A 138,137-nucleotide genomic window follows, 5' to 3' on the forward strand; every position below is an offset into this window, starting at 1 on the left:
TGCTCTCGCTGAAGCTATATTTACCAGTCTGAGGCAGCCAGATCACCATATACAAGCCATACCTCCCTACCTAGTGCTGGCAGGAAGGGGAAGGGACCACACTGGGTCCAATCAAGGGACCATCCCAAGCATCTCTGAGGAGGTCAGGGCCACCAAAGTGTGGGAAAATAATGGAATGGGGAAAATCACTTATGGAAGGTCCGAGTGTGGGGCTGGGTGTGAATGGGTTCGGGAGGGTGGAGGTCCAACAGCTGCTGATCAGAGAAAGAAACTGGAGCATGACCTACATTGCCCAGCTCCTCCACCCCCTGCCACGCTCGTTAGCCTCGTGATGAAGTGCTTGGAGGGACAAAATTGAGGCATTTTTCTCCTATTCATGATGTTTCTGAAGAGGATATTTGAAGGCCGAGGCATTATTATCCACATATGTCTTCCCAGAGGTTGCGTGCAATTAGCATTATTCAGAGCTATGCAATTAGCATTAGCCACAGATATGTATTTCGGGTGGGAAAATAATTGTTTTTCTTCCCAGAGAAGTGGTTTCATGCATGGTTTGCTCAGCTCTGAGCATTTTGGTCCACTCCCAAATCTGGAAATAGGCCATTTGCCCTGGCTTGCCCCCGGAAATGGAGCAGGGGGAGCAAAAAGATGATTGCACAACTGCAGCTTTTGTTGAAATCGGCTGATTTTGAACTAACTTGAAGACTCCACAGATCCAATGGACACCAAGACTACCAAGTGGCCCAATGTTGCCAGCAGAGCATCTGATGGGTGACACAGGTGCTTCTGCTAAAGGGAAGGGGTGTGTTGGGGACATCACAGCAAATTTCTCCTTCATTTTGCTATTATCAGTTCATATTGTGGCCTTTCAATGAAATCCAGCAAGCCTGGCTCTCCAGCAAGGCTTTTCCTCACTTCCCAGTAGTGAGCTGCAGCACCTTAAATCATGCTAATCAATGTGATGTAGCTTTGATGTATCTTCACTGTATGGAAAGAGACATTGAGTTAGGATGTTGAGGGCCATTTAGGAAAGCCACCTCCATAAATCCATCCTCTTCATACTTTTAGCTCCAGATCAGAAAGCTGGGCAAGGCCTAGACCCACTCAGATGCTCACAGAGTGGCTTTACTCCCTGCAGGACAGGTTCTTCACTTGGTGACTCCAGACACAATCATTCACTCACAACCAAAGTGCAGGCACTCATCTCACTTATGTCTTCTCCATGCTTATAACTCATCCACCAGCCCCTTTGACCCAAATCCATCCGGTCCTTGGATGTATTCAGTGTTCTCAGGAGAGCAATAGGGACCTGCATGCACCCTTGGTGCTGCTAAACCCCTTCTCCCTCACAGCAGCATCACTTCAGTGCAAGGTACAGCGAGCCCACAAGTGGAGCCTGGAGTTAATGCAGAAATTACATTTCAGAAGCACTTCTCGCCAGCACTGGCTGTGCAATACAATAGAACTGCAGTCATAAAAAGCTCTCCAGGTGCCAAAGGCTACAAAAGGGCACAGCTCTTGGATGTGATTCCTTGGTACCTCTTGCCCTACAGACCATGGCCAAGGGTAAAGTGGTGCTCAGTGCTGAGTAGCCCCAGCCTGGGCGCTGTGATAACTCTTAGACTCTTCCTGCTATGGCCTTTCTAATCTAAGGTTTGGAAGATGTAGGTCATCCTTAAGATCCTGCAATTGCAAATAGATGGAGCATCTGCAATTGGTGACAAAGCAGCAACAACCATAGGTTCCAGCTGGACCCAAGGACTCTAAGCAAGGTTTGGGCGGTGGGGTCATCATAACAGGTGATCAGTGAATGAGCAATTGGCAAATGATTATTTATGCAATTCATCATAATTTCCGAAGCTGAAATGCCCCAGGTCGTGGTGTGGGTGCACCTAGGATGGCCCAGCACTCTCCAGCTGGTTCCATGCTGCAACTTGCACGTCACTGGCTGAAAAACACACCTCTGGTTTTGTCCAAAAGCTCAGAAGGGGCTCACAGTGCTGCTACCCCCCACAATGCTGAAGCATCATCATCCAATCCACAATCGATCTGATCATGCTGCTTCTTGTTTTGGGGCAGTTTTTGTCCCAGTTCAGCCTAGAAGTGGACGCATCAGTGTGTCAAGGCAATCAATGGCTGGCCTGGTGCTGGCTGCCAGTTTCAGTATACAGCAAGAGGAACGGCTGGTGGGAAAATTAGAGCAAATGCAGCCCTAAAAGCCAAATATTTGTTTTATTTCATGCATATGCTCCACGCACAGCTGTGAGAGGCCAAAGGCAGTCTCAGCTCTGATTGCTGCTGCTCTTGCTGAAGCAGTGTTAGAGCCTGGAGAAGGGGAGGATCAGACACCATCAGTGCTAACAAGAGAGCACCCGCTCCTCTCCACTCTGCTCTCAGCTCCTGTTGCTGTGCAACCCCTCTGGTTTGGGGATTGCTCCACAGTCACAGCAGGGAGTCAAAGAGGTGGTGGGAGGATGGGAAAGGAATTTCTGGTCGCAGCATTCAAACCCCCAGTGCTTTCTGCTGCACATAGAAGGACACAAAGAAATGCCTTCGTGCATGAGAACCCACTGGTCAAAAGATATACAACAAGGGGCGCAACTGCTTAAAGGCAAAGCTGGTCAGTGCTCTGAGATGGGGATATGAAGATGGGAGAGAGATAGTGAGATAGATAAGGGAAAGCAGAGTGTGAATGAAAGACAAGAAGAGATAGTAGAGGATGTTTCAAGCATGAGATACCTGGAGAACCCCATGGGAGAGTCAGGAAGGACAGCGGCCGCGTAACAACGGTGATGCTCAGTGTCCGGAGATGGCCCAGAACTCAGGGTGTTGGTACCTTTCCATACAGCCCTGCCTGAGGGATTTCACACTGCTCAAATCATGTCCCCAGATCCATTACACCACTAATAGTTCCCGCCAGCAAATGGACAAAATACTCGTGTAGCAGCGGGTCATTATTCAACCAGCCTCAGTGGCCAAATACCATTCATCAAGGCAAATATTTGCATTTTTATTCCATCCACCAGCAAATGAACGATCAGCAAATACCTGCTCCTAGGCTCTGGCCAGAAGCAGCAGCGAGGGAATGTCCCAGGGAGCATCTCCATCACTTCAGCGTCTGCGTGGCCACCAATACGACTGTCCTGTTTGCTTTGGGACTTAGGGAGGCATCAGTGATTTACTGAGCAGAGTAGAAATATAAACAAAGGGAAGAGGTGGGGGCACGTCTGGAGTGATTTCAGCATCCCCATGCCAAGGAGCCCAATAGCAGGATGGGAAAAGCCATAATGCTCCACAGTCTTTCCCAGAGCACTCTTCTCAAGAGAATGGTTGTGCTGGGGGACGTTCAGGCTGGATGTGAGAAAAAACCTCTCCAAAAGAGTGGCCAGGCACTGGCTCAGCTGCCCAGGGAGCTGGTGGAGTCACTATCCTTGGAGGTGTTCAAGAGCCGTGGAGATGTGGCACTGAGAGGTGTGGTCAGTGGGTGATATCAGTGGCAGGTGGATGGTTGGACATTACGATCTTAGAGGTCTTTTCCAACCTTAATATTCTATGATTCTCATAAGCAGGCTCCTCGTTTTCAAACTTAATGTATTCACCACCACTTGCTCTTGTACCAATATTGTCTTTTATCTTCACCATCTCCTTCCCTGGGGTCTCCTTTTCCCCGGGCATCTCCTGATGCCCATGGGCTGCTCAGGCTCCAGAGAGCTGGTTCAAACCAAGAGCTGCAAAGCCCTGAGCACTTCCCCAGCTAAATAATTCACAATCTCCTCTCTGATCCTGTGCTTAGCCTGGCCAGCAGCCAACCCCACACCATGGATAGGGTCCTGGTGATGGGGAACCACCCAATAGTTCATCCTTGGGTGAAAGCATGGTCCAGAGGAGGACAAGAGAGCTGTGGGTCAGTATTAGGGTAGATCCCAGCAGAGTATCCCCAGGATGAGCTGTGGTTTTGAACTTGGCGTGCTCACTGCTCCCTTTGATCTCCCTTTCATTAGTCTCTCTCCTTTGCTCTCAGATGTAATTAATGTTTCTCTGATCAAAAGCCCAGTCGTGAAGAGAGCTTTAACAGCTCTTGTTTTACTGTGTGTTCCTACTAGAGAAGGGCTGCCATGCTCATGTAGAGGGGAGCAATGAGAAGTCTCCATTTGGAACCTCAAAGTACCCTAAGTCCCCTCCCTGCCCCATCCCTGGGGACCACTGGAAAGTGCTGTGCCCTCCACCACCCAGCAATGGATTCATCCATTGTCTTGGGCCCACCTAACCCAAATCCTGACAAACCTGCACCACCCATGCACAGCATCCCTCTCCTCCACTCCACAAAAAGAAACCAAAGATATTTTTGCATCCAGGGTTTATTTTTGTGCTCTCATCCCAGCTTTTGCACCAGCCCTGGACAACCCCATGCTGCCACTGGTGCCAAGGTCATAGCAACCAGGTGACACTGCCCAGCAGGAGCCCCAGGGCTGGCTTCACTCTTGGCACGGCAGCCTGCCCAGACATCACGATGTCACCTCAGGTGACATTTTTCCAAAGAATTTAACTTGTCCTGATAAAAGCCAGCTCAAATCCTGCCTGTACAGACTTTGATCTTGAAGGTCTTTTCCAGACTAGATGATTCTGTTATCACAATGCTTTTTATTTTTTTTTTTTTTTTGTGAGGGAATGGGCTGATGTTGCTGCTACGCAAGAAGCTTTTCTTCCAGACAGCTTTTGGTCAGGCACTATCCTGCATTTTGTGTTGCAGAGGGTCCTGTGATAATCCTCAGCCCACAACACCCAGCTCCAGGGATCTGGGAAATGAGCCTTTGCATCCCCCAAAATGGAGATTCTCATTTTTTTGCTCCTGCAGCATGCAGGAGGATGATGCACATTTCAGGGTACCATGCAGGGAAGAGCTTCTCTTGGGTCAGGGAAATGAGAAACACATTGCAAAGAAAGCACAGAGAGCTAAAGGAGATGCAATGCTCACCCTGCAGACTAGCAAAAAATATTGAGAGAGAGTACAGAAATTAAAACAGCAGATACCCAGTGCAATCTTGTCTCTTGCAAGCACAGGATTAGCAAGGCAGGGTTTGGGGTTTTTGGTTTGGTCAGATGCTCCTCTCCTCAAGTGATGCTCCACTATGGTTCAGCTCCAAGTCTGCCAAGCTCAAGCTGCCAGGATTAAATATCTTGTGCTGCTTAAAGTAAAGCAGCTTGTCATGTCACTTCAGAATAACTTAGAGTTACTCTCAGCTTTACCAATGAGGAAAGCTTTTCCCTTGGTGGCAGTGTGCTGGAAGAGCCCATCTCCAGCACAACAGAGCCTGCAGCAGGTTGGAAGTCTCATCCAGCATTAACAGAATTGTCAGGTGGGCACCTCTGAACATTCTCTTGTTTCAGGACTGGTGTGGATCTCAGGAGCATGGGGAATCTCTCCTCTCAGCTCCTCACCAGCATTCCTAGCTGGAGATACATCACAATGTCAAAAGGTTTTAACCATTTTGGATCCTGAGGAGGCCAGGATAGCCTTGTTTTGAGGGGGAAGGGTCTTCCCCACTGGACTTCATGGGAAATATATGGATGGTAGATGGGAAATATATAGATGGCAGCAAAAGAAACCCATGTCCACATCCACTTCCCTAATTTTTTTCCTTCACTTCCCATCCCCAAACCATTTGCAGGGTGAAGAACTGCAGAGGGAGAGGCTTCAAAACAAGCACAATTGAAGAGATGCTGTGTGCAGGATGCTCACCTGAGATCCACCTGTGGAGCCCTAAGTCTGGAAGAAGAAAGGTGTTAAGAGCCCAAAGCATCCTCATGCTGCGGCAGGATGGCAGTCCCCTTTCTGGTCTGCATTGTCCCGCTTCAGAGGATACATAAGGAACTTAGACCTTTGCTTTGAGACTGTTTGTTGCAGTGAGGTTCAGGACCTGTCTATAACCCCTGCGTCTCCAAAGACCCTGTATCAGGGCACTATTGCAGGCTGTCCCAACACAAGCTGCCCCGCTTCAAACTTGAAGGCCAGTAGAAGCTGGGAGCCTTCTACAAGACACTATTCAGCTGCTTCACAAACATCAGGGTTAATTTTATCCAACTTAAGGCATCAAGAGGCCCTGTGCATTCCTTCAGCTTCGCAAAACCAGGATGGGTACATTGCTACTGGCTGGTAGACTATCCTCCATATGTGCCTTGCATCGCTGCTGTGGGGTATGGAAAACAAGACAGCAACACGTGGGGTGCTCACATCCCATGCATCTCAGCCCCAGCCAGAGCCAGAGGCAGGCTGAACACACGCACGTGTGATTTCACACGAGCCAACTCCCAGACACGCTCCAGCACCGCGTCCCCAGCTCACCCAAACACACAGCACCCTCCCGCACTGCAGCCCACGCGCCCACAAAGCTGTTTAAACAAACCAAGCTATTTTTCCCTGCAAGCTTGGAGGGAAGAAAAATATATATTGCAGTTGCTGCTATACTTAAGCACTTGGCTCTTACCAACGAGAGATAGCGGTGGGTAATCCAAGCCTTGTAGCAAATGGCTTTGAGTGGGAAAGTTTGCACTCGCGTAACGAAAGAGATGCCTTCTGAAGTTTCAGGCACAGCACGGGCATCTCCCTATCATCTATGAAGCAAAGAATGCTTCCAGAAACTTTGTCTAATCCTTTCCAATTTAGGAAGATTTAAATCTTTCTATTTTCATCATGTATATGCCAGCTTTCAGGATGGATCCTCTAAGCACTCCCAGAAGAGCACAGCCAAATGCACACAAGGTTATAAGCACTTTCTCATTACATCCTGTCCACATACAACCCCTATAGGATATTTCTGGGGAAAAAAAATAGCAGTTGCAACATTATTTATGTCTACTTCCCTCAAAGCTCTGAAGCAGCCAGATTTATTTTGTCCAGGCTGTCCCAAAAGGCTCCTACAAGGATGAGCCCAAAACTGGAGCATCTGCCAGGTGACTTTGAATGCTATGAGTGATGCAGCAGGATATTACTGGGAAGGTACCCCCAAAAGCAAGCCATGGGCAGACACAGCCATTAGGATGCCTTATAGGGTCCCCATCTAGCACAGCAGGGCCTTGTCATCCTTCAGGAGTGCATGTCATAGAATCAAAGAATCATAGAATGGCAACAAAAGCAACAAAAAAACCCTTCAGGACATGAGATGGAATGGGGACCTTCCGCATGCTGCTGCCCATCTTGGCAAGGAGGAAAGCAGACATCTCACTGCATCAGCCAGAGGAGGAATTACAAGAAAGCTGCAAGGTGAAAGAGCCACAAGCCCTTCAAAGTCAGCTCCGCAAGGTTTGGAGGAGCATAGGCTTAATTTCATCAACTGTGAAAACCCATTAGCGTTTCGCTAAAGTTCATTTAAAATATTCATCTGGAGGATATTTTATGCAAAACTGTCTTAAAAGCTGTCACAAAATATAAACACTGCCATTTGAATTCTCCTCCCGTGGTGGTCACCTCCCAGCTGGTTCAAAGGACATCAGGGACAGCATCACGGCGTGACCCAAGTGATGGGACAACCCACGCAAAGAGCCCATTGCCAGTACTGAGAGAATAAATCCAGAGCAAGCTTTGGCCTCTTCCCAGTGGGTTTCCCACCCTGGGTGCTTGTCCACACAGATCTCCCACCGTGTGGTTCGGGGTCCTCTGCAAATGCTCCCCATGGTCCCAGCCCAAACCCAACACTTCATCCAAGGTACCTACGCCTACGATTTGCGGACAGCTCCATTCTCTTCCCCACAAAAGCTGCAGATTTTGGAGGCCGTTCTTGACATTTTCCCCAAAAAGACACCACATCCAGGGGCAATGTGGCTGTTAAATTAACAAAACCCAGCCCCGCCTCAGTGGGGAATTGGAACGCAAGAAGCTCTCCACCATGGTCCTTGTGATTAACAAAATATATTATTAGCATGCCAAAGTGAGGTTTGCCAGTGCCTATAAATACAAGCTGGCAGTGACTCAGCAAAGCTGCAGCTATTTTTTTTTACCCCTTAATTTCTCAGGTAGGAGCATCTTGGGGTCCTGGCTCCCAGGGATGCTGCGCAGAGGTCGCCATGGAAACCCAACGCTGCAGAAATCGGAGCTTCACCAGGAGAAACCTGCACAACCCCCCCCAACTCCAACCAGGGATAGCGTGGAATAGGTTGGCAGCATGAGAATGGGGTTTTCAGCTTTATTTTTTAAGCTATTCTTGGCTTTTAAAGCCATCCCTGCTACGTGGCAGTGAAGCTTCTTTGTTGTCTCCTATAGGGATGTGCTGGAAGGCTGCAGGCACAAAGCAGATTTAACTCATTTACTGACCCTCCGAATCAACAGTGGTAACATCTGAGGTTCCTGATGCTTTTTCTACACCCCATCAGTGGTCTCAATAGGCCCTAAGATATAAAATCCTCAGATGTGATTAGATTATGTGATTCCCGAGCTTAAAGGATATTTATATATTTTTGCCTGTGAAGCAGGGCCCTGGAGCAGAGACAGGCAAAGTTTTCCAGGAAAAAAAAAAAAAGTAAAAAATCCAACAAAACACCGAATGTTTGGCAACCCCCAAATTTCCATGCTTTTGTCCAAGTTTCAAAGAGCTCTTTGTGCCTGGAGGATGCCAGCGCTGTCTCACTGCGACATTTCAACAAGGCACTGCCGCTGAAAGGAGATTTGCATTTGGAAACTCCCTGCAATTTTGCTTTTCCATTCCTATTCTACAGAAAATCCAGCTGGAAACCAACTCTGTGTTGGCTAACCAGCCCAGGAGCCTTGGGATGGCTCCTACCCACCTGGAGCACAGCAGGGATGAGCACCAGCTCCCTGTGTTAATATTCCTGCTATTAATGATGCTGTAGTAGTTTGAAAGCTGAGAACTGTGCTTTTCATGGCACCAATGATTTGAAAAGCAGAGTGTGGAAGTTAACAAGCTCCTGGCATCCAGCAAAACCTGTCTGCCTCAAGGGAGCAGCTTCACTTTGGGAAGGAACCACTCAAGTGCACAGGATTTCAACTGGAGGTGGTTCTCACTGCTTGCAATACTAGAAGGAGTTAGAAGGGGAAAAAAAAAAAGGATCTTTCTCTTTTAGCTTAAGTGAAACATTTCCCACACTCTGGGGATTTACCCTTACTTGTGCTTCTCTGTGCAGCAAGCAAGGGAACAAATGCGACCTGGGGTGACGCTATCTCTGAACACCAAGAAGCCCGTTGAAATCAGAGTCATCCCATTGACCACTCTATCACCAATATCTTTTCTATGCTTACTTTGGATATCAGGAAAAATTTCTTCTCTGAAAGAGTGGTCAGGTGCTGGCACAGGCTGCCCAGGGAGGTGGTGGGGTGACCCTGGAGGTGCTCCAGAACCGTGGAGATGAGGCACTGAAGGATGAGGTCATTGGACACAGTGGGGTGGGTTGGAGTTGGACTGGGGGGATCTTAGAGTTCCTTTCCAGCCCTAATGACTCTGTGATTCTGTGGGATGCTCAAATCATAATATCCGAGATCCAACATCCCCACATCACCCAGGGACTCAAATCAGCCAGCACATCCCCAGGTCTGCCCATTTTGTCCTTCCTATTTGCAGTTCTCTCCCCAGCCCAGCCACGTTGGAGCATCTTCAATTAGATCTCAGTGCCCACAGAGCTACAGAGGAAGGACAAGAGCCAGAAACGTGGATAAGGTCACCACAAGGCTTTTAAAAATGTAAATGAAGCCCAAGGAGCTGGACTAATCCTGCAAGCAATGAGATTAGCACAAGGTCCCCTTGGAACAGGTTGAGCCCATCTGCTTGGGATTCCCCTTGAGAAGGAAGCCCCCAAGGACAGCACCAAGCCCACTGCTCCCAAGGGCACCTCTGGCACTATCTCACTCCTGGTATGAGACATCAAGCAAGGGGAAAGGAAAAAAATAAGATGTGGTTTGGTCCCCATCAGCATTTTGGTCGCAGAGCATCACTGCTGATGCTGCATCCCTTGAAGGGAAAAGAAAGTGCAAGGGAAGCTGGAAAGCTCAATCCCAAGACTTTGGGGAAAGGCTGAGTTTCACCTTCAGAGTTTACTTGGGAAGTTTTGGAAACGCTGTTGGAAAAGCCCACCAGAGCTCCAAATCTGGTGCTCCTCTGAGCCCAAGCCCTCCTGCAGCCCTGGTCCCCAATACCAGGCTGCCAGGGCCAGGCACAGCTTCTTCAGTCCAGCATCATTAATAAAAGTTTATGCTTAAAGTATGGCAGCAAGCCCCCTCCCCAAACAAGGCAGCCACCTACATACAAGTGGGGGAAGAGCAGATCCTTTAATGCCTCACCCCAGCAGATGCTTTGTGCTGTTAAGCTCTGACTTTATAATATATTTACTATATTAGCCCCAGTCCACAGTCTGCTGCCCGCCATCCTCCCAACACCTTCACCAAAACACAGAACCAAAGGGAAACTGAAGGACAGGGCACCAATACTGCTCAGCAGTACCCATCGTTTTCAGCCCCACGTGCAGACTGAAGTCTATTTCTCCCTGGAAAACACTTTACTACTCTACCAAAGCCAAAAATACATGTTTTTACACTTTTCTCACCTAGGGAACTGCCTTCCCAGATGCTCAGAGGTCACACCAAGCTCATTCCCACCACAGGCTGCATTGATGAGCCTCCAGCACAAGCCCACTGCAGGCTCCACAAGCCCCTCTAAGGCTCCAGTGCCCTCACTGGGATGATTAATAGCCTTTCAGCCAGTAAAACAAAAACCCATTAAGAGCACTAATATTTGTTCTCCCTGCTCTCTGTCTACTTCATCTCATCCTTCAACATAAGCTCTGCGTGTTTGCAGATGGAGACAGAAAACCTGAAAGCCCAGATGCCATGGAGACAAGCCCCTTTTTGGGGTTACTTATCATTCAACAGTACAGAGACCATCTCCCCTTGATGAAAACCCCCAAACCCTCTTGCTGCTGGGGCTCTTAGAAGCCTTTTATACCTGCTTCACCATGTGGGATGTATCTGAGCCAAGAACAGCCTTGGGGTGGCTCATTGCCCACCACCCGGTGCAACAAGTCAATAAACCACATTCAACAGCCGGGTGGATGAGAAACACGTTTGCCACTGGGATACAAAGTCACTCAAACAGAGCATTTATCTCGGGGTAGGAGCAGCTTCCTTATTTTGGAAGCACCCCCACCCGTTCCCAACCAAACAGTCCATTATAGGGATCATGTTCATGACGATGTTTCGTTTCTAGAAATTTTTCTTACAATATGCTTGCAAACAACCCCAAATTGCCCAGTTGCAACACATGGCCTGATTGTATTTCCAGCATCTGAACTGAGAAGATCTGTAAAACCATCATTTCCCCAAAACGAGGGTAGCTTGACCGCATATGGACCATCTGCCCCCAAAATCCTGCCCGTCTGACAGCACTCAGGGTGAGGATTAGGATCTGAGCCAACATGTGCACTGAGCATCCCAAAGGCATTTTGGTGCAGATGTGAATTTTCACACCACCTTTTGTCTCAAGTCCATTCCACCATCAACGTCCAATGGGATTTCTCCCATTGGAGCAGCAGGACGGGTCCCACTGGTCCAATCCATAGAATCACAGAACAGCTTGGGTTGGAAGTGACCTCAAAGATCACCTGGCTCCAACCCCCCCTGCCACAGTCAGGATTGCCACCCGCCACATCAGTCTGCCCAGGATCCCATCCACCTTGTCCTTAGATGCCTCTGGGGATGGGCTGGGGATGTAAGATGGAGCAAAAAGCAGATCTTTGAGACACTGCTGAAAGCACAGCTTTTTTGGGGATTCTTTTCTTGCTCTCTTGCTATTTCTTAACATATTCTCTGCAGATTTTCCCCAGTTGGTTGGGACCTGAGGCGCTCCCCATCTCAGCACATCTTTCTGCGTTCCCCCATCCTTCCCAGATAATCTTTAGGGAGAGGAGGAATTGATAAGCTGGTGTAAAAAAAAAAAAAAAAAACAACAACCAAAAAACCCACTGACTGGCACTCCTTTCAAAATACAAAAGAAACAGAACGAAACGGCTGTGAAAAGAAGCACTGCTTAATGAGGAATTACATCTGTGCCAGTGAGTCACGGCAGGGAGGCTGCACAGCAGCAACGGGCACCTGTGATGATGGGGACCACGCAGGAGCCTTCAGCCTCACTTGCTTTATGATGGGACACCCAGAAAACCACAGATCCATCATGGGGATGTTGAGAGCTGGGTGCCCCGTGGCAGGACCCCAACCCCAAAGAGGCATCGGGAGATCTCCCAGAGCACCACCCAGGGCCGGGTTTTGGCTCGGGGTGAGCTCAGGGATCCGCTGGGTGAAGGATGAGTCAGGTCGGGTGACAGCCAAAAAGTGTGCTCAGCACTTCTGCACGCGCCCGGGGGGAGGCAATAAATCAGACACGTAGGCGCACGCTGCTTTGCCTCATGTAGACCTGGGATTGCCACCTATCGTCCGGGTTCTGCACTGGGACCGGGAAATCTCGCCTGCAGCCCCGCTGAATCCCTTCCAGCCCCATCCTTTTCCTTTCTCCCTTGTTTTCCACCAAACCAGCCACGCTCAGCCCTATGGTGCTGCTTCTCCTCCTACCCGTTTGCTGCATGATGCTTTCACGCTCGATCCGTGTTTGTTTTTTAACCGCTACTTCAAAAACTGAACCAAAACTCACGGCAGCGGGGCGCGTTTTGCACCCTAATGACCCCTCCGGTGTCATCAGAGCGGGGACAAGCGGAGCCCACCAGCATCCAGCCCCCACCCCGGCCTGCCTCAGTTTCCCCCCTCTTATTCTAAAGGCTTTCCCGGCTCCTTTAAGCCCCCCCCGCCCGCTGAGGCTCGGCCCCTTTCTCTGACACAGCAGCCGAACCGGGAGCCGCGGGGAGGCTGCGGCCGGGCCGGGGCCGGGCGCCCACCGCCGCTCCCCCCCCCCCGCCCCATGGCTCTGCCCGGGGCGTCGGGAGCAGCCCACCCCGCTCCCCCCCCCCGGAGCCCAGGGGGCGGCCGGCCCTGAACCGGCACCGCTACCGCCGGTCGGTCCCGGGGGGAGTAAGGGGAGTGGGGGGGGTGGGGGTGGAGCGGGAGGGGGATGCGGGAAGAGGGGATGGAGGATGCGGGAATGTGGGAACCAGGGGTGTGGGTACCAGGGATGGAGGATACGGGTGCCAGGGATGTGAGCACCAGGGATGTGGGTACCGGGGATGCAGGTACCGGGGATGTGGGTACGGGGGATGTGGGTACCAGGGGTATGAGCACCGTAGATGAAGGATAGAGACAGTGGGGATAGAGGATGCGGATACCAAGGATGAAGGATGCAGGTGGAGGGGATGGAGGATGTAAGCACTGGGGATGGAGGATTCAATTAGCAGGGATGCAAGATGAGAGTAACGGGTTGAGAGGATGCAACGACACCGATCTTCCCTGCTTGCATCCCCATGCCCCCGTACCCCACTCTGCCTCCACCCTCGGTGCATTTCCCCCCACCCTGAGGGATGAGAGGGGGGCAGAGGGGGTATTTTGATGGACCCCCCCCTTAAACTGGTGAGGTCCCAAGGGATATCCCCTCCCCCCAGAACCCCTCAGGTAACATCTCACCCCTTCTGACAGCAGCTGAGAGAAGGTGGCCCCTGGCCTCCACGCAGAAGCCCTGAGGGAGGAGGAAGAGGAGGAGGAAGAGGAGGAGGGGGAGGAAGGAAGAAAAAAAATAATAAAAGGACGAGGAAGAGCTTGGAGAGGAGCCAGGCGCTGGGAAAGGGTGATCTGGATCTGTCTGCTTGCTCACCACTGCACCGGTAAGTTCCCAGGTTGTCTGTCTGTCCATCTGTCTGCCTGTCCGTCCATCTGGCTCAGTGAGACCCCTGTCTGCATGTCTCAAAGTAAGGGTGTGTGTTTGCGGGGGGGGGGGGGTTATATAGAGCCTTCTCCCCTCCCCATTTTTCCATCCCCAGCAGGGCTGGCTCCCTCACTGTCTGTCTGTCCCTGCAGGAGGGAAACCTGAAGGCTCCCATCACTGCCCAGCATCGGAGCCACCGGCCCTGGAGCAAGGGCCCAACGTGGGGTGGCTGCACCACTTCTGGGGGGCACCCGGCCCTTCATCGCCCTTCCCATCCCCAGCGAGCAGGAAAAGCTCCATCCGCTGGATTTTAGCTTCCTGGGACATCCAAGGGACTCTTCCTCCTCCTCCATGGTCCCCCTGCACCTCCCCAAGGCTGTCGGCTGAGCCCTATCCTCATCCCCTGCCTGGCTCCGCATGCTGCACCCAGAGCCTGGAGCAGCCCCCAGCCGCCCCGTTGCTCCACACCGCGGCTCAGAGCCCCCCAACAACGGCCTCGGTGGCGAGGTGGGGAGGCCAGCGGGGACTCCTGGGGGACGTTAAGATGGTGAGAGCTCTCTGGCCGAGAGGGGCTGCGCGGACGCCAGGCCACCGGGTTTGGGGGTCGCAGGATGGACAGAGCCCTTGGGGCTGGGAGCCGAGGCCGGTAAGGAAGGATGGACTCCCGGAGCTGCCAGGACAGGCAGCCCAGTGACCCCCCCAGCAGCAGCAGCAGCAATTGTAGCAGCGGCAAAAGCGAAGGCGAGAGGGAGAGGATTCGCAGCCGGATGAAAATGGTCATCGGGCAACTGGAAGGCATCTTGCAGGAGCTCAAGGAGGTCGCCAAGGAGCTCCGGGAGGTAAGAGAGCGCGGTGTGGAGAGGACATCGGGTGGGGGGCACAAGGAGGTGGGGTGGTTGAGGCTGTGCCTGTCCCAGCCCTATCCCCGACAGCATCACTTCCAAAAAAGTGGGGGGGAAATAGGCTGTGTTTGGAGAAATTGCTGCTGACCTTGATGCTTGGGGCCACGCTGCCCATCCCCATGGATGTTGGGAGAGAGCTAGGAGAAAGGAGCTGAAGCTGGGAAAATCCTGGGGGATCTGGGGATGCTCTGTCCTAAGGGGTTCTGTGTCAAAGCATAGGGGTGGATGGAGAGGAGGTGACGGATCCCTCGTGCTGGTGGCCTGGGGGTGATGAGTCCCCGGAGGGAAACGTGGCAGAAGGCTCCTTCCTGCTGGCAAAAAATGTATATATATGCAAACAAAGTGTGGTTCGAGCTTCCACTTGGTCCAGAGATGCAGTGAGGAGGAATTTAATTGCGGAAGGGTTGCACACCACCAGTGTGTTTGGAAAGTGGACCTGTTTGTGGCTGTGAGTTGTGGATGTCCTGGCTGGGAATCTGGTGGTGGCCTTGAGCACGGCTTGGTTTTGGGATGGGGCAGGTGGCTGTGTGCCCTGAGCCAAGTGTGGTTGGGGTGTTATTGGGTGTTATTGGGGTGTGAAATTAGTGCAGGTTTTGCTGGGGGGTCATGGTAGAGGAGCAAAGCAGCTGCACTGTGCAGGTGACACGTGCAGGCACCAGAAGCTGGCAGGAGCCCTTCTGGAGGGATGAGCGTGGACTGACAGCACACTTGGTATAGATGTGGACGTGCTCAGGGAGGTGACACCTTCCAGCCTAAAGCATTCCCTGGGTCCTTCTTTAGGATAGCTCTGCTCGCTCTATGAGGTTTTAGGGGGGCTGTTCCCCCAGGAAAGCCAACTCTTGTCCCCAGGTGTTGCCACATTCCACAGTTCATCACCCCACCAGGTCACCAGGTCTCTTACTCGTTTGCAGAAAGCAAAACCAAACATAGCAAGAGAAGAAAGGCACCTGGTTCCTTCTGGGACAGCCCAGAACCCCTCTGACAAATCCCTGATGTATTAGAAATATTATTATTAATAATAATAAACAGGAGGCAGAGCTGTTTTCTGTTTAGTCTAAACTCACTTCACTCTCCTCCAGTAGCTTTGAGAGGCCTTCAAAAATGGCAATTCACGGCAGCTTCAGCGGCCCTTTCATAGAGCTCATGTATTTAAGGCCAGGAGAGACCTCCACATGCACCTGAGCATCCTTTCTGAGTGCTCCAGATCTTAACCCTTTGGTCCCCATTCAACTTCTGTGGCTGCGAAGTCCTTTAGCATCCCTGCAGCATCCTTGGTAGACAGCCCAAGACTTCTGGGGAAGTCTGAGGACACAAGGCAGGTGTGAAGGGCTCTGGAGATGTTCATTCATCCCAGGAGGTGCAGGAGGAGATGGAGACAAGCAAGACAGGGGACAATCTATGTGTCCCCAAGGGGTGCATCCCAAACTGCCTGCAGCACAAGTCTGATGACCAGCCATGGATTTCTGGGGACATCCATCTTCTCCTGTCCCCTCTTTGCCCCCTTCCTGCTCATCCCTCACTCCTGATATTGTTTCCTCCCTGAAGGCTGTCATTCCAGATGTCCATTGTATCGGGGAAGCTGTTTTACCAGTCTATTCTCCCACTCTCCCTCCTCCCTTTTGTGTATATAATTATTCTCCAGCGCTCCACGACAGGGCTGTATTATGTGTGGGGAAAATGATTATTAAATCTTCATCTGAAATCGCACACTGGAAGTAAAAATTGCACAGGAGGCCAGGACCAAATGTGCTTCCGCCAAGCGGGATCCACATCCTCTGCCCTTTGTAGCTGTATCCCCCATCTTTGTTACCCACATCTTTGGTATTTGCAGCCCTGGTACCCATATCCTCCATCCTCCATCCCTGCACAGCTGGTGCAAACTCTGGTACCCACATCCTCTATTCCTGGTACCTGCATCCTTCTTATACAGTCCTAGTAGTCTCATCCACCACACCTGGTACCTGTATCCTTCTTACCCGCATCCTCCATCCATATCCCCAGTACCTCCATACTCCATGCTTGGTTCCCACATCCCCAGTACCTGCATTCCCATGGGATGCACTGTGGGAAGAGGCGATGCCATCTCTGCACATCCTCTGGTGTGCATACAGCCCCTGACCCCCAAAAGACCCCACAAGGGGTGTCCCATCACACCTGCACCCGGCAAGCAATGCCAGGACATCTCCTGCCCCTCCCTTTGGTGGGAGGAAAGTCCACAGCGCAACCCCTTTGATAAAAAAAATACCTTAATAACATTGTAATCGATAGGTGATTAGCTGGGAACGCTTTTCTTGGTGAGAGAGCGGCTTGCTATTCTGTTAACACATTTCAAAGATGCGTGTGATGAGTTTGAACTCTTTAGTGGCTGATGATACAGCAAATGGTCCAGAGATGCTCGATGCGCTGGAACAGACAACACGGAGTGCTCATTCATACATGTCAGCTTGGGCAGAGAGGCCACTGTCACTCAGCTTCTCCTCGCTTGCTTGCAAGTGAGCTCTGATTAATGATTGATTCATTATTAAATATTTACTCCCTCTTCACCAAAAAGTGTTTCAGGAGATGTGGAAAAGCTCCTTCTGTATGGCTGCAGGGTCGTGGGGCTGCTGGAGGCTTTGGGCTGCTCCTTTTCCCAGTGGAGGAATGGATTTTTTGATGGTGTAGGAAAATCCTCAGGGATGATTCGGAGTGCGGTGTTGGGAACGGGGAGCAAACATCACTGCTCCTCTCTCTGCCTGCTGCAGGAATTGGTGCTTTGCCCCATGTTGGGTGAAACACTGGGGTGGGATGACATGCACACGCACGGATCCCCCATCACTGAACCAAAAGCTCCCCGCTGCCCCCCGCTTTGATCCCACTGCTGCTCCACTTCAAAGGCTGCGACGCCGGGGCCGTGAGATTGCAGCACTTTGATGGTGAGCGTCTCCCTGCTCCTTCCATCCACTCCTGGAGGTGCATTATCCATCACCGCCCGCTCGGACGCAGCCTTTGAAGTCCCCTCTTGTCTTCCTGCATCATCCTCCAGCTCCCCAGCAGCTCTGGAGTTGTCAAAGAAATTATCTCGTGAATAAGAAACAGCACTATGTCAAAATGCAAGCCATTGCAACCGAGCTGGTTACCAAAACTCCGTTCAAAAATAATTCAAAGAAAAGCAATGATGCTCCACTTGTTCATCACCCCTCGGCAGGTATCCAGCTGGGGAGGGAGCAACCCTGCTGGGGACACAGCTGTTAGCTGAAAAGCTCCCAGTGCTGCTCTGCTGGGTGGGCACCCAGGGTGGGGAGCACCCAGTGCTCCAGCTGGGGTGACTGGGGGCAGCTGGCTGGTCCTCCAGCCCAATTCCATCAATCTGTGTTGCTTTTGGGAACATGTGGGCTGCTGGGGGTTAATTCTGGTGGACAAAGCCTGGTGGTTGGAGCAGGGCTGAGCTCCATCTGTTTTAACAAATGTCTTTTTTTTTTTCTTGCAAGAAGGTGAAACCTATAGAAAGATAGAATCATAGAACCAGTAGGTTTGATAAAGGTCTCCAAGATCACCAAGCACAACCCCAACCCATCCCACTATGCCCCCTGACCATGGCCCTCAGTGCCACATCTCATGCTTCTTGAATTCCTCTAGTGAAAGTGACAGCACCACCTCCCTGGGCAATTTGTGCCAATGCTTCACCGCTCTTTCTGAGAATAAATCTTACCTAATATCCAAACTGAACCACCCCTGGCACAACATGAGGCCTTCACATTCCATCCTATAGGTGAAGAATGTCCTCTCTTGGCACCCAGATAACCCCAGTGGTCCCAGCACCCACTGGCAGGTGCCAGACCCATACATCACCCCAAAACCCATTTAGAGCGACCGTCTCAGGTCTCTCTGTCCCTCCCCATTTCCCCCATCCCAGCTCACTCCATTAAAACGCTTTGACAATCCAAAGAAGCAGAGGGGAAGAAAAGACCAAATCCTGCTTTGCATTCAAATCCTCAGCAGGTACCCAGTGTCACGGAGGTATTTAACACCCCCCCCACTCTGCCTGGTTAAAATAGAAAGTGCAGGGAAGGGCACTCCTAAAAATAGATCCGATGTGACACTAATCCCCTCGGGGACCGCAATGGGGACAGCGTCTCATGGCTCCTCCTGGCACCCAGCCTCCCCAGGAGGGTCCCAGTGGCAAGGAGAGGTGAGGAAGGTCCCCTGTTCTGGGAAAGGGACCCGGTGCTGAGCCTTCCTGTAAAGAGAGGTGATCTCATTTCAGAGAAGGGTTTCATGAAATCATTTTTCTGCCTTATTAAAAAATAATAATAACTGGGTGTTTCCCAGGAACAACTCTTCTCCTGAGCTTCTTCCTCATTCTTTCCTGTCACTGAGAAAGAAGAGGTCATATAGGCTTCTTTTCATTCTTTTTCCCTCAAAGAACAAAAAGAAAAAAGAAATAAAATGCAATCTGGTCAGGCTTTGGGAGCATTTCTCATTTGGCATGTTTCTTGTGGGTGCTGCAGCTCCAGCCAAGGACCCCAGTTTGCTCTTGGCATCCTTCAAAGCCGCAGCCTGAAGAATGGATGGTGATAGTGTTGTGTCCTCCAGATGAGCCCTGGGCTGCTGGGTGCATTTATAGCATTTTAATATTTCACCTGACCCCATGGTTCAAAGTTGAGAATGCACAGAACAAGCACATGGGATGGAAACCAAGAAGACTCTGCAGTGAAAATAGGATGGAAGGTTGACACCTGAGGATTTAGTTTTCTCCAAAATTGATCAAAAAACTTGTGTTAAAAAGTGTGTAGAAATGATGGAGGGATGGTTTACCATTGGGATTTTTTATTGTCGGCAGATGAGGAAAGTCCAACAGCCTTGGATGATGCTGGTGGAGATACAGCAATGACTGCTGGCGGTGTGTGGAGGAGGAAATGAAAGGTGTCAGGCAGGACATTGCTTGTTGATTTGTCTTCCATCCTTATTTTGGGAAGCTCGTGATTTACTTCCACCAGGAAATGATGTGTGGATGGCATGAGGAATGAAAAGGAAGGGGAGAGTAGAGCAATCATGAAAAGTAACCCTATAAAGGACATGGGGCCATATTTGGAAAGCATGGGGGCACCTCTTTGTCCCCAGGATGCCATGCTTTCACTGCTTCTAGATACATTACACATTCTGTGAGTGATGGGGGAGCATCCATCAAGGAACCTTAGAATGGCCTGCTTCAGCTTCTCCATGTGAGGAGCTGAGATTTTTGGAGCAAAGGAGTCAGTTTTTATTTCTGTTTCCCCATGGTTGACTGTGAGGGACCAGGGGATGCCATGTGCGTTGGTATTTGGGGTGTCTGCTTCCTTCTGACCAAAATTCTGGTCCAAAGCTTGTTGGGGGTCCCCAAAAAATAGCAGGGAGCTATTTGGGCACCACGAGCATCCTGAAGTCACCATGCTGTCTGGTGGGCTTCCCCCTCCTCTTTCCAAGGGCCAATCCCTCCATCCATCTGTCCATCCATCTGCCCACAGGTAGTGAGCCAGATCGACCGGCTGACGTCCGACTTCGATTTCGAGCTGGAGCCAGATGACTGGACAACAGCAACGGCCAGCAGCACCTCCAGCAGTGAGAAAGGGGGTGTCTCCTTTGAGCTGGGACCTCTCGACTTCACAGCGGCCGACATCCTGTCTGACAGCTGGGAATTCTGCTCGTTCCTGGATGCCTCCACCCCATCCGACCAAGGGGACGGTCCTGACCCGTCACAGCCGCAGCCCCCGCCGTGCCGCCAGCCTGACTACCGGCTGATGAACGGCGGGGTCCCCATTGCCAACGGACCCCGGGGTGGCACCCCGGACTCATCCAGTGAGGAGGCATTCACTCCCCAACAGAAAGGTCCCCATCACCGGACGGCTGGCACGCGGGAGCGGGTTCGCTTCAGTGACAAGGTGCTCTACCATGCCTTGTGTTGTGATGATGATGGGGATGGAGCCGACGAAGCATCCCCAAATGAGGACAGCACTGAGGAGCGTGGCCTCAAGGTGACCCCGAAGAACCAACCGTCCATTGGTGGCAATGGAGGTGGCACCCACGGAGGGCCACCAGCCCGGCGGCTGATGAGGAACAGCAGCACGCAGACTGTGGCCGACAAAAGCACTCAGACAGTGCTGCCTTACATCCCGGCCAAACAGAAACTCAAAACAAAAAACTGACGTTGGTTCCAGACCAACCAAGGGTTGGGGTTGGGGGTTTGGGGAAGGGATCAGAAGAATATATATATATATATACATATATAAATATATATTTAAATAAATCGCTACTACTAATAAAATCGAGATGAAAAGTTGGCAGAGGAGACAAATGTCCAACTACATTACCCGTCGTTTTCGAGGCTCAGGGAATTTTCAACTGTTTTGTGGATGGAAGATGCAGCTCAATAAACTGTTCATCGTGGAGAATACCAACGATAACATATAGAGATCCTATGTATATACGTACCAAGTGAGGCAAGCCTCTCACTTGGGGACATGGGGACACTGAGAGAGGTTGTTGACTGGGCTAGGAAGGGTGAATATCCCTCCCTGTGATGTTCCATAGGCACTCGTCAGGGAAAACAGGATGGGAAAAACATTCTGAGAATTCACAGTTTGTCTGAGGGGGAACTCACTCCAGGAATGGCAGGGAAAGAGTTCGAGGGCCAACATCGCATCATGTCCCCATCTTGGGGTCTCCATCCTTAGGCAACTGGTATTTCTGATGCCTCTGATGTTTGTAAAAAACAGGGCATGTCTGCTGATGGGAATCATTTCCCATGAGCTGAAATAAGAAGTGCGATTTTGTTTTTTAGGATTTTTAAAGTCTTTTTTCCCCCTAGTTTTTAGGATCTTTTCCCCTCTGCTGTATTAACATCACCTTCCTTTGCATTTCCCCAGGGCTGGGATCTTGTGAAAATTTTATTTGTGAAAATAAAATCTATTTTCATAAATAGAGATACCAAGAGATTGAGCGTCCCTACCCCATGTGGTGGAGAAGGGCCATCCCACTACAAGGAGACAAGGGTCTGGACAGCTCCTCTGCGCTCCCTCAAATACTTTGCATGTCAACAGCTGGTTGCTTATTAACTTCCACGAGTTTTCTTTATAGCTGAGCCCCATTGTAAAAGTGTGATTAATAGATGCAGCTTTATTCTTTAATAATTTCAGGAGGAGCACAATGTAAAAATTCAGAGCAGCTCAATCTGCAGGCAATGTCCTTGTGCTCTTCTGCACAACCAGAAACAGCCACAGAGGGGTTTTGCTGCTATTGAGCAGGAAAATGTGGGTGTTTTTAGGGCAAGATTCAAGAGGAGAATACAAATAATTAATCGAAATGAGGAGGAACCATTCAGACTGGTAATAATTGCTTAGTGATGAATGGCGTTGAATGAATGGGCTTTGTGTCCCAGCAGGACTGGCGTTGGTCACTCAAAATTATGGCTCCTGCAGGACTGAAGGGGCTCTTTTTTGGTCTGCTGTAGTTCTTTTGTTATTATTCTTCATTTCTAAGTGTCTTTCTGGGCATTCAGTCGGACATCAATGTTTCCAGTGCAGGAAGTCTGCATCTCTGTCTTCCTCAGCACGCCATATATGAGTGAATTAATATTTACCAGCCCATAGCAAAAAAACTGCCCCAATTGACTCTAAAACAGCCCCAGACACCTGGGAATGGCCAGAATGGGAGCAACCCTCCCCACCCTCCATCCTCAACCCCTCGTCGGACACCACAAAAACTTTGAGAAAGCCCAAAACAGCACTGGCCATCTCATGAGAGCTGGCAGAGGAAGGGGCAAAGGGCTCATGTTTCCTCCAGAAGCAATAAAGAAACAATCAGCAAATAAAACGAGGACACGACCCAGCACGACGGCTCTGGCTGCTCCTCGCCTCAGGGACAAGATGTGACAGCTTTGCTCATTTTTGCCCTTTCCTCGCCCGCCGGCGGGTACCGTGCCGGCGTTTGGCACGGTTTGATGGGTTTTAAAGCAAAATTTCAGCTTTGCATTTGAATCAGCTGCCTCCGGTCGGGGATGGTGAGCAAAGCAGGTTTCTCGCTTTTTACCATCCTGGGGGGGAAAATGCAAAGAAATACTTTACCTGGGGAGGAGGTCAGGGAAAATAAAAGCAAAATGAAGCCAGGCTCCCGGCAGCAGAGACAACACCTGCATCCCAAACACCCCACAAGGCTCTCAGTGTTCCAACTCCTGCAAAAATCCAAATGCTCATCATGCTGGAGGAGCCTGTGGGTCACTCACCTCCCTCCTCACCTTGGTGGCCCCCCATTTCCCCTCTTGGCCTCCAAGGACCTCACATTGCTGGGTGCTGGCTGCAGCTGGAAGACGAATGTTTTGTTTTTTCAAGGCAGAGGCTATGCCTTCTGCCTCTGCTAATGTACAGCATCTTGTCTTATTTGTTCCTTGCTGTTCCACGGCTGAATTACTGCAAGAAATGTACCAGCACCTCATGCAATGCTTCTTCTTTATAACTGCGAGATCAGCTTGCCTTTGGGCTCCCCTTCTAGATACTGGGAGCTGTTTCATTCTCACGATGCTGAAGTATTTCCCTTCTTACCCTCACCCATTCAACCCCACAGTGCTCTGCTCTATGGGGAAAAAAGGATACTGAGGGGCAGAAGTATCCCAAAAGCACACCCTCACTTCCCCAGCCTGATTTGCTCTGCAATGCAGTGTGTCCCACCTTTCCCAGCTCTGCCTATCTCCAGCCATGTCTCTGCACCGTGCCACCTGCCTCTGCATGCTCTGGAGCTGGATAACCAGCTGCTGGAGGTTATCTCCTTGCACAGAGAAAACGCATTGCTTGTAACAGCTTCCATCTCCCCAAATTGTTCCTCTCTCTCTCCCTGAGTAGTTATCACTGAGATCTCCCATACCCATGGGATGGAGATGCGTGAGCCTGGCTCCCTGGGTCCTTCCTGCTGAATGGGGAGATGGGAATGAGCTGTCCCAGCATCCCCAGTGAAGGACGAGGGGGACTGAGTGGCAATGTGGAGCCCACATCATCAGACAGGGTGGTGAGGCTGAGGCAGGACCAGGACATGATGGAAAATGGTGGAAAGAATGAATGAGACATGAGCAAGTGTCCATGGGGCATGGATGTAGACTGGGAAATGGGTGTGGGCATAGCTTTGCACATACACATGAATATAGGCACAGGCTTGTGTGTAGACATGGCTCCAGCCTTGCACATAGACGTGGACATTGATAGGGACGTGTGTGCATAGACACGGGCATGGACATGACTGGAGAACAGCAACCCCACAGCACAGCTTGGATAGGTACCACCAACCCCAATCTGAACTCCTATGGGCTCCCAAGCCCTGAGTGCTGGATCAGTCACACAGTACTCATCAGGATGGGCTTGCAGCCATTTTCTCCATCAGGACACATCCTGCTACTTCACCCTGCACCCTGTTATTCTTTCAGAGCTGAGATAGAGGAGATCCAGGCCTGGTCCTCTGGTGGCTGTGTCTGAGCTCGACCCAAATATGGCCCTTGCTACATCAGTGGGCGATGTATATACTTATTTACTGCATGATGTGCCCTGCTGCACAGTGACTGGGTGCTTTCCCACCACTGGGTGGCAGTGGGTGCCCACACACACTTGTGTCACCGTGCCCCACACAGATGTTGAGGTTTTCACCCCTCTTGTCCTTTTATCTTGCACACTGCCAAGTGAGACCAGTGCCAAGCATGAGTGACGTGGCAACCCTATGCCACATCACCTCTGTAGTTGCCATCTCCCTGTGCTTCATCCCCATTGAGGACATGGGGCTGCTATAAATCTTTCCCAAGAATGCAACCAAAAAGGCCAAGAACATCACCTAACCTTAATCAGCAGCCCTCTGGGTCCCGTCCCTGCTGGAGGACATGGATGAAGCAAGCAGCACTCACTTTCAGGGCAGTCAAGGCTCCTGCACTTCACCTCTGGGGACAAAGGAAGGGGAACAAAGCACTCGCAGCCCCACATCCCCTCCACTGGGAAGATAGAAATCCTCCAGATGGAGAGAGCAGCAGGGACCCCCCAGAAAAGCCCAGGACCCATCTGTCCCCCCAGGGCTCTCATGATGGCCCTGGAACCAGTCAAGCCTGCAGGAACGCAGCCGCACCAGAGCAGCCCTGGAGGTGCTTGTAAGACAAGGGATGACATGCTTGATGGGACTTCTTAATTAGCTCTCGCTAAACCAAAATGTACCGGGGCTCCCCTGGCGGAACAGCATCAGACAAAACATTAATCATGCTCCAAATAAATAATTAAAACATGGTGGCTCTTGAAAGGAAAAAAAAATAATAGTAATGAGCAGGGAAAAGCAGAGCTGTTGGCTTTGATGCAGTGGCCTTAGGGATAAGTAGAGCTGTGTCCCCAGTGCCCCTTGAGTAGGGGAGATCTTGCCTTCAGCAAAGCCCATGGCCAAAGTCCTGGGGAGTCAGGATCAGAGCTGGTGGGATGCATCCCAACCTCATCCTTGCATCAAAACGTTCCTATTTTACCAGCTAGCTCCTACAGCTTCTAGTGTTGGATGTGGCTCATCCAATGTGCTGGGACATTACTTGCAGCCACCATGAGGTGTTACATTCCAGCAGGTGGGAAAGTCACCCTAGGAACATCTCTTCACCCATCACTTAGGGAAGAAAACAACAACAAAAAGGCTTGGAAAAAGAAGCTCCCCCTCCCCACCCTCTTTTAGCTCAAGAGGAGATGATCACTCAGCACAAACACAGAAATCACGTTATACACAGAACCATTTGTATGGAAGAGCAGGGTTTGGGAAGAGCTGATCCCATCCCTGCCTCCTGTAAGGTATTTATTAGAGTAAGTTTCAAAGCAGCACAAAGCTAGGCTATGGCTGGAATCACTGATGGTGCTGTTAGTGCAATGAGCATATATATTTAAGTTCCTCTATTTTCTCACAGCAGCCCTGATGGGCTGGGAAGGGTGAGACTGCTCTTCTGTCCCTCAAAGAGCAGGCAACTCCATAGGTGGGCAGCCTCCCCTGACTTCTTCCTCCTACACTTCCAAACCAACCAAGGAAGATGTGGTTCACCCATGTTGAACATAGGACACAAAGGGTACAGGAGCAGGGGACACCTGCAGCTGTTCAGGTCCAAACCTGTCTTATTACATTAATATTTGCTGGTAATGAAGTTAGATAGCACTTGGAGCTCCAATCAAATTAGGAAAGCTATAATGAACAAGAAGTGACGCATTAATTCATTAGCAGGGAATTACACTAAATTATCTCAGCAAATATGGTAAAACTTTAATTTACCAGAGGTATTTTCAAATGGCTTTTGCTCCTTCACATCCACTTCCACCACAGCACTGTTTAAGGCAGCAAGAACAAGAGAAGTGAATTAACTGCAGCTCCTTGGGGAAGGGCTGTTGTCTCTGGGATGGTAATGAATGCCCACAAGGGATACCAGCAACTTTGCTTTCCTTCTCCTTTTGTGAGGAAAATGGATATTATTTACAGTAAACAACTCAATTTCACCTTTGCAAAGATTTAGAGCAGCATTCTGCTTTGCTAATTACCATAGAAAGGGTAAAAAAAGGAAAAAAAAGATGTAGCAATTTACTTGAACATGTGCAGGCAGAGCATTAATAATGCATATATTTAGGAAAACAGCCCTGATACAATCCACTGATTTGTGAGTGCCTAAAGCAAATAAAAAAAATAATATGGGTGGCCAAGGCTTCATGTGTCTTAGAGAGAGCCCAGAGCCGTGAGGATGCAGAGGGCTGAGAAAGGACACAACTTGTGCCACCTCAGCTAAGCACAACCACCTTTTGTATCGTGCTAAGACCTTACAGAACAGCCAAAGTGAAGAGTGCCTCTTCTCCCTCCTTTCACCCTTCTCTCATCAAGGCAGCATCTCCAAGCTACCAGACCATAAACATCACTCTTCCAACCCAAGCCATCCTATGGTCTTTTCAGCATCACCATCGCTGGGATAAGGACCCAGCAAAAGCTTGCAGCAATGAGGTGCCTCTCCTGTGAAAACCCCCAGTTCATTACTTTGACCCATCTTTAATTGCTTTTGCTGTTGTCTGTGCCCCAGTAGGAACAGCTGCTTGCAGTCAACACAGATGGGCATTTGTGCTCACACATCCATAGGAAGGGGTGGAGCTCCTGCTCATTTATTACCCTTAAATCCTTCTGAGTACCACCTGATGTTCTCTTGTGCAGTAAATTTTTTCTTCTGATTAATTACCTAGCATCCCCCTCATATCCTCTCACCAACCTCTTCATACAACGTGGCGACCAGAGGAAGTGGGAGACACCAGTGAATAACAGTGCTGCATTCTCATCCCCATTATTAATTCTCACAAATTGTTCTACCAGCATCTGCAGCTTTCTAATTAAGTCTTTACTCAGGTGCTCATGTGTGCAAGGGAAACGAATACTAATAAGAAGCAGAAGCAGCAGTTATGGGATGTGGTGCGCCCAAGTATGTTGACTGAACATTACAATGGGAGCAGGAGCAGTTCCAGCTGTAAGGCCTTGAGCTGCACCAACTCCCCTCAAAGGCTTCTCAAGCTCACCCAGTCCTCCCTGCATCCCATGTGGTTTCACCAAGCAAACTCAGCTCCTCTGGGCACCAGAGGCAAATTCCTGCCTGAATAAAGCCTCCATCATTCCCCAATGGACCTCCAGAAGCAAGACAGCACCTTAATGGAGATGCACATTCATCACAGGGAAAAATTCCAATGCAAGGGGACTTACATTGTCTTTACTAGACAGAGCACCATGGCTACACTATGGCAAAAAGAGAGGATCACACTCCAGTGGCCAAAGCCTAGCCAAATTTCCTCCTTATTTCCTAAAGCCCTCAGAGGGGGAGGAGGAAGATTTCTACTGCTCCAAGACAACAAAAGCAGTAAGTGGCAGACTTCCTTAGAAAATGGGAAGAAAACTGTAATATAGATGAGGAAGACCTGGTTGGAACAAGCCACCAGAGTGGGTCCTCATGCCCTAAGATCAGCCATCAGCACAGCCTTGGTGTGCCCTAAGGACTCGCACGGCCACACTCAGCTCAGCCTCCCTGGCCACGTCATTCTGTCAAGTCAAAAATTAAGAGAACAGGGTTTTAATCTCCTGTAGCTCCTTCAGGAAGCAGCTTGTGCGTCAGACATGAAGGCTGACAGCCTGATCTGAAGAAATTTCAACCCATAAGAAAATTTTGCATGGCTGTCTCTTTTTTCCACCCGATTATTTCAGCTCAGCTGCTTAATTCATTGAAAGGAGAACTAGGAAACATACTCCCTAAGCACATTGTCCCCAGGCTTCTAAATCAAGCTTGCCTAGGGATGGGGATCCTACTTCACACCCCACAGAGCACAAGTGCCAAGCTAATTGCTCCGTGCAAACAGGATCATTCCCCGACAAGAGATTGCATAAGGCTGTTAGCGAAGGACCATTTGCAGCAACATAGCTCTGCTCAGGTTTTGTCTGATCATGTTGTAAGGAAAATCAGCAGTGCTAGATTGCAGCCTAATGGCTAGAGTTTTGCAGCCCAGGAGTTTAAAGGGAAAAAAAATTAAGATAATGCTCATTCTATGATTCAGCTGCCAAGAGGAGGCAATGCCTTTAACCAGCAGTGAATATAGAAAGATACAGTAAAAAATAGAGGAAGAAATGCCTGAGAACTGTAGCTGCTGGCATTACTCCCTGCCTCACTGCTTGGCCTCTGTATAGCCTGTCTAGGACTCAGCTTGGAAAGGGTTGCTGAGTTGATGTGGTCCCTCCAACCTCAACAACTTTAAGATCACAGAACCACCCTTAGCCCATGCCTGGCACTGCTCTAGGCCACACTCAGTGTAACACAGTGTAACCTACTCTTCTCTTGAAAATCTCTAGGGACAGTGACTCCATCACCTCCCTGGGCAGCCTGTTCCAGTACCTCACATCTCACTGAGAGAAGAAATTTATTTATACTATCCAACCTGATCAGAGAGGGTTGCTGCAAGCAGCAAGTATTTGACTTCTTGTCTAGATGGAAATAGAGTGTATAGATAGAAGGCAGCTAACAAGCTTGGGAATCCCCCTTGTGAAGCACACTTTCAGGGTGCCTGCCTCAACTGCTGACTCACCCAGGAAGGAGCACAGGACCCCATGGAGCACAAAACCAGGCAGACCACTGGATGCAGTGCAGATGGTTTTATCTGCTAGCACTGCAAGACTTTGGACACAGAATAAGGTCAGACTGTGGGTGGACACCACTCCCAGGGTGTTTGCCTGCTGCAAGTGAAACACAGGACAGGGTAAACAAGCAGCTTTTGAGAAAGACTTGCGTTACTGAAGCTCCAGATAAGAATAATTGGTGTTGAACTCGTTGCACTGGGAGCTGAGATGGAAAGAGCTCCTAGCTAAAATTTGAATTCCAGGCAGAAGAGACCATCAGCAGCCTCAGCCGTGGAGGCAAGCTTAGGCTGTGCGGGAGGGGGAAAAGCTGTGGAGCAAGGAGAGTGATTGAACATCATATTACTTCCACCCCTTATCTTCAGAGGAAGGGACTCTTCTTCCAGACTGTATCAACTCCTACCATCAACAAGCTCAAGACAGAGCTGCTGTTGGGTCCTCCTCCACTATCACTGCTGCTAAGCAAGAGCAAACAGGACTTCTAAAGCCCCAAATCCTTTTAGCATCTGTCAGCAGCATCAATTTTCCCCAATAGGCTGAAAATAGGAGCTAAACCAGCACCTGTGGCCATGCCAACAGCTGCCTTACCTGGCAGCTGGTGCCTCCCGTCAGAGCAGACCAGACCCAAAGCTGCCATCCCTCCTTCCCACTGAGGAGAAGTGGAGGACATAAACATTTTTTTATTAGGAACAGCAAATTACAGCGACACTCTGAGAGTGTGACTGTATCTTTTGCACACAAGAAATATTCCAAGGGCAGTTAAGCTCAGCACAACAGCAGCTATGAGTATGGCTACTTGAACCAGCATAGGAAGTCCTTCAGCAGCACCTGAAAGAGACAAAAATCCCCTCGCTAGACATCTAATGGCTTCCCACCATCTGCCAGAGACAGAACTTGCAGGACGTGCTGGGAAACTGTTCCCCAGTCTGTATTCTGTTGATTATACAGAATCTCTAGAATAGGCATGAAATCATGAGAGAAAACCATGATTAGGTCAACCTAAAGTCACCTTCAGTCAAGACATGAAGGCACAGTCATATGCTTAAGCCACGTACCCTGTGGTGCCTTCCCTGCTGGCACACGGCGTCCTGAGGAACTCCATGATCCCTGAGCTGGGTCAAGGATGAGCAATGGTCCAACTGAGACTTCAGCTTCTGCTCTCCTCAAGGAAGCATCTAAGAAGACACCAACATTTTGAATTCATGTGAGAGAGTTCAAAAATCACTCCAGATTTCAAGGCTTGCAGGAAGGTGGTGCTTGCGAGGGCATGTTTCCAGTGGTTTCACATAAGGACAGTCACAACATCAAAGAAGAGCCAAGTTTGTCCTTGAGATGTGACATCTTTCCTAAAGCACCTTAGCTATCCCAAGCTGGAAGGTCACCATGACTTGAGGGTGCATTTAGGATACATTGAGACCTACCTTTCCTGGAAGAGGTGTCCCTCTTCAAGCGTCTCCCCGACCATCTGGCCAGAGGGTTAGTTCTCCTGGAGTATCCTCCATATAACGGACAGTTGCCTGTCTCACAACAGCTGCAGATATCTCCAGTACCTTCCACAGGAACCCATCTGAAAGAGAAACACCCATGAAGGGGTCACCCAAGAGGCCTCTCCTTCTAGCTGTCCCTATTCACATCCTCCAACTACTCACAGGCTGCTGGCTTTGTTGAAGGAACAGGCTTTGTTCAATGGACTGGGGGCCTCGTCTGCTGGGGAGACCTTCAGGTGACATGTGATGTAGATCTGGAAAGCAAATTAAACCAACATGCCCAGGATAAACAGTGTTCTGCATGAACAAAATGAATCACAAGAACAGGCCATGGGGGAAAGACATTGCTTCTCTCACCAAGTTCCTGTCATCTCCTGAAAACTTGAATGCATCAACCATGAACTGCAGTGTTTCCTGCCTGGGCCGTGGAGATATGAAGGCTGAAGTGGCGTCATCTGCTCTTCCATCCACCAAGCACCTGGATGAGGATCAGACATCAGGGCAACCCCAGCTAGCTGCAGCATTACCCTGCAGACCAGGCCATGCCCTTACCCACTGAGGTCAATCAGGGCATATCGAGGAGAGGAGTTCCTGTCAGGGCTCAAGGTAGCCACGCAGTCATCCACAAAGAGCCTCAGTGGTACATGGCCCCCAGCCATGACATCAGCCTGGAGATGCAGGCTTTCCCCCAGCTGGATACCATTGGAAAGCCTCTCAGTCCTCCAGTCATCTGGAATGGGAAAGACAAGGATACAGATGGCTTTGGAGAAAAGTACATCAGCCTCCAATGCACATAGGGCCTCTTAACCAAGGAGCAACCCACATATCTCTTCTTTAAGGCTTCAGTTTAACCCAGGTCTTGCTCTGCTTGGGCCATATGTGTATCAGAGGGAAACAGGGCTGGGGCACTACACCCACCACTCATGAGGCGCAGGGAGAACATCAGCTTCTCTTCCACTGATAGTGTGGAGTGAAAGGGAACCCACGTAGGCTGGACAGCACTGCTGCTCACATTGCCCCTCCTAAATAGAAAGATGTGTTAACAAATATGTCACCACCAGGGTAGGTCCATAGAAGCAGAGGGACAGTCATATTTTCTCACCTGGGATAGTGGCACTCAATAGGAACCACAGCTGGGCTGGTCCTTACAATGACTGCGTTGCCAACAGGAGTAGGTTTATAGAACAAGCTTGTTTTGTAGATCAAGGAGTCTGGTGTCATCTGGAAGGGACATTTGGGAGAACTGATAAGCTGGTAAAAAAACCAGCCAACCAAAACCTCAGCACTGACTGTACTAGGACATGGATATACATCAGTCATGGAAACAGAACCTGTCCTTCACATTCTCCAACCCAAGAAAAATGCTACAAGCCCTATGCTACAAGCCCTGCTTGGAGTTAACTGGGTGCCTCACTGAGGCTTAAGAACAGCAGCCATACTCAGAAAAACAGCCCAACAATGGTCACACTACAGCTCACTAAGCTTCGGTTGCAAGCAGATATGTGCCACACCATAACCCCAACCCTTGACATCACCTTTACCAAGTTATTTTTAGGACTGAGTCATTTACCAAGAAGAATCAGGTAGCATAATAGCACATTGCTGTTTACTTGCCCCAGAGAAATGGGCATTTACCCATCCACAGCATAGACTACAGCCTAGAGAAAGGGCATTACCCCTAAGCAGCAGCATCACCAGGGAAGGAGCAGCCCCTCACCCCAGCATCCCACCTCACCTGTAAGGTGCTGCCACACTCGTGCAGCCCAGCCACGAAGGTCACCACGTTCTCAGCAGCATTCTGGGCCGTGGCCAGGCAGGCAGCTGTACCCAGGCTCAGGTCTGCAGCCCGGACCAGGCGCCCAGTGCCAAAGAGGTCCCTGTGCACCGTGACCACCACCTGTGCCTCCTGGCACCCCACAGACACGGGGTGCAGTGGGGACGCAGCCTGGAGCTGGGACACATCCACCCACGCCCATGGGGAGGGCTGGGAGAAGGAAGGCACCTGGTGTGGTCTCCAAGAAGAGTCCCCTCGGACCCTCAAAACTCCTGAATCCCTTGAAGAGAAATCCCAAGGACTATAAGATGCTGCTTCAAGCAGCATCCAGCACAACAGAGCAACACCCAGGCTGCCTCCAGATCCCATCCTAACTCTAACTACTACAACAACAACAACAGAAACCAGCAGATAGAGAAGAGGATGGTCACATGCCTTTTATACCTTTTAGACCCAGATGAGATGCACCTGGAAGCTGCAGGCAGGGCCTCCTGCAGCCCTTGGAGCACCCAGGGCCAAGCCAGGTCAATAGGAATCAGCTGAGGTCATTCCTCCCTCTCTGAGCATTGTCTTGTGTCTCACCTGTTTGGGATGGCAACAGTCATTGCCACCTCAGTTTAGGGACACATTGGGAGGTGCTCATGGTGGGGGAGTGGACACAGGGCTAACCATGTGTGGGTGGTGGGGACATATTGTGTCCTGTTGTATCTCCTTGGATCTCAGATCTTGCTGATGTTCTGAGCATTCCTGTTATCACCTATGTAGCAAGAGTGTGCACCTGGCCACAGTGTCCAGTGGCATGGCACCAAGATGGAACCTAGGGCCAGCAGCCCCAGAGCACGTCTCCATGGCCAAAATCATCCCTCATACCTGAGCCTATGTGTATGGCTGAAATGAAGCTAATGTTGGCCAACATTGTCCCAGGTGCCCCAGCAGCATTTTATGGATTCCCCCAAACCCAAGTTGTGAGCATCAGCCGAGGCAGTACGTTTGGACACAGAGAGGGCTTTCATAGCTCTTTAGCTGCCAAATCCACCTGGGCTCTGGCCCGTGTGTGCTGACAATCTGTCCGTGCTCGATTTCATGGGTATCTGCACTGAGTAATTGTATATCAAGTAATGAAGGCATCATAACCGGCTTATTTGCATAGAAAGCAGAGGTACAAAAGCCGATCTTCCCATAATAGCAGCTGATAAGTGAATGGCAGGCATAATCAAGAGATTAATTGGCCCTCGTGTGTTAATTATGCTAATTGGCACAGCTGCTGGTGCGTACAGTAGGATGACTAATGGCTCTACATCACTGTGTGGAATGGGGAGGTTGGGGGTCATGCGGAGCTGCTGGGGTCCACTTGACATGGGGACGATGCCCTGCAGCTGAACAACCAGGAGGGATTTTTTAACATGAGGAGTTGTATTTGTGCTGTGTTTTTACAGTAGCATAGCATGCATGCCCAACAGAATGGGATTTGCAGGATGAAGCATTTCCTCTCCATCTGCAGGATGGCTCTGGGGTTGTGCACACCACGCAGACTCACAGGAGGCAGTCAAATCCCAACAGGACCCCTCTTTCCTTCCAGCCCATGCATTAGATATCTGCTGAGGTCTCCCCAAAGTGTGGATAGTTATATATATGAGTGATGAATAAATGATACAACAAGAAAAACCTCTCTGGTGGCTCACGCTGTTTTTATTAATTCAGGAAGTGGTGATCAGCTCCAAGCTTGGCTCGTGCCAGTGCTCGCTGGGTGGATGGGAGACAGACGGGCCTTAAACATCGCCAGCTCCTGCTGGGTGGGAAAGGCTGAAAGTCAGAGGTGGGAATGGCTTTTGTTCTCATTTGGGATCAATATGCTGTAAGAAAAAATCTACAACCTCCCAGCCGCATCCATCACTGTGATCTGCATTTAATAGCTCTGAAGGAATAGCCCTTTCCATTTGTGACTATAGATTTCCACTGGTGATGAAGGACATTAGGGACATATCTTTCTCTTTGCATCCCTGGGCCGTCCTTCCCTGGGCTAGGAGCTCCATCCACTGGTTGGGTGTGTGGCATCCACCCCTAGGGATGCACCTGGGGTGGAGGGATGGGGGGCCCGGCTTGGAACATGCCAAAGCCAACGAGCATCAGCACCTGCATTTTTCCCTGAGCCTGGAAAATCATTTTGTGCATGGAAAAGAACTGCACCATCAGCACTCCTCTTGATGGCTCATCCGTTTGTTTGGCAGGGTGCTTTTTTTCTACTGGAGTGTTAAATACTGCATTAATTGGGGAACTGAATAGGTACCTGCGATGCTTAAGCAACTTGTACTTACCTGAGGCAGCACATGCTTCCCTCTGGCCCACTGAGCAATGACAACCTCACTTTGCCTCCTGCCCTGATGCTATCACCCCATCTGCAGCTCAGAAGCACAATGGATTTGCCTCCTGTTATTAAATGGTAGCTAAATGGCCCTCAGATTACCTGGCCCTCATCATCCTCCCATGCACCCCAAAAAGAAAGGAGCCCTGCTCAGCCAATACAGGGGGAAAAAAAAGTGGAATTTACTTGGAATTTGATAATAACGCCACTCATTCATTTCCCTGGTCAAAGACAACTTAATGCCAGGTAGGGACTTGTAGGGGATATCACTGTTTCATTTCAAATCTCGCTTCTGACTCACCAAGATAAATACTGCCTGCTCTTCCCTTCTGCCTCAGCTCATGTCTAAGTGCTGATGGATAAATCGCTCAAGTTGCCCGTGACAAACGAGGCCGGATAGCCAAGGCTGTAATTAAAACATCTCTCAACCCCTTGGTTAACTCTGACATATTGGGACCAGATGCACTGTGGCAGCAGGGAGCAATCCAGCAAAAAAAAAATAAATAAATAAAATAAAGGGTTCTAGGAGGGAGAAAGGGGCTCTGAAAATACCGACCCTGCTTTAAAAATACCACTTTTGAAAATTGCGCTTTTTATTCCCCATCAAAAGGATTCAGGCACCAGGCACGAGTTGTTCAAAGCCTTCTGAAGCCTGAAAAGGGGCTCATGAGCATCTTCTGGGACAGGTGGAGGAGGATGGCCCTAAACTGGCTCCAATTTCCACAGAAAGCAAACTCGTATCCTGAGCTGAGCTTCTCACTGGGAGGAAAACAAAAGGGAAATGAAAGAAAAAGTGGTTGCATGTGACAAGCAGGCTCAGAAAGACATTTTGGATGGGATGAAATGCCCCGCTGTACAGGAGTATATGCAGGAAAGTGGGAACTGCCTGGTAACAAGCATCCTGGATTGCAGACTGACTTGCTCCAATCTTCTCTGGATACTGCTTCCCAGAAGCTGCAAGCAGAGGTTGAAAGTAATTAAGAAACCTTCTGTTTCCCTCTGCCTAACACGAGCTCACATCCTAGGCTTTGGGGCTTTGCCCCTTACCTTCAGCAGTTGAGACCCAGGAGCTGAAGAGATTTTTAGTGGGACAGGAAGCAAATCTGCTTGCCTTATGGTACGTGGGTGCCCTACAACATCCCCTTCCCTCTCTGTGCAGTGGATCACGCGAGGAATGACAGAAGAACTGATGCTGGAAATCATCTCTGGAGACCACCGAGTCCCAAGTTCATGATGATGAGCACCACGGAGGCATCCCATCCCTTCAACCTGCATCCTGCAGAGATATCTCAGGGCCTTTAACACCCACTAAGGTCCTCAGCTTCAGGATGACTCATTCCATCACCCATCATCATTGGGCAGGGAGGGTTAATGGCTTTATTCCCCCAGTCCAGAGGCTGGCTGAGTGCTAAATATTATTAATAGCACCTCCTGGCACCTCGTTAAAAATTGTACTAGTGCTTAATTCAGACTGTATATCACAGCCCCGAAATGAAATAACCATCCATCCCCTCCCTAATATGACTTTGATACAGGCACGCTTTAACTTGTCTAGCTTTTAGAAATATTTTTCTATTAAAATGCAGTGTCTGGCTGCACGCCCAGGAAGGACAGCTAAAAATAATCCTTGCTGGTCGTGATGGGTTGAAGGAGACCCCAGCCCTTGGCAGCAGCTCCTGTGCTCATCAAACCCTACCGATGTATGGGATTAAAGAGCAGCCAAAGTACAGAAAAATGTCATCCAGTTGGTAGAGAGATGATGACGGTCCTTCAGGATTTTGCTCTTTCTCCCGCTGCTCTAGTTATCAAAAGAAAGAGGAGCTACCAAGGTAGGTCTCATCACCTGGTGCTGGATGATGCCATGATGGCAGCAGAAGGCTGAGGGACAGAGCCAGAGCAAACCTGAGGTCCAAAATACACATATACATGTTAAAATGAACATCTTCAAATTTAAGTGCAGGTCTTGCAGGGCCAGCCCAGGCCACCAAACACCCTGGGAACACACCAGACATGGGCACTGTATTTCTCTTTTCTGTGTTGAGCATCTCATGAAATCAACCCAAACATTTAATGCAGTATGAAGCAGGTTGTCCTTGTTCCTACAGATAGGTGCCCTTGGACCTCCTCCACCACCAAAATATAATTTTCTCCTAGGAACAGTATAAGCCATTGCTGATTTAGGAAGGAAATGGGGTTTTAAGGTGGGAAAGAACCTGAGGCCATCCTCACTTTCCCCTTTTCCAACCACCAACTCAGATATCATCATCATCCAAAACGACGAATGCGTTTATTTGTCAAGGCACAAAACCCTCCAGATTCTGGATTTTAAATAACAACAAAAAGCAACAGAAGACCCAGGGCTGGACCCAGTGATGTGCCACAAGCAATTCAATGTCTCAGCCTGCATACCAAAGCCAAGAGGTCCCCTGCTGTCACATATGCTTGGCATTAGGAGCCCCTTCCAGCAAGTCATCCAAACAAAACCCACTTTGGTTTTGCCCAAAACAAATTAAGAGTGTTATTTTTGCCACAAACACTTGGGGTGCCAGGGATGCTAAGGCTTTAGTACATCCCATGCATGAGTTATGGTTTAACACTTCATGAGGCAATAGGCACAGTGGTCCAGCTGGAGATGGGCACCTGCTTTATACTCCATGGGTATAGAAACGTCCCTTAAAAGCTAGATTTTGGTGTTCTGTTTTTTTCCTTAAAAATGGGATTTTGGTGTTGTTTTCTTTAAAAACTAGGTTTTGGTGTTGTTTTTTTTTCCCAGCATTCCTGAGCTGAAGCCAGGTCGTGGGGTGGCATTAACTGCTTGCTAAAAACCCCTGCCTCTGCTGCCCACCAACTTCCAACCCTTCTGAAGTAAAGCGAAGACATCGCACTGCCCTAGTTATTCCCTGAGCCCTGCCTCAGGACCAGGGCAGGGAAAGAATCCTCTGTGAAAAATCCTTTGGGTTGATTCGAGGCACGGGATAACCATGCACTTAAGGCAAAAATAAAAGTCCGGCTGGAAGTGCAGCGGTGTAAGGTGAAATAATCATCCTAGTGTGTCTCTGCAGTGATGCTCACTCTGTGGGCTCAGCCCAGCGCTCCCTATGGACATGGACAGACAGACGGACCCTCATGCTGTGGCTTTGGGGTTCACTGGGGTTAAAGGGAAGCACAGCCTCTCTCCAGCCCCAGGGCACCCTGAAAACACAGAGAGTGACAGCACTCAGTGCAGGGGTTGCAGCAGGTCGGGGTGTCCCTGTCCCTCTGGTGTGTCCTGGCTTTGTCACCACAGGGGATGGCTGGGATGGTGTGGGGCACGGGGTGCTGTCCCAGCTCCCATCAATCAATTTCTTGCTCATTGTCTAGGGAAAAAAAAAAAAAAAGGAAGAAGAAAATAGGCAATAAAATTAAAAATATTAAGCACAATAATTCACAGGCACAGAGCTGAAAGTGCTTATCTGCATCTCTCTGGAAAACAGAGATTGTCCTGGAGGAGGTACATGGACACAGGAATATGGGTTTGCATTTTGGGATGACAAACAAGAAACATGGTCTGCAGATAGCAGAGGGAAGAGTGGAGAAGACATGGAAAAGAGGGAAAAAAAGGAAAGCAGCGATATCTAATGCTTTCCTAAATGTGAGAATGGGAGGGGAAAAATAAGCTTTTATAAATCTCTTGGCAAAGGGAGAAATGGCATAGAAATAGCAGGGTTATTAATAAAGGTGAAAACAGCAATGATTCAACATCATTGTAAAGCCAAATCTCACAGATTTTCATCCAAATTTCAGTACCTGGCTGCTACTCAAAAGAAAAAAGGCCCTGGGGAGACCCAAATTCCTGACAATGACCCAGATAGGGCTGCAGCAGAAGGGGAAGCCATTTCTCATGGTCCAGGCCTTCTCCCAGTACCCTGAAGATTAAATAAAGCTTTGGGGGAAAAGCCTAGGATGTTTCAATGTATCTCAGCCCCCAAAAATCTCCCTGAGTGCAAAGAAAACCTGTACAGGAGGCAAAACTTTCTCAGAAGCACCTCACAGATGAGTCTCTCTAACCAGAGCATGGGCAAGTAAAAGGACAGCTAGCTGATCACTCACCTGCTTTGTCTTCCGTGCTCTTCAGTGGCTGCAGAGCTGCAAAAAGCAAAAGCAGCAGTGGTCAGCTTGCATGCCCAAGACCCACCTCCCCCGCCCTGCTTTTGGCATGTTGCGATGTGGCGTGGCTGTGCAACCACAGCATGTTTCCCAGCCCCCTTCTCGGCATGGTACTGGGAACACTGGGAAGCAACCTGCAGCCATGAAGCAGCACCCACCTACCTGTCTTTTGTTCTTCCCCCTCTGTGTCCTGCTCCTCCGTCCCTACAAAATAACAGTCAGGAGAGAGTGAAACATTCTCAGACCTCCAGCAAAACCCTGCTGGGTTCAAGCCTGCACCCCTGCTGGTGCCTCCCTGCCTCTGCTCAGATGCGGCACCCACTGCATCCCGCATCCTTCCTCCAGCACTGTGCTGAGCCCTGAAACCCATGGGGGGGCATTTCCCTGGCTGTGTGTGACCCCACAGCTCTGCTCCCTATTTATAGCATGGCTGCCATCTGGAGCCAGGGGCTTAGGGACGGCCCTGCGGCGGGATGCTCTGAATCCCCGCAATGCTGCTCCCAGCCAGGACTGGCAGAAACCAACACTCCTGCTTCCTGCATCTCCCACAAAGGGTGTCACAGGGCTATTGTTTAAAGCAAAGTTTGTTGAGGGGCAGGGAGAAAATATCACAGCATGTCCTCATGCTGAAGGATTGAAGCTGGGGCCACAGCCGCGCTGCCCAGCACTTCGAATCCTCCAGCAAAAGGGAACGTTCACCGAGGTTTGTGCTACAAAGGGGAAAAGATATTTATAAAATATAATAAAAATATAATTAACAAACCCACAGCAGGCAGGGAGAGGGGGAAGAAGGCCCGGGGCAGTGTGGTTTGTGCAGCACAGGGCTGTCAGGGCACAGCTCCGGCAACGCGAGACGCATCAGCCCTGGAGCCAGAGGGAGACAAGCGGGAACGGCAGCGAGCTGCTACTGCTGCTGCGGCCATTTCGGAGCACAACAGCTTTATTTTTAAAGGAACAAAGCCCCACTTTCTGAGCAAACACCTCTCTGACTAAAGGAAACAAACCAAAGGAGGGGGGGAATGCGGAAAACAAGAGCGGGCGCACAAATATTTTTCAAAGGGTGCATTTCAGAGCACTTCCCAGGAGAGAGCAGCACGGCTTGCAGTAATCCTTTCAAGATGCAAGGAGAAATGAGAGCAAGGGCGAGCACGGAGCTGCTCTGCCTCATGCTATTTCCGCATGTCAATGTGTGCGACATTTCCGCAGTGGCAAACGCTCCGAGGCAGCTTCTGGGAGCTGCTCCTGTGCTGCTGGGGCATCAGACACGTGGAGGATGCTTGCAGGGGCAGGGGGAAGTGGAGAAGGGCAGCGTGGAAAGGTGAACGTGTCCCGGGAGGTAAAAACCAGGGCAAAAAGCTCATTTGTGTGCAAAAGGAAAGAGCCACCTGGATAGATGCACGCAGGCAGCATCTGTCTTTGACAGATGCCACCAGCAAGGTAAAGTCATGCAGGGTGAAGTGTTCCCACTCCAGCAGCTGCTGCTGGGACGGGGTATGCTCTACCTGCATTCTCCTCTTCCTCGCAGCTCTGGCGGATTTTCTTCTGGCAGATGTAAGCCAGGACAGCAAGCAGCACCACGATGCAGATGGCGAGTCCCACCGTCACCCAGAGAGCTGCAGCGGGGAAGGCAAGGTGCTGGCCTTGGGGAGAACACCAGAAACAGTTTTATTTCTAATGCTAAGGGAGTGGATATGCAGTACCAGGGATCCCATGGTGGCAGGGGATCGTCCTTGCACAGGGCAGATGGGGTTTATGGGATATTTCACTGTAGCCCATTCAGAGACGTTCCCTTTTGAGAAGGAACTCACAAAGAATGGATATCCTGGCTGGCTCTCTGCCCCCTTGTTCTGCCTTAGCAGACCCATAGTGGCAGGGCTCACAGCGAACGTGTCGCTCCCTGATGCACACAGCCCTCATCCTAAGACTGATCACTTGCTTGCACACTAAGCAAAGCAGCTCTGAGCCCATGCAAAAGTCCCTCCTCGTTGACAAAATTCCTGCTTTGGGGCAAAAAGAGGGAGTGATGGAAGTACTGTCACTGTCCCATTGTCTATCCACGACCAACTTTTGGTGCGCGTGTGACACTTGCTAGAAGAGCTTGGTGGCACCAGTCAAAAGGTTGATGCTCCACCAGGGACCCACCTTCACAACCCAGCAACTGCAGAGACAATTAAACACTAATTAACACTGCTGGAGATTGTGTAAGGTTATAAAGAGCTCCAAGGCAGCTATAAAAGCTGAGCAAGTGGGGATGAGTGAAAGCCACTCTAAGTCACTGGCGTGCTGAGAATGGGTCCTGCAAGACACCGGTGGAGTTTGAGGAGGCAGATTCCTTGGAAATATCCCCTGGAGCTCATCCCTCCCCCGAGCATCTCTGAGGACAACAGCAGGGGCTACAAACACCCTGTTGGCCCCAGGAGGTTTAGATTTGGGGCACACAGGCTCACAGCCATGGGCTTTGTCACCCAGCTCCCGTGCACAGTCCTCTAAAGCTCCTCAACTGAGCCCTGCCCATGCTCCCTGTCACTGCCATCCAGGATAAACGCTGCTAAGCCCTTTATTTGTCGGACCAGCAGAGCAAGACATTGTCAGAGCAAAGTGGTGAGGCTGAATGATGCTCAAAGACAAATGAAGCGAGCTGGGGAACCAGCCAGAAAGTTTGCTGAGACATGGGTCTCCATGCCAAGCAGCCCAGGTGGAAAACAGCACTGTAACTCCATGTGCCCAAAGGGTGTTTTGGCCAGGACTAGGACAGCATGAACGTGCAAGGGATGAGGTGTTTGTGTAGGATCATGATGGGATGGGGCTGCATGGCTACGTGCTATGGAGAGGAAGACTATAATGCCTTATACAGGTTCTGTGGAGTGGTTTATCCTGGGACAGGGCAACTAGCAAAGCCAGAACTATAAAAACACATCCAGAAACTTCCTAAATCTCAAACAGTCCTTGCAAAACCCCATGCTGCAGTTCAGCAAGAACCTCCAGAGTCAGACACAGAGCAGCATGGATGAACAGCACAGCCCCAAACCACTCTGCAGCTCTGTGGGCAGGCAAGTAGAGCTGGGTTATGGTACACCTCCTGGGTTGAATCTGTGCCACGAGATTTACTTTCTTTAGAGGTAAATCTTCACCCTCAGTTCCCCAAATCTGACCCACACCAGCTCACCCGTGATGGTGACGGAGGCGTGGGTCTCCTGCTGCAGCACCGGGTTCCGCACCAGGCAGGAGTAGGTGCTGCTGGGCTCCACCAGCACGTGTAGGACACTGTACACATCAAAGAGGCCCTCCTCGTTGGCCACCTGTGATGTGGTAACGTTTTCGGTGATGTTGGCACCGTGGCTGTCCTGCCAAAGGACGCTGGCCTCAGGGTAGCCATAGGAAGATTGGCACGTGACAGCAGCTGGATCCCCTGGCTTCAAGTCCTTGTTGGGCTCCAGGTTCAAAGTGGGCTTGGAGTAGGGAGCTGGAAGGAAAAGAAAGCCACCATGAAGGATCACCACACCCAGGAACAGATGGTTGACACTGCACGGCCACGTCTCACCTGCCACCTGCAGCGTCACAGCTGCACTGTTGTAGTCACGGACGCGGACGAAGCAGGTGAAGCTGCCCTCATCTGCAATCTCCACGCGCCGCAGGAGCAGCGAGACATTGCCCTGGGACAGCTGGTCATAGAAGAGGGCTGTGCGATTGGCAAAGCCCCCACCCTGGTCGGTCAGCTGGTCCCTGCCACCAGAGAAGCTGTGCACCAGGCGCTTGGTGTCTGTCAGCTGCCAGATGAGGCTGAGGTCCTCCAGGCTAAAGTTGGCCTCGGGAGAGAAGGAGCAGCGCAAGGTGGCATCTTGACCATAACGGGCCACCACGGGCTCATCCGGGACCTGGATCTCCATGGCACCTGCAGGATGGCAGGATGAGAAGACAGTGGTCAGACTCCATCTCTGGCTCAGGGTGGCTTGTTTTGGAAGGGTCTACAAAAAGCCACCCCAAAGGCGGGATGCAGAGAGAATGGAGGTAGTTAAGGGGAACGGTGAGCTCTCTGTTTTGCAGACAGGGAAAGGAAAGCAGCCAGCTGAGAGGGAAATGCAGCTTCTCCCCACAGAGAGGAGACTGGGTGACAGCTGTGGGGACACAGAGGCCCGTGTCCCCACACTGAGCCAGCTCTGTGACCGGGCTTGTGAGCGCTAGATGGCACCAGCACTCCAGCTGGCAGCTCCTGTGCCAACCATGCCAAGTTGTGGTGCCCACGTTCCTCTGCCACCCCTAGGCTCTCCCAGTGAGCTCATCTCATATACTGGTCCCAGGGAGCAATGTCCCATAATGGCAACATTGCCCAGTTTTCCCACATCTAATATGAGGAGAAAAAGGGGGAAATCTCATCTGAGACAAAGGAAAATGCCATTTTTATACAGGTCCCAGCTTGATGAGTCCAGTCAAGGGACTCATCAAGCTCCAGCACAGGGCTCTGGGACACCATGTGTCCCCCTGCAAGTGGCCATGTGCTGGTGACATGCCCGAGAGAAGGTCCAGGAGCTCAGACGGACCCAGACTGTAACAGAACACAGAACTTTAACCTGCTGCACGTTTATCTTTCTGACGAAGCACACAGGAAGTGATATCCCATGCTGCAAAGATGTATCCCTCTTGGTTTCAGGTGAGATTTTTCCTCCCCTTATTGTTTTCTAGGGAGCTGGGGAATGTTGCCCTTGTAAGACACCACCACTGCCTTATGGGATGGTAGCCAAGGGATGGAATGAGACCTTAGCAAGGGTCTAGAGGAAGGATCTACACCTCTGTGGCGAGCCTCAAAAGTGGCACTCAGGAAGGAGGGCCTGGGGGTGGCAGAGGAAGTGGTCAGAAATCCACCAGAGCCATGGATCCCACTGCCATCTCTTTCAAAGCATCCAAACACACAAAACCATCACAGCTGCCACAGGTCAAATGGCAGAAAGTCATCGGAGCCATGGGGTTCCAGGTCCACCACAGCCACAGAGTCTTGAGGCTATCAGTGCCATTGTAGCCATGGGTCATATGGCCATCGGAGCCATAGGGTCCCACAGCCATCGCAGACAGTGTCCTAGAGCAGAAAGCCATCAGAGAGCCATGTGCTCCCAGGGCCATCAGAGCCATCACACTCATAGTGCCCCGGGGCACAAAGCCATCATGGCCATGGAGTCCTGGGGCCATAGAGCTGTTGCAGCCATGGGTCCCACGACCATCAGAGTTACTGGTTCAGAGGGACATCAGAGCCAGGGGTTCCATGGCCATCACAGCTATAGGGTCCTGGAGCACAAAGCTGTCAGAGACACGTGGTCCAAAGGCCATCAGAGCCATTGCGGCCATGGGTCCCACAGCCATCAAAGACATGGTGTCCCAAGGCCATTGCAACCATAGGTTCATGGGGCACACAGCCATCAGAGTCACGGCAGCCATGGTTACTGGGACACTGCAGCCACAGGGTCCCAAAGCACAAAGCCATCATAGTGATGGCTCCCACAGCCATCAGAGCCATCACAGCCATGGCCTCTCGAGGCCATCAGAGCCACAGGTCTCACTTTCCAGGGTGACCCATGCCCACAAGCTTACAGAGGACCCCGGGACCATCAGCACCACCTCGTGAGCGCTGCCTCCAGCTCCCGGCCATTGAGTGGGGATGAAATAGCACTGGGGCATCTCCTCAGAGCGGCCCCACTCACCTGCCAGGCCGAGCACCAGCACTCCCAGGGCAAGCAGCAGGCAGAACATCACCACGCGTCTTCTCGGCACCCTGAGCTGGGGAGAAAATAAGGAAAAACGGAAAACAACACTGAAAGGGTGTAGAACCTCACCACTTCTCCTCCCCTTTTTGTTTTTGTTTTTTCAAGCTTTCTCCCCGTGGAGATCGGCGGGTTCTGCCCATTTCCCAGCTCGAGTTCCGCTCCACAAGTGACTTAAAAGGAACAATTCGTGGGAAAATCTCCTCCCTAAGTGAAGCTTTTGGGGGCTACCCCAAAACACGGGGAGGAAACCGCCATCCCGCCCGGCCCCATTCATTCCGCCCTCCCGGAACAAAGCCCGGGAGCCGCACGGGAAGGCACCAGGGCTGCGGGACGAGCCCTCGCCCGGCGACAGCACCCCGGGCACCGCCGGGCCCCGCACTTACCGCGGGGAGGGCGCGGCTCGGCTCGGCTCGGCTCGGTGCCGCTCGGCTCCGCTCGGTTCGATTCGACTCCGTTCGGCTCCACTCGGCTCGGCTCGGGAGCGCGGCCCGGACGCTGATTGGCTGCGGACGCTTCCTGCCCGGGGTCCCCTCGGCGGAGGTGGGGCCGCGGCCGTGGAAGGGCCGTCCGGAGTGGGGCGTTGCGTTGGGGGTCGGGGAGCGGGAGTTTGGGGTGTACGGAGCTGGAGAACTGAGGTTCGTGGAGCTCCAAGGATAGGGTGCTTGGATTAGGAGCTTAAGTTACGTGGAGCTTTGGGATTGGGGTGCAGGGAGAGTTGGGGAGTACGGAGCCAGTGGTTGTTGAATAAAGATGAATGGGGTGCACGGTGCAGGGAAATTGGGGTGCACAGAGCCATGGGATTGGGGGAATGGAGGTGGGGGACTGGGTGCAGGCAGCCCCAGGATTGGGGTGCATAGAAATGGGGTGTTGGTGTGCAGAGGGAATTAGTGTGCAGAGAGCTGTGGGATTGGGGTGCACAGAGACAGGAAGGCGGGGTGCAGGGAGACTTGAGGTACGACTAGGGGTTGGGGGACGTGGAGCTTGGGGAATTTGGATGCAGGGAGCCAAGGGACTGGGGTGTACAGAGCTGGGGAGTTGAAGCTTGTGGAGCCACAGGATTGGAGTGCATTGAATTTGGAGACTGAGGTACATGGAGCTGTGGGGTGGGGGTGCAGACAGAATTGGGGTGCAGAGGGACCCGAGATTGCGGTGCACAGGGTTGTGTGATTGAGGTGTGTAGAGTAAATAACTCCTAATGACAATACTCCACCAGGGAATAGTATAGAAGATGGTATATTTTAGGTAGTTCTATATAAACAGTTATACAGGTAATACAAAAGAGAAGATGGCTCACCTTTAAGATGACAAGGCTCGTAGAGGACTCCACATGGGAGGGATCTCCAAGAAGAGATCCTTCCCTGGTGGTGGTCAGCCCTTAAATGGGGTTTGAGAGAGGAGGAACCAGGCTCCACCCCTTCCACCCACACAGGTATATCACCTTCACCTGTGCCCCCATGGCTGACTTGGTGCTCACCTCAGGTGACCAATCAGTGGTTCAGGCCGTGATTCAGCAGTTCCCATACAAGGTGTATGGAGATGGGGAACTGGGTTGTACAGAGCTTGGGGACCAGGGTGCATGCAGCCACAAGATGTTCTCTGGTATGGGGTATTGGGATGCAGAGAGAATTTGGGTGCAGGGACACTTGAGTATGGAGCTGGGGGGTTGGGGGAAGGGAAGTAGGAGAGTGAGGTGCATGGAGCATGAGGGTTGGTGTGTACAGGGCTGGGAAACTGAAGTTTATGGGGCTCCAAGATGGGAGTACATAGGGCTGTAGGGCTGGAGTGCAAGGACATTGTGTATTAACTGCTGCACAGAGCCATGGGGTTGGGGTGTATGGAGATGGGGAGTTGGGGTCAAGGAGCTACAGGATTGGGGGGCAGGGAGAATTGGGGATTGGCGTGCCCAACAGTGGGACATTGGGGTGCAAGAAACTAGGAAACAAGAATGCATGTAGGCAAGAGGAGTGCAGAGCTGGGAAGTTGGGATGCATGGAGCCAGGGATTTGGGCTAACTCAGAGCATGGAGCTGTGATCACAGCACTGCCCCAGCCCAGAGCCAGCAGCAAGCCCCGGATCATCCTCAGTGCTGCTGTGAGGGACACCCAGATATTTGGGACCCACAGTGCAGGGGGACCCAGGGAGAGCAAGGCCTCAGTGCATCAGCAGCTCTCAGCATGTTACCAAGGCCCCTGTGTTGTCCCCACAGCTTGGTGGTTCCTGTGTGGGAGGTTTGAGTCTCATTCCAGAGGAGAAAAGGAAGCTCCTCACCCTTTTGATTACAGAGCAAAGCTAGAACAAGCAAACCTGGAGAGCTCAAAGCTAAAAAGCAAATAAAAATAACTGGAAATGTGTTATATTTAAAACAGTTCTTTTTTTTTTCCCTTTGGGCAAGTAAGGTCGTTGCAGCAGTGGAACTGGCAATGTCTTGACCCAGACACCGTGGGTGATGGCAACAGGAACAATCAAGGATGAAGCAAATATACTTTGAAAGCTTGTAATTAAATGAGGAGATGGACTAGCAGGATCTTTGTGCACGAGACGGGTCTCTGATCCAGCTTCAGCAATTCTGGGTCCACGGCAGCTCCAGTAGCAGCACAAGAAAGCTCAGCAGCCTTAAAATGCATGTGGAGCACATGGGTTTTGTCAGACTCCCCCAAAAATGTGGAGGCTCACAGCACAGCTTCTAAGCACCAAGGATTCTTAGTGCTAAACATGGAAAAAAAAGCAGAAGTAAGATGTCCTTTGAAACAAAAGTAGATTTTTGAACATCAAAACCAGCTTAAAAAATTGAATCTATGCTGCTTGCCAACCTGTTAATAATTAACAATGAAAGGGCTTTCAGGGAGGAATTCAGATAGTGGATGTTCTCCGTCCCAAATGATTCTTTCTGGCTAATTTTCCTTCCTCACGCCCTGAAGTACCCAAGGTGTGTGCATGAGAAATGTGCATAGTAATGAAGCTGACAAGAACAAAGACATGGCAAGGTAAAGGAAAGGCTGCAATTTGCAAGTTTAATTTCACGCTCAGCCAGGATTTGATCAAGGAGAGGAGGGATGGGCTGAGGTTTGGGGGTATATACATATTCATGATATGTATTTGTAATATATTCAGTACAAGGCAAGGGAAGGGAGGATGATCCCACGTTGCCTATGTGCAGGATTCTCTCCCCCAAAAGCTTCCCAGATTGTCCATTTTGGAGTGATTTTAACCCAAACATCAGCTGTACCCACGTGGAGGTAACTTACATCCTGCAGGTACCACACTGCGGGGCCGTTGGACATATGGAAAACAGCTCTAGCTCCCCAAAGCTCCCATCTGCAAGAAGCATCCCAAAAGCAAAAAGTAAATGATAGAGGGCAGGAAGGGGATTTTGGATGCTCTGATCAGAGGAGCAATGAGCTGCTCCAAGACAGATGCCTTGGATACGAGTGATGTCTGACTTTGCTGAGGCTGCACCGGAGACAACCTCAGCCCTGCTCGCCTGGGAGGAACAGAGCAGACAGACTTCGGATGTGGCCGTCCTGGGGTTGGGGACAGTGAGTCACTCACCACCGAATGAGTGCAGATGTTTTAGGTCTGAGCACGTGGTAGGAGGCTGCTTTGGAGACAGCTCAGCAGTTTTTTGGGGTTTTTTTTTGCAGTACACAGCGGTCATTCATAAGCACAGAGCCCGGTGATGGACTCCAGATGCAGGCACACACACAGAAAACACCCAGCAGGATGCCAGCAGTGTGAAGAAGGAATATTTTTGTACCAGAGGAAAGTCACAAGGCTTTTCTTTTCCTCAGCAACACCTCTGCAAAACCACTTTCAGCACGGCTTTCGATCAATTCATGATCTGAAATAATATTTTTTATCTCTAAAGCCATTCCTTAATAATTTTTTTTTCTCTTGACTCTAGAAACCACAAACTGAGTTTACGCATGAGAAAGCAAGAAGAATGAAGACCTTGGTGGTGCCAAAGTGCAGTGCAGCACTGCAGGATGGGGTCACTGTGTCCCAAGTGGTGACACCTGGGTTGATCCCAAGTGCAGATCTTCAGAAGATATCATAGAATCCTTAGAACTGGAAGGGACAATTAAAGGGCACCATGTTGGTGAAGAACAAATGAGGTCTGCCCAGGCCATTTAGTACTGGACCTGCTTGTATACAAGACATGGCTGCTGTTAGAATGCAAACAGACACACAGCAGTGGGATTGGGATGATCTGAAGGGAAATAAAGAGCTGGGAGGGAATAGGGTTAGGGTTAGCACCTCCCCTCATACTGTTGCTCACGGAGCAGTTGATTTGGGGAAGCAGAGCTGGTGCACCACATTTCCAGCCTCACCCACACGTTTGGAACCCATCCTGCACTGCACAGAAGAGCTCTTCCAAGAAAAGCCCTTCCCAAAGCAGCTCCTCCATCTCAGCATCCTCCTCCTCCTCCTCTTCCTCCAAGGCAGCTGCCAGCAAGGAAAGAAGCATGGCAACTGCAGAAATCACCATGAAGCTCGGCTGGGGCTGCTGCTTTTGGCTTATACATCCCAGCTGTCCCAAGTGCATCGTGCACAAGATGCCATATTCGCACTGCTACCACCTCGCAGTCCTCCCATCACCATCTGCTTGGAGCTGGGCCCCCTGGCAGCTGGCTGGTGGGAAATCAAGAGGAACTGTCGGCTTTTTAAGGGCTTTCGCAGAATGGGAGACACCTACTTGCTCCAGATATCCTTGCCACCTGCTTAGGAACAGTCCCACAAGAAAGCGGGAGAGCTCCACTCATGAAACCATAAAACCTGATGATGAACCCCAAAATCAGCCAGTCTCCCATGCTTTCACAGCAATCTGATGGTCATGGAGCGTCAGGGGAGGTCTGCAGCATGGAGCCCCTCATCCTCTCCTGGGGACATGGGCACAAGCCCCATCTGCCCAAATGAATCCAACCCATCCAAATTCAACCCAACCCAAGCTGCCCCAACAAAAGCAAAGGAGGGTGAGAGGTAGCCTCAGGACAGTTATTTAAGCTCATGCAAGCACACTCCTCTAGCAGCTTTTATAATTATTTAACCTTTAGCCCATGGTTTATTTGCCCTGCGCCCAATTGAGCCCAAAGTAAGGTGGATGTCATCAGAAACCTAAGCCTACTGTGTCCCTCTGCACTATCTGCTTTGTTCTGGAGATCGTTCCCATTAGGTTCCTGTAAGGCCCCATCAACCACATCCTTTCCTCTTTAGGGTTTGCCCTGCTCTGTTCATCATCTTTCTTTTTTTAATTTTTTCTTTCCCTCTAAAGAAGTTCTGCTTTCTAAAAGCACATGGGAAGAAGGATTCAGACTTTCCACTGAAACGGGCTTTTTCCTCCTCCCGTGCTTCCCTAAAACTGTAATTCAAACAACTTTAATTGTACATTATTTTCTTTCTGAATTGCCCCTATGGATAATTTGTCCTCTTTTAGTGTAGCTGTGGGGAGTACAATCTTATCTTTTAGCTCCAGCAATGCTGACAATTTCCTATCTTCTGATGCCTTCTGCTCTTCACTATGTTGGAGCTTTGTTATATAGCTGATTAAAGCAAAATTGCTTTTTGCTGCAATTTTACCGCAATCTAACCCAGAAATGCCCAAAGAATCATAGTCATCTTTCACAATGCTCATCTGTTAGCTGCTATAAAAGTCCTCCCTGCTCAGTGTGGAGTGCCTCTAATTCTGTACCAGCCATAATATTTGTCATCAATTAAATCTCCTCTATTGACACTCTTCTGAGCTTCTGTAGTTGAGATATTGAAGATATCCAGCCAAACCCGTGGTCATTCACTGCCATCCCTGATTGTTCATTTTCTCCTTTTAATACAAAAATCTTTCAGCAGAAATTGCTTTTCTTTTTTTTTTTTGTATCTGCACCTAAAAGCTTTTGCAAGCTCTCTCAGCCACAGATTCCTCAGTGCACCTTTCTGAGGATTTTCAGGCTGCTTGGCCATAAATCACAGCCCCACAATCCTACACATCCCATGGAGATGTGCTGCTCCATGCCCCATCCCTCCTTTTCTAGTTCCAAGAGAAAAAACGTGCAAGCATGGTGTGAAACGCCCCCTTTCTCTGCCCCAAGGATGCTGTGGAGTTATACCAGGTGAACTCACACATGCAAGGATGGGGACACTGAGCTCCTACCAATGTGGGAAGGGGTCCCTGGGAAGCAGCCTCTTGCAGCACACAGCAGCTCCCTTGAAAGGTGTATTTGGGGGACATTTTAGCCATTAATGCTAAAAAAGACCACATGTTTGTCTGACCTCCTGTATCACAGAGGATTAGGAAAACAGTTTGAGCTGAGCTAATTGTATCATTTACCATAATGTAAAGGCAGGCTAACACCTTTAATCTTGATTTAGCTGATAAAGGTTGACCAGCAGAGGATGGAATATAAGCATAATGTATGATAAATATGATAAATAGCATGGGCACGTATAGTGTCCACCATGTGAGCAATCTGTGCTGCCATGGACTGCCGTTCGCAAGTGCTGCAATAAACTCCTGGCCAGCTTGTTCCCTCCTCTGGCCCTCAAATGATCCGAGCTTTATTGTCTTCATTTCATTTTAATTATAAACATTTAGTCGAATGGATTTCAGGGTTTCTGCCTGTTTGCTTGGCCGCGTGCCACTGGAACCCCAGGCAGACAGCACGAGGACCACAGTCGATGCTGAGCCATGATAACACGGTGCTCATTGATGTCAGGGTCATTGGGCTGCCTTCTGCTCCACCTCCCCCAAACCTAGCCTGAGCACCCACGAATGCTGCTTTAGGAGGCACCATACATTATGCAGTGCTGGTGGGAGCCCACAACTAACTACAGCCCCGACCCTCAATGCTGTGTTTTGGAGATGGGGCAAGAGTTCCTACTTCAGGAACACAAAGTGTCAGCATGTTAGAGCGCTGGGAGTACTGATGGTACTGAACAGGCTACCCTAGGACCCGCACCTGCCAATGGCCCAGGAGCCTATTTAAAGCCAGCCCAGTGCCCTTGTTCCTTGCTTGAGCTATGCAAATGCTGGTCTTCAAATTCAGCCCCAGCTATGCTCATAATACACGTGGGCTGTGCTGAATCCTGACCCATACTAATTTTCTAGCTTGCTCTTAGGTCTGCTGTGCTTTTATGGACCTGAGCAGGGGTCACCAGGCTGTATCTAACCCTGGCAACCCTCAGCATGCCTGCTCCTGATCTGTGGGCTGCTGTCTCAGCTTGGTCACAAGCCAGCCTCATTGCTGCAAGCACAGCTGGTGACTCTTGGCTGCCTTCTGCTCTCCTTTCTCGGGTACCTTAGGGCTGGTCCCTTTCCTGTCATCCCCATCCCTCTCCCCTTGCTTCCCTGAGGAAACAGTGCACATACTGCTCCCTAGTACAACAGCCCTGTTTTCTGTGTGCATCCCAGGCATTTGGGGCTCGAGCCCTTGCTCCCTAGGCTAGCAAAATGTAAAGGGAATAGTATGAAAGACTGTGCCCGAGGCCAGCACAGAGTGCAGCAATCCTTGCGTGCAACCAAGAGAGCGCCCAGAGCAAGCCCTGCGCTAATCCATGGGTGCCACCTGCCGTCAACTTCTGACGACATCACCCACGAATCCACCTCTGCATCCTGCTGATCGCTCCAGATGTTCAGCTGTTTCCTTTGTGCCTTCTCGGAGGCTTCCTGCTGTAACCCACAGCTTGTGGGGGTGAGCTGGGGACAGCCACACGTGTCCTGCCTGCGGCTGGATGGAGCTGCTCCAGATGAGAGCAGGAGGATAATGTTACCCCTTTCCTGAGGATAACGAGGTCAGGGAATAGCTCTTGTGTATCTGCAACTGGAAACCTGATCTATTGGACCTGGTTTCCTAAAAAATTGGGTGGAGAAAGCATTACCACATGGCTGAGCTGGATGAAATAATTGCAATTGAAATAACTTCAGGGTTGGGTCAGGGAGAGGGGAAAAATCATTTTCATTACTTTTATTTCACTTCTTCTCTGCAGAAAAGTATAAGGCAGACTTCAGACTTCTGCCATGGCACAGATGAAATCAAGTATGCCAGGATTTCTCTCTCTTTTTTTTTTTTTTTTTTGGCTTGCATTGTGAATTATTCTGTCCAGAATTACCTTTTCTGTCACAACATTTGTTTTCTATGAAAGGAAATTTCTCCTTAGGAAAAATAAATAAAAAAAAAATTAAGTTCGAACGCTTTGACCATTTCTGACAGGAACATTTGAACATGTAGGAGGATGGGAGGGTGGCCAGAAATAACCAAACTGCCTTTACCCAGTGAAGCTGAGATGTGGAAAGCCACCTTTCTGCAAAGAAAGTACATCTATATTCCATTTTCACTACTAGCCTGAAGTCTTCCCTCTCCTCAGAAGATGATTTTACAAGCTTTCCTCTGGTTTTAGAAAGCTTTTCCTCTGTCTCTCATAGTTTAGAGCACCACTTCTTTAGTTCAATTTCCCTTCTTTTTTTTTTCTTCCACCGCCTTTCCTGATGCTGTTTTCTTACACTTCTTTGCACAAAATCACCTGTTTCTTCATTTTCTTTCTTCTTTCTTTTTCTCTTCTTCCTTTTCTTTCTTTCTCTCCCTCCTCCCCTTCCCTCCTTCCTTCCTTTTCCTTATTCCTTTCCTTTCCCTTCCTTTTTCCTTTCATTTCCTTTTCCTTCCTGTTTTTTTTCCCTTTTCCCTTTCCTTTCCTTCCCTTTCTTCTTTCCTTCTTTCTTTTTCCTATTGGCATTTCCTCCACTTTCTTACCATAATTTTAGCTTGGTGGCAGCAGGGGTTGCTGCATCCAGCAGCTCAGTCCTGCAGCTCCATGTCCTCACATCCAGCCAACAGTGAGGCTGAGCCTGTGTTTCCAGTACAGACACTTGTTCCTACCCCCACTCCGAAGCGTTAGTAGATTGAATCCTTGCCAGCAGTCCCAGACCTTCAAGCAGCAAGGACAATCGTAAGGACCACCAGAGAACCTTCCTGGTGACTCACAGGGATGGGTGTTTCATGAGGTGCTGATGGCTCTCCTGGAACAGCCCAGGGAGGAGCTGGGGCTCTGTTATCTCATTAGATTAATGGTATTCCCCACCTGCCTTTAGGGAGATGAGCATTAATCATATATGCATGACCCAAGGGCCACAGCTACTTAGGATTCTGCAAGGCAGGCAACAACTCCTGAGGGCCAGCAGCTGAGTTTGAGACTGGCCAGCCTTATGTAATACATAAACACACACATGTGTTGCATTGTGTTTGCTCATTCATCTCTGCACATACAGCACAAATGCAGCACAATCATGCACTTAATGCGGTCTTGCAAGGCGGAGGCATTGTGTGTGTGTCTACAGGCTGATTTGAGCCAGCTGAAGCATAGATGTGTGCCTTCACTGGCTTGTCAAAGTCTGAAGAGACGTTATTCAGTGTTTCTCAGCCCTGAGAACAGCTGCAGTAGCTGGGTTTTGCTGCTAGACGTCATCGAACATTTCATGCTCTACCCTACATTTTCAACTTTCCAATAATAGACTCAAAAGAAGGTGACTGTGAGTGAGACTTCCAGAGGCAAAGCTTTCTTCAAGTGCCAAAGCATATCAATAAATACATCAAAATAACAGGATGTTTTAAACACTCCCTGTTGCAAGACGACAGCTCCAAGATGACACATGCACACACACAAAAAAAGACAATGCTTTCTTGCTGTTCTGCAAAGCACAGGAACTGATGACTTTTCTTCCTCTTTGTTCGCTTGGAATCTGAATTTTGCAGTCTTGCTTTTGCTGAAGTCTCAGAGAGTAACCAAAATTGATATATGCTGGGTGAAAAGATGGGTCTCGAGAGAAAGGGGAAATGCAAGGAGTTTGAGTTACTGTTTGGAAATTTTGATCAGCCTGAGCTCCCCTTTCTACTCACAAGGTCAGAAATCACTGTGCCCACACAAGCAAGAAAAAAAAAAATCAACAAAATAATCACTGTATTGCAGAATCACAGAATTGTACGGGTTGGAAAGGACCTCTGGAAATCGTTGAGCCCAACCCCTTGCTCAAGCAGCTTCCTTTCAACAGGTTGCACAGGTGTGTGTCCATGTGTTTCTTAAATATGTCAAGGAGAATCCACCACCTCTCTGGGCAGCCTGTTCCAGTGCTCCATCACTCTGACAGTAAATAAGTTCTTCCTTGTGTTAGTATAGAACTTCCAGTGCTCCAGTTTCTGCCTGTTGACCCTTGTTCTATTGCTGCATGCCACCAAAAAGGGTCCCCCCCCCACATTGATGTGGCTCCTGTACTTTAGATATTTATAAACAGTTATGAGATCCTCCCTCATTCTTCCCCAGGCTGAACAGCCCCAAGTTTCTCATCCTTTCCTCATACAGGAGATGTTCCAGACCCTTAGACACCTTTGTGGTGCTCTGCTGGACTCTCTCCAGCAGCTCTCTCTGCTTTTTGAACTGGGGAGCCCAGAACCAGACACAGTACTCCAGCTGAGGCCTCACCAGAAGGGAGGACTGCCTCCTTTGACCTGCTGGCTGCTGCCTTCTTGATTCTCCCTAGAGCACCATTGGCTTTCCTGGCCACAAGGGCACACTGTTGACTCACGATCGGCCTGTTGTCCACCAGGACACCCAGGTCCTTCTCCTCAAAGCTGCTTTCCAGCAGGTCAGCCCCTAACCTGTACTGATGTGTGTGATTATTCCTCCCCAGGTGCAAGTCTCTAAACTTGCTCTTGTTGAACCTCACCAAGTTCCCCTCTGCTCAGCTCTCTAGTCTGCCCAGGTCTTGTTGAATGGCAGCACAGCCTTCTGCTGCGTCAATCATTCCTCTCAGTTTTGTATCATCAGCAAACATGCTGGCAGTGGACTCTATCCCGTTATCCACGTTACTGATGAAAATGTTGAACAAGATGGGACTCAGCTCTGACCCCTGGGGAACACAGCTAGTTATAGGCCTACTGTAACAACTCAGTCTGGCAGAATACTTCCCTCTGTAATAGAACACTTCACTTACCATCAAGCTATAGAAACCAGTGCTGGCAAGCCCTATTTTTCTATACAACTCCACTAGAAGTCGTATGTGACCTGGTAAAAGAGGATATACATGGGCACATGGGAAAAGATATCTTTTCATTCCATGTTAGTCATGCTGCATATGTAAGTATGTATAGTCCACATACATCAAGGATCCGATGTAACCCTGGTTAAGTCCCCTAAGAGACTCTTGAAGCTAACAGGTTGAATTGGTCAGCATTGTGATCTCGTCACCAGTCGTGGATATCTTCTGCCTTGGCTTCTTGGGTCATATGCTCGCAGCACGTCTGTCTCAACCACAAAACCAGATGAGTTACACAACTGTGGGGAGAAGACTGAGGGAAACAACAGCGTGCTGAAGCCTCCTGCTAACTTCAGCCCAGGCCTCTGGCAGCATGACTCACTGTGAGCTGCCATGGTTACGAAACAAGTATTACTGTGCAGATACAAACCATGCTCAGAGGCAAGTACATTGCTGACTGGTTCCAAACTTGGAAAACACTCGGGTGTAGGTAAGGCCTAATACCAAGTGGGTGTTTGCAAAAATGAGAGTTAGAGCTAAAATCCTCCAGAGCAGAGAAAACAGCAATCAGAAAGCAGAGGGAAGGAAAGCATCATGTGAAATCTAGCTTTCTGGTTCTTTTCACTCATTCCTTCTGGTTTTCAAGTCCTACTGTCAGAATGGTCTAACAGGAAAACAAACGAGGGGAGAAAAGAGGATGTTTCTGCACCATGGCAAGAAAACAAATAGTAGTGTCATGGATGATTCAGCTGGCAAGGATAGTGAGTCACGGAAATGCAGCATGGAAGTGCTCAAGTGCAGGATATGCGGCACAGTGGAATATCTGATGCAGACTGAGTTTAGTATCATGGCACCCTTACAGAGCTAGGAACAGCCAGGACTGCCAACAGCCTCAACGCTTCTCTGCTGTGAGCTCAGCAGATTGAAAGCCCACAGTCATCAGCAAAGCCCTGAAGAGCTGGAGCAGCAGTTCTGTCGGCTTCAACTGAGTTGTAGGGTTTCCATGAATAAGGCGTGCCTGATCCCCCTTGAGTCATGCCAACAATGAAAGCACTCTCATTCGATTTCCTGAGAATTAACCAAGCAAAGCACTCAGGGATGCAAAGTCAAGCAGCTGCACCCTCGTGAAACAAGCTACATTAATAGGGTTTAACAGCAGGGAAGTTTTCCCTGGAAAGGGAAAGCAGCTTTGGGTTGCATTAGCATCCTCCCAGAGGCCCTTCTCTGGCTGGGAGAAAGGGCTGGGCAATCAGAGGACTCAGCAAAAAGCAGAAAATACTCTCTTGAGCAATTTTTTTCTCCCAGTGTGTTTCTGTGCTGGTTGTTTTCAGTTTCCTGCAAATCTTCCCACCTTGGATGTATGTTAAACCACTCAGCAGTGTACCCCGACTGTCCGTGCCACCCCAGGAGGGACAGCAGTCCCAAATCTCCTTTTATGCCAGCTAAATCAGGGTTACAATCAGCTGGGGTCACCAGCACGGTACATAAGTAGTGGATCTGACCCAACATGCGTATTTCATAGGCAGGGAAATAAACCGAGGTGACCTGCTCACAGCTCACCAAGTAAGCCTTGAGGTGGGACCGTGCTGACTATTTTTAGGGACAACTGGCAGGTCCAGTGAACCGGGAATGAATTTTTGAGCTCTTTCTGCCCTTGATTTCACTGCTAACCTGAGGCAAATGCTTTCACTTCTGGCAGCTTCAGCTTCCAGTCTGTGCAATCAGAGGGGCAGGGCCCTTTATTTGGAAAACAAACAAACAAATCAAAACAAATTCCCACATTGTTATTTTTCTTCTTAAAATAATTATAAACGAGTACTAGTCTCCTGTGCTGGTGGGCCCTAACTAGGCACAGGCTCTTGCTCCAAACCTCTGCATTACAGGGCTATCCATATGAGGGAATTTCTCTGCATTTTCACCTGTTTGTACTGCAGAATTTCACACTTTTATTAAAGCATGACATGGTGGTGTGGGGGAGAAGATTCGCTGTTAAGGAATAGTTGTTAAAACTTCACGAGGGGGAAACTGTTGTTTCATGGGTGTGGGAATGTATTCATGCCTACAAGCAGAATGCATACGTATAACAGGATGGGCTTCAGGATCCCCCAGTGCAGGACAGGGCATCAAACTCCTTATTTTCCTAATGAGTACTGAGTGCGGTTCTAGTCAGGTCATGGCTGAAAGGCAAAACCAATTTCAAAAGCATCACCCCAGCCCTGTGCTTGCTGGAACACACTGAAAGAGACTGAAACTATGCACAGACGCGAGACGTAGGAATCCCCACTGCCAGACCCATCTCGAAACGAGCGCAAGATGGCGCCTGAGGGAGAAACCCAAACCCCGCGCTGCCCACGTCACGTGATCCCTCCATCTCCGCCCAGAGGTGGCCGCCTCATCCAACTATCGCGAGAGCCGCCGGTGGCGTCGCGAGAGCCGGTGCTGCGCTGCGGTAGGAGGTCGGCGGAGAAGGACGGAGTCGGAGCCGCTTCGCCGCCCTCCTTCCTCCCTTCCCTCCCGCCTCACTCCCCTCCGCAGCCGGGAGGATGCCGCGCTCCGGCCCGCTCCCCGCCGCCTTCTCCCTGCTGCTGCTTACGGCCACGCTGCTGCCGGCGCCCTCCACCGCGCAGAACGGTGAGAGGGCGGCGTGAGGAGAACCGCGGGGGGGGGGAGGGTAGGGGCGCGTTGCTATGGGGCCGCTGGTTGCTACGGGGGCGGCTACGGCGGGGGACGAGGGTCATGGGGGGCGGGGGGGGGGGGCCGAGGCCGTGGTTGTTGGGGAGGGGGGGGCTGCGGGACCGCTGTGGGGTGAGGAGTGGGAGCCGTGTTCCCCCCCAAACCGCTGCCCGGTCCTGAGGTGCTGTGCGCCCGGCAGAGCGGCCGTCTCCTCCCGCCCACTGAACCTGCATCTGCCGAGTTGCCTTCGGTGATTTATAATGCAATAAAGTCGTAGTTCCTTAGCAACTAAGGAGGTGCTCTGATAGGAGCGTAAAAGGGGGAGAGGAAAAAAAAAAGGGAAAAAAAACCCTTCTCTGCGCTTTATAGGAGAGCGTGAGCTAAATGTGGCACGGCGTGCCTCCTCCACGGTGAGTTCGCAGCCAAGTGCATGGCAGTCGGTGGCTGAGGGAGCTCTGTGCTATCCCCTCCTGCTCCGGGGGAGCCCTCTGTGGCAGCGTGAGGAGGGCAGCAGGATGAGAGGTGGCCCTGAAGGAGGGATGGAGCACTCCTGAGGTCCCCGGGGTTCTCTGCAGCATCGGGGCAGGGAGCTTGGCTGCGAGTTGTGTGTGTGCTGGGGAGATGTTATCTGCAAAGAAACCACACCTTACTTACACACCTGTTTCCACTGACCTCTGGTCATTTCATCCTCTCACCTCCCCCTTCTTTCTGCTCTGCGGTTATTACACTGTCCTAGTCTTTCCTCCTCTTGAGGTGGGTTTTGCTTTGCAGCATGAGGCCAGCTTTGGTCCTTTGCTGTAGGAAGGAAGCACTGCGGCCTATTTAACAACCATTATAGGAGATGCAGATGTAAGAAACAACAGCCCAAAGATCTCGGATCGGATTTATTTTCCCAGTACATGTGTGTTTTGCACTCTGAAACTATAGTGACTGTTAACCAAGGAGAAGCAGCTTTGGCACCTCATGTTGCTGCATGGAGGAAACCTTTAGACAATGTGAGGGCCTTTCCTAAGGAGCTCCTTATAGGCCGGGCAAGTCTTGCTGGTGGTCAGTGGCCCATTGGACTGTGCTGTGGCTAGAAAGTGCTTCTTCTGCCTTTTTGCAGTCTGCTTTGTGGTACTGGAGCGTGGTCGTGGCAGGGTTAATCTGCCCACGTTGTGTTTCCCATGATATTTGGGTGAAGTGAGGTGAAGTGTGAGTTAAATAGGTCGTGAGCTTGAAGCTGCTCATATGTTGAGTTAGCAAGCAAGGTGTCAAATGCTGGCAGCTGGTATAGAGCTGCTAACTAGCTGCTTGATAGGCAGTGCAGACACTTGGGTTTTAACAGTAGCTGCGTGTCCTAAGGTCAGCAATTGAATACATTTTGGGGGTAGACGGCAGGCCTTAGCCTTCCTCTGCCTCACTCTTGGCTTCCACTGCTGACATGAAGCTAACCTAGCAGTGGCAGGTTTTGGCACCAGGCAAGGTTACAGACCCTGGGAGTTTTCTGAGAGCTCATTAATTTTCATGTGGTTAACTAGGGTTGTCCCAGCAATAAATGATAGGGGAGGCTCTTAGCATCTGTGCTGAGCTAGGAATTTACACAAACAAGAAAAAATCTTACTGGAAAGAACTGAAGCACTACATAGGCAGAGATCTTTCTGAAGAAGGTGCATTGCTGCTGTTGAATTTCTGCTTCACAATTTGAATGCTGTCATAGCAGAGCAGTAAGTTTAAAGCTTGTGTGTCGGGCCCAGCTGCAGAGGAACTGATTTTTCTGCAACTAGTGGCCAGTGAGGTGCTCACTGAAACAATTCCTCTTTTGCTTTGGCATGAAGAATAAGTATGGCTGTTTTCTGGGTTGCATGTACTCCTGGTAAACCATTAAAAAATTAATTTAACTTGAATAGGTGTAGGGGTCAGAGAGAAAGTTGTGTGTCAGAAATGTAACTTTTCCCAGGGATCCTTCTGAGAAGCTCATCTGGTTCTTGACATCTGTCTCCAGCAGGTGGGTTAAGTGAAGTGATGGAGAGTTAGAGGGATGAGGAGGAAGAAATCAGTCTGGAAGGTGTGTGTGAACCTGTAGCTTCCAACTGGTTTAGGTTGGAAAGTCACCACTAAAGAACAGGGTTCTTGTGGGAAGGTGCTTGGCTTGCCTCTTTGGTGATGAATGCTGTGCCCTCCCTGGCTGCTGTTTTTTGACCTTGGTGGCATATTTTGCTGCTATTTCTTCAAAAACCAAGACTTCAGAGTACTAGTACTTTCACCTTGTGGGGTTTGGCATTAAAGAAGCGTGGCTATATTTCAACTGATGGCTGAAATAGATATTTGAGCTGCTCCTGTTAAAGCACAGCAATGCTTGATCTGAATTGCTATCACTTCTTCCAGTTCTTCCCTTTTCGGAGCTCAGCTCTTGAAGTGTGCACTTAAAAGCAGGCTTTATGGTGTTGTGTGTAAAGGATAGAATTCTTAAAATCTCGAATTCTCAAAATTGTGAATGCTGTTTCTGGCTGCAGCTTCTCAGCCATTTTTCACTGATTGTCTTCTGGTATTCTGATCTGATTTTAGCGGTCCCCAGATAAAACTTAAGAAGTGGTTTCGTACGGCATTTATGGAGTGTGAGTGTGGGCTGAGCATGGAGGAAAATGTTCGAAGTTCTGTTCTCTTCCCCACCGTTTCTATTCTCCTTCCTCCTACAACTCCCGCATAGGAAACTTAAATACAAGCAAGATGACTAACGTGTATACGCTTGAAAATTGCATTAAGCTCTTATAGATCTCTGCTAACAGGTAACGAGGCGTCAACTGCTCGCACTGCCACTTCAGACAGTGGCGTTGATTATGTCAGGGAACAATCCAAGTGGAATTGCTGCTAAATGCTGAAGTACACTGCTAGCATTAACAGTCCTTGCAACAGAATCCTGCAGGATAACTACTTGTTATGCTCATGAATGAGGTGCGTTCTCTCCTTCACAATGAGCTGTTTCTTTTGCTGTAAGCACTCCTTTAGAGGAGGCGATTGTAAAAAACTTGCATTGTAAAGGACAATGCTAGCCTGTGATTCATCCTTCAGTAGTAAAACCAGTGAGGAAACTGCTCATCTTCAAGTGCTGGAAGTGCTGCAGCTCCTATTGAGGAACCTCTTAAGATGAAAGCTAGGTAAGCGGTTTCAGCTTTTTTTTTTTTTTATCTGGAAAGGTCTTTTTGTTGGAAACTTAAAGCAGCTCTTTTGCCTCTTCTGGCTTTTTATTCCTTACATCCATACAGTTTAGAGTATTTCCCTTCCGTCAGCGTTTACTTTCTGTGCTTTTCCAGGTCGGTTGTCCCAGTCATTCTGTGTAAGTTGTACTTTCCTTACTGTTCCTGGTGCTTTTTGTGGGTTTTGGTCAGTCACGTTTTCGGGAATGTGAGGAGTAGAACTGGCTGCTGTTCCAGTTGGGACCGGACCAAAGCTCAGTGGAGTGGAAGGATCACTCGGTGCATCTTGCAGATGGCGTTCCCATTTGCATCACAGGACAAATGCATTTTTTACAGTGTGTTTTTGACTCGTGTCCAGTGGGATCCTTTATACTGGTCACGTCTTACGTGGCAGGACTGCTGCTTTGCATTCCTTCACTGTCTACACCAAGCTTTGGTGTCCTTGCTAAGTGGGATCTCACTTCTGATGGCTGCCCCCACTTGTCCTCATGCTGTTGGGTCTTCTGCAGCACCCACCCCTACTTCAGCTTTCAGGTTTTGTCAACTAAACAACACTCTAGGTGGTCGCCTATCTTACTCTATTCTATTTTCCTTCTGCTTGCTTTCATACGTGAAAAAAACACCTGATACACAAAGCTGTGTTAGTGGAGTTTTATTTTTGGGCAGGACATTCTTGTGTGAGGGCAGTAATAATTGCCCTTTCTAAATTAGGAAAATGTCATCTGTTTTCTCCCCCGTTTACATCTGTGTTTTATGGACTTTGCAGTAGATGGGATTGTCATGACCTCAGAAGACAGAAGGGCAGTAAGGCTTTGTTCACCAGATAGGTTTCTCCCATTGTTGTTTAGGAGGGTTTACAGGAAGATTGGCTGTTCAAAGTTGGGACTCGTCAAAACTCTTATCAAAAATAATGTTCAGTTGCTCAAATTGAGATAATTGCCTGAACTACTTTTGGTGTGCCTTTAACAAAATCTTTCTTGGTATTGTGTTTTCACTCCTGCCATTGTGTACTGCATTGTTTCTTTTGTCGTTACGGGAGATTCAGTCTGTTTAAATTTAAAAATAACTTCAGCATGCATTTGGAGGTCTTGGGGTAAGATCCCCTGTAAGATAACAGCAGTAGACTTTTAAAAGAAGTTCCTGTTTTCTTGGCAAGTTTGGAGCTTTTTTGGGTCATCTGTGTGGTTGAAGTCACCTCTTCATTGTTGACGCAAAGTCATTTGAGCAAGATGATGATAACTTTGGAAGCTGTGAAGGATTCATCGGGCGGTATCGGGAGGTGGAGGTATCTGCTATAATTAAGAAATAGAAGACTTGGAGAGTGAGGGTTTTTTTTCACTGTTCCTATTCAGAATGCAGTGGAGAGCAGCACTGAGGTGTCAGCGTTATTTTAGCAGCTGCGAGGTGTGTGTGTGTGGGGAGTGTGTGCAGTGGGCTCTGATCCTGGTTGCTGTGTAAATAGGACCCCCAGTTACGCTGTTGAAGGCTGTAGGGTGGGACAGCCTTTATGCTTAGTGGGTTTGATGGAGAGGGTTAAGAAAACCAAGTAGGATGCTAGAGATTTCTGCTTTGCAGCTGTGTTCAGAGGAAGGATGAAGAGGCATCCTATCTATCCTCCACTCTTTGGAGGAATGTTGGGATTTTAGTATAACAGATGCAATCTCAGACCTGTCTCAGGAACGTGTATTTGTATAAAGTGTTGGTGTTCGATGTCAGATCAAAAGTGTTTTTATATACCATGAAAAAATAGTTGAGGGGAGATGTGAAAGAACGAGAACAGATCTACCATGAGAGGAGCAGAGTCCAAGACACTGGCTAAATGAATTTGCATTGTGAAATCTTTTTATAGAGCGTAATTAGATTGTGATGTCCCGTTCTGCTATGAATAAAGGAAAAAAAACAACAAACCCAAGTCTTGGAATGCTCTAATTCCTATGGGCTTGTTTAACAGTACATGTTATAAGGTAATATATTAATGAATCTATTAAGCCAAAGTGCTGCTTGGAGCAGCTAAGTAGCATTGTTATTTACTACTTCCCACACTGTCAATTATGTTAGTTTTGAGTAGATGTGGGGATCATGGAGGCTCTCTGTGGAGCTCGTGTGCTTATTGGAAACCTCAAGTAAGTGCATTTACTGAGATGCATGTTGAAGGATGTAGGGAAGGAGGATGGGGAGTGTTATGGATGAGAAGAGGGAAGATGTGAAAAGATGCCATCAGTCCAGAGCTTGTAGCAGTTGAAAAAGCAAATGCTATGTTGACAGGCTGCTCCTGGATTTTATTTTTGGTCTTTTTGACCTGGTTTATACTGAAAGAACTTGGTGGGGATGAGAGGAGTAAGCTACCTTAGCAGGTTCAACTTGCAAATGTGCAAGTATTTTAATTCCCTTCATATTTATTCAGAGCTCGTGCTAATGAACTGGTTTCCATGCAGTTGCAAGCTGCAGTTCAGCTGTACTGTTACATGTGTTTGCAGTGTTAAGGAACTCTCGCCTTTGTGTCACTGTAAGTGGTATTTAATGGCAGGCATAGGTGGAGATAATGGAAAGAAGGACGACATACAGATCTGATGAATTTTGAAGGCCAGGGCCTGGAAGAGCGATGAAGATTGCTCTGGAGGTGGTCGTGTAAATCAGTGTTGATCAGTTTAGGGAGAAGACACCTTGATACAGGATCTGAAATTGTGAAAGACATTAGGGAACTTGGCATGGGTTGGTTTGTTTTTTTTCATAATTCTTAGAACTGTTCTAGTTGAGAGAGGCAGAGTAACTGCTCTGTGTGGGTTACTTTGGTCTGTGAGTTTAGTTTGCTGTGTGAGCAGGCTGTGATCAGGGTTAGTGAAGGCTGGCAGAACAAAGGGGAAGGAGCTCCAGAACGCAGTGCTTGGCATGGTGTTACTGATCTTGTCTTCGATATGGCTTCAAGTGGGGACAGCACGCTTCCTATCCTTGTACTTCTCATTGTTAGCTCCTGCTTGAGGCATTCTAACCTGGCTGTACAAACAGTTTACCTAAAGCAGCCTTTCATGGGTAACCTAATATTATTTTGTCCTCTGTCCTTTACTTTGAGCAGATACAATTGCAAGCAGCTAACTTGCACTCTGATGTTTTATATCATATTATTTTGTTTCTGTTAGGCAATTATGATGGCATATTAATTCATACTGTGGGATCTGTTTTAAGCCAGCAAGTCACCAAATAAGCAACAATTTATTCCACAGATGCTGTGTTATCTTATTTTCCTTGTCTGTAGCTGAAGACTCTCTAACAGTGTAGGCTCTGTTAAGCAGCTCTACACTTGTGATAGATGGCATCAGTGGCTCTGGGAAACAAACTAGAAATCTCACAACTTGGGGATAGTGTCCTGTTCAGCCTTTGCCTGTGGGTAAAACAAGTTTTGCAGCAACCTTCTTTGTCCTGTGGCTGCCAGGCTACACAAACACTGGGCTCAGGAGTCTCCTCTGGGAGGACTGCTCTTTGCTCTTGTCCCTTTTTATCTCCTTTCTGCTGTGTTAGGGTTTGCTCGATGTCTGGTTTCCATCGTATGATGTTTTATAATGCTTTGAATCACTTTCACTTTTGGATTCCCCCTCGTGTAAGTGCTGCCACCTGTGAGTGTTGCACTTGAGCTTTGCCTGTTCCTTTATGCAAGAGGGCTGTGAATGATACTTGAGTACTTTGACTGTAACTGTTCTGTTCCTAGAGCTTTACTGCTTGTTGTCAAACGTGCCAGGAGTATAGATGTTCTCGTTTCCTTCCAGGGATGTTCTTCGTTTCCTTCTGCTGCATTATTTGTGTTTTGATTGGTTACAGTGTATCTCCATTTTTCTGTATCTTTGTCAGCGAAAACAGTGAAGCAATGCAGTGTTTTGTTCTTGAAGTAAGCAGGACGGATCACATCCCTTAGGGATGCTGAACCTAATATCAGACTGAAATACAATATTGATTTGTTTCCACGTGGAATTCATTTAATTTTCAACTGTGAGTTTCTCAGCACTTTGCTCTAAGTTACACGGTGCTCAAGAGCGACTTATGGCCTCGCTTAAGAGTGCAAGATAGCTTTAGGCAAAGCTGTGTGCTTTGGTGTAGGATTCGTGGAGCTCCTATTTTTAGCCATACCAGGATCTGTTTAGTGACCTCGATCTTGAGCCGTATGGAGTTAGGAAGGAAGTTGTTTTGGGACTCTAGAAAGGGAGCTTGTGAGAATGGAGCAGAAAAATGACAGAGAAACAGCTTTCAAAATGCTGGATACAGTTGTGAAGGCAGGTACAGGAAAAGGGAGTGAATGAATGAAGTGCTGCTTAGATCTTGGTCCTTGTGTTGTCTTCAGTCTAGATAGGTACAGGAGAGTGTGGGGCTTTTTAGCACAGTGAGTAAATATCTGAATTCTAACTGTTTATCAGTGACCTACATTCAGATTTTTCAGCAAAGCATTATCTCATTCTTTTTTCTTTATGCCTCTTCTAGGCAACAGATAAACTGCAGGAATGATTTATCCCATTCCTCCTACTGCACCTAGTCAGTGCTAACCCCTGGAGCTGGCTGTGTGGGTACTGACAGGGTGAGCACGCCTTGGCTGCTGATGCTACTCTTTCACTCTGTGGCCTTAGTGTGTCAAAGAAAGTAGATCTGTTGTTCCCAGTGGGTTTCCTAAGTATTACACTGTTGTCCTCCTTTGTGAATTGAGAGCTCTTGCCTTTCCTTTCAGAGAGGGAAAATCGCTAAATAAAGCTTTTTTTTTTTCTTTGAGAAATGCAAACTTGCTCTAAGATGACTATGAAAATATCATCTCTGGTTTAGGAAATCCCTGAGCAGTGAAAGTGTGGCAGAAGATGATTGTTTGCCCTGTTCTGACATTCTTGCCATGCACTGCAGTGGAGGGCCTGATACAGAGTAAATGCTTTACGTGCTTTGATCTGACCTCCAGTAAGGTATTTTAAAAGGCACCTTTGTAGAACAGCTGCACAGCCAAATGAGGGTTTCTTGGTTCAGGAGTGTATGAAAGGCTGCTTGATGCAACCATCCTGTTAAGTACAGCAACTCTTCAAGAGTGCCGTGATACAGAATGCAGAGAACTAACCTTTTACTTGAGTTCAGGCAGATTATTGTAACAAGAATTCAACACAGTCGTTTAGGTTGTCGTGTTTCTCAAATGCTGCACAATCTCTAAGGTGAAGCTAGATGTTCTTGGGAGTGAACCTGAGCTGTGGGTGTATTTGTTAGGCTATGCTTGAGTTCTTGGACAGCTCAGGCACAAGAGATCTTGCCTTGGCTTCTGTGGAATACTTTTGTTTAACGGTGAAATCCTAAATCCTTGCCCTCCCTTCTAGCTTTCACTCCCATTGTGTTATGTCTGTAATGTGTCTGTGATGTGCTGGTACTTCAGAACAGAAGAATTTTTCTTCCTCATGCTGAACAAAGGATTGAGTTTCTGTCATTACTTTGTCAGCTCTCTTTTGTTTTACCTGCTGGAAGAGTCCAGATGCATTCCTCCTCTAATTGAGTTGCTGTTCTTGCTGCAGGAGTCTTTGGGCAAGAGGTCTCCAGGCTGTGTTTAAAACTGTTAGGCTGACTCTAGAGAAAACCCCGAGGCTCCAAAATTGTCCCTTTAATCTATGTGGGATGTTTTGGGGGTTTAGTTGTCCTCCTGTGCATGGTTTAGGGGAGTGATGCAGTCAGTTAAGCTCACATCAATCTTGGCTCATATTGAATTTTATTTTTCTAAATAGCAGTATTTGATGCTCTGAAGGAGCTGCCCTCAGAAGTTTATTTCTGTACAGATAATCTGAGCAGTGTCAGTAGGCCATGAGAGATCAAAGGCCTGGTCCAAAGAAGGATCTGATTTATGACGTGCTCTGGTGCGGCTGTGTGTGCTGGAACTGAGCAAAGCTATTTCTGCTGACATGTCCCACATTCAGGTGGCAAATGTTGGCAGGGCTCTTTGGATCAGCAGAGGCTTGGTGGTCAGAGGCATGTTAGTCACTGGCCTGTCAAAACAGGGAGAAGCTGAATTGGAGTAATACTTGGGGGGGAGGGAGGTGGAAAGAATAGCTGAAAATGCAACTTAAAACAAGCATCTGTAATTTTGGCAAATTGTGGCATTTTAATATATTTCCTTCCTCTTCCATGTAGCTAGAAGAGCACTGTGCTCTGGGAAACAGGCTGTCTTTAGACTGACGGGGTGGATCAGAGCCTGAAGTTAGCAGTTTGTAGACAGAAGTTCTCTGCAGCTAGGAGAGCGTGAACTGCTGAAGTAAATAGAGCATCCCTTCACTAACTTCTGCTCCTGGATTTCACATATTGTTATCAGGCAAATCTTGCTCTGTGGGAAGTTAAACTTTGCTTTGTATTTTAAAATGTATTGTTCCATCTGCTAATATGTGGTTTCTAGTGCACATAGATTTTTGTGGTATTTCTGTTCTTTAGCTGAACAACTCAGTTGTAGCCCTGCCTCGAATTGTGTGACCTGTTACATAATCCAACAGCTCTGCAAAGGTCAGTGTCTTCAAACATCCCACTTCCCTTTATCATGGATGAGACAGAGCAGCTCGTTCTGCAGAATGCCTAAAAGAGGAAAAAACAGGTTTGCTATTCAGTGCATGCTTCCCTTGCACTAGGACAAATGCAATCAGTCTCCTTTCGGACACAGTTGTTGGATCAGGAAAGGTCAAAGCAAAAGTGGAAAGTGCTTCAGACCTTTAGCTTGCTAATGGAATAATTTGAGGACTTAAAGGAAATAAGCTGAGCACAAGATTTATTTTTTTATCTGTACACAGCATCTTAAAGTGATTCCAGTATCTTTGGGATGCAGATGCAGTTGTCTTAAAATATTTGTGAGATCTTCAGGAAGCAGCTTCAGTTGCTGTGTGAGGTGTGAACGCTGGACAGATTTATATTGCTGCCTTCTCGGAGAAGCGGAGCTTTGGAAACTGCTTTTCTATCTTGTGAAGCTGTGTTTCTCCCCATATACTTCTCAGGAATGGGTTCCTGGTTGTTAACAGTTATTTCTTGGCAATGTGAAGTAACGCTGTCTTTGTGTTTTAGAGGAACTCTTGTGCATTCCTTAGCTACAACAAAAGTATTTATGTAGTGACCTAAAAAGGAGTTAAAGCTATTAAATCTGGGCTTATTTTTTTTTCCCCTGCATGGATAATGGTAAGTCTTTTGTCCCAAACCTGGGTCAGGAAGAAGCAGGATTGGAAAGAACTGCAGAATAATGCCTTCTTCAAAGGACAATGCAGGCTTCATCTTCAGGAAAACTTGTGAGAAGCTGGGGTGCAAATCCTCTGTGGAAGGAAATCTGTTGTGGTAAATGCTTCTTGGTGTGTTCAAACCAGCTTCCTGACAACGTGCACCCTCTGAACAAACAGGAATCAGTTGGCTGCAGGATGAGAGCTGCCCGAGTCACTGGTTCTCTCAGAAATCCTGCGGGTGAGAGCCCTGGGGAGCACTTAGCAGCCCCTGCTGTGCTCAGGAACCCGGTAATGACGCCTCTTTGGGACCATAACGCTGTCAGGTTAAAAGCGGCTTTCATTCTGCTGGCCTTACCCTGAATTGGTGTGTGTCCTGGAATCACTGCAGTGGCTTTGTCATTCACAGTTGTTTAATTGATGCTATATAAGGTGCTGGTCTGAGCGAGCTGCTCAGTGAAGATAACCAGAGTTGCTTTTCTTATGCAGCATTTTGAACTCATTCTTGACAAAACGTAATTCTGTATAGGATTTGCCCATTGTCGTTGTACAACTTGTGGGTGTGAGCTACTCTAAGAGCAGTCCTTTACTGTGTGCTTTGAAATGGGAGGAAATGTTCCGTGCCTGAGTACCACAAGTACAAATGGATGAACTTGCTGTAGTTCTGGGTCTCATTCCACAGGCAAATTAACGTATGCTTGAGGTTGATGGTTGGCTTCATCATGTCTCTGTTCATCAGTTTGCTTGAGTGTGTTGATCCTAACATTATAAGGAACTCTTTTCTAAGGCTTTAATATTGTCTATAGTGACATTTTACAATGTTGGCAGTAGTATACTCTTATCCAACCAGGATGTCCAAAGCACTTTAATAAATGGACTCACAGGACAGAGACAGTTGGAGCTTTCTAGATGATGTTTGTTCAGTGCCTCCAAGTGATTTGGTTTACAACAAAAGGCACACTTCTGTAAAGAAGAACCTATAAACTGAAAGTGGAGCTTGAACTCAGCAGAAAATGAGTTATGGTGGGGACTTTAGAATGCTCTGTAGGGACATGGCTTTGTAGAAATAGCATCTTCTTACTCAGGGACTACCTGTGTGTCCTGAATAGTTAGCACATGTAGTTATCAGCATTTTTGAGCCCTCTGCAAAAGGACAAGTTAAAAACACAGGCAGACCACACTACATTTGAAAACATGTCTGCAGCCAACAGGCTAATACCCATACAGAGCCAGAATGAGGAGGCAGATATTGTTTGTTGTTCTGATGATTCTTATTACACATAGATGTGAAACTATATTCGCTTCTGCCCTGTATTACCAGGCATACAGGCACGGGGTTGTTACAAAGGTAGCATTGTAAGCATGGACTACAACTCATACAATCACATCTGAATGTGACAGTTGCCTGGAGAGAGCTGAAGTTGATAGTTTATACTTGAAGTGAAAGAAGCTTTCTGAAAATGGAGGTGTGCAGATGTAGTTCCTACTATGTAATGGTGTTGTTTCTGTCTACCAGTAGTGTTTTTTTCATTAAATTATGAAAGCAGATGAGATCAGCTTTTTGCAAAAGAAGTGATCATAAAATAGTAGTCGTGGCTGAAAGTGTGAAGTTAAGCATTGCTTGTTAGTACTGAGGAAGCTCTTACTGCATATGCTGCTGTCTGTGGGAAAGGATGAATGGGCAGCTTGCAGTGCTCACCCTGATCCGAGTGACTTTTCCTTTTGGAAGAGCCACTGGAGCAGAGGACCTTCAGAAATCCTTTCCAGTCTGAATTCTCTGATTTATAACCCAGGAGCCAGTCGTTTCTTCGTGCCTCTGTGCGGAGGGGTTTCTGTTGGCTGTGCAGGATGTATTCCCAAGACGGCCTCACAGCAGAGAAAGCTCTGAACCATTTGCTTAAAGGCTCTCTGAATTCTTACTTTAGCAAACGAATGGAATTAGTTGGGCCATTAATCTTTTTTGCATGTCAAACTGAGCAAAGCTTCCTAATGCACAGAGAAATGGGGAATGTTGGTCTGGATCCAGGCAGCGTTAATCCTCCTGTCTGTGGACTTGGGGAAAGTAATCCTCAGGTTTCCTTCCCTGTGCAGTGAATCTAATGTTCCATCAAGGACTCATACATTTTGTATGATGCTCTCTGGGTAATGTTTTCCACCGTAGCAAGTTGTAGCCTGCCTTGGTCTGTACAGAGCTGCAAGATGAGATTGCAGGAATTAAGTTCTTGAACAGTGAGAGCAGTGTGAAAATTAAACCCATCACTTATCAGTGATATAAAACCAAACCTACTTCTTATGGGTGATATGATTCAAGACCGTGTTCTCTGGTGATAAATGAATGGGAAACCATGAAACCCACTAGATGATGAGTGAAGGCAGGTGGTATGTTTTAGTGTTTTCTGTGGATTGGAAGTATTTTCTCCCTCCTTCCCTATCCAGAGTACTGGCTGTCGCTTTTATGAGCAGTTTTAACTTAATTTCAAATACTTTCTTTTAGTGGGTCAGTATTGGAGAGACACAAAATATTAATTAGGCTGTTTTTTTTCTGTCCACATGAAGTACAACTGCAGTACATTGTCACAGGGATTGTAGTCTTTTTTCTTTTCCACTTGGAAAAAGTTATCACATAATTAACACCTTTTCAGTGAGGAAGGAAAACGTGTTAATTAGACAGGAGTCCCTGTTAAATAGCAAATGGTTGTTTCTTAGGCTTCCAAAGCCCACATGGTGGCTGCAGTGGGAAGAGGGGAAGAGGAGCAGAATGACTTCTGATGTAGCTCTGATATCCTGATACAAGTTACAGGTGGGATTTATGAAGTAATAAAGCTGAAAATAGGCTAAAGTGAGGGAAGACAAAGCCACCTTGGAACATCTGTGTTTCAGTATTGTAATTGAGTCATTTCTTCCTCCCTTCCTGGAACTAGGAGGAGCTGCAGCTACACTTGGAATCTTGAGATGGTACAAATACAGCATTTCAGAAGCATGTTGAAGTGTTCACACTGGGTTGAGCTGTATTCTTCCCTCATAAATCCTCACGAATGCATTTTTTTTTTGTATCACTTTAGGACAGAAGATCCAGTGTTTTATCTAGACACTCTGCAGTGTATGCTGGTGGTCATAAAGCTTGGCTTGGCTTCACCTCTGCAAAGCGTAGACTATTTGGAAGTGCTGGAAAAAAAGGTTTTTCTGGGGGGAAAAATAATATATTGTCATCTGTAATTCCTAATAGCAATTAGGGAAAGGGTTTCAAAAGAAGAGACCTTGTTGAAAGCTTCAACCCTTATCATACTTTTGGTGGAAAAACCTCAGTATAAAGCAGATGGTGGTGTTTGCTGGTGACTTCTGTGTCTTATCTGGAGTATTTTGGGTAGCACTGAACATTATTAGAAAGAAGAACAGCAAAGCTCTTAAGCGAAGATATTTGGCCTTTTGTTGCCTCATTTAGGAGGGATATTCCCAAAACGATTTGCAAAAAGCATTGCAGTATATTAATAAGGAGCTGCTTATGGGTATTCAGAAACCAGAGTGCAGAATAAGTGGCTATACCAGCTCTCTTGATCCTGTACATATGGAATTGCAGGCAAAGGTCTCAACTTATGCACAGAAACAGAATCCCTAGAGCTGTGGAAGTGGTGAAATAGGGGCACGTGGCAGCCTGCTAGGACAGCTGTGGAGCATCAGTCTGTGTACTGGAAGGCTTTGGTCGTACATACGGACTGTCTGTAAAGCTGCGTGGTGGGTTCACTCTGGAATCAGGTGTGCTTTTTGTGCTCTGGAATTCAACACAAGGATACCAGCATTTCTTGTAGTCCTGGCTGCTTCTGTCACTGTGCTGGGACAGGCCTGATGTTACCTCTGCTGATGTTCATCTGCATTTTTTTTGAAAGACAAAACCTAATTTTATTTTCAGCATCTCTTTTTAGGACTGGCTGTTAATTTGTGCTGATATTCTCCTTCTGCTTCCCTGGTACCATTGGCATTGATTCTTTAGCAGCTTAGTACATCTTGTGCGAAGCTTCAGTAATGAAAAGGTATTTGCATGAATGGCACAGTTGTTTTGCAGCTTAGGATGGCTGTCAGGTACCACTGTTTTTTGACTGCAGGTGTATTTTGTGCTGTCAGTCTGTCAAAGATGCCCTTTTTTTAATGTGCTTGTTGAAGCAGGTGAGGGAATTAAGATCTCTGGTCACTGTGATGCTGGTTTAGAGCTGTTCAGGAATTCTTTTGTGTATTTTTGTGTTGGTCTCCTGCCAGAGTAGGGTACAAGCTGCTCCAGCAGGCTTCAGAGTCTGGTCAGAATGACAGTTTGCTCTTTATTTGTGCCCCTGATGTGCTCACATCGTGGCTGTATGCAGGATTGAGTGCTGTAGTTACACGCCAACATCAGCAGGCAGATGAGCTTCATCGCGTCTCTCACGTGTCCTTAGGTGGGTGCTGCTGGCTCTTCTCTGGGTTCTGTCACTAAAGGGCAGTGTGTTCAGGGCTGCTGCTATTTGGAGTTGGAAGAGGTGTTGCTGGTATGCAGAGCTATGAATCATTTATGTTCCAAAGCTGGAATGTAGCTTGGCTCAGCCTCACTTGCTTCTGTCTAACAGGTAGATCAGATATTGGCCAGTGAAGAATTAACCTGAAAAGGTTTCTTTCGTTGACAAGAGTTTCATCAGTGGAAAGAGGAGTGGTAAAGCAAAGCTGCTACGCTTAAACTCTTCAGCCTTCCTGTCTTCTCTCCCCTCCTGAACTCCAGGCATCCTCCTGGCTCTGGGAGTCTGCTTTGTGTTTCTCTTGCTGCACGTGGAAACTTCTGCCTGCCCTTTGTTCCTTCTGCTAGGCAGGTAACCATAAATTATTAACAAAAGCTTTTGGTTGGAAACATAATAGCATACCTTCTTTGCTCCATCTTCTGGACTACCATTTTACTTGTGCTTTGGAATATCAGGTAGAAACCTTGCAAGGAATATTTAACAGTAGATTATTCCTTGCTCTTATTGTGCACCGTATACCACAAAACACCCTTTTCTCTTAATGAGGGAAGCTCTGTGTAAGTTATTCTGTGTAACAGAATACTGACAGAATTACTGACAGCTATAAGAATGAATGCAGCTGTCATTGATACCACTGAACCTTCTTAAGAATATTTTCTTCCAAGCATTTGAAGGCACTTACCCCTGTGGTAGTGGACAATAAGGATCCATGTAAGATTTGGGCTGTTCTGCTCCTTCTTTAGGGTCTTAAGTATGGTAGACCAATTGCCTCCTTCCCCAAAGCCCTGACCTTTGCAAGCACTTGGCTGTTAACTTCTCTTCAGTCTGGGGCTGATGTTTGCGTGCTGAAGGTAGGAGTTGCTTTTGCCACGGGCGCTTCCCTACAGTATTCGGTTTTTAATGCACACAAACACGGGCAGTTTCTTGGCTGTCAGTTGGTACTAGTGTAGTCCTGACTGGCTTGCGTTTTGCTGTGCAGTCTTTCTTCTGATGCTCCTATTTCTAGAGCTGTGCAGAGCGTGACAGTAACAAAGCAGTAAGTGCTGTGCAGGGGAGAAGACCAAGTAAGGAAACTGTTGGGCTCCGAAAGCCTCTTATGTAAGCAGTGAAATCTGTACAGTGTCATTTTCTGTTTGGTTTTGAACAATTGAGGAAATCACTGCCAATTGCCAAAAAGCAGTAGCACTTGAGTTTGCAGGCTCCTGTTGTGTCGCAGCAAACACTCAGTGTAATGTTTAGCCTTATTTCAGCCCTTCTCTTGACGTGTCTGCTGGGTCCTGGCAGGTCTCAGCACTTTCTGTAGCTTCTGGCTGGGTGTTTGAATCAGAAGGGCCCCCTGGCAGATGTGCGTAGCTGGAAGCATCGCCTTGCCTTGACTCACTGATGCTGGTTGATGCGTTGCTGTTGCTGTTTCTCAGCTGCTGAGCACAAGTGTGAACCCTAGGTTCTTATGCAGAGTTCGTAATGTCACTGCCAGTCCTTCGTAATGGTCAGTTTTTCTTAATCTGCACGTGAGGGCTTTTCTGGCACCTTCATTTCTTCCGCCCGCGGTTCAGATTCTAACCTGGAGTATCTTCTGCGGGAGTGCTTTTGTCCTGTGACGGGATGGGGGAGGTACGGAGGTGTGTGTACTGATGCCATCGTTTCTGATGTCCAGGCAGTGTCTGTTCAGTCTTTTTTCCTTTCAGGCTCTGTGCGCAACTTACAGTATTTTAACAGTGTAGCTAATACAGCATCAAACTCAGAAGGGAGAGCTTTTGGCAGCTTCTGTTCTATCCGCATTCCTGTGGGAGCACTAAGCTGTGCAGGGAAGGTAGGCTGTGGTGTGCTGTTGCTTTCACCCTTTGCATGCAGCATCGCGTGCTCACACAGCTCTGCTTCATTTCTGCCTTTGGAAATTCCAGGTTTCCTCACTCAGGGTTCCTTGAAATGGAGCGATCCAGTAGTGCAGGGTCATAACCTGAGAGCAGTGTGATCCTTGTTAGCCCCAGGGTATGACACGGTGTTCTTAGCATCATTTGTAACTGCTGGTAATTACAGCACCTCTGTTGCAACACCTTTTCCTCTCCTTCCAGCAGTGGATTATTTGCAGTGGTAGTTTTGCGAGCACAGAGCTCACCTGACTCCAGTGCTGGAGCGCCAGGCTAAGGAAATCCTCATCAGATGGGTTTGTAATTGGAATGACTTTGGGTACTAATTGACTTTTTTGGAGTATTAGTTCTTGCAGCTGGGTGAAGCATTTCCTGATGCGTGCGCTTCAGAGATTCCACCGTTGACTTGTCTTCCAGCCCTCCTACGGGAAATAAACCGTGGTTTTTAGGGAAGGGGTGAATTGATTCCTGGTTTGTGTGGCACTCAGCCTGCAGCTGAGAAGTGTGCTGCTCAGGGAGAACGGCCATCTGATGGGTTGTGCTGCATAATCTGTCTGGCCAGCTGCACTGTAATCTTTCAGTTTTAGGGGGAGGCAGGCGTGTGGGGGGAAGAGCCGGGCTTTAAGGCAGCACAGCTTTCAAAGGATACCTTTGAAAATAGGATTGAGGGACATTTTAGTCTGGCTGTGCTCCTTACGTTGCTTGGAAGCTGGTAAGTATTGAAGGGTTTTGTGCCATAATAAGGATATTTTAGCCTGATTGTGAACGCCAGCACAGCATCCTGTTTCAAAAGGCAAACATTGTGTGGTCTCCCAATGAACAGCCCCCAGAGTGCTTCCTAACTAATGGGTGATCTTTCTGCCTGTGTGCGTACACTGAAATCCCTTTCACCTCTGTATTCTGTGCTTTCCAAGTCTCAGCCTTCAGCTGTGAGTGCTCAGTGTTGTGCTTTTTTTCCTCTAAAAGTCATGTTAACAGCTGTTACTGTAGATTGCTAATGTCTGATCTAACTGTTTACTTGTACCTCATTGCTTTGTTCTTTATAAGATCTTTTGTTTTCTGCTGCTCTGTCACTGCGTTTCTGCTGCCCCTCCCTCTAGCTGGGTTTGTCAAGTCGCCCATGTCAGAAACTAAGCTCACGGGGGACGCCTTTGAACTGTACTGTGATGTGGTTGGGAATCCCACTCCAGAGATCCAGTGGTGGTATGCTGAAGTCAACCGGGCTGAGTCTTTCAAACAGCTGTGGGATGGCGCTCGGAAGCGCCGTGTCACCATTAACACGGCCTACGGGGCGAACGGGGTGAGTGTGCTGAGAATAACCCGCCTTACCCTGGAAGACTCTGGGACTTACGAGTGCAGGGCCAGCAACGATCCCAGGAGGAATGACTTGAGGCAAAATCCCTCCATAACGTGGATTCGAGCCCAGGCTACTATAAGCGTCCTTCAGAGTGAGTTCAGCACCCTACATTAGTGGTACTGTAGTGTCTAGAGGCAGTCTAGTGTCCTTACCTTCCCAGTGTCCCTGACTGAACCCCTGCTGCCTTGTCCCGGTGTCTCAAACCCAAGACTGTTCCTCTGCCTGTAGTGCTGCCACCTGTCTGTCTTCTCCTTAGGATCAAAGGACTTGGGGCAATCTGGGGATGTTTCTTGTAGCTTGTGTGTGAAAGCAATCCTGATGCTGAGTTTGTGCTCCTACCCTGCCCCTGTTAGTTCTGTAGTAGGATTCCAGCCCCCCTGATGCTCGCTTCTCCATGAGTGCCTTTATATTTTATTTCTATGTTCTTCCCAGGTCTAACTATTGCATTTTTTTTTAATTTCTTCTGTTCTCTTGGAATTTGCTCTGAATGCCTTTCTCACATGATTTTGGTTGCATTTATGCTTCTGTAGAGATTGTTCCCTTTTTGTTGTGTGTGACTTTTAATGTTTAGATTTTTCCATGAAGTTGTGGTGTTTCTTTTCCTTTCTGAACAGCAGCATGTTTCCTGATGAGATCTCTGATGCAGCAGCATTGAACTTATGCAGCTATTTGTAATCCAGCCTATGAAAAGGGGAAAAATCCCTCCTCCAACGTTGAAGTAATAAACTTTGCTAAACAATTTTGATCTGAGAACTTGACTTTTAGCAGTGGAAAGCTTGCAAAAGCAGAAAATATAGTTGACACAGATTTGCTTTCTGGTGCCTATAGCTCCAAGTCCTTTCAGCCTTTGGCTGGCTTTTAAAGCCAGTGCTAGGTGGGTTTGGAAACTTATATCATCAGAACCGGTATAGAAGGGACCCTCTTTCATTTTGTGTAGGATGATAGATGATAATCCTTGTTTGCTAACAAGATAAAGCAAGTACATAATGAGTTAAAGGCAAAGCAACTTAAATCTGCAACATGGGCCTGGATCAGAGAACCCCCTGGGAAATGGAAACAACATCAATGCACATGGAAAAACAGTGAACCCAATGGGTGTACTTGGCAAATGGAAGTGTCATTGGGTTGTTGAGCTGAAAGCTGCTCGACTTTCAGTCCTAGTGCTTGCTCCCTCTTTTGTCCTTTGAGGTTCAAGTCCAGAAGGACTTAGTCTATAGATTGCTTGCATTGCCTCCAGTAGCAACAGCTGAGTAAATTTAGCAAATTATACTGCTTTAAGACAAAGCTCAACAACATTTGTTTTGCAGAAAGCAACAACTGCTGGAATGCCCCCTTAACTGAAACCCTTAGTTCCTCTTGAATGTGGCCAGTCCCTGCTGTCTGTTCTCGTCTCGGTGTAGTCCAGTCAGCTCTAGTAACAGAGAGGGAGAAACTCCTTTTCATATGACATGTCAGTGATGGTGGCCACGTCACTTGGGAGTGAATTGCTCTGAAGATGTCTCCATATGGAAAGTAGGTTTTTCTTCTCTCAGGCCATTGAAACTAACCTACTGTGGAGACTGAAGGCTAACCTCTCATCTTCCTCCCCAGCTCATGTCATCTCCTTGCATCTGGTGCTGCTAATTCTGGAGTGTGTTTCATGACTTGGTTGCTAAGTGCCTTGTGACTGGAATAATTATTCCAATTCTGTTTTATTCACGCTTACATGTGGGGGAAAAAGTATTGAACTGAATATTTTAATGCTTTTGCTCTGTGAAGCTTCATGTTAAGAGATGTGACCCACTGTTGTCTGGGAGACAGCGCTTTGATATCCAACTCCTGCGTGTCCCTGCTGGAAGCAGATATGGGGAGAAGCTGACTTCCAAGCAGATGGGGTTCATCGCATCTGATGCTACCCCAAATGTCTCAGCAGCTGTTCTGTGTGTGAACACAGCGTGTCCCTGGATCAGGCGTTGTGGCTGAACAGTGCTGCCATCTCCAGCTGATGGTGCCCAGTTTGCTGTTGGCCTTATTTGACATCAGTACCATGGAAAGAGAACGTCAACCGGATCCAAAGAGCACAACCTCTTCTCACTGAGAAGTCAAGTGTGACTTAGTTTTGACAGTTAGCACCCAAGAGCTAGATCTGGCTTCAATCTCATTACGAATTTGGATAATGAATTTCACTTACGGATGTCTTTATTTTACAACCAGATCTTACATAAAACAAAGTGTGAATGATAGATGTGTGAAAATAGCTCTTGCATCACGTACTTTCAGTTGGACATCTTTGTCTGATTGTCACTGTCCAGTAATATTCCATGTACAGTCTGTCTTACAGAACAAAAAGAAGTTAGAATTGCCCGAGTGCTTTCAGTTATCACAAGTTTAAATAATACATATGCAGGTAAAAGACATAGATGAGACTGCATTTGACTCCAGTCATCTTTTGCACTTCAAAAAAAAAAATGCAGGTTGGATGTGAAAGGCCCCAGGAAAGCTGACTTGAGACAACTGTGAGTGGTTTGGGATGCTGTGGGTTAGCTGAGATAGGTAAGAATGGGTGCGAGTTAGCAGAAGTAGTTGTATGCTTTGTTTCATCAGTGTAGAATCATAAGAGCTGTCCTGATGTGGTCCGTTACCAACAGAATACAAAAGGCAGGAGTTTGCCACTGCCAAAACCCTTCTATTCAGTCTTTAACTTCCTGATTTCCCTAGGAAAAAGGACAGTAGCTGCAATTTTTCCACAGTTAAGTAAGAGTTGTAATTGAGATAGCTTTAAAATCTGTAGGTTGCCCATCAAAACAAGGAGGAAAGAAGATACAGAGCTTCCAGATGGCTGTCAGGTGTTCAGAAGGTTGAAGGTTTTCTATGCCTGCCTCTCTGGGCAATAATCAAAGCATTGTGTTGGATAAATGAATGCTTTATGCAATGGAAAAGACAATGTTTTCGGACAGGACTGTTATATTCCACTTCTCATTCCATTTAATGTTTTCCAAGTACTTGGCAGAGAAGCATCCAGAAGGCTGCACGGGTATGACTAAACTTGTATTCCAAGTACCTCATGGTAAGGCAAAGGGGGGCAAAAAAGGAAAACAATTAAAAATCCTTTGATGGCATGCAGAAATCACTGAGACATTCATTACTGGCCAACTTCTTTACCATCCTGCACTTTACTGCTGACCCAACTGCAGAGGAAGAGGCTCTTGCCTCATTACAAATTAAGGTATTTTCAGAAGTCTAATAGAAATAATTGCTGAATTCCCTTTAAGCTCTGTCATCCTGTTCTGTTTTATTTAAGTGAATGCTTGAAGCCAGCTATAAGCCCTGCTGCAGCCAGCAAAGAATGCCACACATGTGGTCTCTGAAATGAGACTCACTTTTTTCTATCATAAATGTTTATTGTTCAGATTGCTTTAGAAACCTGATTCCAGTTTTATCATAGTGTGTGTTCCTATATTTTATTCTCAAGCATTAAGACCTGCTTTCAGCCATTCTTCTTCAGACTTGTCTTATTCTGTGGGTGTTTGATCTCATTTCCTTATACAGAAGTTGCTCTCCATCTGAAGCTTAATCACATATAACTTTGCTTGCTTGCTCTGTATGGTTTTATAGATGCAGAGTGATGCTCGTGTCTGGTGTGGAAAGATGGGTGGGTGCAGACAGGATAGCTTTCTTAAGTAGCCATTAGTGTTTTCTGTTAGTGAAGTATTACTGGGAAGACATGCCTTTGAGGGCTGTTCTGTGTAGGAAATGGCCTTGTTTTAAACCTCAGCACAAGCAGAGAGGTCAAGCAATAGCCAGGTTGAAGATGCTTCCAAAGGAACATCTGATTTCATGTGTATACTCTTGGAACATATTTTTACCCATTTTACATTCATCAGTGTGTAAAAATTATTGAGTTGCAATGAAACCTGTAGCAGTGTTACCAACTAAAATGAATGCTTTTTCTTTTCCTATATAGGGGAGCTGGTCCATAAGGTGTTGCCTTTGCTCTAGTGGTCAGCTGCTTTCTTGTGACTTCCTTGATGTCTCCCAAATTAGTGCAGTGACATTCCTTGTGTAGTCTCTTTTCCTTTCCCTTGCCCCCTTTGAATTTTAGACTAGTGTGGCACAGCTGCCAGTGAAGATTTCTTGCTACTTAATATGTCCCTTTTTTCAGAGCCAAGGATCAATGCCAGTGAGGATGTAACCATCCAAGTTTATGGTCAGGCTGCCATCACGCTGCAGTGTAACCTCACCACCAGTCCCAGCCCCCTCTCTGCCAGCTACTGGGTGAAGAATGGAGAAGAGATTCCTGGCACTAGAAAAACCTCAAACACTACAGAATACAAGTAAGTTTCTTTGGGAATAATCTTGTGTTATGTTGGAGAATGCCAAAATTATTGCAGCTTTGGAATAGCTGCTGAGATGCTGGGACTCCTGGGTGCCTGGCTCAGTGTCTCAGTGGTCATAGAAATCTGCATTAGGGGCTTGGTTGTGAATAGTGTTGGAATAGCACAGCCATCCTGTCTGGGTCATAGAAATGTAACGTCCAAAACAACACACAGTAGGATTTGTTATTATAGGCGGTCATTTCCCTCTAAACTCCTGCCTCTTTTCTGAAGTATCTTTAGCACATGGATATAGGTGCAGACACCAAGTCTAGCTTTCCTTCCCTGCTGGTATATTGTGCTCTCATCTCTCCTGTTGTAGCTAAATGAAGATGAATTTTCAGCCGTGTGCTTCTTTGTACAGGAATAAATCACTGCAGCAGTCAGCTGGTTTAGTCATTTTCTGACCTTGAATGTGAAGGACTGTTCTGAGTGTTGTCAGAGCGGTACTTTGAAATGATACCAAATCTTGACTAAGCCAGCAGAGCACTATCACATGCTGCTTGTCAGTATATCCGTATTTTCAGCATTAATGTGTTCCGTGTGTGTGTTCCAGGGGAGAACAGAATGTATGTGGTCAGCTCTTTCATTTCTCTAGCTTGCATGGAGCAGAAATCCTTCCAGGCTTTCAGCATTCCTGCAGTGGGACTTTCTTGCCGTGCAGTCTATGAGAGCATCCAGAACATGTTCGGTGATGCCATCCGAGGTCTGCTTTGTGCATGTGGTTTCCTTGCTTTTTTTCCCTCCCGAGCTTTCATTTCCTTCTCTTGGAGCTAGAATGGATCTCAAGCACAACCTTCTGTTCAGCGCTAGGCTAAATTGGGAAGCACTTAGGGATCATCTTAACCACCTGTGGTATCTCTCTTTGGAGAAGCAAGACCAGTTTTGAGACTCCTGTTTAGCTGTGAGAGGCGCCAGCAATAGGAGCTTGTGTCTGGGTAAGGCCTGCTGTATTACAGGGCATCTGGTGTACTGTGCCTTGTCTGCCAGTGCACTCTCCTGACTTCTGTCTTTGCCACAGGTCTGTGGGCTCTTTACTGCACAAATGGCACAGAATTAAGGAATACTCAAGGTTTTCACTGCATTAGCAAAGTGAAAGTTCACCCACGAAGTTATGGAAGATGCACTTAATTTGACAGAGCTGGGTTCACGCTGTTCCTTTTTGCTTTCCACTGCAGCCCACCTAGCATTATTTGCTCAGTGTTTGCAGTTAAAAACCCTAGTTCTGTGAGCAGATGCTGTTAGATGCATAACCACATACTGTGACATTTAGTGCCGTGTCTGAGGTTTAAAGGCTTTGCTTTATCTGGAGTTGAACTTGGTGAGCAGGCTTGTACAAAAGCACCAGCTGGGGTGATGCAAAAGGCACATTGCATCGGGATTATGGAAGCTCGCAGGTTACTAGAAGCTATGTATCTAGGTTAACTTCTCTAATATCTGTTCCAAGCTAGGGCTCTTTTTTTTTTCCTTCTGAATTTCTACGTCAAGTAAAATTATTTGGAGTTTCCACTTCCTGAAGGAGTAAGGTGAGTGGACTTAAAACTTTCCTTGTTCTCAGTGAATGAGGGTGTGGTAAAGCAATCACTGGGGCAGCTTGAGAATGTGGTAAAGTAATGTTTGAAATGTAATGTTGAACTTCTGCTCCTTTATAGATTGCTTTACTGCATGTTGTGTTTTCAGGCTTTCTGAGGCATTTCTGAACTGCATCGATGTGTTCATTAATTTCTAGTTTGCTCTGTTTGTTTTTCAGATCCAGAAATACTCAAATTATATGAGTGAGGATTAATAGAAGCAGTGTCAAAATAGTAATAGTTGAGAAGTTATTTATCTTGAGTATTTACTTCATAATTAATTGCTCATGTTATACTCATTGTCCTTTTACAAAAAGCTTTTTGTTTCTAGTGTTTCAACCACTGATGTGTGTCAGTTTGCTATAAAATGTAGTTAGCACTTGAACTTCAGTGCTCAGAACTTCTGAGGCAGAATGCCTCAGTCTGTAGGTTAAACCTCTCACCTTCAGATTCCTGCTCTACAGAACAGCAGAAAACATGTCTTTCCTGATTCTTCTTTCAAAATTGATAAAGCTGCTCTTGTTGGAAGGCAGCTATAGTAGGAAAGCCCAGATTTAAAGATGGCTTTTTAATTAGCAATGTTAATGAAAAATTGTGTGTTGTTTTAAACAGCAGGAACCACCTGGAAGTGGTGTTAGTCATCCTGTGCTGGTCATCCCGTGCTTTAATTCTAGAAAATACTCCTCTAAACTACAAACATAGATGAAGAGTGAGGTGCTGAATTCTTTCTTCATCAGTTAATTCAGGGCAGGGTAACAGATTACAGAGGGAAACCAAAGAAAATGTCTTTGCTATCTGCTGAGAAGTCCGTGGCGATGAAAAGCTGGGCTCTCCCTGAAGCCCCAGGGCAGGGGGCTGTTGGCTCAATGGACTTGTTTCAGGCTTCTGTCTGTCTTTAAAGCTTGTCAGCTGTATCACTGTACATTTGTAGCGATGCCATAAATCAATAAAGCTCTTCTGGAGACTGCCATAGTTTCACTCCTAATAATGTAGCTTATATACAACAACAACAAATGCTGTTTTTCTTCACCTCTTAAAAATTGATTAAAAAAATAGTGAGCAGAGTACACTTGCTTAAATATTAGAGCCTTTGACAGTTACGGAAACAGAGACGTTCTCTGCATTCCGCCTTGAGTTTTATGGCAGCTTTGTGCTGGAAATCCACAGGTAGGGTTTTGCCACGGCAGCTGGGTGAGGACTGCTGGCAGTGTCGGTGTGCTGGTATTCAGAGCCAGTTCTTTTCCATCCGCCCTGCTGCCAGCTAGATTGCCATTATGGCTTTGATGTTTGATCATACTTTATCATCGAGGTAGTCTTTACTTCTGACTCTTCAAAGCAAGTATTACTTTCATCTGGAAGACATAAAGTTTATAAGTAACTTTAATTTCCACTGGCAGTTCTGGGAAGTCACTGTTTAAAACCAGTGGAGACTTGAGTTGAGAGCATAGTGTCAGACTGGGCAGCTTTTTCCATGTGGCTAAGCAGTTTCCACGTGCAGTTAAATTCTTGGGTTACAGTGCTCTTCTCTGGGATTTCTGTGCACCTGTGTCCTATTCACTTCACGGTCTGTTTGTTTTTAAGCCTTTTGGAGCACCGGGGAGAACTCCAGTAATACTGAGTTTCTTCATTATGGAGATGTAGGCTCTGTGTGTCCTTTCAGCAGTGTGTTTCCCTGCTCCAAGATGTCTTTTGTTGATAAATATTTGGACATACACATGTAGCTTTGAAGTTGATTTCCACAAGCTTTTCAAAGGACAGCAAAAGGTGGTGAGCTGGGAGTTAGCACCATTTCAGAAGGGAATTTTACTGTACCATTTGCTGCAGCTCCAGTTTTCTTCTGGTCGACTTGCATCTGTTTTTACCTCTTCTTGCTGGACATTTCCCAAGAGGCAGTAGGTTGCTCTTCAGCACCTTGCTTCATGAGCTGACCAGCTTCTGCAGGTTTTCCACCCGTACTTTGGCTCGGGGAAAACTATCAATGGAGCAGTCTCATACAAGCTATTAAAAAAAGAACGACATGAGATGACAGCATGAACTTCGATTGTTTGATAGTTTATCACTTTCCAATTGGGTGTGCAACAGTTCTTTTCAACACAGCTAGAGAAATGTGACTTACCTATTTTCCATGTAGGCTGTAGGGAGGAACACACTGAGCAACACTCAGATTCCTCCTTTGCTTTCAAACTAAATGCAGCTTCTCCAGCTCGGTTAATACTGGTTTTCCAGGCTGCAGCTCACTCTTTTTGTGGGCAAAAGACATCATTTATTTAGAACAGACACACCTCTACAATACACAGAATAAGTTGAAATTAACAGCTGTGTTCTTTAAAAGATGAAAGTGTGTATGGAGGGAGCATTCCTAGCCTGCTCATTTTTGGTTGCTGACACCGTATCTAACACAGCTCGTGTGTTCTCTCCCTGTCTGTAGGATTTTGAAGCCCAGAGCAGAAGAGTCGGGGGAATACTTGTGCGTGTTTGTGTTCTCAAACTCTCCTGTAGCCAACGCCACTATAGAAGTGAGAGGTACTTTTTTTTGTTATTGTTGCTTTCTTTTGTTTTCTCTCCCTTGAAAGAGAAGTGCTTTCACTGCCTCTGGCACTTGGTGTCCGTACAAGACAGCTTACTTCGTCTTTCCTTGTGAAAACAAGCCTTTATCCAGTCTATGGCTATAATTTCACCAGAGGTAAGATCTCACCAATACAGGAATATGAACATTGCTCTCATGGAGGCCACTGAGATGCCTTCCAGTTTGTGCTTCTGTGCTCCTTTGGCAAATCTGGCTGTGGTGAAAGAGCGTGCCTGGCCAGCAGAAGGAGATTGCTGTCTGCGTTCATGGAAAGACAGCCGTGACTCCCTTCCTGTTTCTGGTAGTGAACGAGGCCTCCTGAGTGAACTCGGTGTACTTTGAGTTTGTCTGTTCCTGAATGGGGAAGAAGTAAGAACCAGCATCTCGCACGTGGCAGCTTGGATCTGGTGTATTATTGGCTTTTGTCTGGAGACCGTTCCAACTGCAGGGGAAGTCTGGGTGCCAGTTTGGGCAGATGCCCTATACCAGATTGGGGTTTTCTGTTTTCATGCATGCTGTTATTTCTTTCTTTTTTTGTCTTCTGCATGCTGTTTCTCTTCTGAAATCTTCAGGACCCTAAAATTATGGCTGGCTGGAAATCACAGAAGTTGACTGAAGGATTCGAGATGCAGATGTCCTCTCTGCACAGAGGCTTGCTGTAGTTTTTGAACAAATGAATAATGTCGGAGATGTAAAATAAAAAAAGGGCTAACATGGTGATGGTAGTGTTCTGTACAGTGTTAAATTGCTGTTCAGTTTGTTGCACAGATAACTGTGGGAATGATGGATGACGTGTGGCTGTGGTCACTGCTGTGCAGTGGTTGCGTTCCCCTTACGTCCTCTGGTAAGATGGAATTGATGTATTATAGCAGCTTTGTTAGCCAGACACAGATGGGATCAATCAGAAAGGTGATTAAGAGTTCTTGCAACCAGCCTATGTGTGTCTGGGGTTAGGCTAATGCTTGTTTTATAGTGTACTGTAAATTTGTTTGGAATTTAAATGAGTGTTATTTACCATCTTTGTTACATCCCTAGCTCAGACATAGAGCTTCCTTTGTGCTGTTGGAGAAGCTGTGGTGGGAAGGAGAGTGCTTGGCTTTTCCTTAGCATCCCAGCACTGGCAGTGCAGCACGTTCTCATCTACGCTGCGTCCGCTGCCTGTTTAAATTGGGCACCACAGATGAGTAGCAAAAGCTAAAACCTTTTCCCTGGGAGTTTCTGGTGCCTTGCTGAATACTGCAAGGGCAGGTTCCTGAATCCGAAGTGAGGAAGTGGGACTAATTCAGCAGTCTGTGCAACATGACAGTGCACAGTAATATTATTATGAATCTCCCTCCTGAGAAATAAAGTCTCTTGAATTATCTTCCCGAGGAAACTGTTAGTATAAATATTGCCAGATAAATAAGCAATCTGGTTGATGTTGCACTAAGATAAGCTTGCTGACTTCCTATCTTGATTTTAAAATGTTTTTTAATGCTCTTGCATATAATAATCTTTCAAGATATACCCAGCATGATGCAATACCTCCACCAAGAAGAAGAAACACTAGAATGTGTTCTTGTGAAAGTGCCTCAAGTTTTTGTTGGCTTAAGAAGTGTTGGGCACATGAAATTTTTTGTGTTCTTCTCTTGCATTGTAGTTTCTGAATCTTCCAGCATCTTAATTAATATCTTAGTCCTTTCTGCCTTCTCTCGGCTGCTTTTAGGAGTGGCAAACTGCTTCCAGAGTCAGGAAGTACAGCTTTGATAATGGATTGAATAAGACCCGTTCCAGCTTTGTGTAATCTGTCAAAGGACCTTTGGGAAACCTTTGGCTTAAGGCTTCTCTGCCATCCGGTGGCAGAGGGGTTTACGTAGGGACAGAGGATTGAAGATTCTAGAAAGAGAAGCCAATGTGTCTGATTGAACTGCTGGCATTAAGGGCAGGAGGAGAATGATAATTAATCCTCCTAGCCACTTTTCACAGGTAATTTATGTTTAAACACAAATGAGTAGTCATCAGTTAAAAGTTAACGAGCACCACTCTGGAGGCATCATGCCTGCATCTTGTTGAGCTGATGAAACTCAAGGACTTGGTGAAGCTGTTCTCCAGCTCCTCCTTGGCAGAAGTATGGAGGTTGTCTGAAGTGGGCAGTGCCTTCCCAAGTCGTCTGCAAAGCAAGTTGGAGGCTGGAATGTATGTATCCTGGTGAAGTGGAAGTGCCTTTGATGTCTGCCTTATGTTACATGGAGACTTGGTGTAGTGATACGTTGGGATTGCCCTCAGAGCACAAGTTAAAGTCAACTTTGTAAACTCCCTGCAGTCCTAGCAGTGCAGGTAAATTTATTCTGTTTAGAGAGTATACTTGTAAGTTACTGCTCCTGGAAGAGCCATACAGCTAAACGCATATGGTATCACATATATTCTCTCAGATACAAAACTGAATCACATCCATCCCAGCTGCAATGTCCTTTATGATTCTTGCAGGTGGGTATAAATATTCTATGTGTTGTGCTAAAGCAGTTCTAGCTATCAAATCAGTCTGATGCTTGTACTGCTTGGAGCATGGAGATGCTAACTGGTTGTTCATGTGGAATGTGTCAGCGATGCACAGATCTTGTTTGGCTGTGCAGATGCTCTGATTTAATGCTTGTCTGCACGTGTGGCCCTTGAAAGCATTTGTGGACAAGCAGTTGTAGACAGATTTGCTCACTTAATTGCTGCTTGTAATTGGTACTGCAGCTCTGATGTGCTGATGCACATAGAAAAGATGGCCCTGAATACAAGAGTGCCTGTGGACCAAAATAGTGACTTTCTGACAACTTGAGAACAACTCTAGCAGGCGCCTCGCTAGCAGATGTAGTCCAGGGTACACCAGTGCCATTTGCCTTTTATGTAATGTTGCCTGTTTTCTTCCTTAATCTCCCCAAGTGCTGTGTAGGAAGACAGGAGCACAGAAACATGAGCACTGCTGTCTGGACGTAGGCTTTTTAGCTGCCCCGTTGAAGTACCTGCAGTGCTTCTGTAGTGGTGTTGTAACACGGGAACTGAACGCTGGAAGATTAAAAACAAGCAGTGCAACTCCTGGATGAATTCTCTGCAGTCTGTTTGCTGTTATCAAGAATTCTGGAGAAGGAGGTAGAAACAAGTTTTTCTTGTCTGCTGTTGCTCTGCAAACCACAGTGTCCTGTACAGAAAAGCAGTACTGAGAACCAGATGGTGAAGAGCATGCTTCCAGTCCCCTCCAGCTGCCCTGAAGCTGTGCAAGCACCAGAAAACATATCGATGTAGTGTGACTGTTGGGCAGCATCTGCCTTCCTGTCCTTTCTACCATCAGGATGTCATTCTTCTGGCCTCCTTTCTTATCCATTCTTTCTTCTGCACCCTGATCTTCTGTTGTCCCCTGCTAGTTGCTGTTTCCCAGCAGAGTGCTCTGAGCAGTGTAAGAACATAAAATGTACCCATTTGGCCCAATGCTTATTGTACCCCTCACAGTAACTGTGCCAAAGGCTCTGGCTTCACACTGGTACCCTGAACGTGAGCTGTGCTCTTCGTGCAGCCCAGGCCACATGTTGGAAAACCACTGGTTGTTTAGCAGCCTTGGAAGCTCTTGGTTTCTTGAGTCCTGACTGCCTTATGAAATCTCTGCAGCCATTTCACAACACTCCACCAGAAAGGAATGAAGAAATTGGGCATTCTCTCAGCACAACTGCACCTTAAAGCAGTCATAAACAGGAAAAGAAGAATGCACGTCACGTTCTCCCATGTTGTAGTACTTCTGGTGTCCCTGCTCTCCACCCAGATTATAAAGGTTAGATGTAGGTTTGAATTGTAATGCAGAACAGGAACACTTCCTTTTACTAGGTCACCTATACAGCGTAATAGTGTTTACGTGCAAGAATATTTTTAGGTGCTTTTGGCCTTGCTTTAGTTTTGTCTCTTAATGGAAAGCCTTGAAATGATTCTGTTATCTGGGACATAGTTCTGCAGCTGTTAGGTGTGTTAGTCCTCCTCTCTGTTTGAGTAATGCTAGCCAAATATCTTGAAAATACTTGGAAATGAAGGACTGAAATCCTCAGTATATGAAGAGGTTTGCATTGCATGCCCTGTAGCAATAAATAAATAGCTGTACTGGAGGTGCTGGTGAGTACGTTTGGTGCCTGTTGTGTACCTGAGGTTGGAGGGCATGGTGTGTACTTCAGCATAGAATTTCTTTCTGTTGATAAGTGTGCTGCATCTGTCAAAAGAGTGATGCTTACAAAGAGATCACTTGTTTTAAAAGTGACTAAACTTGTGTTTGTTTTAAGTATTTCCAGGTTCATTTAGCTTAAACTATCTCTCCTTGTTTTTGTGCTCTCTTAAGCTGCTTCAGACTGGTCTTTAGATTTTCAGTATTGCTTTTTCCCAGTTTCATGATGAAAGAGTTCAAGTCCTTGTTTTCCTTTCTTAGGGATGTTAGCTTGGTTGCAGTGACGTGGGACCTGACACAGCAGACTGTGCCCATGTGTGCATTTTGCTGAATGCTGTTGCATAAAAGCTGAAGTGACATCTAAATCTTTTATGAACAAAATTTGCTTCGTTCTGTGCTTCGTGTGATACTGGCATTGCAGCAGGATGGTGAAAACCTCGAATAGAAAAGCTTTGTAGGAAAAGGCTGCTCTGCTGCTAAATCTGTGATTGAGGTCAGCTGCAGTGATATTTTAAATGTAGTTTGTACAGCAGAAGGCAATTAGCCAAACATTTTGAGAGAATAAGTACTGGAAATGTCTCAGCCATAGCTTGAAACTGACTAGCATCAGATGCCCTGAAATATTAATATTCTGTGTAATGCTCCCTTCAGACTGTACAAAAATAGTCCATGTCCTAGCAGAGCTGGAAATGGCTGCTGCGTAACTGCGCCCAGCAAGAAGGCAGAAGGTGCTCTTGTCACTTACACTGTCATTGGGATAACCTGGCAACGATGTCCTCTTAAATAAAATTCTCTCCCAGCTGTGGGAGAATGCTGGGTCACCCTGCAGTACGAGTTACCATGTCCTAGAAAGGTCTCTTTCTCATAGAAAAAGTGGGCCAGCTGCACCTTGTCCCCTGCACTGCTCTGCTTGCAGCCTCTTCTGCTGGGAGACAGCAGCAGGAACTCGAGTGCTGTCAAGTGGAGGCTGCGTGGGGCTTTGCTTCGAGCTGGTGAACCCTCTTCTTCCCTAATGTGAGGAATTTGGCAACCTTTGAGAATTGAATTTGGGGCCACTGCTTTGTCTCTTGCCCTCCGCTTCGTCCAGCCTTCCATTTTCTCTATCCTCCTCAGCAGGCAAAGCCATAGGGAAGCCACTGAGCTTACCTGAGCAGTGTGTTGGAAGGGCAGTGTGGCTGCTTACTGATGCTAGATGCGCTGAAGATGTAATGCAGCATGCTTAACCCTAAAGCTGATTGATGTTCTGCTTTGAGATCTTTGATGTAAAAACTGGTTAGCATTCAGACAGCATTTGTCTGGCTTCATCCACCCTTCTTGCTGCTTTGGTCATGGGTGTTGGAGATTGTTAGCAAAGGCATTCGTGAGGATCCTTCCGGGCCTTGATGATGTACTTCCTTTGCTGTCATATCATCCTACAAGGAGATGGTACCATTTCTCTTAATGATCGTGTAACGTGTCAAACGTTTTCCCAGAGTTGTGGGCTAACTTTTGGGAAGGGCACATCCAGCTGCTGCTGCCCGGTTGCACAAGAGCTATTGCTTGTCTCTGCTTTGCAGTATGTCAGAGCTGAGATGTTGCTTAATTCTCGTGACTCGCAGTTCAGATGAGCTGTCATGAAGTCGCGATCCCTCCCCAGCCCTGTCTTTGGGGTTTGCCAGCGGTGAAGGCAACTTGGCTTGAGTAGCCCTTTGGGATAAACTCTAGTGCTCAGGGTCTTTTCCTGGTGCTCTGAGCTTGGACTTTGACTAGATTAACAGATCAGCATCCAGCAATCACACTGCAGGCCACGTGTGGCGTAATTAGCAAGCTAGAAAGCGAATGGGCTTTAAAGGTGGTCACAACGGCACCAAAGCCATCTGCTTAAGCAAAGGTTCAGGTCAGGCACTCCATTGATCCAGTGTAATCCCTCGTGAGGCATTAGGCTGCAGCGGGCTGCTGCATGGAGCCTGCCACAGGGAGCAGAGGGGGCATTATTTATAGAGCCATCAGAGTACCCTCAGCTGATGGGTAGGGCTGTGGTTTGCTGGTTATAGCCCTGTCGCCCCCTGTCTAGATGTTTGTTGCAGTAGGTATTTGTGTATGTGCCGGATCAGACTGTTCTCTTGGGGAGACCTTGACTTTTGCCCCGTGCCAGATTCCCATCTGCAGCATCACTGTGAGCTGCACCAAGCACGCTACGTGTCATGGCATGTTTGTGGCCCACATCTCCAACTGCGCTGCGAGAAACAGCGGCCCGATCCAGCACTCAGAACTTTGTGCTAAGACAGAATCGGCGCAGAGCTCTGACACAACAGGCAGGTTGTAACCAGAATCCCCTACAGCTCAATTTCGAAGCTGAAGATCCCCATAGAGCCGTGTGGGGGATGAGGGTGTTCCTGCTGTTCCTGCACTGAGGAGTGGTGCAGCAGACTCGGTTTTGTGGGTTTTTGGCACATCACTGAGTTTTGGTGCCAAGACTGCTCCCTGAAGGGTGTTCCTGCAGGTGTTCATGTGAGATGCTGGTTGGATAGATATGGGGATCGGCTTTCCTTTGAGGTGGGCTTGGTGCGGGGAAGGCAGCAGCTCTCAGGGAGCTTGTTTCTTCTTTGTTCAAAGCAGCTTAAAGTAGTTATGTTCTCAGTAAACACTGTGTGAATGCAGAGGTTTTGTTTCCTTCTGTAGCTATCCCCGACATCACTGGCCACAAGCGAAGCGAGAATAAAAACGAGGGGCAGGAGGCACTCATGTACTGCAAGTCCGTGGGCTTCCCACATCCCGAGTGGGTGTGGCGCAAGAAGGTCAACGGGGTGTTTGAGGTAAGAGGCTGGGGGCTTGTTTTATCCTGCCACGTGACCTCCTGATGAGGAATGAAACGACCACTTTGTATTTGCTATGCTCTTTTTCAGTCTTACTCTCGGGCTAGCAAGACTTGGTAGAAGGGTTTAGCAGTTACCACTGTTTCAGGTGGTCGTATTTTTCCAATGTGGCAAGCAGACTGGTGAGCTCCAATTCTGATCCTCTATTGGAATAACAGAAGAGAAGCCGGGTTCCTTCAGCCTGCCTGTTTTTTGTTAGCATATGACCTGGTGGAGAGCTAATCATTTGATCAAAATGATTGAATTCAGAGATTGAAAAAATTAATACATGAGTTAATGATTCAGTGTTTGTGGGCAGTACTGTATGGGTGACCTGCCCAGTGCTGTGAGTCACCAGAGTCCCAGCTGCTCTCTGTAGGCTTCCTTGCACGCTTTCTTTCTGGGGAAGTTATCAGATAAATTAATCCATAGTTTCAGGAAGGTCAGACTTTTGTACTTTGTCCTTAAATATACCAAGTCTGAAGCCTTTGTTCAAACGTGGAAACTGTGAAGCCTTGAATTTCCTGTTCTCTGAACGTTCCTAAAGTTTAGTATTTTAAACTGCCCTGTCCCCAAATCTGTGAGTAGTATGTATGAAAACAAGTCCACCATGTCTTAAATAACAAGAAAATCCAATGTCATGTAGAAAAGTCTTAACCTGTGCTGTGTATGTGATCACCACCGCTGGCATTTCCTGGCTGCTGTTAATGGATAAAACACAGCATGTCAGTCAAGCTGAAGTGGTTTTGCACGCGTGCTTGAAGCACAGTTCATTTTAGGGAGTGATGCAGAACGGACACTGGTAGCAGGCTGCTCTGTGGTGCTGAAGTAGCACTTTCTTTGCCAGAATCCATTGGGTTCCTGCTAGTTTCCATGACGCAGAAATGAAAAGCCGTGCTGCCAGAACTCACGAAAGCTCTCTCTCTTCTCTTCCACCTTTTTCCTTTCATCAGGACATCAACAACTCTTCTGGCAGATTCTTTATTTCAAATAAAGACAACTACACTGAGCTCAGCATCACGAACCTACAGATCAACGAGGATCCTGGCGAGTACCAGTGCAACGCAACCAACCAGATCGGCTCCATGTCCGTCACAACCATCCTGCGTGTGCGCAGCCACCTGGCTCCTCTCTGGCCCTTTCTGGGGATCTTGGCAGAAATTTTTATCCTCGTTTTCATCATAGTTATTTATGAGAAAAGGAAGCGGCCAGACGAAGTCCCAGACGGTAAGTGTGCTCAGAGCCGCTTGTAAGAGGAGCAAAAAGCAAAGCGAACTTATGGAAGGAGAAGCAGAACAGAGTGGGTCTTTGTGGCAGGAAAAATCATCAGCACAGTTCTTTCAGCTCTGAGCTCTTTGCCTTCATCTGTTCACTCTCCAAGTATTAAACTCAGGAGGTGGAGAGGGTCCCCAGGGACCTTGGACTGTGGGATGGGAGGGGAATTACAGCAGTACTTGTAAAGTGTAAACTTCTGTTGCACAAGGTGGCTCGTGTCACCTCGTCTCTTTCCCACTGTAGTAGCTGTGAAATCCTGCATGTCAGTTCCACAGAGCATGGGGCAGCATGGGGAGACGTGGAAACGCTCTGATCCCTGGCGATGCCTGGATTGGATGCTGGGCAGGTTTGGGGAGGAAACATTACACTGCAAGGGATCGAGACCACAGATGTTTCAGAAGAAGTGATGTTTTTGAGGGGGTGAGTAGGGAGGTGGGGCTCTTATTTTGGTGTGTAACTGAATTAGTAACGTATTTAAGGAATGCTCTGAAAACTCACTAATATCCACTGAGTTGTATTTTCTTAAGATTAGCTTATTAGGTTTGATAACAGTGATTAGCTGCAGCTTCATGTACCAAACAGTCTGTTTTGTCTTTTGATCTTCTGCATATCTTCCTTGGTGGGGGGAAAGGGGCAGTTTGAAGCTAAAATGAGTATTTGGAAGAACCTCTTTGACAGAAATGCTTTAAAGTGACACCTAGTTGCTTACTACTACAGTGTTTATCAAGAAAACTTACCGAGGAATCCTTGGGAGAAACAGCTGGTAATGCTATCTTGCTCGCTGTAGGAACATGACGTGTCCAAACGGAGCAGGTGCTGCAGCGGGAACACGCTGAGTCAGTGCGGGGAAGCACTGAGTCACTGGGCTTCTCCTGGGTTGGACAAGCCCTGCAGCACCACAGATAGCTTCCAGAGGCAGCTGTGCTGTAGCTTGTGCAGCAGCGACTCGCTGTTGGGTTGCACAAGGGCTCGGGAGCAGCTCAGCAAGACGTTTGCCTTTTGGGATGGAAGCATTGCTGCTGAAACTTCGATCTGCTTGTCGAGCTTGGGAAAAACAACATCGCTGTTCCCAAGTTGCGTTTCAGCAAGTGGAAAAAGAAATCTTGCAGATAAGTGTTCATATTTAGGCTGAGGCTTGGATCAATTTCCACAGCAGATTAAAAAAAAAAAAATTCTCAAATAGTGCATACCTAGAGGAAAGTAGCTTTGGTCTTAACCACCTTGGTGGCATCTACTAACATCTTATAGAGCATGCATTGAGGCTGTCCCCAGGTGTATAGCCAGCAACATTTAAACTGCATAATGCATGTACCTCTGCTACTAATAGCTTTGTGGTTGCTGAGGGGGTTTCTGTGGCCAGCAGTCTGTCCTCAAAGCAGTTCTTAGCCAGCCCAGAAAACTTGACACGTATTTGAAAGAAGCACTGAAATGTCCTCTTGTGCTTCTCTCTTGTTCTGTCATTTTGGCCTGACTTTGGTATCACAGAATCGTAGGACGTGTCAGGATGGCCGGGGAAAATCCCACCTCGTTTCTTGGTGGCTGTTGATAGTTCCCTGTGTTTCTCAAACTCTCGCTTGGAGAAGTTTCACTAGGACTGAAACAAAGCATCAATAACTGTAAATGAATATGGAAATCTTTCTGTAAGCAGCATAACTGCCCTTAATCCAGTAGAAATTGGCTTTGACTCAACCAGATTGCAACGCCACGAGCGTGTTAGGGCATTTAAGCTTCACTAAGAGGTGGAGCATTGAGGTTTGCTATGGGCTTGGTTCTGTGGCTGAAGTTTTCCTGGCTGGTCGGGCTGCTCTCCAGACACCTGAAGAATTCCAGGCTCATCATCTCTGATGGAGCTGTCCCAGATGATGGGCCAGGTAACTGAGGTCACTGACGTTGCTTGCTCAGTTGGCTGTTATTTGAAAGGCAGCTCAGCTGGAGTCCTGGAGAGTGATGATGCTCTGGGGTGCCCATCTGTTTTCTCTGCCCACTTTCTTGGAGGACGAAATTCAATGCTGAATATCACAGTCTATGTGTTAGGTTTGCTTGGATGGAGAGAGAAAATCGGCATAAGATCTTAACTAAAAAGCTATCTTGAATCTTGTATTCCCTTGGAGAGTGTTGCACTTCAGTGCATTTGAAGCATTCTGTGATACTGTGGTGGGAAACACCCTAGAAGCCAGGGCATTTTGTGACTGCCTGTGTGAGAAATCATTGAGAGTCAGCTGATTTCCACACTTCAGGAATAACCAAAGTAAAACACTCATGTCACTTACTTTAAATACGTTGCTATGAAATGCCAAAGTTAATGTTTCAATGTGGTGGTGCTATCTGGAGTTTGAACTCAGCATTTCCAAACAAGTGCATGTGCCTCTGTGTGCTGCAGTGAACTGTGGCAGTAACGCCCAGGAGCAGCTGATGAGGTGCCTAACAGAGTATGAATTAGATGCTTGTCTGAACGTCACATTACGTAGTAAATATAATTTGGCAGATGCTGTGTTCTCTTTTCCTTTCTCTCAGACTCCCAAGTGTTATTTCTCCCCACGAAGGGGATGTCTCCTGTGTGCAGCTGGGCTTTTCACTGAGAGAATCCTCTGATACAGCCACCTTCTCTTCCTTCTGCAGTGGTGACTTACTCGTGGCACTCTAAGAGTATCTGAAGAAGTTACATGAAAGCAGTGATAATAACTGTAGCATGCTTCTCCAAATAAGGGAAAACAAAAGTAAATCTTAAGATATGCCCCAAAGACTTTGGGTAACTGATGCTGAGCAGAAGCACCTAGTTCTTGGTGGGGGATGTGGCTGCATGGAAAGATCTTTTTGTCCCAGGAAGTGCCTGGGGTACTTTCCAGACCTCTTGGGAACCTGATCTGCCCAGCCCAAGCAGAATCAATTGAATTAATTCCCTCATTGCTGTGTTCTCCAGACTGAAAGTTATATGTTGCCATGTTCCATCAGCACCTCCCTCGAGTGGGTACAGTGCTGGGCACCTGGTGACACCTGGGGCACTTCTCAGCTTACAGCTCACCTGCATGGTGAGGCCACTCAGGTTTCAGAGCCATGCAGAAGCTGTGGCCTCCATTGTAAGCACTGCTCTGCCCCAGGAACGAGGATGGTCCTTTAACTTTGGCATTTCCTGACGGTGGTTTGTGCATGAACCTTGCTTTTTGCATTTGGTTTAATTGCTTTTCATGCCACAGAACAGGGCTGCTCCGTAGCTCCTTTGCTGATATTTCCTCCTTCACATAATTCAGATGTCTGTTTCTTTGGATGCTGCTGCATAGCAGGAAAAGGAAGTTCTGCACCTGTGACATCTGCGTGGTGCAGCATGGGCGCCCAGGGCAGCTCCGTGCTCTCGTGCCTGCGTTCTGGGGGCTTTCCTGTCCTCATGGGGGGAGGGGTGGCTGCAGTCAGCATCTTGCATTCAAATTATGTGCTGCAAGGAGGAATGGGTGGGAGATTGCGCTTGAATTTCTGCCTCACTTCAGAAGGAGGGCTTGGACCTGCTTGGCACGAGGCAAAGCAATGCAGCCCACGTGCCATTTCTGGAGAGCAGCTAGGTCTGGTACCGTTGGGGTGGGTGGGTGACACGCAGCTTCCAGGGGCTTTTGGTGCTGAGCTGCATGACCATGGCATGCCGAGGCCAGAGGTGCTGGCGGTCACTGCATGCACATGGAGACCATGCACAGCGAGGACTTGTTCCAGCAGGGGACTGCTGATGCATTTTGCTCAGCTTGCAAGTTGCTTGGACTTCCTTTGGCAACAAAAGGGAGTAAATAGCTTTGTCTTCCTCTGTGGTATAGCGTAAGCTGCTTATTTCTGATAGGCATCGTAATCAGCCAGAGTGACCTCAATGTAGTGCATCAAACTTCCCTAAAGAAAGCGCTCTTCCTTGTTGTGGTTGGATCAAATTAGCCTACAATTAGCAAAGAAGCTGTTTTACAGGGTGTGTTCTGGGGTAAGTAGAAAGTAAAAACTCCTTGGCTACATTCCCCTGTAGGAATGTAAACAGTTTTTACTTGAAAAGTCCATATTCTGCATACTCCTTAGTCCAAAGCCATAAGGTACCTGGGTTACGATACATGCTTTTCCATTCCTCCCTTCACATTTGCCAGCTTGATGCAAAGACTTTCCATAAATGCATTTCTGCTCTGGCTGTGCAGAAGTTCCATCCACATCCCCACATTCTTTCTAATACTCATTTTTTTTTGTTCTTGACTTTCCCTGTTCCTGCTATTACTGTAAGTAATTGAAAGAACAAAATGTTTACCTTGTAACAAGTTAATTTCTAGTTTTGCCTGTTACCCGCACCTTTCTCTCCCACACTTAAAGTTCCCCAAGGGAGAAAATGATCGGGCACGTTGTGAGGCTGTGGCTATGAGCCGTACCTAAAAGCAAGCACTGTCATATCATAGTGGTAATCAGAGAAGGTGGCTCCCGCGGGCCTTGGTACTGATTTGTTAGCTGCTGGTACAGGAGCAGAATTCCTCGAGTTCGATGTAAGTAACCTTGGCCAGAGAGTCGTCTTTGCCTTCTGCTTCATTCCATCTCAGAGCAACTGCCCTACTGTTATTGGCTTGCTGTGTGGAGCAGGATGGCTGCCTCTGCTCACCACATCTCCCCCCTCCCTCCCACGCTCCTGTAATTAATGAAGCAAAAGAGAAGCTCGTTAATCCACACCTGATGTGCAGGGCTTTCATTTAACTTGGACGGCGCATCTCAATTCTTACAAATGTCCCTCTTAAACACTTGTCAAAGCACGGCCCAATTTCCTCTTCCCAGAAAGCAACATCTTCAGCTGGTTTAAATATAAGAATTCCCCAGCAACCTCTGTAGTAGCTGTGACGAGTTGCTTTGCAAGCTGTAGATGTCACACTGTGAGAAGCACATGGCAGAAGCAGCCGTGGCTGCTGGTTCCTCCTTACCAGCACTTGAGCAGTAATTGACCGTGTGCTGAAGTAACGCTGCAGCGTGTGGTTGGCAAGGTGGGCCTGGCGTTCTGCCGGTCTGAGGAGCGTAGCGCGGCCCCATCTCGGCCTGGGAGCTGTTCCAGGCGGTTCTGTGGCTGGGGGTACAGCTGATCTGACTGTAGATCGTTGCAGAGCTCTAACATCCAGAAATCTTGCCTGCAAGAGTTGGTTACTTTCACTCAGTACCCGATGAGCTAAAGATAGTAGCAATTCTTCCAGTTCAGAAATCTGCTATTTCAGGGCAACGCTAAGCAGATAATCGCTATACCTACCTTAAGCTTTATTATGTAAACAGCGATCTGCTGGACGCTGCAGATACCCTCCCCAACTGGAAAAGCCAATTCCTGACAAGTGGAGGGGGCTCTGTTTGGTGTGCTTTGCCTGGCAGCGTTCCAGGAGCCCCGCAGCTGCGGGATGGAATGAAGCAGCGCGCTGGAGGCGCGTTCTGATGGCCAGGCGTTCTGAATGCCGCTGGGTTAGGGCCGCTGGGTTCTAGGGCAGGTCTTCTGGCATAAAGGCTTTGAGTTATATTGATATTTGTCAGTTACTATGACTTCTTTTTTTTTTTTTCCCCCTTCAATTGCATCATACCCTTAAAAAATGGTGGTAAGTGAGAGATCTGCATGCTTTGGAGTTTGTTTAATCTCCGCTTCAGTCTATACAATGCACAAGTCATAATGTTAACACTTTTTCTTACAACTTCTTCATTCACATTCACAACTAATTTGGATTTCAGTTTGCTGTTTTTAATCTATTTTATTTAACCTGATTTTGTACTTATTTTTCCTGTTGTTCTGTTGCCCCTTGATTTCGCTGAGGTTTCAGTCTCTGTCTGTACTGTACTAGGGATATTTTTTCAGCAGTGATATGGGTGACCGGGGTAGTAACTAATGCATAATTAAGTTTTCCTCGGTCACGTGTAGGTGGTAGAAGGGAATGGGGCACGTGGTGGCCTTACACGTAACCATAAGCATCCCGATAGGTGTTTTGTTGGCTCTTTGTCAGGGAAACGCTTTGCTGGCAGCCTTTATAAATATGAATTATTATTCCTTATGAACACACCATCTGAAATACCTCACCAAGAAGATGGAACGGTTATTTCATAGCGAGAGAGGACTCGTATTCTAACATGGTAGCTTGCTATCACTGAAGTTCAGCAAAACAAACTCTCAAAGATGTCACTTAGGCTTGTAGAAAGCTGAGCTGAGGCTCTGAAGGCCGACAGGCAGCGGCAGCACTCTGGCGTGGGCTGTGGGTGACGGGCTCACTGTCTGTGCCGGGCTCCCCACAGTGACCTGCTCTGAAATCTTTTGTGAATCAAAAGATGTTGGCGGAAGGAGCCTCCAGATTCACTCTGCTGTGCTTTGTGTTCCAGTACCTGATGTGTCTCTGTATATTTCTGCTGTATATACAACAGCACATTGATGTCTGGTCGTCCTTACTAGTCCTAGTTCTCTCTGTATCTTGTCTGATAGTGTACTGTTGCTGGTAATGGACCTCTGTGGACACTGGTGTGTCGCTAGTATGTTCTTTTTGGCTGTGAAGCTCTTGGTTTGTGGTTAGTTCCTTATTTTTGTTGAAATATTTTTTCATTCTGGTCACTGTCCGTGCTAGCAGTGGCTTTGCCTATCCGTTGCCTTGAAGGTACAGGTGGAGTAATGTCCCACTTGACAGACATTACTCCTGGCGTGTGCTCATGCGGATGCCCACACTGTTCAGACTGTAACTTCCATAACTGCTTCATGTGCACCAAGCCCCTTGTGGAATCCTGCTGAGAGTTTCTAAAGGCTTCTGTGAAAAATCCCCCCAGCGGGAGGTGACTACGGGATGCTAAAACAGCAGGTGGTGAATTGGTGCCCCAAAACGTACTTCTGCAGGAGCGTTACCGTAACTTTCTGGATGTACTTTGTACTGCTGTTTAAATGCACTTCTGTCTTCTGTACTGCAGACTGGGGGAAAAATAAGGTCTCCTTTAATTTGAAAAACATTCAATTGGCCGCAAAAGAGCTAATGCCAAGCATCGGCACGCATTCGTTTGTCCAATTCTGAAAAGAGAGCGTTTTCCTGTGGCCTCTCACCAGGAGGCTCAGGCAGAACGAGGCTGTCAGTGTCCTCCAGCTGCAGCCTGTGCCTGGAGGTGTCGCAGCACCGGGGCCTGTCCTGGCGGTGAGAAGCGCGCTCTTCAGATGCGCACGCCGTGCGTGCTGCTATCCGAGGGCTGCACTGGGTACCTGAATCGAGTTCTGAGCCTTCAATCTCCTCCAAACCTGGTATGCTCCAATTAGATCTTGAGAAAAATGGGAAATGAAAAGGCTGTGTCACCCATGGTGGAAGATGAGCGTGTGGTGTATATACCCTGTTGTGTATATGCCCATCGTGAACCGCCTGCAGTTGAAAGATGGCTTAAAAAATGAATCCCAGAAAACAAACAGCAGGATTTTACAACTGAAATGTCGGTTTGTCTTCTCATCTATTTCTATAAGATTGAACCACTGGAACTTGGGGACAAGATGAATCTGACCATATTGCAACAATCTGTCCACTACAGTTGCAGTTCTTCATGACCAGCATCCAAAGTGTTAACTAAAACCATTGAAGCGACATACCTGCCATTAAAACCTGAATCCTGAAAGTAACTCATGAATCTTTGCACTACCGAGCGGAATGGCCTTTAATGCTGTAGATAGATGGGTTTGCTGTTTGCAGTTCTGTTGGCGTGCGGTGCAAACACTGACTCTCTCTTCTTTCCTTCCCTTGTGTCCCCCTGGATGGCTCCTGAACTCTTGCTGTAGATGATGAACCAGCTGGGCCAATGTAAGTGTGCTTTAAGAAAAAAATATCCACATTACTGGGGTTATTCTGAGGGTTACGGCAGTTTGCAGTGTTTTAGAGACACGTTCTGTGTGAAGCTGAGGCTCTGATACGGACCAGTGTGCTCTGCATTACATTGCTGAGTAAAAGCAATATAAAAAACAAACAGGAAACATTCTTTGAACCCCTGCGTTGATCTCTAGCCTGTTTTGTGGCTGAGGACTAGCTGCCTAAAAACCCACGTAGGTTGGGCTTGGATCGCTGGCGCTTGGGAGAGTTGGTTCTGGGATGGGTGTCAGGTAGCAGTGCGGAAAAGACAACTGCAGTCTGCCAGGTCTGCGGTGCCAAAGCCAAATGCCATTTGAAGGAGTCAGGGCACAGGGAGAACCAAGTGCTGTGCACAAACCTTCCTGTGCTTGTTGGTCAATTTTTTTTTTTATTTTGTGCTTTCTTTCCCCAGGAAAACCAATTCTACAAACAATCATAAAGATAAAAACTTACGCCAGAGAAACACAAATTAAAAATGCTTATCATGTAAGTATGACTTGCACACATCTCAGAAACGTGCAGACTAAAGTCCTCCTTTTTCTGTCATGGTTTGGATGTGTAAACGTAACCGGTTCCGTGTGCTAAAGTTACCGCTGCCCAGAGGATGGTGCGCGCCTTCCTGGCACGCCTCAGAGCGCTGGGGGGTACGAAGATCTTTGTCATGAGATATGTAGGTAACGATCCGTAGCTCCCTAGCTCTACGTAACTGCTGCCATCACTAATAAAAAGAACTCCCCTAATTCCTTCTTAAAGTCTGGAAGCTAACTTGGTTGGAAGGCCTCTATCTCCGTTTAAAACCGCGTTGGATGTTAAGCGCTTTGTTGACGTGCTGTTGTGGCATGCGATGTTGGAAATGCTGTCAGGCATTGACTAGCACCTTTTCTCATTTCTTTTTTAGAGCTTTAAGTTTCTGAGAGACTGATGGCAATATGACCTGCTAAATTTAAGGGTTGGAACTCTTGGTTCTAGAACTCCAGTTCTGTCTGATTTTTTTTTATTTTTATTTTTTTCCTTTTCAAGTGAGCAACAATATGACTGTCTAAAGCATGCCTTATTTAGCCTCTCCTGCAAGGATGACCTAGTCAGATAAACTTTAATACTGCTTCAGTGTAGAAGGTGTAAACTATTTTGGGCTTGATGTGCTGTGAATGTTGCTTTATTTTTTTCCTCCTGACTATATTTAAACATTAGTAGTAGTAAGTCGGATCACGCATGCGCCGTTTTTTACTTACCGTAGCTGTTAAATCGGTAACGCTCTGAAACGCACTGCTGCCATCTAGTGGTTCTTTTTGTAAAGTGCGGCGAGACTTACAAATATATGCAGTATATATTTATATTGGGGGGGGAGGAGGAGAACCAAAATCCAGTAACCGTGTTTCATTTTGAAGCTGCTGACGTTCATTCCTTACTGTATGTTTGAATGAGAGGATGATGCTGTTCTGGTACGTAGGGAAAGAGTTCTGAGTTGAAATATACCTTAAGGGCTTAACCTACATAGAGAGACTTGGGTGTCCTGCGGGCAGACTTCAGAAGCTGGAACAGCTGGACAGAGGTGGTGGTGAAATGCAGTTGAAACAAATACAAAACTTCAGTTTATAAATATATATATATGATTGCTTTGTAAGTGATTTTTTTTTTTGTTAACTCATGTAAATTCTCAAATCCTTTTGCACTGATGTGTTCAACATATTCTTGTACATTCAATTCAGGCAAACTTTTATAATTTTTTTTTTGTTGTTTAAATGAAACGTTACGGCATGGTGATATTCTATGCAACTAGTTACCTTTAGTTTGACACTGTAATTTCTCCTGATTTGAAGATTGTAGAAATAGACCTAACAGGGTTATCATGACGTGCGTAACTGTAGATGCATGAACTCGTGTTCTGTGTATTTGTTGAAGTGCAATGATGTATAAAAAAACAAAAAAGTGGATTCACCTGTTTTTAAAAATAAAACACTGACAAAAACATGTGAGGCTTCCAAACGTTTAATGGCATTGATACTTACACGTGGCTCAGCCCTCCGTGAGCTTTTTCAGTTCCCTCTCCACGTCCTCCACAAACGCCGGGAAGTGCTGGTCCATCAGGCACAGGCGGATGAAGGGTCCCAGCTCTCGTGCGCTGCACACCGCGTGGCGGTACAGCAGGGGCAGCTCAGCCTTCTGCTTCAGCACAGACTGCAAAGGAACAACAAAGGTGTCGCACCGATCTCGTGCACACACGGTAGCTCCACGTGGGTTCTGCAACGATGCAGCTACGTCTGATTTTTCCTTCGGCATAATAAAGGTGCATCTGCCTCATTATTACACCACCTGAATGCTTTCAGTCTATACGACTTAGGTAGGAGAGAGCCATTCTATACCTAACTTAATTCTGGCAGAGCTGCCAGTGCAGGAGTTGCATCAGAAATGTTAGTTTCCTGGGTAATGTTATTCCCAGTGAAGGCTTTTTGTGAGAGAACAGGATCCTGTGCGAAGGCTGTGTGCTGCTGAGAGAGCTGGAGGTGAAGGTGAGTGGTCGCTATGTTATGCAGAGTTTGCCTCTGGGTTAAAGCACTTTGGATGCCTGCTGTGGCCTCTTAGGAAGCTGTGACACAAAAGCAGGGCTGAGGCAAGCATCCTGTGGACTGTGCTTAGCTCCTCCAGCTTCTGCTGCTTGGGCCTGGAACAGCACAGGGGCAGCAGTGTGCATGCTAATGTCGGGAGTACAGCTGTGTCAGCATGGACTGAAAGAACACCTATTTTCAGGAGAGGTAGTGGTTCACACAGAAGTCTTCCTGTTATCCTGGCTCATGATGCTTTCTTTAAAAATGCTTTAGTAAAAAACACTGCTGGAGAGAACACCTAAGAGCAAAGCTTCTGCTGGCTTCTGGGGGTAGCAGAAATGGAGAAATGCAGCTCCAAAGCATTCCAGAGCAGCAGCAGAATGGGAATGTCCCCAAAGCTGAACTGGGGAAAGCTGAGCCCTGAGTGAGCTTTGTGCTTCCAGGGCGTGGGAAATCCCAGCTCACAGCATAGCTGCGTTAACGCTGAATGAAAGTGCAGAGGGGTGAGTAGTGGGTGATGTGTAAACTGTACTGAGGAGCCTTGGTGGAAGGAAACTTGCTAGTAAGTCAAGGGAGTGAGGGATTAAAGCATGTGGCAAATGAAAGGCTCATTAGCAGGAAGCTGTGCTCAGAGGCAGGGATGACACGCTCATTGTAAACAGGGACAGAAGAATGGGAAACTTTACTTTTTGTTGGTACAGGCAGTAGCCATGCTGGCATCCTGATGTTTCATGAAGGCTCAGCACGTGAGATAGCTTTCTCTGCACCTGAGATTCACTTAACAGGATCCAAATTACATTCTTTCTTTTCCTTTTTACCTCTGCTAGCTGCATCGTAGATCTTCTTTCTCCAAAGTTTGTGCAGGAATCTGGCAGGAGCTCATCTGCCTAGAAAACATCAAATGCCAATCAGTGTGAGTAATGTGCAGGAAGGGAAGTCATTCCATTTTTAGGGATAATGGCTAGAGTGTGCTGAGCTACCTCGAGCAGTGAAAAGGCATCCCTCTCTATGGAACCTGGAAGCACAACTGTTCAAGTCACTGACAGTGAAAGATGGAATAATGGGCCTGTAGTTAAACTGTCATCTCTAAACCAAGACAACTTTTAAACCACTTGCTGGAAGTGACTTTAAGGGAATGCCATGAATGCTCCCTGGGAGCGTGCTCTTCAACTTCCCAGGGGTTACACTACAGAAAAGATGGTCTGGGCACCGGTTCAATTTTGAAGCAAGGTGTTCAGTCACTTCTGGAGTGGTGACACTGTTAGTATGGCTACTGGTGTTCAACAGCATTTTGCCATTAATTAAATTCCGCACTTAACTTCTGATCCTTTGAATGCCCAGAGTGCGTATTTAAGAACTGGTCATCCTCAGCAACACTATCTGCTGCTTTCAGTCTTTGCCTTGGAAAGGGCACGTGTTCTTTTCCTCCCCTGAAATCACTTCTAAACATGTTAGGTTAGCTAAAATGGATACGATGGGTGTATTTACAGTTAATAAAACTGCAAAAAAGGTGTAGGTAAAGGCAAAAATGAGAACTTAAGTTGTGACTTAAATGGCTTTGACTGTTTTTTGTAAGCAGTACAGCTCAGTTGAAAAGCTGCAAGGTGGTTCCCAGCTTGAGGAGCTAGCAGCAGTTTTTAAGCACCGTTTTACTAACCTTTTTCAGGTGTGTTAAGAAAGCAGAAATGTGATAGGCAGCATCTCCATGCCTCCCAGAACGGCTCTACTTACACGCAGCTCTGATGTATTTTGCTCTGTGTCCTCCACTGTGCTGAGACTGTAACACAGGTTCTGGCTTTGTTCATCGGCTCCATGAACCGGCACATACTCTGTGAGTTTCTGAACGCAGCTGCAGCAGTGTTCCAGTGCCTGCTCTTCTGAATCTCCACCAAACTGAACTCGAAATATGCGGCATTCGTTCTGCTGAAAGATCAGGGAGAAATTAATTTAACTGTTCATTCATCCACTCAACATATTTTGATTTAATTAAACCCCTATTAGATATAGTTAGATAGAAGCTGATTAATTCTTGGATCACTGCTCCATCTTAAAGAGAAACAAGTTTTCCCTGCTGTATTTGTATTATCCCAGCAGCTGAACAAAAATGTAATCCCAGGTGAAAGCCAGCAAAAATAAGAGAAAAGGGCATGCAAACAAGGTCACCTATGGACTAGCTACAGGTCTAGGCAGGTGAACATGCATTGCCACCGTTTGTACTGTGACAGCAGTGAGATTTAAGTTCTAATTGTCGCTGGCAGTAATATCCTATAAAGGTGCACGAGCTCTGACCAGTTACTGGTAGAAGAAAATGAGATGGCACTGAAGCAAGCACAAGTCGTCTGGCATCTAAGCTAAGAGTTCTGGGCACTGTACCATTTAGGATTTATGTTGCTGTCTGCATCAGACCCGGCCCCACCCACCCAGCACGCCTGTGCACGGCTAAATACACAAATTCAGTGTCTTCCAGCTGAATGCTGTTCCTTGAGCCAAGTTAATGCAGATAAGGAGTGAAAGACACCGAAATGCTACAGCAGTGCGAATGGAAAGTTACTCTGTAACCTCTCCCTGAGCTCAGTCCTTGGAAACTTTCATGCTGAGGAACAGCCTTAAGACTCTGGTGCTGACTGACATTCACACTGGCTCAGAGCAGCCGTCCTTCACACAAAATGGCAGATGTACACAGACTCACGGTCTCTCTGTTCAGTAAAGTGGAGAAATACATCAAAAATAGTAAAAAGAAAGCAGCAAAACAGATCCCTGGTGTAAGTTGTCATGCTGAACAGTAATATTTTTTCAAATACATGAAGAACCTGTGGGGCACAGTAACTGTCCTGGTCACGCTCAGCTGATGTAAGGCTGATAGACACTGAATGCAGATTGTGTTTCTGGGATGTAGTTTGATCTTGAAGCTGCACATATAAAACACAGTTAAAGTAGCAGGAAAAGAGCAAGTTTTCTCTAGACTAAGACAGCTTATGCGAGCCTCCAGGTTTCTCGAGATGTCAAGTTACATTTCCTCTCATTAATGAAAGAGTCATCTGAGTCAAGATAATGCAACTGAGAACTGACCCGTGGATATGTGCCAGGAAGGTCAGTTATAATTAACATGAGAACAGTAACTTGCATCTTAACTCAAATTCGTTTTGGAGACCATAAAAGAATGCTTTCTCAGCTGCCCCTACAGTCCCCAGGTGATTAACAGCAGACCTTGTGAACTTCTTCTTTCCCTTCACGGGAAGATGTGAGCGTGCACTGATGGATACGGTTTCATAATTACATTTGTACATGAATATGTATGTGTACCACGGAATAAGGCTCCCAGTAGTACTTCTGAGCTTCAGCAGTGATCCACAGAAGGTGATTTCTTCGCATATCTTGAATGTGAGTTGTGTAAAGTTGCTCCAAGCAGAGTTTAGAAATGCAGTCGGGCAGCTAAGTGTCCACTGTGCACTATTAGGAAGTGTAGCAAAGGAGCACGTTTCACAGGAAATGCAGCATTAATGACTTTGAAAAGCCAACATGTTAACGTTCACCGCTTCTTCTGAAGTGCATAATCCAGCGGTCACCTCTGCAGGCTTTTTTACATGTAGTACTCCACAGCTGCAAAGTGGTAATGTGCAGCAAAGGAAGCACTGAAAGAATGAAATGAGACTGAAACAGAAGAGCACGACTCAGAAATGGCAATGCAATACTTAGCTGCACGTGCCCCATAGTTGCAATAGTGTGCCCTCAACTATAGGAGGCAGTGTCGGACAACACTCCTTGCTCTGAGCGCCTTCTGCTTCCTCTTGCACTGTTCTTGTTTTTATTTCAGTCTTCTGGTGCTGAGATAACCCTCTGCACAGCGTGGCTGTGCTCCTGTATTTGGGTGACGTGTTTTTGTAGCATGTTTTTGAGCAATAGCACAGAACCTATATAAACTGACAGCATTCGTTGGTTTGCTTCAGCTCCAATTCAGGACACAAACTAGAGAAACTGTATGACAGGACCACTGCAATGCCATTAAACCCACTTTAAGTCATGAGAACTTATGGTAAGCAAACATTGAGACGCAGTGCATTCATTACAGACAATGTTAATACTCTTTGCTTCCTGAAAGCTTTCCCTTGGAGCTTTGTCAAAGCCTCACAATCACTGTGTTGTTGGCTTTGTTTCTTGTGAGATGCAGCGGAGTCCCTCAACGCTGTGCTGAGGAACTGTGCAAAGGAAACTGCTCATCTCCTCATTCATCAGAGTTAATTACTCTGCTACAGCCCCACAGTTTTCTGCAATGCTCTACATTTCCTAACAGTAATCTGACAAAAATCAGACAGAAGGGTGTTTTGGTTACAGGAAAACATAACCCCTGAATTTAACAGAGTTGAAGATACCTATTTCTGCATTTCCTAGTGCCACCGTTAGTCTAGGCTCATCCTGAAACAAGGAGGGCCCTTACACTTGCACACTGCCTGCTCTCCTCACACCTGCTTTTAGCTTGCAGTTAGCAAGGCTGCAAACAATAGTTGGTTACATCCTATGAAAAGCAGTCATGCATCTGTCAGAAAAGGTATCAGGTAAAAGAATTCTCACCACAAAACAGGTTTGGTTTCTGAAGGAACTGCTGTGTGCTCAGTGCAGAGCAAAGGGCGTTCGGGGAAGGTTCCAAGAACCAGGAAAACTGAGATTTATACACAACTTGGTAACAAGTGTCACATCTAACCAACCCCTTTTCATGAAGAAGACAGAGAAACATAGGTCCCTTCCAGTCACTTCCACACCGACCGTGTGAGTGACCAGCCTGGCACTCCATCTGTAGCCAGAAAAAGGTGAGATTGCTTGTCTGAATATTCACGTGCCACAGAGCACAGCTGACAGGCAGCTGATAGGCTTCTGTACATGCAGGGATCATTTCATCTTTCTAATTAACAGCACAGCTTTCCCAGTGTGGGCTGCTCCAGGCTTTGATGCTTAGGCTGCAGATGGATTCCGAAAGAAATAGTGGCCTAGTTGTCTCAGCAGCTAACTCTGAGAGCAGGCTAGAAGCCTCAAGGAGCTGCAGGTACTAAAGATGCAAACTTGATTCGATCCAGGTTTGTTTCATACCTAAAGTAAAATGACAACAGAAAAGAGTAAAGAAAACAATACCGCCGCCTTTGATTTATATACACAATGTACACGATCACAGCTTTTCTGGTTTAGTTTTTAGTTTATTAAGAAATGTCACACAGACAGAAGGGAGGTAGGCAGTAGGTAAGTGCAGGTAAGTCTCCTACCTTTGACTGAGCATGAAGCAGCAGGCAGTCTGCTCGCCTCACGATCCTTAACCACTTCTGGGCATCAATTAATGAAAAGCCCTCCTGAAACAAAGCACAGCACAAGCTACTAGCACAGCAAACTTAACAGTACTCCAAAGTACACATTCAAACAATGTGATACAACTTCAACCCTAATGAAGGTGACTGTTGTCTCAGTATGGGCATTTTTGTATTTATCAAACAATTGCTGTTAAGTAATTTTTACCACGCTGAATTAAATTGGAATTGGTGGCTCCAGTAACAGCTGTCATGGCATATTCTGTTCCATATATGTAGTGTGCACGTTATGAAAGTGACCTTGAAAGGCGCAGAGCAGAGCTTCAGTCTCCCCTCCCAAAGCCTGTGAAGTTGCTGGAGGAGGCAGCAGAGGGCAGGCAACCCCGACTAATGGGATGGCATGCGTTTACCCGAGGGCCGAGCAGACATTTCTGCAGCTGGAATCCAGGTAGGCAAGCAGCAGCTTGGCTAACTTGCTATTTTTATACTCTAGTGCCGTTTGTTGTTTGTCTCCTCGAACACGGAGGACTGCTTAGCAGCACAAGGACTTACTTCCCTCATTTCAAGCTGTAAAAGCTGAATATCTTTCATACTGAAGGGAATATCTGTACCTTCTCAAACACACAGCTAGACTGGGAGCTGCTCACTGCGGTTGAGCAGCCAGGCTGAGTCCTGGACAACCAAACGACCCAGGAAATAATGTGAGCTGGAGCAGGAGTGCTTCCTACCTGCTGCCACGTCCCCCAGGGCCGCTGGAGAAGCAGTTCCATCACCACCCTTTCACTAGGCCACTTCCTTCGAGTTGTGGCCCCTCCTGCTGACTCCATCTATTGCAGCACTTAGTGCTTTAGCTGCACACAACCTGTGTTTCTTTACGTGTAGCTGTTCCCATAGTAAGCCTATTTTTATAGCATTTTTCCTTTCTCTGTGAGACGTGGGTAGAACAAATGTTTTCTCCTTAAAATAATCACCATTTTCATAGGGATCATATAAAAAGCAGCTAATGTTTAACTTAACAACCAATTACTTCACTGATGTTTCCCAGGTTGTCTTTCGTTTATATGCCCTGTTTCTGAGGTAAAGCAAGCTGGAAAAATAAATACCATTTAGAATTATTTATGTGCACCTAAGTATTCAACTCCAAAACCTGAACTTAATTAAGCAAAACTGAACTTTCTTCAAGTTTAATTAACTAAATTTCAACAGGAACAAAACAGAAAGAGCTTCCTTTGCTCTTGCACATCTGGATGACTGTACATCGCCAAGCAGAAAAAACCTAAAAATAGTTGAACAGGAAAACTCAGTGCATGACTTGAGCAGTACAACAGAGTTGATCAGCGGGCAAGCTAACTCCAGGAGTGCTTTGGACAAACTAACTTTCACAGAACTGCTCAGGCTGAACTCCATCACTAAACCCCCGACGTGGTTAAGCGGAGCAGCTTTAAATCTGCTCTCAACACGTGCACAGAGAAACAAATACCCCCAGCACCTCCGTGACGCCATCCCAACGCTGATAGGTGCACGCACAACAGAGCAGCCGCGGTCACGGTCACGTTCCCTCGGGCAGCAGCACCAAGATCTGCTTTGCATTCAGAGTGGAGCACAGCGGAGCAGCATCGGCGCGAGCAAAGACAGATGGCAGTAGGAGATTAATTGGGAACTGAGACAGAAAGGGGACGTAAGATTGGGCAGGAACAAAAGGCTGCAATGTTTGCAGTTTGAAGATACAAGTGGCAGTAATTTTCTAAGTTTGATGATTAGTTTTCAATCATGCATAGACTCCTTAATGTCGGTGTCCAGTGTACGAACGCTGCATTCAAGGAAAACAATGTCATGCATCTCTGACCAAAATCTGAGTCCCTCTGAGGAAGGATCCTGAGAAAAAGAAAACAAAGGACAGCAGAAAACAAAGCAAAACATTTCCCAGGTAATTTGGGAACAAGACAAGATGGGTCCACACCTCCCGAGAGGCAGAGAGGCCAATAATGCTGGTCCAGATTTACAGCCACGTCCTCCTGCCACTGACTGGGAAAGACTTTTGTTCTGGTTTAACATTTCAGCATTCAAGAAATTGCTTGTTCCGTGTTGCAAGGTATTGCTTATTGTTACCAATTCTTCCATTATTCTGTCATCTAGAAACCCTGGAGTCCTAAGCAACATAGGAACATGGCTAGAAAACTGCTTATAGAAAAATAGATATTAAAAATATTTTTTCATTAATGACAATGAAATAAAATTTGAATTCCAATCTGAAGACAGAAGGTGTGAAAATGGAACCCAGTAACTCGATTCAAACCCTCGTTATCATCTCAAGACTAATTCATGCAGAAGTAGAATCACAGAGTCTGAAGACACCTTCCTTACTTCTGTGTCTGTCTCAGAGATCTAAATACTGCCACAGTGTCATTATGGAGCTGAATGTACAGCAGAAGCCACGTGCTTCATAGGCTTAACACAAATCTTAGTTCGTGTCAGCATCAGCTAGCTCAGCCACATCTTCAGAATACAGAATAGGAAGTGGAAAGGGGAAAAGGCCAAAAAGTCATGGCAGACAGACTGCAAGCTAAGAAGGAATAAAAGGATGTTAAGCTCTGTTATCTCTCTGCATGCAATTTCATCATCCCCAGTCTCTTAGAAGCCTGGTTTTAAAAGCTGCTGTTAAGCTTTGATTCTAGAGAACTGATCAGAGGGTTTTTCTCTACGGAGCAGGAAAGCCAAACCAAATATCAGCTGCAGGACAAACACTTCAGACAGCCGTGCCCGGGGCACTCAGTGAGTGACAGCTGTCCTTCGGCAAAGCACCGGGTGCAGGAGCACACACTGCCAGGCACTCCCCCTGCACAAAGAGCTACGTAAGTACTGCAGTCCCCTGAAGGAGCAAACAACCAAACTAAACCCCAAACTCAGGACAAACCTGGATATATTTTTTAAGTAAGAACCAATGAGAACTGATTCAGAGAGATGAACAGTATGCTTGTGAGATTAGCTGGATGAAGCTCCCAGAGGCACACCATCACTAAGTCAAATTAAGAAACTTCTTTAAGCCCTGACACAATATTTTGATATACTTTGATAAATCAATACTTTAACTACAGGTAAGTTTATTTCATTAATATGTGTCACTACTGTGGTTCAATTTGGTAGAATGAAAGGCAAAAGAATAGAACAGATCCCCTTAAGGCTAATTATTGCTGCTAGTCATCACTGTACAAGAGGAATGCACAATTAAAGCAAATATAAATGGGGAAATTAACATATAAAGACATTCAGCTTGTCCAAAATGAACACGTCAAAAGGATGCACTGAAATAAACTACAACTTACGTTTGGTACCTCAGTTTCAGGTGCTCCAAAGAGAGCACCAAGAACATCAGAATGTCTGCTGAACACTTGCCTAATTCATCCAGTTAAGAATCTACTGTGCCCTAGGAACTGTGAACTTATTAGAAGTGAGGAGGAGACCAGGAGGGCACTAAGGACATTTAACCTACAGTCCCAAAGGTCAGGTCGCAGATCAATTACTCTGGATTCATTTTACCAAATTAAATAAGCCCTCATCACAGTTTCAATTTGTTTCATTTGTAGAGTACTAAGAATTCTAGCACTGGAATTAATTGCATCCAATAAAACACTCAAGTAAAATGTTCATGATGTGCGATTTGAAGAAAGAGAAAGAAATAAAGTATACAACTGTGCAGCGTACACCAAACACGATGTGTCCTCAGAGGATGGCCAGAAACTGCTGGAGAGGCTGGGGAGGTATTCCTGTTAAAATTCCATTACCTACAGTAAGCAGGCATCAGATTTTCCTACCCTAAGATATGCCGTCTGTTAGGCAATGCTGCAAAAAGAGGTGCTATAAATGTGTTATGGAATTTAATTCCAAATGAAATACTGGAAATGAAGACCAAAAATCCCTCTGATATACATTAGAAACGACCGATTTTTATCTTCCATGCTCCTTGGCTCCATTCATCCCCTTCTTCAATCCATCTGGCTGATCACAGGTAGTCGTTTCTGGCTGTTCCATTACAGAATGTTTAAAATGGCCTTGAAAGCATTCCCACTCCTTGAAACAGTTTACTCACTCAGGTAAATAATTCAGTTTCTTTGGGCAACTGATGGAAACAGTGGGCTTGCACACAATCACTTCTTCCAGCAGCACGGACTTGCTTTGATCAGCAGTCCTGGAGCGATTTCAGGTACTGAACTCGTGTCAGAGCAGCACCACCACAAGGCAGTGAGCACAGCACGAGGAACGTACTCCTCTGCCTGGTCTGAAAGTGCTCACGCTCAGTGCCCACACTGCAGTGGTCTCTCTGGCAAGAAAAAAGTATTTCAAGCTGCCAAAGTGAAAAGACCAACAGAAAAGAATTCACCAAATATTTTACTGTGTTGTGACTCATTAGAATAATTCTCTAAGTATGTATTAAAGTTGTTATATGTTGTAACAGGTTTATAAATGTTCTTCTCGCAGACATAGTGTCACTTGGCTCTAAATAGCTACTTTTTTATAAAGAAAGCATTTCTCAACACTCCTGCTTTAAGAAAACAGTAAGGGCTGCAGGAATACACAAATACAAGCATTAAGAGAAAATATATTGATATAAAGGAACATCTGAGTGTTCTTTCCCAAGTGGATCAGCTTAATTCAGCCATTACTGAAATAAGACTTCCCTTTCTGAACTGTTTTTCACCTCAGTTTTGTGTAAATGGAGATGTACTGGAAGTTTTCCATAGGCGGACCTGATCAGCACTGAGTGCAATGAGCACTGACATTTACTGCAGAAGAATGAAAAGAGCATTTCTGTATGAAATATGAAGTTAACACTTCTCGGTACCAAACTGATTGTTTTTTCTGGACTTTTGAAAGAATCCACCCACAATATTACTAGTGTAACTGAGAATCTGCTGGCATGTAAAGGTTCACTTTGGCTTGTATAAAACATACACGCCACTGAAGAACAGATGTACTCTTCCTGAAGAAAACAGAATGTACAAAAAGAACAGTATGAATCCATCACCACACCAACTTCAGTATGCTCCCATTGTACACTAGAGGAGGGGAGAATACATCAAACTACAGTATCACCCACTGAAAAATATTCAGTTAATCTCTTTTGTCATAGATGAATGATAAAAACTGGACTGAAGGGTGACCTCACTGCAGCCTAGGGCTCCTTCGTGAGGGGGAGCGGAGAGGTGGGTGCTCCTCTGTCTCTGGTGTCAGCAGCAGAAGCTGAGGAGCACATGGAGCTGTCAGGGGAGGGTGAGGAAAAGGCTCTTCACCAGGGGGTGGTTGGCACTGGAATGAGCTCCCCAGGACAGCAGGCATGGCCCTGAGCTGCTGGAGTACAAGAAGCATCTGGACAGGCCCATCAGACACGTGCTTTGATTTTTGGGTGGCCCTGTGCAGAGCCAGGGTTTGGGTTCAATGATCCTTATGGGTCCCTTCCAATTCAGGATATCCTATGATTCTTTTCTAACCTACTACTTAGGTTCACATTGAAATTACTGGGAGTTGGGCAAGGGCTCATTTACTGCTGCAATTAGACAAAAATAAATAAATAGGGAACATTCACCAAGTAATGAATTCTTGAACTGAGATAGAGACTCCATTCATTCTTGGACTACTGAGAGAGGGAAAAACAATCCCTCTGTAATCCATCCACAGACATTTTGCAAAAATACAAAGTAGTTATTCAAGCTGAGAAGGAAATGGTCTGTGTGACAACAGAACTATTGCCTGAATCACTTCCTTCGGTTGCCTTTGAAACAAGCAGTGGCTGAGATGAGGGCTGTACTTGAGGAACCACTTGTTTGTGTCAGATGGCAATTTCCATAATCACACGCTGTGTGACTGCTTAATGCTGTCCAGCGACAAACATCTTCAGAAACTCTTCAGAAAGGTTCTACACTCTTAAAAAGGTGGCTTGTCTGCCAACAGCAAAGGCCTCAGAAAAGTCCAAGGAGAGGGGAACCTGGAGGACAGCCCTTGCAGGAGAGTGGCTGGTTTATATGGGTTTTAGTACACTACAGCAGGCCTCTGGAATTCAAATCAGCATAAAACATTCAGTAGGTCTTGAACTAAATGTCACATCTGTACCATATATTAAACCAGAACAACCGGTGTTTAAACAGGAAACACCTGTTATCTCTTATGAGATCCTTTCTACTGTCCCTTAATACCTGTGAAGTGTGAAGAGTCTACACGGACCATCATAAAGACAGTAAGGTCACCTTCAGTCTTCTCCACAGTGTTGCAGCCACTGGCACTGCTGAGGAAGCCGTGCCCAGTCACCCATAACAGACAACACGGTTTCCAGAGCAGTGCTTGGTAGGGCTTACAGACACAACTTGTGCCTCACTGCATTCCTGTGCAGAGGATCAGATATAAAGCTACAGTAACTGCTATCCAGTTCCCTCAAAATCAGGAGCCTGTAGTACATCACAAGGTCTAAAAAGCAGGGATTAGAAGATGGATCAGAAGACTCGATATCAACAGTTTTTAAAGGACACAGTTACTACGTAGCAAGAAACAGTTCTTTAAGTAAAAGGGAAAGGCATTTTTTTTACACTAAGAGCAGCGAGGGAGTGGAACAGGTTGCCCCAGACCTGCAGACACAGAGGTCAGACTGGGGGACTCTGAGCACCTGATGGAGCTGTGGGTGTCCCTGTTCATTGCAGGGGGTCAGACTACACCTTTATGGGTGCTTCTCATATCAAATGATTCTATAATTGTCATCAGAGGGAATTTCAGTGCAAGCAAGGCAGCATGTATTCACTGCAGAACACCTTGCCCTTGAAAAAGAAACACTCAGTAGCCCATGGGAGCAAGCAGAAATGAACGTACACCTTAAAAACCTGAGCTGAGTACTTCCCACAATTACAGTACTCTATCAAACTTGATAAATTCCCTCTGAAGCAAAACTTGTGAGTTTCACATTATCCCGTGTGACAAAACGTCCATTATAATGGACCCCCAGTGAGAAGATGTGGTCTGTGACAGATTCAGAAGAGATCTATGTATTTAGTCGTGCAAAGCATGTTGAAATATTGTGACAGGTTTCTGACAGCTCCTGGGAGCTGCAGACTACAGGGAGATAGGACCAGTGAGATTAACCACTTCCACAGCGTGCTCATTTCTGCAGCAACAACAGAGACCGCACAACATGGCAATTTTCTCGTTACACAGCATCTCGACAAGGTCTCTGCAGCATCTCAGCAGTGGCCTGTGCAGTTCCAGCTTGAGTGATACTGAAATGACACTGAATTTCTAGTGTCCCTGTGCGCTACTTGAGGAAAACTGTTCAGAGATTCAGTAGTGGTCACACACATTTTGATATCAATGCTGTTATCAGCTTCTGGACAACAGCATCGCTGCCTGTACTGTTTCAGCACAATCCCTGTGCATCATTCCAGTTGGTGATGGTAACTCCTTTACTAAATAGATTCCACAGGCTGATCTTCAAAGCCTGAAAGGATACCTGTGCACTGGGATTGTCCTTGGCACAACAATTCTATTGCAACACATCAGTCTTGCATGGCACTGAGGAAATGGACAGCTTTCTGGGATGGCATGTGCTTAAGAAACAAGTCCAAGCAGTCAGATGTGCTGGACCAAGTCACATGTGAACAGGAAACCTGCAGTAGATGCCCACCTATTTTCAGAAGAGGCTGACTGGATAGCTGCTAGGTTTTTCAGCAAGTCGCATTTGCTTAAGAGAAAACTTTGGGAGGGCTGCTCCAATCTCTGAGCTCTTGCAGAGAGAGATAAATAGTCACAGGGCACGTTGTAGCAATGCAATTCACACTAGTTTAGTTCTGTATGCACAGAACATTTGCAGCATAATCCAAATTATGTGTACCAGGAGATGTGCACCCAAAGGAATGGCCAGTCAGGTTTTTAAAGCATGAATTTTTGTAAGCCTTGTCTCACCTAGTGTTTCTCAGAAGCTACAACAGATCTGAGGGCCCTCCTCAGATTGTCCTAAGTTGCTGTTTCTAGCAAGGCAAACTGCCTGAAAGCTTCAGTAGCCACTGAACTTCAGAGCTGTGAGAAACTGTTCCTTTCAGCCAAGACTCCACGGTGCTTTTCTTCCTGCACACATCCCTTACATCAACACGCTTTATCTGCATATTCTTATTTGTCATTCACCATCTTTGCCAGGTGTAGTCTTCAAAGGACTAGAGTTCTTGTCCATTCCCCCCCCCCCTCCCCCAATTCATTAGTTACTAAAGCAGCCTTTCAGCTAGGCTTTATATGGTCAGTTCAAGCACACTGTACAAAGTAAAACCAGTCTGCTAGTAAGTAAAAAAGATACCAGAACAATACCAGTCCCAGGTTGATAGACATTCTGCACTAACCCATGCCCCATAGAATTAGGCAATTCTTATTTTAGTTGCCTCCATTTTAAATACCTATACATTCAATTAATCCACCCCCTTTTCTTATGCATAGAACCCTAGAATATCCAGGTTTGGAAGGGACCCCTATGGTCACAGAGTCCAACTCCTGGCTCCACACAACTTCAACACATGACTGCTGAAGCATCTTCCATCTCCCATTTTTGCCTTGTCCAAAAACATTCAATGTGTCCCTCCGAACTAAATAAGCCACGTCGGGCACAAGGGGCATGCAGGCAGCTCTCTGCTAGCTCACTCATCACCTATTTGATACACTCAACACACTCAAAAATAAAGGATGTATTGAATTTTTAGCTGAATTTTAAAATCTGGAATATTTACATGGGACCTCTCCTCTGTATTTTATTCTGTAAGTTTAAGACTTCTTAAGAGGCACAGCAAAAACTAATTTATAACCTTATACACATGCACTTTCACACTCATTTTTAAAAATACATATTCAGTAGTGCATCATTTTCCATTGGTTTGTCATAAGCTTCTAGTATTTTTACCAGCCAGTTCCTACTTGCTGTCATCACACATCATGATTGATGTTCTGCACTGCAGAGTGGATCCCACCTTCCAGCACAGGATTCTTAGCCACAGGGAACGAAGTAATCTCAGCATCAAACCAATTCCTCCTAGGCGAGGTGTTTAATGGCATCTTCACTGTTAGTGGACAGTCCTACTGAGACACAGGCTACAGCAGAATTGACTGACACAATCTGAAGTTATTTTGCCTCCAACAATGTAAGAGGGATATTAAGACTCCTCAGCATCAAGAACAAACAGAAACATGCCATGTGATAAGCCACATTATCAGTACCAAATTACTAACAGGTGATTGGCAAGAAACTAGCTGGATCATATGGCAAATCTTACACTTTTATCCATTTCTTAAGGGTACATTCTCACTGTTTTTCTTAGGCTGAAGAATTAAGTTGGAAAAAAAGAAGTATCTGTCAAACTCTGCAGCACTATTGTCTTAATCTAGATTTGTAGAACCACAGAAGAAACGCTCCCCCTCTGTATGAAATAATACTTTCAGTATTACTGCGATAAATGAAAAGGTAACTTCCTTGAATACAATTATATTGGCTGCTTCACAGAGAACATGAAACTGAGAAGAGAAGAATAAGTCAGCATTGATGCTAACATGAAAGGAGAAATGTTCTTTATACACAAGAAACAAAACAACTTACTAGCACTGTTCTTCCTTGGGAAATAAAGAAATGTCCAGAAACAACAATGGTGAGGGTAAGATGACCAGACTCTTCATGTGATTCAAAAACCTTTAGAAAGATTGACAAAGTAAGGTCATAGCCTTTCGAGCAAGGAATAAGACACTTCCAAGAGCCAAGGGAAAGGTTTGAGGAGTTGGTGGCAGCTGCCAGGGTACATGCAGTGTGACCTGAGGACCTGCTCCCCCTCCCACTGCTGGCAGGGACATTTGGGAAAGGTTTGATGGCTGTTTTAGGATAAAACTGGTGAACTCTGCTGATTTGATCTACGGCCTTTAATACAGTTTTGAAGGAAGGGGAAAAAACGTGGCCCACTGATATATGAATGCTTTACATTATTAATTCATGAAGCAAAATCTGAATTCCTGTGGTAGCTTTAGTATCTGCAGGCTAACCAAACCCAAGCCACGTCCAAGCTGGGGAGCCGGAGGAAGCATGATATTGTAACAGTGAACCCCAGGGCACCGTGGGACAGCAGCACGAGGTGCCCGAGGGGCGGCCTCCCCCACACCGTCACCTTCCAGGAGTCACTGCTTTGCTCGCAGTCCTCCGGGGGCAGGAAGCGGCCGTAGCGCTTCAGGGGCCAAATCGCGGAGCTGGCGAGGAGGGAACTGCCGCCGCTCGGCTGCTCGGCCGCTTCGCAAGAGGAGCGGCCCCGCTGCGAGGGGCAGCGGGAGCGGCTCCTGCACGCCGCCATGCTGCGTGATGGAGTGCCAATTGCCCACCAGACCCTGGGCGGGAAGCAGGAGCCAATAGGAGGGGAGAAAAAGCGCGCGAGGGGACCTCTTCGCCAATCAGCGCGCAGCGCAGAAACGACAGCCAATCCGACAGCGCGCTCGGGCTCGTGCCGGTCTCTGCAAAGCGGGCGCGGCGCTCCTTCCAGCTTTGTATTGGGATCCTTAGGGTCTAGGAATTTAGGATTTACTCCTCCAACTATTGCCAGTAGGTTTTAGTGGCCAGGCTACTATTGCTATGTCCGTACACATCTAAATACATCTCTAGATCTAGAGATATAAAATATAGAAAGAGGACATTATGGCTAAGAAAGCTTTCCAGCTGCTCACTGTTCTTTTGATGCTGTCCATACCACTGCCAAAACAGCTGTGTCTGTTCAGCTCAGAAGTGTGCCCTTGTGTTGCAATTTCCCCCTTCTTAAAATATATTTCTTTATGCATGTATGCACTTCCATTTTGCAGCTTGTTCTTTGTGTGGCTTTAGGCCATGTGAAGATATAATGTGAAAAGGCAAACATTCAGAGTGCTGGGACTTTCCCTTCACCCCTTCTCTTAGTTCTAGAGAGCAGAAGCAGAGAGATGTGTGCAGGAGAAGAGTGTTGTGTTCCTGCTCTGTATTATTTCCTAGTACTAATGATTGTAATAACAGCAATAATAAAAATATATTACCATAATTCAGTAATAGAGTTTATGTGGATTAGTCAAAAGTGCAAGCTTCCACAAGTTGAACAAGTAATTTATTATCAAACAAGAGACTATGAGATGCATGAAATAGGTAAAATGCCCCTTTTATTGCTGATGTTAGAAAACCTGGAGGTTTCGCTGTGATACTGTCAGCTCATCATCCATCCCCTCCTATCCAGCTGTGCTAAGGGGATAAATAGTGTTACTCACTGTGGCATAAATAACAGGCTAGTGAAAATGTTCTATTCAGAATATTTGATCTACTGCTTTGATTTTTATACTCAACTGCATTACCTGATGCTTAAGTTGCTTTGTTAGTAGCTTTGTGACTTCCTCAGTAACTGACAGATTCATTTCCATTAATCAATGTCTCGCGTGGTTAATTGGTCATACTTTGATCTGAATGGAAGCTGACAGTCAGCAGCCTCACTGCTCGGATTTCTCAGCGCTAATGAAATTACAGCATCTCAGTATTTGATTATTACATAGCAGTTCTGTTCCCCTCACAAAAATATCTTCATGCAGCTCTGTCAACACATGTCAGCATTGAGGGAGATGGATCTGATTTGAAGCCAAATCTGTAGTGATGCTGTAGCTCCAGTGTGATGGCCTCTGCTGCCCCAGGCAGTGTCAGAAGCTCCCTTACTTCCTGGGATCTCTTTCCCCAGCTGTTGAACTGCAGTCACTAAATTTTACACACGGTTTTTTTTTTAATTCAATTTCACTTTTTTCCTTGCAAAACTCTAACTTGTCAGATGTTCTCTATCGAAATGACACTTTCATCTCACTCCTTATCACGTTATTTGAGCATTTCCCTTTGAGGGTGCTGGAGGTTTCCCAGGGAGCTGTGGAATCTCATACAGCAGTATATGGCACAGATGAAGGTGCTTTTGCCTCACAAATTTTCTGCTTACATTAGAAAAATAATAATCACTATCAGTGCATCCGTTTTGCTGAGTGCCTTTCATTTCCTGTGACCTTGAAAGTATAAGGGCATTGAGTAATTAATCCAAATTTCCAGATGGGTGGAGGGGAGAATTGCAGATTGGAGATAAGCAATTTGTTCTATGCCCCTGGATTACAGAAGGAGAAATTCTCCTCATCATTGCCAAGACTTTGCGTCCTCATCAGTGGTGTTTTTTGTTTAAGTAGTGACCTGAGCAGAAAGAGAAGAGTTGGGGCATTAGGCTGTATTCCTGACAGGAATGGATGTGGACAGGACTTGTGATTACCTCCGCTTCTTCAATCTCTGCACTGATTAACTCTGGATGTTTCCTAACATTGACACTGTGTACTCTGCAGTAAACTCAGTGGAAGGAGTTTTTACCACTACTCTGGTCTGTTTCTGCCCTGGCAGACCCTCAAGAGATCCTTGAAAGATCATGAAGATCTTTTTTCCTCTCGGGCTGGATTTAACTCTTCAGCAGTTCTTGCAGTGAACTTGTAGGGGAGGAATGTCCCTTTGACCATACCTCAACTCAAAGCTGACATTAATGAGTTACATATGTGTAGGGAAGTGTAGGGGAACTGCTGAATCACGGCCTGAACCACTGATTGGTCACCTGAGGTGAGCACCGAGTCAGCCATGGGGGCACAGGTGGAAGTGATATACCTCTGTGATTGGAAGGGGGGGAGCCTGGCTCCACCTCTCCCAAACCCCATTTAAGGGCTGACCACCACCAGGGGAGGATCCCTTCTTCTTGGAGATCCCTCTTATGTGGGGTCTACCATGAGCCTTTGTCCTCTTTAAGGTGAGCCGTCTTCCTTTTTGTATTATTTGTGTGCTATCTATAGAGACCTATTTGAATATACCATCATCTATACTATTTTTTGAGTATCATCTTTGAGATTACTCACATTACAGGGAAGGGAGCAAATGTCTTCCTCTTCTGTGCATTCTCAAGAAATGCGCTTTCCCCATTGTGTAACGCTTCTGAGTCTAGTGGATCATCATGTGTTCAGCCTAGGATTTAGTGGGGCAGGTGAATAGAATTCCTAAATGTGTGTAGTGTCAGATATCTGCCTTTTTCTCCCCTGCTTTTTTTTATGCACAACTCACGTTAGGACCAGTTAGTGTTTAATAACAATAGATGGGTCCAAGACGCAGAGCATCCTGTTCCAAATGTGCAGCCATTCAGAGCAAAGACAAAGCTTTTCTAGTTGGTAATGACATGAGCCTGACATGTGGCTGTTCTGTCTTCCAGTAGAAAACATGCTGTATGGTACACTTAAACCACCTTGCTGTGTTCATAACATCAGATGGAATGTTAAAGTGGAACAAGAATGTTATGCTTATCAAGTGTATCTTTTGACTCGAAGTCCCTTAAGAGAAGAATAAAGCTCAGTTCCTTTATGATTGAATTTCCCATATTCATAATAGGACGTATGGTTTGTTACAGCTCTGTTGACTGCATTTTTTGAGTGTGTTAATTCTGCAGTTGGAGAAGAGTAACTTTAATCTTGCTCTGAAAATAAGTAAATGAAAAGAGATAGAATTAAGGTGGTGGCATCAGCCACAGGTACATGGAGTACTGTTGCCCTGATGCAGCTTTCCTGTTTGTTTGCTTTTCAGACTTAATCTTCTGATCAGTTTATATGGAAAGTGCATGCACATTGCTTACTGGACTACAGGCATGTTGTTTCTAGGAGCTGAAACTGTCTTCAGTCGAAGTTGAAGCCAGTGACTCCAGTAGGAAGTTACTGTTGGCAGTGCCTAATGGTTACCTTTCTGAGGGGGACACAAACATACAGGTAAACCTCTACATGCAGTTGTTTCTTCCAGGATCCAGAAGCATGCTGAGTTTGATATTTGTAACCTGGACCGAGCAAAATGTGTTTGCCTCCCTTCACAAAGCTGTTTACAAGAAAATCTTCAGTGACAGAGTTCTAGAATTATCTGGGCAATTTGCTCTTGTGTGAAACTTCCTTAATTTTAGTGTTTTTGGTAATGTCTCGATGGTTCTCACTTTCTGCAGTGCAGAGCCATAATTTTTTGTCCTGTTCATCCAAGGTACTGAAAACAGTCTGTAGGTCAGAGCCTCTTACTCTGTATATTTTTCATGATGTGTGCATGTTCCACATCTTCATATTCTTTGCTGTCAGTGTCACCAGCTTATTACATATTTTCCTCATTTCTTCATGAGGAAAAGTGGCAGCAGCACAGTGTGGTGGCAGCACAAATCTCTGCTTCCAGAAAGTCACTTTCCAGCTGCCTGGAAGAAATCATCCCAGGTATCCTCAGCACTGCTGATGTGCTGAGCTGGATGGAGCAGCAGCAGTGTGAGTGCCTGTCAGTACAGCTGTCCTGCTGACACCTAACCCAGAGTGTGCCATGCAAGAAGTCTCTGGTCCCCTAAGAACTCACGCTGTTTAGGAAGCAGACAGCAGAACACTAATAAATTTAATTTACTTGCTTAATCTCCCCTGTGTTTTGTATTAATGTGAATAGCATTATGGGAGCAGGGATGTGCTTATATAACAAAATGTTCTCCTTCAGCTTAAGGTTAATGTAGTTGCTCATACCTACCATGCATAAAACGGAAGTCTTAATCTCCTGCAGCAGGACGCAAGTAACTCCTGAGAAAGCTTGCATCCAGTGCCAGGAGCCCATGGGCTAGGGAATGGAGTATTGGGTATTTGTAGTAACCACAAATTATGTAATGCTAGATACTGGAGACATTCCCATATCAACAGAGGTGATAATCAGTACGTGGAGGTGAATATAGATCAGAAACATGCACTGTTACACAGGAAAACTGCTTGTACTGATGGCCTAGAACAAAAATTCAAGGCCTGTTCCTTCCTTAACCCTCAAGGACTTCCTTGACATTGGACTGCATAAGATGCAACACTGCTATGCTGTAATGCATGTTGTTTTCTTGTTAATTATGCATGACTTTTCTTTTTCCTGTCTGCTCATTGGGTTGGGTTCCCCTCATCCTGTACTGATGGAATTTGTTTGCTGTTGGTAGACTGAAACTGCAAAGGTCAGGCCTTTAAAATAAGGATACATTCTATTAGATATCATTTCCACATCGATATAAAGAATATGATCTTCTGCTATTCTCATATGCGTCTTCCTGTATGTTACAAGAAAGTTACCTGTGAAGCAGTAATTTGACAAACCAACCAGTTATCTTTGGGGAGAGGAGGAAGCAGTGTTTCTGTGCCTTATGTATCAAGTAATCACACATCTTCAGATACTGCTACCTCTAGGTGAGAAGGCTGTTACCATTCACAGTAATGGATATTTGTGGTTTTTTGTTTTTTTTTTATAGAACTGCTGCAGAAGCAGAGCTCAAGGGACAAAGTATTTTAGTACGTATCACTTTCTGAGTTTATTGAGCACGTTCCTGAAGCCTTCCTAAAACAATGCACATCTTGTACAAACAAATGGATGATTCAAGAGCCAGAAAACAGTATTTGTCTCTGCAATGAGGTCTTAGAAAAACCTCAATTTATTATACAAGGACAGATCCTTCTAATCCACTACCCACATACCCTGTGCTTGGTGCAGAAGCATAGAGAAGGCAAGAATAAACTAACTCTTCCCTGTTTTTTTTTTTTTTGGTGTAAAGAACTTTCTGCATAAGGAGATCCTAAACCAGGGTTGTCGTATCTCTAGTCTTCCTCAATGGTTATGTTCCTTTGCTCATCCTTATTAAATGAGGTGGCCAAAATACAGTCAATTCTTAATATATTATTAGTGTTCTAAAAATGAGTGAGTACTAACATTTCCCTAGAGTTGCCTAACATAACCTCATGATCTTGTTCCTTGAAAGTAGCTGTATAAAAAAGGCTAGAGGGTTTTTTTTCCCCCAATGTATATAGCTTTATGGACATTCATTTTCTTCTGACAGTTTTATTTCCTAGCAACGGGGATTCACTGTGGCTAGCAGTCCTTCCATTGACGCTTTTAAGTGTGTATCAAACCCATGCTCAAGAAATGAGAAGCCTATAGCTTGGCTGAGATAATTCAGGAGCCCTTACATAGCTGGAGAGAGAAAATGTCCTGTGTGAAGTCAGGTCACCCTGTAACTTGAGAAAACCCAGTTGATGAAGGGAATAGTGGACAGATGCTGTTACTCTCCCTCTCTCCATCTGCACCTGCAAATCCTATCTGTAAGCTCTAGAGAGGTCTGGGGTGAAGGTTGGTACAAGACACGTAGCGTGAGACTGTGTTCAGTGCCTAAAATAGCATTTACCTGGGAGATAACAACCAGAAGACTGGGTTCTTGGCATAAGTAGAAGTTGGTCTTTGCTACCAAATTTACTTATTCCAGTTCCTTTTTATCCCTAAAACCCCCTGAAGGAATGGATTTTATACTTTGGCTTGTAGCTTGCTACATATAGGTAAAATTAATGAGTCAGTACCACTTCGGGGACTTGGGTCTTCTGCTGAAAGCCACTCAATACTCCGTAAGGAATATGACCTGGGAGTCTTTTTTTTTTCATCTTTTAAGTCTTTATCAGTTGATAGCCTAACAACTTTTCATGTATAAATTCGATCAAGACATAACGAACATTCCTAGTGGATTCTTTTGGAGATTCTACCCAACAAATGGAAGTGCTGTAAGCATTCTTTGATACTAATGGGCAGCCAGTCTTCAGTGCCTTATTAGGCGTGGAAATACCTTGTGACACAGCTAGACCCACATAAACCTGAGAGACCTGTGGTCCTTAAGTGTGAATATCAACCTCTCACATTCCCAGGTGGCCAAACACAGCTTCCCTCAATTGTACCTGATATCAATAGGGGACAGCCACCAAAAAAGCATGTGTAATTAAGCACTGGTTGTTTTGTCAAGCTATGGTTTTATAACAGTCCACTTTAATGTCTGTGGCTCCCTTGGTACCTCGTGTTCCCCTTCTGTCTTCCCCGTGTTTTATGGTGCTAAGCATAGTGTCAGCATTTCATAAATACAGAATGTCTTCTCCACCAAAAATTATATTGTAGTTAATTTTAATACTCTAGGCAATTGCTTAGTTGAGTGTAATTTAGTTGATGCATGAAAACTGAGAGATGTCTGTTGTCATTCTTTGCAGAACCACGCTGTGATTCTGATCTAGTGAAATCGCAGCTGAACAGTTTTGCCAGCTTCAGCTGATTTTTTTTCTTGATGTCCGCTGACGGAAGGTAAGAATGAGAGCATCTCTCATTTGTTGATGTTACACAAGTCCTGAATAGACAGCAACACAAATAAAAACAATCTTCGTTGTTATTCTCAGCCAAAAAAAAAAATCAAGTATGAAAGATGAAATGCCATCTGGGATAGAGATATTTTGTTTTCCTATCTTAGCATTCTAGAGATAGGCTGTTTGCTAACATTTAATAACAGCCTGATGTCAGTGAAAAACTAGATGTCATTTGATATAAGCTCTCACATAAATCAAGAAAAGTGTATTTTAGAGAAACGTTTCTGCTACCTGGATGAAGCTTAGGCTTGGGATTAGAGTGGGAGGCTAAAGATCATTCTAAAGCTTCTTTTTCCCCTCATATGCTGCATAGCAGTGCTTAAAACAAAACAACAAAAAACAGTTCCTTTGTAAAGTAAAATATTGTGACAACTCTGCCATATTCATTATAAAGCAAATGCAAAAATGACTTAATTACTGTAGAACTAATGTTAAATAGCTGTTCTTCTTTTTTTCCTTTTTTTCCTTTTTTTTTTTTTTTTTTTTTTTTTAAGACGCTGGCAGAATATTTTTAAGTCAAGGGATAAAGTACTGGAAGGAAATGATTTTAGATTGTGCTAAAACTTCCGGTGCCTCAGAGGCCTTTTTATATCCAATGGAGTGAGTCTGTGACTGAAAGTCATTGCTGTAGAGAACCTACAGACCGTCTACACTTTCTACTACTCTGACATTTTCTCCAAAAAATGTTATTTTGATATGATTTCCACACATCCTTCATCATGGGTAGTCAGCAAACCTGTTGGAAGGAAGGTGCCAGGAGTTCTACTTCAAAACGTATCTTCCACTTCTGGCCATGAATGTCCTGTTTATCTGTACAGAGTTAACCTGCCCTCAGTTCATATAGAAGGGCAAGATGTACCTGCCCATGAGTGCTGTCATTTCCATGTGTAGACATCTCTCCAGCAGAGTTAAAGCCATCACATCAAAGAGGCTCAGGACTTAAAATAGTAACATAGCAGTAATTTGAGAACATTTGGCAGTGTTAAAGGCCTTGCTGTACAGTGCACAGCAGAAAATGCTCTGCTTTTCAGGGGAAGCGCAGACTCACACTTGCAAGTCAAGCTAAGCAATCTCCATATTTATAAGAAACAATCCTTTAAAGTTGTCTGAGATTTTCATTTACATTCAGAGCAGCATAGCAAAGTGATGCAATCTGTAGCTTTTCTTCTCCAGCAGGTGGAAGTTCTGTAAACTGTTGTTTCGTAAGGTTTTAAAAAACAGCAAAGAATTGGCTGCATTAATCAGAGGGGCTTTATTTGTAAAGCAAAGAAATACAAATTTCAGATGTTGAAAGGGTTTATTCTGTTTAAGAAAAATGTATATAACTACAAAATGTGTACCAGACTGTACAGCAGTACAATTAATGTAGAAGCCTCCGTGCAGTTGGATGTTGTGGGTGCCAAAAGCTTATGTGAGTGTGAAAAGTAATCAGACAAATTCAGGAGGGGAAAAAATGGTAATAGGTTGTTACAGATAGAGAGATCTCTTATAACCAGGAAGACCTTAAGCCATAGCTTGCTAGAAGCTTTAGGAGCACAGCAGGGAAATGCTATTATTGGACTTTGCTGTTTCCTGAGATCCACTATTGCACATTCCTCTCATGATTCCCTCGCTTGAGAAAAGGCAGCAGCCCCTCCTGAAGGAAAATAAGAATGAAAATAACATCCTCTTTCACCCTCCTTCCCTCCAAATATTGGGGAGAGAGGTACAATAAACATATCAGGGAGCAGTACAAAGACAAAATTCATGGGACATCAGGTGAGTGTTGTACATAGGTTAGTCATTCCACCAGCATACGTCGGTTCAGCCTCTGCCTCTTACCTGTTGTAATAATATGCTTTCAGGAACAAGAACACATGTCCCAAAACAACTCATGTCAGTTACTTAGTTGCTAAATGACCCTTTCTAGATTTGCCAAATCACTTCAGGCCATGCACCACTCATCAGTATTTAATAGATGCCACTGAGTGCTACTTGATTTTCAGATGCTTAGCTCTGAATTCAGCTCATCTCGTACAGCATCTTCCCAGAGTTATTACTACCATGAAGGATTCCCAAATTATTGGAAGAATGGAAACAGATTAAACCAGCAAGTCCTTAGCTACATGAAATCTACCAGGAGAGAACAATTAGAAAAACCATCTTTCATGTACTTTAAGCTCAGATTTTTGTTTTGCCTCGGTGGTAGAGTGTTTGTAAGGGTGGCATTCAGAGCCTGAGGCTCAGCTCCTGATGCAGCTTGTGCTGGGCATGGGGACGCACCGCTTGCAGCATCTCACAGGTTGTGGTTTTCTACAGGTCAGAAGAGATTCTTCTGCAGTTCTGACTGATTTATGCTGCTTGTCACTGCTAATACTAGCTAATCTGATAGCTGCACACTGTGCACCAGCAGTGTTTTAGGTAACCATCTCCATAGCCTTTACCCATGAGCTGTAGGCATACTGGGTCAGCAGTGCATATGACAAGGTACTTCAGCCTGATTCAGAATACAAGGTGTCTTTCTCTATAAGTGTAATTTCCAATTTCTGTAATTGGTATTAAAAAGCAATAAGAAATAAAACAATAAAACCAATTAGCCACTTAAATTTAGATGTACCTGATCAGCCTCTGCAAGCTTGCAGGCTTAAACTGTCAGGAATTTTCTCCCATTAAGGCACATATAAAGCAGTATTTTCATGACATGCTTTGATCAGTTTTTAAAAGTTCTATCATCTGATCATGAATATGTAGATTATTAATATTTTCTCCCTACAATATCTCTGAAAAAAGCGATGATCAGGAATTGGTGGAATAGGGTTAAGGGTACCGTGCTGGCAATGAACTAGGTCATTTTTAGTGCCTGAGCACAATGTTTGCTTATCTGTGTGCCCTACAGAACACCTTAGTCATGAAATAACAGGATGAAAATACTGTTTTCAGCTTTGCAGTAAGGACGTATGGAATTAGCACCAGCAAGCAGCTACCCTCTTGTTCCATTAAAGCTGTTTTGCCCGTGTTGTACAGGTCTTCAGCATCAGCCTTAGTTCTTGAGCCAGTTCATCGCCTCTTTTGTTCTAGAATGATAACAGGCTTAGATGTTCATATTATGTGAGCAGTATTTCCAAGCTCTAGTATGCAAACTAAGGACCAGAAAGCAATTCCTTTTTTACAAGGGAGGTGGGAGTATCTCTTAATGGTGTGACACTAAGAACTGAATCCTTCATCATAGGTTATACCTTCTAAGGCTTAATCCGAGTGTTGTGCAGTGGAATCCTGAAAATTATTATTGAAGTGCAATTGCAAAGATACAGGAGAACACTTGAGAAAGAAATGTCTACAAATGTGTTAAAGTCTAATAAATAAAAGACAAATATTTCTTTACCTAGCCTCTTCAAAGTGCTTTCTGAAACAGTGTGAAGATCCAGAAGATGTGTGGGAAGTCATTGCTGATTAAAGAGAATAAGTCAGGGAGTTGAAGTTCCAGCTGATGACTTTTCTTATATGAAAGTTCACAAATTCTATTTCACTCATTTTAGCTTCAGAATTGTTCTTGCTGACTTTCTCCATTGAAGTGCATTGCTTGGAACTTGATACAATAGAAGTAATTATAAATTTGGCTCCGAGTCACACAGGAGCTGTGTCTGATTGGATCTATGGCTGTTCAATATTCATTTTTCTTCTTCCTTTCGCACAGTGAAAGGACACAATTTACTTTTACAATTGTATTGAGATATTTTGTGGATGCTTATCAGGTGAACCATTTAGTTGGAATCTTTTTGCTGTACCAAGAAGCTGTTCTTGATCAGTCTTTTTATGCAGGCACATAGAATTCAGACCTGAAGGCAAAATGAGACTTCGTGTGGTAGTCACATGGCTTAGTATACAGCTGGGTGACAGATACAATGAGAAGGGGAGCATAGGGATCTATATAGTACAGCTATGCATTGCACTAGATTTGAGATTGTCACTGGGAGGCATGGGAGCTGCCAGCTCTGTGCCCTTGGAGCCCTGCATTTTGTCTGGTGAACTGTTTGCTTTTCTGCACATTACCTGCACACAGCACTGGAGCAAACCAGGTTTGCTCTTAGCCAGCTTGGATGCAGCTAGCTGCTTGCTTAGTTCTCATCTAACATAAGAGTAGTGCTGACTCCTGCTATCCTTTAATAGGATATTTTTACTCCACAGGCATTGTCTGAAAGGGCTAACTTGATCTACCATATATGGCAAACAGACCACTCTGCTGAGCCACCTGGAAGGCCTCTATTTTTAGGCTTTTTCCTCGGAGCAGTTGTAATCTGAATTGACATATTGTTAGCTAAATGCATTGCACACTGGGCAGTAATACCTCTGGAATTGTGCGAGCTGCTGATTGTTAACACAGAAACAAGGCCTTTAGCAAGATCTAAGTTGGCTTTTTCCGAGCAGGAAAAGAGGCACAGAAGTTTCATTAGTATAGAACTTGCACGTGATAGCCAGAGCTAATCAGTCAGTTATCCAAAGAGAGCAAAAGCACAACGTTTGTTTCATCCCTCTGGGAGGCCCTGAGATGAATTCTGTTCCATACTTGAACAGGCACAAATGAGCATGTGGTCTGAGCACTGTTTAAGCTGAGTACCTAAAGCCTAATGTGAAGCTACAACTGTATGGTTATTTTTAAAAAATAATTTGACAAAAGTAGTACCAATAACCATTATGACTGTATTTACTTCTAAAGTGATTTTATCAATATGTTCATGTGTTTGCATTTACTTTGTTTTGAAGTAATATACATTAGACTCTAAAATTTTTGTTACATGCATCAGCTGTGCTAACATACTCAACCAGTTATAGTACACAGATGACTCCTTCCTTTGGCAGTTGCTATTTTTGTAAGTAGTGGTAGCTAGATTTCTGACTGTGCTTGTTCTCCTTTAGGTAGGACTAGATGTTGGCCTATAGCATTTCTCCCACAAAAATATGTACTGTACAGCTGCCTTGGGATTTGCAAGGGAAAAGACAAGGGTTGCTTTCATGTATCCCTTCCTCAGTGAGGAAGGGGAAGGCCAAGCTTCCAGGAGTGTCCAATTCTGATACAAAGTTCCTAAGCATTTAAAAATGCAGCATCTTTGCTAGCTAATCACTTTGCTCTCCCACTTTATTGGAGATACTTCTGTGTTCTTGTGTTCACTTACATATCTCTTCAGTTGTTAGTATAACAATGTCTTTTCATAATCTTATCATCTCTTGATCCCCTTTTATGATAAATTAGAAATACATTCAACTCTTTCTCCATGCGTTTTTCCCCCAGATCTCCCCACTTTCCTCTCACTCCACAGTTGCTTATAATCCATGGTCACAAAAGCTCTGAGGGCTCATGGCAGCAGCTCCTTCTGTCATCTTGGCTTTGCCAAGACACAATCTCCTAATCTATAGTACACTGTTGTATTAAAACGTACTTGTTAAGTCACTTATCAACATGCTCTCTGTGTTGTGCTGACAAAGAAATCACTGTTATGAGGACTGGTCTGAAAGTAATGCCTCCTGTTTTATTATGTTGACCCACGATGTCAGAGGTGGATGTTGGTGGGATGGCAGTACAGGTTGAACCTTTGTGCCAGTATTCCATTGTGTTTTGTTACTGTGTGACAGATGGCAGTAGAGGGTCACTCTGGCAAATCGATGTCTGGAAGTATGGGTGTGGAAGTATGGATGTGGAAAAGATGTGGAATGATTCTTCCATTTGGAAAAAATGGTCCCCATTGAAGCTTGCTCAGCGTTTCTGGAGACCAAACAGTGGATGTGAGCGCAGTGAGAGGTGTGTTAAAGCAGTAGAGGTCACCTCTGCTGATTTTTCTGAATGCACTATTCAGGCTCCTGTTCATCGCTGGCAAAAATGCACAGCTAATGGTGGAGACTGTTTAAAAATAGTGTTTTGCAGCTGAGAATGTGCTCTATCAACTAGTGTTATTGTACTCTTTGTGTCTGTTGTACTTTCCATGGAAATATAGAGATGCATTCCTTTTGGAGCAACCTATGTATTACTTTGCCAATATTTGTGTCATTCACAAAAGGAATTGGCAAGGATTTTGCATTTAAGTAGATCGTCAGGAAGTAAGTTTGTGTTTCTGTGTGTATTTGTGTGTGCATCTGCATTTGATTGCTCTGTTAACAGTATCAAATGTTGGACTCAGAGCTGTGATTTCTGATCACTGTTTTCCCATGTCAACTTTAAGACGTGGGGAATGTCTCAAATGAGAGAAATGAGACAAACATCCCTGGCAGTCTGATTTCCTTTGTATTCCTGTTGTATTTTAAGAGTAGGAGGGTCTAATTTCTGACCAAAAGTCTTGTTCTGCAGGACACTGAATGGCAAATCTGTGTGATCCCCAGAAAGCAGCATCACCTACATTTGTTGGGTTTGTACATCTCTTGTACCAATGGATGAAGTCTGGGTGCTAATTTGTTTTTAAATTGTGAACAAGGGAGTACTTTGAGTCTATTCATTGAATTTGTATCAATCCTTCCTTGGTCTAAAATACTGTCAGAATCTCAGTATTCCATATCCTACATCTAAAGGCATGCATTCATTGAGTTTGAGATGATTTCCATTTAGCATTCAGAAGGCTGGCAAACTGGTGTGTTAGCCTGTAGGAGTTCTGTTCCTCACTATACATACATGGAGTGATGTCGAGGTAAGCCAATGGAATATTTGTTCTGTTTCAGACTTCTGTTGAACAAATACATGTGCCCCAGATGTGCAATCATATCTTGAAAATAGCTTAAGGCACTTTATGCCTACTGAAGTACAGAACTGTTTTTACAAAGTATAGGGAAGTTACAGGGGAATAATTTACCTGGCATCGTGGTTATGAGGGCAAGAGTAAAGATGATTAAAAATCTGCTTGTTGATGATAGTTGCTAGGCAGAGCAGGGTGATAGTCCTTGGCTTTCCTGTTTAGTTGTCTGTGGCCAGATGTTCCTAATGAAGCCATGAAACAACTAACAGTGAATGAATGAGGATTCTAGAATGCAGTGACAGAGGAAACTGAGGGATCAGTCTCTTGTTTGTTGCCAAATATTCTCTGTACCAAGAAGGTTATAGATACTTCTCAGCCAGTGCTCTGTCCTGTCCTCTCTGCAGAAAATGGAAATGTTACTGCCCTGTTTTATGTTCGTAAAGAGAGGTAATGCTTAAACAAATTTGCATTTGTGCTCCCTATAGCAAGGGGGTGGAGAACAGTGGGATTTCATAAGTTGTAACCTTTCTTAAGTACTACTAAATGTTTCTATTAGTTCCTTACTAATTACAAATCTACCTCCAACAACGATGCTTGTTGTGGTGCTTGAGAAGCTCAGGAATTTCTACCAAAGAATATATTATTTAATTCCCAATAGCATGTCTGTTTCCCGGTACTGTAGTGAATGGATATCAGTGATAACTCACCAAACAACTGTAGGTATCCAGAAATCCAGGGTAAGTGCTGTTCACACTTTAACCCTACTTGTCAAAACTACCAGTGACTCAGGGAGAGGATATTTACCAAGGCTGCAGCATGTTTCTGTGGGATGTGGAAACTTCTCCCTTGTGTAATGGAAGACATGATTAATTCTGTGTTGACATAAGAAGGTGATTGAACAAAATTTCCTGCTAAATGGGCAAATCTTTTTCCAACAGAAAGCCATTACAGAGATGTCAAATATCCTCCTATTGTATGCTAAAAACCCACACCAGGGCCACATAAGAGCAGCTCAGGTTATGCACATTAAAAGTTAGAGAAGCATCTGTGAACTTTTGCTTTTTGTAGTATTACATAGCTGCAAAACAATACACTGCAGCTTCCTTCTGTCTCTTCAGTTCCTGTCTCTGTTTTTCAGTGGCAGCCATCCATTTGTCTCTGAACTTTGGAACTTTTATTCATGCTCCTCTACGTCTGGATAGTCTGGTTCCCACTCAAAGGCAATATGTAATCACACTGCACATTTTAAGCACTTAAGAGAAAGTGAGAGTATTAGAGCATCCAGCCTATTACAGACACAAATGTATGTGTTTAGACTTAGGAACTGTGCTTTGAAGTGCTTGTTGCTTTCTGTTGATTATGAAGTGAAATGCGTAAATGACTGTGACCAAATTTGAATGTTTAGCACAGATCTGAGAAATTATACAGGTGGGCGATGCACTCACCAGTAAGAGTGTGTGTTTGTAGAAATATGTATGTGAGCAGAGGAAAAAAAGGATTAGAGAACTCTTCCTGGTCATGGGGTACAGTCATGGCCGTGAAGTTTTGTAGCCATTCTGCTGTTATCCTCTAGAAAGAAACTGAACACCTTGACAAATCTGGTGACTTTTCTTCAGCTATAAGGTGCACATCACCAACAAGTGGAAGACAGACATTACAGTGCTCAAAGCACTGTTGAAAGATACTTTGGTGCAGGGTAATGGATGTAGTATAGATGCACACTATTCCCATTGAATTCAGTAAGATTTAAATGTGCATTGAAAGCGCTTGAATGCTACACAAAGGTAGGCTTACCTTAGCAGCTGTTTTTCTGTTGCTCGGTTAAGCTTACTGAACTCAATGCAGACTTGCAGCTATTAAAAGCTGTGGAGCGGTAACTGTTTCTTCTATGAAGTTCCAAAATCCTGCTTTAGCACCAGTTGAAAAGCTTTGCCCATGACTCAGAAAGGCTTTTTTTTATGTCGGTTTCTGGCAGGTACGTCTTGATGGACAAAGTAGTCTGTCCTTCTGGAAATAGCAGATAGCTGTAAATACTATTTTCTACTATTCTGATGCAGCAAGAGGACTAGGTGCATCTGCAAAGTATCACAGGAGTTAACAGGGTTGGTATGATTGTGGGAGCTCTCGTTATTGTCTGACTGTGTAGATTCACTTGAGAGAGTTTACTGCTTCTAATGATCATAGTACAAAAACATGCTAACAGAGCACAGAGTCCCAGCTAAGAAAAAGAATTGTCTGTTCCTACCACCTTGTTTGCATACTGGACATTTAACTAGAATATAGAGAGGACTTGCTATAGATGTGTTAGGTGTAATTTAGATTTTGGAGTATATTTAACTCTTTGAATCAGTGCCAAAGCTTTCTAGGAAGATCAAGCACCTTAAGAGATTATCTGTTAAGATACTGGGAGGTATTAGCAGTCTTGTGGTTACTGGAAGAATGGTATTAGAAAATTCAGTGTTAATACAGTCTCAAAAACTCAGTGCAGAGAACCATGGGAAAGAAACCATTTAAGAATAATTTTGGTCATCCGAAAGCCAAGAGTTAGGCTGTGGGAATTGTGAATTTCAAGTACAAAGTACTATTCCATATACGTAAGTACTAGATATAACTTAATGCTACAAGTTCATCAGTAGCAAATCATGTTAACCCCATGAATGTATAAGTTTACTAAATTGAATGTTGTTATTCATGATGGAGAATTTTGAGGATCTCCATTTTACTTGGGCAGATCTTATAGGTCAAATAATAAGACTTTTTTTTTTTCCCCTAAGGTAAATTCTAAGTAAATTTCAGTTCTCATTTCGGAGAATAAATTAACATATTAGTCTCACAGTTTTAAGGCATAGCCCAAACACAAAGCATTGTAATTAGAGCTGTAAGCAGACCTTTAAAAATCAGTGTTTTCAGTCCTTAAGTGTTCAGTGAGCTAGTAAAATTAAATGCTATTTCCAGCATTATCATTATTTCAGAATTTCATGGGACTGCTTTTAGCTGTCTGATCTATTTACAATACAATTGTATTTGTGCCTTCTTCGTGAGGTCTGAAGATAGAAATTTCATAGCTTAGTACTTCTCCTGTTTTTGTCAGGGCGGGGTTTGGAATTGGTTAGGGTTCTTTTCCTGCTCTTAGCAGTGTTTGGAGCCGTTGTGTTTTACCGTGTTCGAGAGCACGCCAGGCCTAAAAAGCCTGTTCAGCTGTTCCTAGAAGCATAATGACCAATATAATGATTTCACAATATATGGCTTTAAACACTGACTTTGGGGATACTTGAGTACATCTGTAAAGATAAACATCTGGTGAAATGCTAGTCCGATATTTTTTTATCAACTTCGGTAGCAAAAACAAGTATTTATTGGTGTGTATGGGGACTGCCGAGTCACGGCCTGAGCTGCTGATTGAGCACCTGAAGAAAAGGCCTGGTCAGCCATGGGAGCACAGCTGAAGGCAGTTCACCTGAGGTCCCTTCCAACCTCTACAGTTCTGTGATTCTGCGATCTCCTTGTTTGTGCTGGTCCCTTTGCCTTTACATTAGTGGCAGAACTTATCTGAAAAACAAAAATTTAACCTTTAGTTTTCTGTATTGAGACCATCTGGAAGGCAAGTGCTCACATACACAATTAACCTGCCTTCAGGAGAAGAGCGCTGGTGATTGTTTAGTTTGCACTAAAACTCTTCCAAAGCAGAATCAACTTTTGTTCTGAGTATATGGGTTTTGACTTTGCTGTCAGTTTTGTGGGTAGATACTCAGCAATGTATCCCACCCCACCTGTGGAGTTCCTCTTGAGTTTCCTTTATTGAATCAGATTTAAAAAAAAGATTAATTGTCCTACCTTCTGTCAAAGCATAAGGAATTCACATTGCTTTTTCAATCTGAATAGGACTCTTTTTCTCATGTATAGATTCTAATAGAATCCTTTTCCTCGTGTAAACAGCTCTGGTAGAAATCATATTTTTTCCATCTCAGAGCTTGTCAGTTGAAGCAGTTTAAATACAGTTTATTTAACAGTGTAGTTAGATCTCAACTGTTTACTCTGAGTGTCCAAAAATTTGGTATTCTCTAATGGTGCAGCTTGCAGATTAACTGTATGAGGCAAACATCACATATTCACTTTGCTGTGTATTTTGGGTGGTGGTGGTGGAGCATGGTAACATTTCCAGATGTAGAAAAACACCAAATGAATGATTACAGTCATCATTTACAGTAGATCTTCTGTTTTTGTGGGCTGGTTTAAAACATCTGCAGTAGTAATATAATGCTAGAGTAGAGACTATTTCTGGAAAGATACCGAAGCTGTAGATTCACGTGTGTGCAGAATCCTGTCTGAACATCAGTAAGGCTGTGAGGGCATCCTTGTACTTGTGAATTAGGTGGCAGGGGAGTGTGAAGAGAGAGTGAGTTGATCAGGTGAAAAATACTCCTTAATATTAACTTGCTTTGTTTTGGAGCAGAGAGATAGGACAGGTACAAGTTTTCTTCATGGTGCAGTGACAGAGCACTGGAGCTGCACACAGAGGTGGTGGAGTCTCCTTCTCTGGAGACATTCAGGACCCACCTGGATGCTGAGCTGTGCAACCTGGGCTGCGAGCTGCTTTGGCAGGGGGTTGGACTCGGTGATCTCTGGAGGTCCCTTCCAACCCCTACAGTCCTGTGATTCTGTATCAGCTAGGTGGACTTATTTTGCCACGAATAAGTATGTCCTTGAACAGCAGGGGAATTCATACATTACTGTCTAATGAACATCAGTCTTTGGACTCCATTGAGAATACTGCTTCCATTGGACTTGACCTGACATGAAGCACTGGACCACCACTCTGCAGTTCAGCTTGAACTGAAAGACCAAGTTAGAGAAACAAATACTTATTAGTAAAAGAGCACAAAAGGAAATGCATAGCATACTCAGACCAGTTGGGTGTACATATCTCATCAAAGCTGGATAGCTTGCTAAGCAAGCCAACCTGTATCAAGTGTTATCACATGTACTTCAAGGCTAATATAAACCTCAATCAAGCTTCACTTCAGTGGTGAGAAATGAGTGGAAAATATAGCATGGAGAATGTCTTTTATCAGTGGGATGCCTCTTTGTCCAAGACTAATAATCATCATCAGTTATAACTTTTCTCCCCAGAGCTGTTTACCATTAAAAAAAAAAGTATTTCCAGAGCTACATGTAGTAACAAAATAAAAATAAAATAAAAAATCACAGGCAAAGAAAACTGACATTTTACCCTTCAGATACAGAGAAAAGGGATCTGTTAGTGGTAGGGAATGCTATTTTAGGAGCATTACCACTGTCCCACTTATTCACTGGTCTGATCTATCCATCCATCTTTCAAAGACCTGTAACAATGGCAGGAAAAAGCCTTTAGAAATGGATGCGTGTCTGCTCCTGTTTAATTGGTGTGTTGGGTGACTGAGCTCAAAAGACTCCTTCCTTGTCAACCTCTGTCCGTGTTCCTGCACTGCTGAGTATGGCTCTGCTCACCACATTCCCGCTGCGTGTAACACAATGCTCCAGCGTGGCCGCAGAAGAGTTTGGGTCCCTCTGCTGTATGCTGCTGTCAGTGACAGCAGGAAGGAAGATGAGCACTGTTGAAAAGCATAGATGCACGAAGTACCTTCTTTCTTTAA

At 46.3% G+C, this 138,137-nt stretch overlaps 5 protein-coding genes across 7 annotated transcripts; 2 read left to right on the forward strand and 3 right to left on the reverse strand.

Moving 5' to 3' along the window:
• The first annotated feature begins 12,846 nt into the window (after window positions 1-12,846).
• INSYN1 (inhibitory synaptic factor 1) lies at window positions 12,847-21,339 on the forward strand. The gene is made up of 4 exons (XM_065734298.1): window positions 12,847-13,002; window positions 13,577-13,761; window positions 13,955-14,641; window positions 20,191-21,339. The coding sequence occupies exons 3-4, from the start codon at window positions 14,459-14,461 to the stop codon at window positions 20,866-20,868; spliced, it is 861 nt and encodes a 286-aa protein (XP_065590370.1). The 5' UTR covers window positions 12,847-13,002; window positions 13,577-13,761; window positions 13,955-14,458; the 3' UTR covers window positions 20,869-21,339.
• Window positions 21,340-29,543: 8,204 nt separating this feature from the next.
• Window positions 29,544-32,476, reverse strand: LOC136047169 (zona pellucida sperm-binding protein 3-like). Its single transcript, XM_065734221.1, has 9 exons — window positions 32,069-32,476; window positions 31,436-31,554; window positions 31,252-31,355; window positions 30,886-31,063; window positions 30,691-30,811; window positions 30,496-30,587; window positions 30,268-30,413; window positions 29,902-30,021; window positions 29,544-29,674 (listed from the first exon to the last, which is right to left on the reverse strand). The coding sequence occupies exons 1-9, from the start codon at window positions 32,474-32,476 to the stop codon at window positions 29,544-29,546; spliced, it is 1,419 nt and encodes a 472-aa protein (XP_065590293.1).
• A 4,749-nt stretch (window positions 32,477-37,225) lies between these two features.
• CD276 (CD276 molecule) lies at window positions 37,226-48,911 on the reverse strand. Its single transcript, XM_065734223.1, has 9 exons — window positions 48,697-48,911; window positions 44,752-44,998; window positions 44,306-44,381; window positions 42,157-42,507; window positions 41,782-42,078; window positions 40,118-40,255; window positions 38,778-38,819; window positions 38,559-38,594; window positions 37,226-37,825 (listed from the first exon to the last, which is right to left on the reverse strand). Exons 1-9 carry the CDS (start codon window positions 48,909-48,911, stop codon window positions 37,803-37,805), a joined length of 1,425 nt encoding a protein of 474 aa, XP_065590295.1. The 3' UTR covers window positions 37,226-37,802.
• An 8,885-nt stretch (window positions 48,912-57,796) lies between these two features.
• NPTN (neuroplastin) lies at window positions 57,797-103,020 on the forward strand. Of its 3 annotated transcripts, none has more exons than XM_065733653.1 (8): window positions 57,797-58,010; window positions 80,266-80,437; window positions 84,476-84,570; window positions 91,443-91,576; window positions 92,569-92,842; window positions 100,647-100,668; window positions 101,126-101,199; window positions 101,612-103,020. In XM_065733653.1, the coding sequence occupies exons 1-7, from the start codon at window positions 57,923-57,925 to the stop codon at window positions 101,184-101,186; spliced, it is 846 nt and encodes a 281-aa protein (XP_065589725.1). In that variant the 5' UTR covers window positions 57,797-57,922; the 3' UTR covers window positions 101,187-101,199; window positions 101,612-103,020. The 3 variants fall into 3 exon arrangements, with proteins under 3 accessions (XP_065589725.1, XP_065589726.1, XP_065589724.1); XM_065733654.1 differs by having other exon boundaries at window positions 101,734-103,020; XM_065733652.1 differs by having other exon boundaries at window positions 101,126-103,020.
• REC114 (REC114 meiotic recombination protein) lies at window positions 102,730-118,893 on the reverse strand. Its single transcript, XM_065734224.1, has 6 exons — window positions 118,714-118,893; window positions 118,158-118,247; window positions 108,512-108,595; window positions 104,991-105,179; window positions 104,078-104,146; window positions 102,730-102,891 (listed from the first exon to the last, which is right to left on the reverse strand). Exons 1-6 carry the CDS (start codon window positions 118,891-118,893, stop codon window positions 102,730-102,732), a joined length of 774 nt encoding a protein of 257 aa, XP_065590296.1.
• Between the last annotated feature and the right edge of the window lie 19,244 nt (window positions 118,894-138,137).

This window comes from Cyrtonyx montezumae, unplaced genomic scaffold (assembly GCF_038088225.1).
Source record: "Cyrtonyx montezumae isolate F1298 unplaced genomic scaffold, pur_monq_1.0 scaffold_17, whole genome shotgun sequence".
NCBI classification, from domain to species: Eukaryota; Metazoa; Chordata; class Aves; order Galliformes; family Odontophoridae; genus Cyrtonyx; species Cyrtonyx montezumae.

What these genes read in the sequence shown, in the direction of transcription:
- INSYN1 (XM_065734298.1), top strand. Translation starts at nt 14,459, where the DNA reads ATGGACTCCCGGAGCTGCCAGGACAGGCAGCCCAGTGACCCCCCCAGC. An exon ending in TCGCCAAGGAGCTCCGGGAG is followed by an intron (nt 14,642 to 20,190) that starts GTAAGAGAGCGC and finishes ATCTGCCCACAG; the next exon opens with GTAGTGAGCCAGATCGACCG.
- CD276 (XM_065734223.1), bottom strand. Translation starts at nt 48,911, where the DNA reads ATGCACTTGGGACAGCTGGGATGTATAAGCCAAAAGCAGCAGCCCCAG. An exon ending in CGAGCCGCGCCCTCCCCGCG is followed by an intron (nt 44,382 to 44,751) that starts GTAAGTGCGGGG and finishes TTTTCTCCCCAG; the next exon opens with CTCAGGGTGCCGAGAAGACG. An exon ending in GGGGGAAGAACAAAAGACAG is followed by an intron (nt 38,595 to 38,777) that starts GTAGGTGGGTGC and finishes TGCTTTTTGCAG; the next exon opens with CTCTGCAGCCACTGAAGAGC.
- REC114 (XM_065734224.1), bottom strand. Translation starts at nt 118,893, where the DNA reads ATGGCGGCGTGCAGGAGCCGCTCCCGCTGCCCCTCGCAGCGGGGCCGC. An exon ending in TGCTTCATGCTCAGTCAAAG is followed by an intron (nt 105,180 to 108,511) that starts GTAGGAGACTTA and finishes ATCTTTCAGCAG; the next exon opens with AACGAATGCCGCATATTTCG. An exon ending in AAAATACATCAGAGCTGCGT is followed by an intron (nt 104,147 to 104,990) that starts GTAAGTAGAGCC and finishes GATGTTTTCTAG; the next exon opens with GCAGATGAGCTCCTGCCAGA.
- LOC136047169 (XM_065734221.1), bottom strand. Translation starts at nt 32,476, where the DNA reads ATGGGATCTGGAGGCAGCCTGGGTGTTGCTCTGTTGTGCTGGATGCTG. An exon ending in AGTGTGGCAGCACCTTACAG is followed by an intron (nt 31,555 to 32,068) that starts GTGAGGTGGGAT and finishes TGTCCCTTCCAG; the next exon opens with ATGACACCAGACTCCTTGAT. An exon ending in GCCCTGATTGACCTCAGTGG is followed by an intron (nt 30,812 to 30,885) that starts GTAAGGGCATGG and finishes ATCCTCATCCAG; the next exon opens with GTGCTTGGTGGATGGAAGAG.
- NPTN (XM_065733652.1), top strand. Translation starts at nt 57,923, where the DNA reads ATGCCGCGCTCCGGCCCGCTCCCCGCCGCCTTCTCCCTGCTGCTGCTT. An exon ending in TCAAACACTACAGAATACAA is followed by an intron (nt 80,438 to 84,475) that starts GTAAGTTTCTTT and finishes CCCTGTCTGTAG; the next exon opens with GATTTTGAAGCCCAGAGCAG. An exon ending in AGGTCAACGGGGTGTTTGAG is followed by an intron (nt 91,577 to 92,568) that starts GTAAGAGGCTGG and finishes TCCTTTCATCAG; the next exon opens with GACATCAACAACTCTTCTGG.